The 144,179-nt window shown below is 42.0% G+C and overlaps 1 protein-coding gene and 2 pseudogenes across 1 annotated transcript; 1 reads left to right on the top strand and 2 right to left on the bottom strand.

Annotated features, from left to right (window-relative positions):
• The first annotated feature begins 43,956 nt into the window (after nt 1-43,956).
• Nucleotides 43,957-94,038, top strand: PAHX (phytanoyl-CoA dioxygenase (PhyH) family protein). Its single transcript, XM_087390553.1, has 9 exons — nt 43,957-44,150; nt 53,944-54,065; nt 54,163-54,223; nt 77,619-77,687; nt 77,791-77,909; nt 78,030-78,177; nt 78,480-78,624; nt 78,740-78,826; nt 93,381-94,038. Exons 1-9 carry the CDS (start codon nt 44,096-44,098, stop codon nt 93,421-93,423), a joined length of 849 nt encoding a protein of 282 aa, XP_087246679.1. The 5' UTR covers nt 43,957-44,095; the 3' UTR covers nt 93,424-94,038.
• LOC147890032 (uncharacterized) lies at nt 87,067-88,880 on the bottom strand (annotated as a pseudogene).
• Nucleotides 94,039-126,515: 32,477 nt separating the features above from the next.
• On the bottom strand, nt 126,516-130,228 carry LOC147890030 (protein TORNADO 1-like; annotated as a pseudogene).
• Between the last annotated feature and the right edge of the window lie 13,951 nt (nt 130,229-144,179).

The raw sequence follows: 144,179 nt of genomic DNA, 5'->3' as shown, positions 1-144,179 counted from the left end.
TAGCTATAGAGATGTGATCCAGTAGGTTGTGACATACAAGAGTGTCACAACCCAAAAGAACTGACAATGATGTTGGAAGTATTCTGCAGTGGAACTATAATCTCTATCAAATGACATGGGGTCAAAGAAGACCACAAAGTTGGTGTAGACAGAGTGATCTAGGGGCTGCATAAAAGCAGAGGCCAAAGGTTTAAGTATAATACTTTGCTCTATTGAAGAAGAGGCCCATAAACCTAACAAGGCATGGTGGCCTGTCAAACCTATATGCTCAATCATCATGAGTTGAAGGTTGTCTAATGTGTGCATAGCTAAACATCTGTTGGCATGGGATGTAGAATCTATCATCAAGAAGGAGCTAGTAGTAAAAAGGTGTAGAATTCTAAAATACAACAAAAAATGCATAAGATATCCTTGAGGCATATGAGGTGATCGATGTTGATGAACATTGTAGGGACTAATCTAAAGTCCTAGTGGATCCAAGCACTAATCTGCATCAAGTAAGGACTGTATACTACAGCCATAAGTGCATGTTAAAACACTAAGGCTCCCCAGGTTACGCTGTGGCTAAACCTAATGACGTCCATTGCACTAGGGTAGGTGTACACTGATGCATAAATGTCCTCATGTTGAGGAATGATCTACTGATCTAAGGTTGTGGTGATAACTAAACCCAAGCATGATGCAATGCGGCATGCCTTACTTAATGCTAGTATGCCCTTGAGATTTGACCTCCTAACCTGAACTGCTTGTGGAAATTGTGTCCAAAGTATTCTCCATGTCAGAGGTGAAAGAATTAGTGATGGATGCTAGAATGGAATCACCTAAGGAGCTAAATGCACTAGGGCATGTATCTTTGCATGCTGCAAAAGATGTGAATGCCTCATGCTGAGGACTCACCTACTGAAAAACTACATGATCATAATTGAACTTTTGCTATGTATCTGCATCTGATGTGACAATAATTGGAGTCAGATCCATGCATGGATATACATCATTGGAATCAAACTATGATGTACATCATTGGAATCAGAGTGTGATGATGCAGATGGGAGTGCCTCATGCTAAGGGCTTACCATCAAATGTGCCTCATGCTAAGGGCTTATTGTGAAATGTGCATGATAAAATGTGAAGGCTAATCCATGCTAACATGTGGAACATCTACATTTGATCTATCAAGACTAATGAGTCTCAACTCTACATCATAAATCAGTACATACCCTATGGCAATGAATGATAAAAGTAGGTTCTCTTTCTGCTCATGGATCTCATTCGAAGTCATGACTAGTGTATCATCAATCGTGTGATGTGAATAGCTCCATGATGGAGGTGATATCGCGCTCTATGCTATATCAAATCATGTGAGAACATGTATATGCAAAAATATCAAGCCTATAGTGCAATGGTGACAACTATGTGTTGAGAGTAGCCAAGAGGTTGTACAAGGCTAATGGATATGTGTAAGAACCAATGCCAGAAAATAGTCAATAAAAATGATTGTACATGGGTGGCATGTGTGTGTGCAAGAAGAATGCAACAATATTAAATCTAAGGAAGATCACTCTACCAAGTGTGACACTATGTGATGAATAGCCAAATGCCCAAAAAACTGAGTGGGTGTTAGATGTGTGAATGTAATAGATCTGATGGGATTGACAACAGTGGGAACTAATCGGGTGTTATGGAAATGGCTTACTTGGCTTGGTGGAGTTTAATCTCCTCTATGGTTGTGCTAGTCTATAGCTAGACTACATGAAGCATAAAATGTAGGAAAATTGAATTTTATCTCATTCATTTTATGTTAGTTTTAGTTAGTACATTAAAAATAAAAATAAACCAACACAATTTCCATTAGTACCTATTATATTGGAATGTAGTGCTAATAAAAGATTATGGTGGTTGGCGGATTCTCTTCTCTTATTGAAGAAAGAGAGAGAGAGAGAGAGAGAGAGAGAGAGAGAGAGAGAGAGACCTGGTACCCACAGATTATATTGGAAGATGATACTAGTAATACTAGCACATAATGTGAGGTACCCTATTCTAGATGGTTTTGGGTTTCTAGTGTATTTATTTTGAATTATCAATGTTTATGATAGTTTCAACTAAGTGCTTTAGTTTTCTAGTGTATTTATTTGGAATTATTGATGTTTATAATAGTTTTAGCTATGTGCTTTGGGATCTAGATTGTGGATGTATGATTGAATAGGTTTTCAATTGGCCTATTCTAAATGCTACAACTAGTACATATCCTAGATATATGTGCTTCTAGTCCAATTAATACTTCTCTGAGGGTTTTGTACATCCAAGTTTTGAGTGGTATCCACTTTAGGCTCTAGAGCACTTCTTTTTACAGTCAGGCTCAAGGTGCTAGATCTATAGATCTCATATGCCAGTCAATTGTATAGGGATCAAAATCTTGGAACAGGTAGCTAGGCTAGCCATCTTTCATCCATTTCGAGGTCTTATTGAGCACGGTCCCCACATCCTCAATCTATGTCAATCCCCGTGCATTGATCCTGTTGGACCTATCCTCAGGTTTCCTTGATTGTTACTGAAAGCTTCAAACTTCAAAGCTCCATGCTCCATGGTGTTAACTCGACAATGATGTTGATCTCCTCTTCCTCTACACTAACCAACTCTCTCTCTCTCTCTCTCTCTCTCTCTCTCTCTCTCTCTCTCTCTCTCTCTCTCTCTCTCTCTCTCTCTCTCTCTCTCTCAATGTCTTTCAAATTTGAAATTCAAATTTAAAATATGATTTTCTTTATGTACTTTGGTTAAATCAAAATTTCACATTTTGAAAGTATATATATATAAATAAATATAAATATATATGAAAATACAAATATATGTATGTACAAAAATATGAATTATATATGCTTAAACCAGCTAGAGTAACATGCCTTGCATTGGGGTTGTTTAAATTTAATTATTAAAAAAAAGTAGTTAGATGAAATTATAGGTATGTCTTTGAAATTTGCTTTCATCTACATTAGTGAGTGCACATAGGAGCACTCATTACAATGGTGCATGTTTCTTATCAAGGTGTGTTGATTTAAATTTGTATGTATAAAAATATGAATATATATATAATATTATATATATATATATATATATATATATTATATATGTATGTATGTATATATGTATATATGTATGTATGTGTGTGTGTGTGTGCGCACGTGCGCTTAAACCACCTAGAGTGGCATGCCTCACATCGAACTTGTTTAGATTTAATGATTAAAAATAACTAGTTAGATGAAATTATAGGTATGTCTTTGAGATTTGCTTTCATCTACATTATTGAGTGCACATAGGAGTACTCACTACCATGGTGCATGTTTCTTATCAAGGTGTGTTGATTTAAATGTCTTCCCTAGTGTTAGGATATGGAGTTTGTTCAAACTCCTCATTTTGTGCATCTTATAGGATTTATAAAGGTTCCATCCTTAGCTACATAATAATGACCTAAGGAAGTGACAAATGTAATGGCATCTTGGCTCCTTAAAATTCATGTAGGTCCTATGCTTAAGCTACATAATAATGGCTTAAGGAAGTGGCACCTTGGCTCCTCAAAATTCACATAGGCAATTAGACATTGTCTAACCCTTTTACTTGTTTGAAATTTTGGGTCCTCATTTTGAAGATTCCTTTTAATTCACTCCAATATTTATACAATGGTTTGTGTAAGACCCCAACATAGTAATGCATTTTCCTCATTATTTCTCACAACATCAAGGAAGGCATCCCATTGCAAGTTTAGCAATCACTAGATGAGGAGGAAGATGATCTTGAGCTAGCACCGATGATTAGTAATAGACTTATAGAAGAAGAATCTCGCTTGTATGAGTCGTACCTTCAAAAAAGCTGCACATGTGGACTCTTAAAAGAGTGTAGAAATGTCATTGAAAAATAAAAACATCTAGCTAAACACATATTTGAATAGCTAATAGCTTCTTAAAGAACTAACCTCTTGACTCTCATGGGATAGTTAAAAGATGTGTGGAATACCATAGATCCTTGCGGTGAGGGGAATGTGCATTTCCCCTATGTTACATACATGTGTGATAAGAAAAACGTCACGAAAGCATGAGTGAACTCCTCACCTCATCTAAATGAGCATCTATGCCTCAAGACCTTAATATGATCTCCCCTAGGGTTACCAACTCTCATTTTCTTTTCCAACTCTACTATTATGGTTATGATATATTATAAAAATGGAGATTGCAAGGGGAAATCATGTGACAAGTTGGCACTTATTTCGAGAAAAATTTATGTAATAACATATTCACATTCAAACATGAAAGGAGTAGATTGGCAGTAGTGCCATGCTAAACTGGAAGATTTACGCATAATATTTTCGATACAATGGTACCAATGCCATTCTCCACAAACTCTGATGGATTAGGATGGCACTGGTGCTAATCTCCATGTGAGTTTGTATAGAATGAAACTGGTGTCAATCTTATCTGAATGGCACCAATGCCATTCTCCACAATCTGAATTAGTTTGGCATTGGTGCCAATCTCTTTGGTGTCAACCACATAGAAAATCACAGCAGTGCCCACTGAAGGATAGAATTTGTAGAATGGCACTGTGCCAATTTTCGTGTGACTGATACTAGTAAGATTGGCACTGATGCCAATCTCATTCTATGTCAATGTTAAGTAGATTGGCAATAGTGGAAACAGATGTAAAAGACTTATGCATATGTTTTTTGAGACATTGGCACCAGTGCCATTCTCTACAAAAGCATGAGAGAACTCGTCCCCTCATATAAATGAGCATCTATACCTCAAGACCTTAACATGATCTCCCCCTAGAGTTACCACCTCTCATTTTCTTTTCCTTCTCTACTATCATGGTTATGATATAATATAAAAATGGAGATTACAAGGGGAAATTAAGTGGCAAGTTGGCAGTTATTTCAATTTTTTTTCATGTAATAACATATTCACATTCAAAGATGAAAGGAGTAGATTGGTACTAGTGCCATGCTAAACTGGAAGATTTATGCATAATATTGTTGATACAATGGCACTAATGCCATTCTCCACAAACTCTCATGGATTAGGATGGCACTGGTGCCATTCTCCATGTGAGTTTGTATAGAATGGCACTGGTTCCAATATCATCTAAATGGCACCAATGCCATTCTCCACAATTTGAATTGGTTTTGCATTTGTGCCAATCTCTTTGGTGTCAGTCACATAGAGAATCACAACAATGCACACTAAAGGTTAGATTTTGGAGGATAGCACTCTAAAAGCCATGAATTGGTCATTCTATCAAGTATTCATAGTTGAAACTACATGACACCCAGTTAGATAGAGAGAATCCAAGCATTTAATGGATGCAGACACATGACAATCATTTTTTGTGCCATCTCATATTTGATGGTGTGAGTCAGTAACTCTCTCTACTATCAGTAACTAAAGTGGATCTCTCATGTAAATTTGGAAACTTGAACACTCCTTGGGACTTGGGAGGCCTATAGACACCTAACATATGGGTAAGAATATGAGTTATGCCCCATGAGTTGCATGTATAGTGGTGTGAGAGATACTTGTGGAGGGGTGAATCTTGCCATAACTTGGCATGACTTTGATCTTGTTGTTGGAGCATGATAACATTGGAAGCAAAGTGCCTATATTCTCGATAGTAGCATCTCATTTTTTACTCAACGTACTATGATGTCAAATATGCCTACGGATTTTACCACCTTCCAAAATAGCCCAGGCCTCTACTCTAACTAATGCTGCAACCTCCAGCGAGCTCTATCAATCACCCGCTCGATCCTCGATTGCCAAACAAAGCCAATCGTGAAGGCATCTCCTCCTCTTTGTTTCCTCCACCTTTCTCGTCCTACCTTAACTATATATAGCCGTAGTTGCCGGGATCTGGTGTTGAAAGTGCTAAGACCAGAAACCGATGCCAAGAGCTTCTACGAACCACTGCTTGTCCATAGCGTGACAATTTCAATGCCTTTTAAAGGTCTGCATGTGCATTTAGCGTTGTCAGGCATGTGCACTTGAGCGTTGTCAGGCAAGGAGGATACGTTTTCGATCTCTTGAATGAATTGAGCGGCACACTTTTCGGTTGAGTTTAGGAACTCCTCCATGCAAAATTTGAGCTCATCTCCTCACTTGCTACGCTTTCTACCTCCCACCTCCGACGTTTTCTCCACGTTCTTGGAGAGGGAATAGTTTCGTGGGACTGATCTTCCATCTCACCCCCAAAGGGCTCTCGTCTCTCGGCCGTTCAGCCTCATCTCCTACAAACAACGAGACTGTCTCTCAAACAGCTGTGAATCTATTCTACAACCTAGCTAGTAGCGCAGGAATTTCTTACACAGATTTTCAAGGAGCTAGAAGCGAAGAGCACAACAGCCCGAAGGAAGTATCGTTCAGGTACTTGCGATTGTTCTTGCACACGCTTGCAGCTTGTGGTTCTGTGTTCACCAGGTCAATGATCCACTCGGCTAAACCAATATACTGCTTATTATTCTAGAGCATTGAACTCTAAGAGGTGAGCGTATGCGATTTTTGTAGAATGTATTTCGATTTTCCGTTTGAAGAAAAGCATGGGACTAAGAAAAAACACTGTATTGTGATCACTCGTTTGGGCGAGGAGGGCAATGCAAAGTGTGAAGCCAACATGTCTTGGAAGAAGGTAAGCTTGGCCCTCAAAAGGTGCGTGAGCAGGGCCGACATACACTGGCTCTCCCCAACCAAAATCGACATACAGGGGTAGGCGCGTCCAACAATTGGCAAAGGTAGCAGCTGACTTCTTGAGCTTGGAGAGATCACTCTGTTATTCCAGGAAATCGATGGCTGACCTCAAGTACTCATCGTCCATTTGAGCCACCGTTACATGAATTTTGGCAACCGCAACGCGGAAGCCATACTTTGTAGCCAGCGTTCCAGCCATGGCGACAGTGGTTGCTGTGAAGATTAGATTGCCCAAGTAAGCTCCTTTAACAAGTGTTGTCGTCTTGAGTCTAGCGCGCCCATCTACAGGCACGCACATCTTGGTGGCTTGGAGGCAGTGGAGTTCCCTCCATGGTGCTCAACTTTTCAACAATGGGTAACCGTCTGCTTTTCAGTTTTCGTTGCGTGCTCATCGTCACTCTCGCAATCAAAAAAAGAGTATGAAAGCTTCAAAGAAATCGTTTAGTCTCAATGGCGAAGAGCGAATTCAAGCCTCAAACTTTCGTAGACATTCCCATGAAGCTACAACACCTCAAGCTCTCTCGATTTTCAGCTTCACAGAATTTCGATTGGCCGTTTCCACCTGCGCCGAGATTTCCATCTCTCATCGGGCAGCCCATGGTGCTCATCTTGGAGGCACGTACATCTTGGTGGCTTGGCGCACCTCCATGCATCAGCTGCTATCACCTCATAGCTACTGTAGCATCCCCCAGCTTTGTCCTTGAGCTTCTATACATCCTCCCACGAGAAGTGGACGTAGTGAGCTCCTGTACATCCTCCTCAGTCATTCGCCATTTTCACTTGTTGGATGCTGAAAACTCCTCACTCGTTTGAACACTCAAGACTCTCATTTCTAGGTACGTTACAATAACATATCATTTCACACTCGTCGGTCGCCCTTCTTCTCATACCTTTCCCCTGTCATTCCAATCGATTCGCGTTGTTTCAGAAGAAGGTTGGAGTGCATTAGTTAAAAACCCATTCATGCCATGATGTTAAAAAGCCACCCAAAAGCATGCACTTTGAGTGCATTTACACGCAGTCCAAATGCACTCAAAGTGCATGCCTCCCCTATGGCTCAAGCTCCCCCTCCATAGGCTTCTATCCCAATCTCCATTGGCCCTTCCTTCTACTCCACAAAGCTCCCTCGTCCATGACCTCGGTGTCCTCTACCAGTGACCCCATGGCCATCTCCTTGTGCTAGATGTCATGTTTGGCGTATTGTCCTCCAACAACAACAAGCTGGAGATAGAGACTTCACTTTTTTTGCCTTCCTAGATAAGCAAGAAGTATGCATGGTCATAGTAACTAGGAAGGGAAGATCAGAAATTGCACATCTGAAATACTTACTGATTTGAATTACTTTTAAGTTTACTAAACATTTTCCTTTGTTGCATCAGAGAGCTAGGCAAGGGGAAAATTATGAAAACAAGACCTTAAACTTTGTTGTTTTTCTACTCTGAGCCTCCATAGGATATCTTTTTCAAATTTTAGTCCATCATGGTCTATGTTTTCTCACCATCCATATTTAGTTCTTAAGTGTAGTTGCTCCCTACAATTTTATCTAGATCATGACAATGTATGCGACACTGCCCAAATGCAAAAGCATGATCTTTAACACGCAGTCCAAAAGCATACAAAGAGCATGCCTTTGGCATGAGAGAGTGAAGCATACATTGTCACCTACACCTTCAGTGATGATGACAGCATACTAACATGTGGACCAAACTTGAGGCCATGTTTTCTCCATAAACAAGTACTCACATATACTTTTAGGCCATAGGCCATTGACCTGATGGTGGCTATTCCCTACGATTTGCTCGTGAGCATGACCATTTATGTTACAATGTCTCAAGCCAAAAGCATGCTTTTGGATTGCGTGTTAACACACTGTCCAAAAGCATGCAAAGAGCATGCTTTTGGCTGGTTAGTGCCCAAGCCACCTAGTAGTTTTTATGTAGGCAATTTATCCATGTCCATGCCTTTTAATGTGACATTTTTCTAGACTATGCTTCAGGAATGCTAATCTTTGGAAAAAAGAGGAGTAGGAAATGAGTACATGTGCCTCCACAGTAGTATAAGTTTCCATTTTGTTGTTTTTACCATTGGAATAATGTTTTTAAAAACATTCATGTTATTCCCATAACTTTGTATGCATCCAGTCTTAAATGATGGCTTGTCATATTAGGCATCCTATTCATGTCGTTAGCTTACAACATTTTGTAGCATAAACTTTAGTCGAGAGAATATTCTACATTCTTGGCAGGGATGTAGCTGAATGAGGTGCACCAAACTTCTAAATAAGAAAAGAGGCCCTACTGACAAACGAAATCCCAAGATGAAAATACATACTTTTCTTGATAGGAAGCTTCATGAAAAAGGTAATGTTGAGACCAAAAGCTTGCAAAGTGGTGTTGAGGTCTCTACATTACCCCAACTCATATTTGGTTCATGGTGGTTTTCTTTTCTTTTCTTTTTCTTGCATTGGTTTAAGTATACTTAGATCATTTGCTGCATTATTTCTACATGTGTTACAACAATGCCACCAAAAGGTTTAAGAAAGAGGCTTCTAAAACGAGGACATGATCCTTCGGAGCCAAATGTTCATCCTCATGCTGAGGAAAAGGGGAAACAAGTTGTAGTGGGCTCAAGTGTCCGACCTCCTAATATCCTTGTAAATGAGGAGAAAGAAGTACATGAGGAACATTTAGTCACAAGGGTTAGTCATTCAGGTGAAGCAAAAGAAGAGGATGAAGTTGTTGAGATGGACATGGAGATAGTAAGTGGTGGAGATGTGATTGGGAAGTGCAAACCTCTTGGATTTGATGAATGTCCTAGGATCCCCCTTTGCAAGTCGATTCCTTATGCTCGAGTTAGGGGTTTGAGAAGTGACGTATCTACATTAAAGAGTTCTTTTCAATATGAGGGTTACTTGCCTGAGAAGGGGGCATTCATTGTATCCTTGTGCAAGTGTGATGGAGAGGAGAGTCCTATTACAAGTGCAATTGGGAGTACATGGTCACAAGTATAGAAGGAGGTGCCCAATATGGCTACGATTTGGCCAAGTGGTCAAATCTCAATCTCTTACTTGCAAGTGGAATCTCACCCAACCCCTACCCAACCACTACATTAGGGAATCCTCCCAAGTCTCACTTTCAACTAAGGGGTTAAAATTTAGACACATTGTCAAATATTATTCCTAATTTGAAAGTGGGACTTGGGAGACTCTCAAATTATCTAATACAGTGTTAAACCTACACTCTAGCATGAGCATGTGCATCATAATCAAGAAAATATTTACATTTGTATGCATGCTAAATAATATCATATCATAATAAATGCTCTTTTCAATGTCTAAATTAAACCAAGTATGTATACCTTAAAATATGGTGTGGATTTTGTCATTGGATTTAGGTAAATTTAAAATTTCTCATTCATTCTATTTTGCAAGTGTTTCTCTTGTAGAATTAGTTGTTTAGAAAGAGAACTTGGTGTGGGGGGGGGAGATGGGGACACACATTAGAGTAAGATTTAATAAATTCCTCATTACATGAGGCAATAGGTCACTCATTAGAGTATTATAGTCTAAAAGAGACAATTTGTAACTCTCTTTTTGGAAAAAAGTATCACCATTAGTCACTCTCAATGATCTTATTGCCCTACTTGACTCATCATTATTTTATTAACCACCTTTCACAACGTAGAACATTATCTTGAAACATAGCAAAATGTACACAAAATTATCTAATTGCATAGCATTAGACATAGAATAGGTACATAACATAATATAAGTGTATATAATGCAAGATATGTGATGCATATTATTTTTAGCTTATCGTCTCCATACATGTGTGTGTGTGTGTGCACACGCATGCATGTGTGCATGTACATGTGTGTGTGTGTGTGTGTGTGTGTGTGTGTGTGTGTGTGTGTGTGTGTGTGTGTGTGTGTGTGTGAAAGTTTCATGTAAAGACGGTTCTTATAACCTTCATGAAGCATAAAGAAGGTCCCTTTACAACCTTCATAATGGACTTCATCACTATTGCTAGTCACTCCCTTGCGTATAAGGGGGTTTTTTTCCCAACGTCTTAATGACATATATACCCCAAAAAATATATAAATCCAATGTCTTAGCACATTTTGACCATCCTTATATGATTTTCAGCATTACAAATGGCTTCATGACATAAAAATAATGTCATCACAAGCATGCACCTGTGTTTGTGTGTCTGTGTGCCTGTCCTGGCTAACTACTTTCCAAACTACAATAAATATCAAATTAATTTCAAGGTTGAGCCCAGTAATCAAGTGCATTATAATAAAAACTCTTATCAATACTATCCTTACATGTACCAGTATGTGTCATCCACCTTTAAAACCTATCCACCTACCATCTATAGCAGAATATAAATGAGATCGACATCATAATCTAGGATATTAAAAGTCGAGGGCTATTTTTAATAAACCAAGATCAGTTTTAAAACTGATCTTGGTTGGAGGATGAAAGTATAAGGCTCAATCTTGGGAAAAGTTTGAAGTTCTAAATTGAATTTAGCAATCAAATTGGCAATTTGGAAGTTAAATTTCAAACTTGTTCAATTCAATCTTTTTTCTTATTCCAATTGCATCAATATATTTATTATCTTCCACCAAAACCAATCTTGAAAAATAAATGAAAATTTAAGTTAAAAGACATATTTGAAATTAATATTTCAAATTCAAAGTTTTTCTGAATTTGCTGTGCTTTTCTTTTGAATGGTTATTCCAGTTTATGACTTGCTATCTTTCAAAATTGAAAACTTGCTTGAAATTTTCATATTTTCATATTGAGAGAGAGAGAGAGAGAGAGAGAGAAAGGAAGGCATAGGGAGGGAGGGAGAGAGGGCTAGAGAAGACAGAGCAAGAATGGGAGGGGGGGAGAGAGAGAGAGCATGGAACCTTGAATTTCTCTCCTTGTAGACAACACTCATGACTGCAAAGGTTAGCGTCAACTCCAAGACATGATAGCAAAGGTCAGAGTCAACTCCAACACATGATAGCAAAGGTCAAAGTCAATTCCAAGATGCAATAGCACTGTCCAAGGTACTCACAAGTCACAAACTCCTATTTCCAAGGCAGTGTCATAGTGACCTCACGCTCACAACAGATCAACCAAGGTATCTGCCATCTCACAAGCTCGTAGGTTAGATCATCATCCACAATAGAATCAACAGATGAGCCCATAGATGTTACTACGCTCAAGTGGGTTTGGCCAGGATGCACAACAAATGGTAGTATGCTCAAGTGATAGATGAGCCCATAGATAGTGGTCAGGCTCTGGCCTCTAAGGCGGTGATGCAACGTTGCAGCAAATGAGAGACTCAAAGACTCTATAGTCGAGAGAGACACACACCATAGCAAACGACAAGTGCCTCCAAGGCGATGCCGGCAACACTAGTGACGACAAGTAAGTCTTTTCCTCTTTTCGTCTTTCGTTAGTTTTAGGTATTTTGTTAGGTTTAGATCATTAGTTTAGGTTAGGTAATAGGCTTAATTAATAGTCTTTTGTTGGGTTTAGTTGATTGGTTTACGTTAGGTTATAGGCTTAGTTAACAGGACTGTTAGTTTAGTTAATAGGCATTAGTTAAGTTAATAGGCTTAGTTATAAATGTCTTTCATTAATTAAATATATAAATCAAAGCTGAAATATGTTAATATACATTTGTATGTCTCTATTTTCATTTTTATATATACTAAAATCTATTTAAATATAAATATTATGCTCTTTATATTACATTAAAGTGATTTATATATTTATATATTTTATAAATATGTTCTATTAATTTAAATATATACTCTATAGAATGTATTTGAATATTCTATTATTACGATTAGTATTATGTATTTTTTATTTATTATGTATATTTTAAAAATGGAGTTAGCTATTTAATTGTTATTTATTTCATATGTATTCATTTATTTCTTATATTATCACATTGTACTGATTCAATTATTATGTATTTTAACTTTATTTATTTATTTATTATCACATTATAGTGATTTAATTATTATGTATTTTAAATTTATTTATTTATTTATTTGTATATTTAATTATTATGTATATATTTATGTATTTGCGTTTTCTTTCATATATATCCTAAAATATAATTAATTATTTTATTATTATATATTTTGATCTTATTTTTATTTTGAAGTCATTTACTTATTTTATATTGTTAAAGTATGTTCGAATAACTTAAATATTTCATTATTAGGCATAATGTTCTAAATAAATTTTATATTTATTTAACTACATATCTAAATATATTTTTATAATTAAAAGATACTAAAATACATGTAATTAATTCAATATGATATTTTAAAAGATTTTAAATATTTTAGTATATTAATTATATTTAAGTAATTTATTTTACTTTTATTTTTTATTTTTTCCCATATTAGAATTAGTATTATGTATTTATTTATTCATTATTTATATTTTAGAAAAATATAGAGCTATGTATTTTAAATAAATATGAAATGTATTTATTTATCTACATATATAAAGCAAAATGCAAATATATTTTCTTACTAGGTTTGGTATTTGAAATATACTTTTTTTTTAATATTTCATAGCTCATTTGTACTAAAGTATGAAAAGAATTATAATAATCCATAAGTATATTAATTATAAGCCAGGAACATTTTAAGGCATAAATAAATCAGTTAAATAGGATTATAATACTAGAATATTTCAAAATTTTCATACTATAGTATATTTAAATAAAATACATTTTAATATATTTTATGATATTTTAATTATTTTATTATATTTTAATTATTCATAAAAATTTAGATATGTAAATATATAAATATAGAATGTATTTAGAATACATTTTAGTATTCTTTAATTATTTTATTTATTATAATGTATTTTAGTACATTTGAATTATTAAAATATATTTTAATATGATATATAAATACAAAATATATTTAAATAACTAAACCCAATAATAAAATATTTAAATATATTTGGGTATAAGTATTTATAAGTCATGTTTATTTATTAAATATACCTAATACTAAACTGATAGTATATTTAATCTTTCATAATAAAATGATAAATAAAGAAATAGATGAAATCTTTCATTTCATGAAGAGAGATCAAGATTGGTTTTAAAACCAATCTCAAACTTTTGTCCTCCATCGGGCATGAGAGATCAAGATCGGTTTCAAAACCCATCTTGAACCTTAATCCTCCATCGCGCATGAGAGTCCAAGATTGATTTTGAAACCGGATTTTGAAACCGATCTTAAACATTCCCATGATGAGACACCAACATCGATTTTGAAACTAGTCTTGGTTTCATCCTACACATGACATGATGGAGGCAAAGATTAGTTTTAAAACTGATCTTAACTTTCATCTTCCATTGAACATGAGAGATCAAGATCAAGATTGGTTTTAAACTTTCAGCCTCCATTGGGCTTGAGAGGCCAAGATCGGTTTTAAAACCATTCTTGAACTTTTATCCTCCATTAGGCATGAGACACCAAGCTTAGTTTTAAAACTTATCTTATTCTCCATCGGGCATGCATGATACACCAAGTTAAGTTTTAAATACAATCTTCAACTTTTATCCTCCCCCGTGCATGAGAGTCCAAGATCGATTTTAGAACCAAATCTTGGCCTCTCATCCTCCGTAGGAGGATGAGAGGCCAAGATCAGTCTTAAAACCGATCTTAATCTTTCAACTTCCATCGGGCTTGAGAGATCAAAAACGGTTTTAAAACTAATCCTAAACTTTAAATATCCTCCACACCGCATGAGACTCCAACATTGGTTTTGAAACCAATCTTAAACTTTCCCATCATTAGACACCTAGATCAGTTTAAAAACCAATCTTGGCTTCATTCTCCATAGGACATGATGGAGGCGAAGATCGGTTTTAAAATTGATCATAACTTTCATCCTCCATCAAGCATGAGAGATCAAGATTGGGGTTTTGAACTTTCAGCCACTATTGGGCTTTAGAGTCCAAGATTGGTTTAAAAACTATTCGTGAACTTTTATCCTCCATCACACATGAGACATCAAGCTCACTTTTAAAACCAATCTCATTCTCTATTGGGCATGATATACCATGTTTGGTTTTAAATACAATCTTCAACTTTTATTCTCCTCCACGCATGATAGTCCAAGATTGATTTTAGAACCAATCTTGACCTCTCATCCTCCATAGGACATGGGAGGCCAATATCAATTTTAAAACAAACTTAACCTTTTATCCTCCAACAGGTTTGAGAGATCAAGATCGGTTTTGAAATCAATCTTAAACTTTTATCATACATAATGCATGAAAGTCTAAGTTCAGTTTTAAAACCGATCTTAAAATTTCATCCTCCGTTGGGCATGAGAGATAAAGATCTATTTTGAAATAGGTCTTGAACTTTCATCCTTCATCAGGCTTGCGATTCTAAGATCAGTTTGAAAAGTGATCTTTGCCTCTCATCCTCCACCAAGCAAGTGGTTTATTTTGTTCGAGTGGATGCACAAATCATCCAAGAACACTTGTGGGAACTTATTCAAAAATGACTTGAAAGCGGTGAACATGACTCTCTGGAATGTGGCCGAGGCATTACAAAGGCCAAATGGCATGACTCTATAGGTAGATATACCCCATTCTATAGCAAATGCTTTTTTTATTGGTTAGCAGGAGCAATTTGCACATGGTTATAGTCACTAAAACCATCCAAGAAGCTGTATATCTCTGATCCAGCCACCTTTTCCAACACTATTTCTGTTAAGGGTAGGGGATAGTGATCCTTGATTGTGGTGGCATTCACATTCTTTAAGTTAACACATATTCTTAGCTTCTTGTTGCATTTAGGCATGATGACGATGGGTGAATTCCATTCTGTGTGCTCTATCTCATAGATGAATCCTGCATCTTAGAGTTTTTCTAGTTTGTCATACACCATCGTGCCATATTTTGGATTTGTTTGATAAGGTCCACATACCTTAGGGTGGGCACCTTCCCTAATAGGTATCATGTATACTGCTACTTCTGGTGAAATTCCCTTCATTTCCTTGTATGACCATGCTAGGTAGTCTCGATATTCCATTAGAAGTGCTTTGACCTTTGTTTCATCTTCCTATGTAAGTTGTTTACCAATGAATATCAATTTCTCTTCCTCCCCTTCAAGGGCAAGGTTTATTGTGCGAGTTTTGGCCGGTCCCTCATAGATTAGAGTCTCTCCAATGTTATCAGTTTCTTGCACACTAGATTCTCTAACTAGCCTTGGTATTGCTATGGGGACACTCCCACTAGTGTAGTTCTTAAAGTACTCTGTGTGAAGAGAGTGGGAGAGAAGTAAGGAGTCTCACTTATAGCTTTCTCACATACACAATGGGGGAATACACACAAAGGTGGAGGCTGAAAATAGTTTTTCTCTTCTTAGTTGTGAAAGCCAAAAGAACTCTCTCTGAGTACAAAAGGAATAGATGAACCCTATATGTGGGTCTCAAACCAAACTCAGCTAACCTAGGTGGCATACTAAGTGAGCCACTAACTAGAGTACATAAAGATAGTTTTCATCCAACTATTATTCATGGGCAATGTACCACAACCACATCTGCAGCTAACAAGTCGGTGACATAAATGCACAACGATCACGCTGGCATATCACGAGTGGAGCTCGATATCTCAACACTCCCCCTCAAGCTCAATCCCAATTCCTGCACACCAAGCAGGTCTTTGAACTTGCGCAGCTTCTCTGCACCCAATGCCTTCGTGAATATGTTAGCTACCTGATCCTCTGTGCTGACATAAACTAGATCAATAAAACCTACTAGAATCTTCTCCTGCACATAGTGATAATGCACCTCAATGTGCTTTGTTCTAGCATGATAGACTGGGTTATTTGCCAAGTGTATACTGCTCATGTTGTCACAATAAATGACAACTGGCCCATCTGTAGACTGATGCATATCATAAAGTAGCTTATGCAACCAAGCTACCTCATATGCAGCCATTGTTGCACCCCTATATTCAGCCTCTATGCTCGACAAGGCAACTATAGGCTGTTTCTTGCTACTCCAAGTGATTGTAACACTCCCAAAAGAAAACACATATCCACTAGTAGATCGTCTATCAGAAATACTACTAGCCCAATCAGCATCAGTGTATGCATGCAACTGTATCTGAACCCCAGTCTCATAAAATAGTCCATACTACAATGTGGACTTCACATACCTCAGTATGCATCTAGCCGCATCCAAATGTGGTTGCCTTGGAGCCTGCATATACTAACTTACCAACCCAATAGCATAGCTCAAATCTGGCCTGGTAATAGTTATATAAATCAAACTTCCTACTATGCATCTGTACATAGTAGGGTCTTCTAGAAGCTCACTTGCACTTGCACTCAGCTTCACATTCTGCTCCAAAGGAACTGAAATAGGCTTACAGCCTGTCATCCCATATTTGGACAGCATGTCCAATCTATACTGCCTCTGCAAAAGCCCTATCCCACTTCTGGATCTAATCACCTCAATGCCCAAGAAGTAATGCAGCTCTCCCAAATCCTTCATCTCAAACTTCTACTTCAATAGCATTTTCACATGAAGGATATCTTCATCACTCACCTATGATGATCAAATCATCAACATAAATGACAAGCAGCATAATACCTTTCTCTGTTTTTCTCACATAAAGTGAGAAATCTGCCATGGAAATCTGAAAGCCAATAGTGCAACATATTGTCCTATCTTGTTAGACCATGCTCTAGATGCTTGCTTCAAGCCATACAAGGCTTTTGCCTTGTTAGGCAAGCTTGTCACCCGGGGGGGTAGACGTGGAAGATGTTATTTCAACAGGGAGTCGGTTCTTGTGTCCCGCGCCAAGGTGGAGAGTGGCTACCGTCCCTCAGGTGGATCTTCACTTCCGCCCCGCTCACTCAGCCCCGTTCCCCACTCGTTCGTAGCCTCCTCATGGTTTGGAGGCAGCTCTGCCTCAGTCTCATTCAGTCCCCTCCTAGCTGTCAGGAGGAAATCGATCGCCAGCCGCTTATCTGGAACGGTTAGGTCAGAGATCCCGAGGGCCTTCAGTTGGGGGAGAGATCACATATCAGGTGGGATGGCTGGATGAGGGGGCCAGCCCGGTCCCTTAGAGTTTGGAGGGATACTTACAGACATCTGGAGACGGCTGATCTTGCAGACGCAGCTGGAGGTGCACGTGGAGCCCAGGCGAGATGCACGGAGATCGACGGCGCGATCCCAGCTGATTGGTTGGTTCCACCTGAGCATGAGGTCCTCATGCCTGGTGACGCCCGCTGGCTGGGACAGTTCACCCCCCGTGGCATCCCACTGGTGATCACAGGACGTATGGATGACTCCTCTATCTCCTTCTTCGCGGTTTTTGGGGATGGACGACTCAGGAGAGAGGATGCACTCATCGACCCCCTACTCCCATGGCAGAGGGTTTGGGTCATAGGCCTTTTGGGGAAGGTCTGGCGTACCAATCCTAGCATCGAGTAGGACCAGATGCAGCTTTGGCGTCTCTAACTCTGGGAGGGGTGGGTCCTGTCAGAGCTTGATTGGGACCCAGGAGAGTGGTGGTGGCCAGAGATTGTGACAGGACAGGGGCCGACTTCCTTCTTCACCTACAGCACGACTCTGGGCAGGCGAGTTCTTGGGAGGATGTAGAGCTGCCCCCCCACCCAGCGGCCTAGTTGGTATGCACAGGGTGTTTCCAGGTTCTTTTTGCAGGCATTCTGGAAGGCCTTGTGGGAGAGCTGGCGGCCGCGAAAGATCTCATACTTCCTGTGGCTTCTTGCCCACAAAGGTCTTCCAGTGGGGAGCTGGTTGCGGTAGATAGGCCAGGACAGATGCTGCTAGATTTGCCATGAGGATGAGGAGTCACCAAAACACTGCCTGTGGAGCTGCACTCGCGCCCAAGAAGTGTGGAGGTGGACTTTCGGGATTCTTACTCGCGCAGCACCAGAGCTAGGATTGATCACTTGGGGCGCGTTCTGTTGGTGCAGCACCGCACCTGGTCTTCATCACTTATTCGAGGCATGCCAGCAGGACCCCACTTTCCTTATCACACAGGGGACGTGGGGGCCGCTCGAGGGTATCCCGCAGCACCTAGCAGAGGCTGATACAGGAGTTCGGGAGAGACAGCCAGTCTGGGAGATTATTAGCAACATTGCAGGGTGGCACATCTGGACCTCGCGCTGCACGCAGATCCTCGGTGGCACCTCCTTATCGACTGCCCAGATCATGACGGAGATTTGGAGCGAGATTATTCATACCCTCAGAGGCCAGTGGGACCAGCAGATCAGGGAGATTCCCGGGCCGGTCAGGAGAAGCGAAGACGCTTCCTCTGGGCTTGGGACACACAGGGCCTCTTCTTCGAGCAGACTTCGCAGGGCCTTCGGTGGCACTACTCACCACCCCGATGGCTATTCATTCACACTCGTCTTATCCCTCCGTGAGAGTATGATTTATTCTGTTACCTTTTAGGGCTGTGTCCGATTTGTGAATGCAGCCCGTCAGCTACAAGCTGACCTTTTGTATCTTGTTCTCGAAGTAATATAATTAGCACTGTTTTTTCAGCAAAAAAAAAAAAAGAATTGTGCATAATCCTTTCCTAGACCATTCAAGGTCACAGAAACTAAATCATCATCTTCCACCGGTGACCCAATGGAAGCAAGTGCATCTACAATCTTCTTCACCTTCATGTGGTAGTCATTGCTGCTCATATTTTCTCTCTGCACATTATGCAACTCCTGCTTGAGCTACATTTTCTTGGCTTGCGTATTTGTGCTATACATTTCTGTCAAAGTATCCCATGCCTCCTTCGGCATGCTTGCATCCTGAATATGCACAATCATAGAATCTGAAATACTGATAGACAGCCAGTACAGAACTTTTTTGGCTCTCTCATGCCATCCTTTAAATGCCTGCAACTCCTGTTGATTGGGAACATTAGGAATAACTAGTTCTTGTTTAGCTTTAGTACTCCCAATAGCCTTTTCCCTTAAGGAAATTCGTCATTCTAAACTTCCATGCTTGGAAGTTGTTCTTGTCAAGCTTTTCAGTGACTATCTATGAAAGAGCATCAGATGCCATTACAAAACACTGCAAAAATATTATGTCACTACAAAAAACACAACTTCTGCCTCACAAGGGCAAATTTGTAAAACTGACGAAAGTGGTATTTGACCACACAGTCACTTCCTAATGATGATTTTGCATCAACAAGCAATAAGAATGATTTTTTCACTCCCAATATCTTTGCGCATAGGCATACAATGCAATTTCTGTAGCAAGTTTTCACCAACCTGCAGAACAGTGGTCGCGCAACAAAAACAGGGCACCTTTCTGATGCCTGCGAAAAACTTCCGCCACCAAAATGGGCCCCGAAATGGCTTCCAAGCATATACTACCCTCTCGCCACACCGTGAAGGGCATCCCAATCTGAGACAGTGCACTCTTGCACTTTCCAGCTGTGCTACCTGCAGAGATTTGCTCCCAAACTCGATAAAGGAAAGCAACACTGATCCTCTTACCAAGACACCGTGAACTTGGTTTGCTTCCTTGAGCTCCTTACCATGAACCAAGCTCTGATACAATGTGAAGAGAGTGGGAGAGAAGTAAGGAGTCTCACTTGCAGCTTTCTCACATACACAATGGGGGAATACACACAAAGGTGGAGGCTGAAAACAGTTTTCCTCTTCTTAGTTATGAAAGCCAAAAGAACTCTCTCTGAGTACAAAAGGAATAGATGAACCCTATATGTGGGTCTCAAACCAAACTCAGCTAAGCTAGGTGGCATACTAACTAAGCCACTAACTAGAGTACATAAAGATAGCTGTCATCCAACTATTATTCATGGGTAGTGTACCAACCACATCTGTAGCTAACAAGTCGGTGACATAAATGCACAACGGTCACCCTGGCATATCATGAGTGGAGCTCGATATCTCAACACTCTGGTACTTCACGAAGATCCGCCTCTGATGGTGTTGAACTAGCCATGCATGGGCTCTCATGGGCTATGGGAACTAGGTGACATACTATCGTTAACCAATTTTTGAGGCTCTCGTGGACTTTCTTTTTTTGAAGTCTCATTATCAAGCTTCATCCATACATGTGGCTTAAACTTTTGAAACTTCTTACATTGGGAACTGTGGGGTAACTTTTCCACTGGCAAAGTATTCCCAAGTAAGGGTTAATTTGCTGTGCATACTCCTTCAAGTCCATTAGGGGACCATTCAAGAGGAGGTGGCTCAGATTTTGTGGGAGCTAGCTTGGTAAGATACAACTCAATGATCCTAGTTTGGAATCATTTGAACTCATTGAAGTGGTCGGCCTTGGCTTTGCGGTGATGTCCTTCTTCAGCTTTCTTGTGGGATCTTCTGCTATATTATTCAACTTTGGAGTTTTAACTTTGGGAAGTTCAACTGCCATTAGGGCATCGAGAATGGCTAAATCATTGTCAAAGACATGGTCTTCAAATTTAGTATTTTTAGCCTCTGTTTCAAGGTCCCAAGGAAAATTTGAGTCCTTATTGGAATGGATAGCTTCTTCAGATTCATTATTCCATTCAAGGTCAACCATAAAGAATGGCACCTCTAGATCGATTGGTTCTTCATATGTGAGTGGAGGTTTGACCTACATGACCTTGGCATCAATTTTTGAGATGGAATCTCATGTATGGCAGTTGTCAATGGTTGCCAATGCTTGGATTCAATTGTGGACATTACTTTGTGTATCACCCACTAAGGCATGTTATTGCAAGGGGGATGATTTGCTTGAGATGTTGTTGAAGGGGATTCATCCAATGCTCTAGGCACAATGGGTTTTACTGCCCTTGTCCCCACATTGACTCTTACTGTGATGTCACAATTTTGGATTGTCAATCTATCAGTTTCCCAATCATGGAGGACTGATGCTTCACGCAACCAAGGACGTCCAAGCAATATCTGATAAGATTTCTTAGGAAGATCCAAGATTGTGAATTGAAGAGAAAAGCAAACTCCTGCGACTTTTGTTGACACTCCATTCACTATTCCCAAGGGCTTTGCACACGAATTATCTGCAAGGTGTATGTTGAAATTAGCCTTTTGCATTGGTGGGAGACCTCATTCATCATAGACCTCCTTGGATAGGACATTCGCACCTACTCCCCCATCCACTATGGCCTGGACTTCATAATATGCTTTATGAATCAAAGGCATGGTGATGTTGTGTATGTCATCTCTCTCACCCATCATGTCTTCCATAGGGCGAGAGGGATTCACTAGTTCAATCCATCCTTTGAAACTCTTTCAAAGATTGGGACAATTTTGTAAGAGGATTCCGATGGGAATGGACACCGGGCAACTTAGAATGCTAGAGAGTGTGGCACCTTCAAGTTGGCATGGTGGTACATTATATTGTGGATCTTGTTGCTAGAACAGAGGCTTAAGTACAGTGTCAATACTTGGTGGGTCCAAGTCAAGGATTGGATCTTGTGTTTGCTTCTAGCCTCAAATTGAGCTTGTTCTTTTTGCACCCATTGTTGAAGTGCCTGAAATCAAGCCTTCTCCACTTCTGTATTAGGGTATGGAGCTTCTTTTATTTGAGGCTTGAGAGCTGATGTGGATGAACTTGGCTGCTCATTGCTTGGTGGAGGTATAGGCATTTGTGTTTTCTTTTGAAGAGGTCTTCTTGATTGAATTGGAATATTAGGGCCCTTGGCCTCTTTTTGCTTGCGTGTAATTACATTCACAGGTTGTGATAATTTGCTTTCAGCTCTAACTAAGTAAGCTCAAGGAAGGTCACAAGGAGATGTACATATACCTAGGCAAGATGAAACACTTAATTGCCAAATGTGACCCACGCCCCAATGATAAGTACCTCATGGCCTAGTTCATTATAGGCCTAAGGAAGAAAATCTACAAAGACATGAAAAAGATTAGCAGTTACGAAACATTCAATGCTGCTCATGCGCGACAGCCATTGACATCGAGGATGGCATGATGGACTTTGACACTAGCAGTGATGATGGATGAGCCAGTACATGAGATAAGCGCTCTAAAAGGTAAAAATCAAAGTCCATTGTAGAAAAGTCTAATGAAGATTTCCTAGAGGCCATGACCATGAAGCTCAGAGAAGAAATGATGCAGGCAATGGAACAAAACCTTCACATGTCTTAACCGCCACCTCAAACTTATCCACGCCCAGGAAATGTATGGTGTCCACATTGCATGGCCAATCACATAGCAAATGAATGCGCCATCCTAAGAGCCAGGATCAATGCACAAGCCCATCCACCGCCTAGGTTGTGGTGTCACATCTACACAATCGGTGGGCATGACAAAAATATTTGCATCTTCAACCCGTGCAACAACCTGCCCCAACCTCAAGAATACCAACTGGGACCCATCCTAGTGTATAGGCAATCGGCACTTGCATAAGAACCCCCAACTTCGAGGCTAAATCATGTTCCCGTTTGAACCCAAGTTTTGTAATTACTCAGGAATCCACATTTATGAACATATCCAAGTGTGCCAAATCTAGCTCCTTTGGCAGTTCCAATACAACAACTTCAAGTCAAGCGGGACTATCTTGGGTCATATTCCGATGAGAGACGTAGGCTTAAGTGTGGTAAGCAAACATAGTGCATGCATGTATGAAAGGAACGTGCATCAGCATGATTGGGGTAATGAAGGCTTTCACCTTTATTGGGGGTTGAAGGGTTTAGGAGGAGTTTAAGGGTTAGAGGAAGGTTCAGGGTTCAGAAGGAGGATCCAAGGTTCAAGCTAGAGTACATGGTGGAGAACTCGTCTCCCTCATAGATCATGGAGGTCAAGGGTTGAGGGACTAAGGGTTTAGGGGGAGCATAGGAGTGGGAGAGGAAGAAGTTGTAAGAGCAGAGGGGAGGAAGAGAGGGTGGAGAAGGGAGGTGGAGAGGGTGGAGAAGGGAGGATGAGGAGGGAGGAGGAGGGAGGAAGAGGAGGGAGGAGAGGGAGGAAAAGGGAGGAGGAGGAGGGAGGAGGAGGAGGAGGGAGGAGTTGGAAGGAAGAGAGGGAGAGGAGGGGTTGCAAGGTTGGAGGAGAGGGGAGGAGGAGTTGCAAGGTTAGGACATACTTTTGGACATGGAGTGCAAAGAAGCATGGACACTTGGAGACAATTGCTTGAAATACCAAAGTAGAACTCAACACAACACAAGGCTAGAACATGCATGTTGGATTCCTAAGAGAGATTATTCCTAGCCTTATGCAAGTACAAGCAGAGCTTTACCACTATTAATGAGGCAATGGATGCTCTAAGAAATAAAGTCCCATTATAGTGCACAAATGTTTTTTACCAAGAGCTTATGGTAGCCTTACAAGCAGATGATCATCTCAGAGGAAGCAACTCCAGCTCAAGATCCCATCTAACATGGGAATGTTCCATAGGGGTAAAAGTTTTACAAAAGATTTATCATGGCTTGATAGAATATGAAAGAAATATCTTTTTCCTATCCATCCATACAGGGTTTACTACACTCAGGATTGATGCTTTCATTGCATGTGTGTGCTCCCCTCCTCAAAGTAATCAGTGATTTGCTACCAATACTACAAAACCCTCAATCTTATCCACCACAAACGATGACACATCCATGATCCACCCTAGCAGTAGCTAATGATCCCATCTCACCAAGAAAAAGATGTGTCGGAGGATCACTTGGCCTATCTCATGTCTATCTTGCCATATCTCATCACTCTCTATGCCAATCTCCTAACCTCACTCCCCCTTGATGCTACCACTCTCTTAGCCTTTCCTGAGCCCTAGTCAAATATCTATTCCCTTCACTGTGGCTTTGCTCATGCCTCTCACCATTTAGACCTCACCTAACACTCTCAAACTTACCAACCCTTCACTCATAACTTCTTCCCTTGTATTGCTAATCCACCACCGATTATTACCACCTAAGGCTTGCTCAATCTAATTGCTCTATCCTCGTGCCACTTCCCTCGTACACTGCTCCCACTATTAGTCCCCTTCCATATTGCTCACCCATATCCCCATATCCTCTCCATGTATCGCCATCACCTTTGACACCAATTAACATGCCTTTAGCAGCAATTTACACGACCTTTGATTTTCAATATCAATACTTGGATGATCTTAATAACACTTCCATGCCGGATTCCAACAATGGGGATGATTATGATGAAATTATAATTCAAAGTAATCCCATTAACAAATTTGGAACAAATACCTGCATATGAAGACTCATGGCAGATGGGCCCTAAACAACTTCCCAATCAACATTCGCTAGTATTAGGTTACTAAATCTTGGATCTACAAATTAGATCCCCAACCTAACTAGAGACGACCTAAACTCTTTGATGAGGCCTTCTTGAATGAATACCTTTGTGCACCTCCATGCCTCAAAATGCATCCCAAGTCCTATGCGGTACCATGCCACACCATTGGGATACCAACATACACATCGGATTGTACCATTAATTGGAAACTGATTGAGCCATACTCTGGAGTGGAATTAAACGTCCAAGGCATCCTATGGTAAAGTGTAATCTTTTTCAAAACCTTGGAATTCATTCTTAAGGTTCCCCTCTACATCAATTGCTATCTACCTACACTCATTTTGAATCCCAATGGCTAGATCGATTATTAGAGTGTCATCTTCTTAGAAGCTCACTAGCTATGTCTCTTTGAATAGATGGTGCTTTCTGAGAACTAAGCAAAAATTGTATGATGCGAAGGCATTAGAACATTATCGGCTAGTGCGCCTCAAGTTCCATAGCCATAGGGTTATGCACACACCTTCCCAACACCATGATCACACCATGTCAATTCAAAGATTTAGTACAATCCCATATACCTTAAAAAGGAATTGTTAAATAACTTAGTCTTGTATATGAAAGCTTGGATCTTATATTATCCTATGTTCATAAGACACAAATGGCAACCAAATGAGTATCTTTGAAATGCATAACAATATACTTCAACAATAATGTGAATAATGCCATTTTGTAGAGAAGCAATACATGACCACAATTAAGAACATGTTAAGCTAAATTCTCATGGAGGATGACTTCCTTTCTTTTACATATTGAGCTAGGTTCTCATGGAGCATGACTTCCTTTCTTTTATGATGTGCATGATGGAATCCATTAAGCACCTTCACTTCCTCTCAAAGTTCTTTTACTCACAAGGGAGCAATTTGCCAAATGCATACCAAGCACAATGGAATTATGTGGTCATGTCATGGTGGTTTTGCAGATTTAATGTAGCTTTAGTGTATCATAAGGATTTCCTTACCATAAGAATGGACAAGTGTAAGTCTTAAAGTCCACATTGAGCATAGAGGCAGTGCAGTGTTCATAAAAAACCCACAAACTATGTACACTGAATTGCAAATTTCAAAGTCTATCAGATAAATTTATTATTACAATTTTGAAACCTTTTCATGTTTTAGTATAAAGTTTTAGGGGGAAAACTCCTAAACGGAAAGTTGTAGGTGTCTGTATCTACAAAGTAAGACCTCTTTGAACACTGAAGTTTGCAAAGAATTTTAAAATGAACCTAAGGTGTGAAGGGTTGCTATCCTTATTGGACCAATAGGAGGGGCGTGCATGTTTTACCCAACTGCCATTGATTCACAAGCCAATCTTGAGAATTGATAGCACATCATGCCATCTTGTAGCACAATTTTCAGGCACTGATGAACTATGCACAAGGCAAAAGCAAAGCCACAACACCTCCATTTACCCTAGTTTCTCCAACACAGCTAGCATAAACCCTTAACTAAAGCATCCTTTGCAATACTAGACCTTAATTATAGCTGCTTGCATGACAGTAGATCGTTGGTTCTTGAAAAGGCATTTAAGAAGAGGAACCAAGTCATGGACAGATAGGTTCCATGAGATTTGGAAAGGATGCAAAGTGAGTTGCACAAGTTTCTTGCTTTGGAAGGCCTTGCACATTTGATTGCCAATTTGCAATAAACTAGCCGAGTGGATCATGATGAACCTTGTGTGCCTGATGTGTGGTTGTGTGATTGAGGATGTCAATCATTTGTTGTGGTTCTGTCTAGTGGTGTAGAGCATCTGGTTGAAGGTGGAGGTGATAGTGTAGAGGTCAAGTTTGATGGCCCGATTCTCAATTAAGGTGAGGTGAAAGCTAACAATGATGGGAGATACCACTAGTCTCCTATCGACGTTGGCAGTTTGTTGGCGATATCTCTGTTCTTTGGTGGTGTGGAGTATAAGAAACTAGATGGTTTTTTCTTAGCCTGTGAAGATGGGGGATAGAGAAAATGCTTGTATAGTGTGTTTTTTACGAATATGGGGTCTCTGGTGGCTAAATTGATGAGCTAGTTATCTATGCCTCAAAGTTTTGGGGAGACCTCCCTAGTACTTAACTATTGCATGAATGCATAGGTCCATGAGGTAGGACCAAGTTTTGTTTAGGGTTTGTAAGGGCCTAGCCCACCCCATTTTTCTCTTCTAATAATATAAGCCGGCATGTTTTCTTTTAAAAAATGAGGGATGAGCTGGACACTAATTTGTGTTTAGAGCACATTCCCATGCTCCCGAATCCTTCATCCTAAAAACATAGATAAACTTAATTTGTAATTTCCCTCTTCTACTGCATCCTTTGAGGAGCACCCATTAACATCCTAAAACAAGCTAAATTTTATTCATCGAACCTGTGCTGTGTGTTTTATCTTTTAATGAATATTATTAAAGGTTGTGTAAATTATTGCATGGTCTGTCCAATAAGCTTTGACCATGTTTTTGTTTTGGTTTTGGATGTCGATATTGAAGTCCCCAGGAATGTTGTGATTTGTGTGTCTTACATGTAGGAGTTGCATGTAGGACTTGCATGTAGAATTTGCATGTAGAACTTGCATGTAGGAGTTGCATGTAGTAGTTGCAAGTAGGAGTTGCATGTAGGAGTTGCATGTAGGACTCGCATGTAGAACTCGCATGTAGAACTCGCATGTAGGAGTTGCATGTAGGAGTTGCATGTAGAACTCGCATGTAGAACTTGCATGTAGAACTTGCATGTAGGAGTTGCATGTAGAACTCGCATGTAGGAGTTGCATGTAGGAGTTGCAAGTAGGACTTGCATGTAGAACTTGCATGTAGAACTTGCATGTAGAATTCGCATGTAGGAGTTGCATGTAGAACTCGCATGTAGAGCTTGCATGTAGAACATGCAAGTTGGATTTCTAAGAGGGATTATTTCTAGCCTTATTATGCAAGTACAAGCGGAGCTTTGCCACTACTCTACACACACATTCTGTTCCACCTAAGTCCATGTTGGCACAGAGACAACAACATTCTAAGACACCCACACATGTTGTAAATTGACATTGGATCAATTTTAGACATGTAGCATAAAATGTAGAACACAATGTTTTTTTACGCTTGTGCATGAAACAAAGGCCAAAACGGAGTTTAATGCTTGGTCGACCATGAATATCATATCCGATCACATAAATACTTTGCATAGATACATAGGTCTCTATTCAGATGATATTGACGTGCATGCAAGGTAGCATTCCCATCCCATAAGTACTTGGTTGGATAACACACCTCGGAGCACTTTTATTAACGGCTAGGAGGAAAACGTTGTATAATGCGTGATTGAGCATGAAACTCATATTTGATGGACAAAATACTTTGCACATGTCTTAAAATAGATGGTATTGAGTTTCTTGCAAAGTGGTGTGACCATCCGATGAGTACTTGTTTGGATAACACATCTAGGATCATGTTTTTTATGGATGTGCATCACATTGAGGCAAAAATAGTGTTTAATGCTTGATTAACAATGCAAAGCCTATCCAATGGGCACAGTAGGATTTGATTTAGATAAAACTCATGATAGAATTAGGTGGTACTTATTTTAGCAACATTTGAGAAGCTTGGTTTAGGGGATGGGTTCATTAGAATGGTTGCTTGAGTGTGGGAGTTGTAGGTTGCTTTTATTCACTTTGTTTGGTGATACAAGAGAGAATTCAGATGGGCAGGCCAATGGAATCTTTCTCAGGTTCCTATCATCAATGATGGCTCGGGAGGAGCTAATAAGCAGACTAAACAAAACATGGTATCGAAGAGATGACAGCAACATTTGGTCTCACAAATTTTCTAAAGTCTGGGATCGAGAGATCTCTAAAAAGCAATCATGCCTTCTCTGGCTCATCCTACACCGAGGTATCTGGACCATAGTTCAAGCCCAAAAGATCAATCACAGGAATGGTTGGTGCAAAAGATGCAACAGAGCGAGAGAGGATATCCCACACTTGTTCCTCAACTATTCCTATCCTAGGGAACTTTGGGATTTGCTTAGTCTATGTCTAGACCCATTGGACTCTTCAAAATGAGGACTCTATATGGATGATTGCTCAGAATCTTCTTACCAAATCTTGAAGGTCACTTCCACGCTGAATGGTTTAGGTCACCTCAAATGCAAACTCAAAACTGGTTCACTTCTAATGTTCATATGGTGATCAAACAAAATTGTAAATGTTAATTACATTTAGTATTTTAAAATTTTTTGTTTGAAATGTAGTAAGCATTGTGTTCCTTTTTCGTGTATGTAGTCTATGTGTAGAAGTTTTAATTGTCTCTTGTAGTATGTAGCTATTCCAAGTCCTTCATTTTTTTGAATTTGTTGGAATTCTTCAATGTGGATTTTGTTGCTCAGCTCAGTGTGTGTTTCTTGCAAGTATAGAATTGTTGCTTGGTCGATGCTTTTGTCTATTGTTACATCTTGTACATGTGCCTTTAGCAACGCGGTGTTTAGTGATTGTATTATTGCATTATTCTCCAGCATTTTTGTGAAGTTGAGTTGGTTTAATGTCCACTTTGATTCTGTTTGAAGCCGTTGAATTTCTTGCAACACGATGGTGTCGACCTTAATGTGTTCACTCTCAATTTTTTACACCAAATACAAGTTGTCTGGGTTCCTTATTCTTGACAGCGCAGTGTATACTAGTCCATGGGTTTTGATGTTCGTTGGGTCAAATGCTAAGGAGTCCATAGATAGTCCTTATGCTCAATGCACTATTCTTGCAGCAGCTTGTTGGATAGGAAATTGTGTTCTTGTTATAGTGTTGAAGTTGTTTTTACCTGCTTGAAATTCCCATTCAATTTGAAGTATAGGTGTCCAACTTGTATTTGTTTCTTCTTTGTAAAGGGATCTATAGTTGTATCTTGTGTTTCTTCCTACCTTGCTGTCTTTGAATTTTATCCAAACTATTTGCTTATTATGTATTGTGTTGGAGTGCATTAAGATCCCATCTGCACCATTTACCAAACCATCTTAGATGTCCGAGTTCCTAGAACATATTTCAATAATCATTCCCACTTTTAGTCTTAAATGTTCATGTAATCCGGCCGTGCATTTAGGGTCTGTAGGAGTTCTTAGCTTTTTGTTGCATTGTTTGTGTCTTTTGTTTGTTGCTTTTAGTATGTGGGGTTGTCCCGATAGAAGTTGGAAGACCTAGTCATTATGCTTGTCTTTTAATGCATTAGTGTAAAATAGGAGTGGTATGTTTTCTCTATCCTTGGTTGTCGATTGTATTTTTTGTTAAGATTTTTTGTCATCGTCTGAGTGTTGACCTACTCTTATTTTGTTTAATATTCTTAGAAATTCAGTACTTTCTTGTCTCATTAGTTCGTAGTACGAAAGCGTTGTCTCCAAATGTGGTTAGTAGTTGATATTGAATCAGGTTTGGTCGCGAAGATCCAACTATGTTTTGTAGGGCTCGCTTGGCATAGGTCTCCACATATGATCACATCGATGCCTCCAAATGGCTGAATGTGATTATGTTTGATTTCTCACATCCTCATGTCAGCTGCCGTGAATGTGTTTTGGCCTACCACCGAGATCTCATCGATGACCAATAGTTATAGTGCATTGTACATGATTGTTAGTTCATGAAGTTTTTTAGACGAGTGGCTTATATTCTGTATTTATGAGTGGCAGGTGCAGTGCCGAATGCATAGTGTAACCTCCAACATAGAACGTTGCCCTTCTTGTGTACGCAAGGAGCAGTGCTCTTGCTTTGTTTGCATTTGACACGTCCTTGTGAGAATAATGCCGTAGTAGGGCTTGAACAATCAACACTAATGTAAAGGTTTTGCCCATGCCAGCGTTCCCTGACAAGAACAAGCATATTTTATCATCTTTGTTTTTTTTCCACATGATGTCATAAATTACTTACTTTTATTCGCTGTTAAGTTTTCTTAGTAGTGCATGATATTGTTCATTTGGAAATTGGCATTATCTCATATGTTTTGACATTCTATGTACTTAGCTTGTTGGACTTGGAGGGTATGTCAACATCCATTCCTAAGTCATATTGCTCATGTGGCAATTCACTATTTGAAATTGATGAAGATGAGTTGCTTTCTGATGTTGTTTAATCTTTTGCTGGCATGATTACCTTGTTGAACTCATTCTTATTATTGTCTATGGTTTCTTCATTGTCTCTAAAATATCATGCCATGACACGTTATGAATGTTGATGTTGCTTTCGTCATCCTGAAATGATGACGAAAGCAACATCTCCCTATATTAATTTTATGGGTCCGTTGGTGGATTTTTTTCTCTTTTTCCTTCTCTTTGTGTGTTGTTTTTGCTTTGTATATGCACTTCCGTACTGTGCAAGGCAAATATCTTGTAGATCGTTTGGCCTTCTAACATATTTGGCGATAATGTCTTGGAAGTATATGTCAGTGCTACTGGGATCCATTTTCTCCAACTGTGACCGTCTCTTTAGCAGTAAGGTGCATTCTTCTTGCGGGCTTGTGTTTATGTATGTAAACTCTTGTGTTGTGTTGTGCAGTGGAAGTGACAGTGATAAGTACACTGCTTGTTGCGCACTGATGTGTTGCGTGTTTAGGATTACATTGCCCACTTTCCTAATTCTTTCGTTTGCAAGCTCTTTGTTTTTTATTGGTTTAGTGCACTCTTAATGGCTTCAGTTGTGGCCCTATCTGCCTTCGCGATGTATGATGTGCAGTATGCTACTGTTCTGTGAGGGTTTAATATAAATTGGATATCAGTGTTTGCTTCCCATAGTTTGGATAGCTTTGGGTTGATGTTGTTTGTGTTTATGTCCTTCGGCTTTCTCTTCAAGAAAACCATCGTTTGTTTTATTTTTTACCTAATGGCCGTTATGTATGCGTCTTTCGACAGGCCTATGTAATCTAAGAAGGAGTCATAGTCCATTGTTTTTATGACATCTTCTTTGAGTGCCTCAGAAATTGTTTTTGCATTTTTATTTACTATCGTTTGCTTTTCTTTTTCTTCCAGTGGCTCTAATATAGTGGTTACTCTCATGGCTGGCCTTGGGAAATCTATAGTGTGTTCCCTTCTTTAAGCATGTCTTTTGATGCTTATGTGTTTGTATTTCTTTTTCTTCTATCAGTAGGGATGAAAGGTTTGTTGTTATGTAGTTATCAATGAATGTGGACACCTTGTATTTGCTACAGTCGTGAACTGCCAGAGCACCCTTGATCCATATCAGGCCATGGTTGTGCTGGCTACCGCGGTTCTAGAATTCTAGTCACAAAGAAGTAGTCTTCCACTTTTCCTATTATTGATGTAGCATGCTGTTGTGACTGGATCAAATCAAATTAATTGCCAAATTTGTGCGTTTGTTTTGGCAAGGGGTCAGACATCATTGAATCTGCTTGCGATTCACGCAACCATTGGACCAATGGTTGCCAAAGCCTTTCAGTAGAAGATAGTGTTATAAAAAAAGTTGGCAGGTCAAGTTGCCTCAACATTGCGAACATGTTCTTCTTCAAGCGATGTTTATAGTCCATTGACATTCTCAAGCATATAAAGTCTTTGTAACCAATGTTGGATTGCAAAAGTTTTTCTATGTTGGTATCAGTCGTGCATGCATTGTTAGAGTTAGCCTTACAAGCCCGCTCATGTAGCTGTGCTTATACTCCATCTTCCTTTTGATGGACATGTTCACAGTTGTTGTGTCCTCAATGAATCATGGCACGACTTTTGCAACTTTGCCTGTGTCAGCAGACGTTCACAATGCTTCCATGTATCCCCAGCTATCCGTCATAAGATAATTCTACTATTCGAGAAAAAGGGATTTTGATTGAAATTAGACACGCCTTGACATTGTTCAACAATGATGTGAACATTGTTGGTGTTGCCAACATCATGTTTGTGTTGGCACTTGCTCTTTTCTTATCTGTTTAATAGCACTTTAAGCATAGCATTTTCTTGTGTGGTTCGAATGAACTGGGTAAGAATTCATGTTGTTGTAAGAAAGTCTTGTATGACTTTGTCAAAGACTTCAATTTCGTGTAAAACATAAGCGTCCCACAACATATGCAAGCATGCTTTGGGGAATCAGTTATTGTGACTGCGTATGCTTCTTCAAGTGTATGCTTTGTTCTCTTTCTTTTCCTTTGTGTTTTATCAATATTGACTGTTCTTAAGATATTTTCATCAGTCAAGACATAGTGGTCGCTATCGTTTTCATTGATACTTTTTGGTCGAAGGAGGCGTACATCTTGGCTGCTATGCGCGTGCAGCCTATATAATTTTTTTGTGATTGCTTGCTTTGTGTATTTCTTGCCTTCTTCAAAAGAGGAGAACAACCATGCAATTTGTATGGCAGGCACTTGGATGTTACTGGACATTAGCTTATGTAGTTGGGGCTTCATCTTCCTTAATCCAACTAACATATTTCCTTTTGTTTCATGTATGAAACAATGGAGAGATGGTTGGTGGGCTTTTTTCCTCATTCAGCAATTTGAAGCAGTCTGAAATGTGTGATAATGTTTCATTGATTATGAGTCTAGATGATGCTGCATTGTGAATGAATGCTACAATGTGCTGTGCTTTCAAGTTGTGTGGGGCTAGATTTCCTGAGTGAGAGTGCTCTCAACGGAAGCAAGAACGGAAGAGGGAGAGAGAGCGAGAGAGAGAGACAGAGAGCCACACAAGTTTTGGTGGGTGCAGAACCACCCTAATCTTCTTTTTCATTCATTTATATATGTGTTTGAGTATTGTACATAACCGGGGTTAAGGCACAGTGACCTTTAACCCCCACAACCTCCCACTTAAAGGACAATGTGCCTTTAAGGGAGAACAACCAGTGAGCATACTATCCAATGCCCATCAATATACGACAATACTCAAACCGCTGACTAGGTAGACTCTTCGTCAGCATATCTGCAGGGTTATCATCTATATGAACCTTGACAAGCTCTATGCGCTTGTCCTCAAGTACCTCCCTGATGAAATGGTACCTGACCTCAATGTGTTTGGTCTTTGCATGAAAGACCGGATTCCGTGCTAGCTGAATAGCACTCATGGAATCACTATGCAATGTCGGTACACCTGTATGAATCCCCAAATCTCCCACTAGCCGATCAAGCCATATAGCCTCCTTGCAACCCTCTGTGGCTGCAACATACTCAGCCTCTGTGGTAGACAAAGCCACGCACTTCTGTGCACGAGACATCCATGACACTGCACCACTTGCAAAGGTGAACACATAACCAGAAGTGGATCTCCTACTATCCACATGCCCTGCATAGTCTGAATCTGTGTACCCAAGTACACGCATGTCTCCTTTACCAAAGCAAATGCACATCTCCTTGGTACCCTTCATGTACCTCATGATGCACTTAACTGCCTCCCAATGCCTCTTTCCTGGATTAGCCATATACCGGCTAACAACTCCCACTGCAAATGCAATGTCTGGTCTAGTAGCTATCATAGCATACATAAGACTCCCAACTGCTGATGCATAAGGAACCTTGGCCATCATGGCCCTTTCCTCATCTGATTTGGGACTATCTGTATGACTCAGTTTCACATATGGAGGCAATGGAGTACTCACTGCCTTCCCCCCCTCCATATTGAAACGCTGCAATACTTTTGTAACATACTCTTTTTGTGAAAGCCAAAGGAGTTTCCTACTCCGATCACGTGTGATGCGCATACCAAGAATATGACCTGCAAGTCCCAAATCCTTCATATCAAAGGCCTCATGCAACTTGGCCTTTAATGCATCTAGCTCATAAGTATTCTTGCTAGCCAATAGCATATCATCCACATATAGTGCCAAGATTATCAAGCTATTATCCTTAGCCCTTTTAGTGTAGAGGCAGTGATCAATTTCACTCCTTCTAAAACCCTGGGACCGAATGAAAGCATCAAACTTCTGATACCATTCTCTAGGTGCTTGCTTAAGACCATAGAGACTCTTCTTCAGCTTGCAAACTAAATGCTCTTTGCATTTTTCTTCAAAGCCTTCCGGCTGCACCATGTAAATTTCCTCATGCAAATCCCCATGCAAGAAAGCTGTCTTGACATCCATTTGCATAAGCTCCATATCCTCTACTACCACTAGTCCAAGCATGCATCTAAGTGTGGTCATCTTCACAACTGGAGAGAATATCTCATCAAAGTCCACACCCTTCTCTTGCTTGAACCCTTTAGCAACCAGACGGGCCTTGTACCTAGAAACATCATCACCTGTGACCTTCATTTTGTAGACCCATTTACATGGCAATGCTCTCTTTCCATGTGGCAAAGAAACCAAGTCCCAAGTCTTATTCTTCATAAATGAACTCATCTCTGATTGCATAGCTAACTCCCACTTGCGTTGATCCTCACGCATCATAGCCTCTCTGTAGCAAGAAGGCTCCCCGCAATCAGTAAGCATCACATAGTCTACCCCTGGAACAAACCTATCAGGCGGTCTAGACACTCTAGATGATCTTCTCAAGGGCATTTCAGCTTGCTGTCCCATTTGCATATCAGCAACATTTGGCTCATCATTTCCACCAATAGATGATCCATCATCTACCCTTGATTGTATACCTGTGGGAGTACTTGGTGGCACCATTTCTTGCATATTTGGTGCATGGACAGCTTGCTGTCTATCAACATATGCAGGTGGATTCACATCCTGGAAAGTGATTCTCCTCATTTCCACATCCCTCATGGGTGCCTTATGCATCTTCTTCTCATTGAAGACCACATCATGGCTGCGTATGATCTTCTTTGCTTCTGGATCCCAGAGACGATAGCCCATCTCTCCACTTTCACCATAACCTAGAAAGATGCATTTCCTAGACTTAGGATCTAGCTTCTTTCGAAGCTCTTTTGGCACATGTGCATATGCCTCACACCCAAATATACGCAAATGAGAGTAAGAGGGCTTCTTGCCACTCCATGTCTCTTCAAGAATACCACCATCCAAACTCTTACTAGGTGATCTATTGATCACATGCACTGCAGTCTTCATTGCCTCAGCCCAAAAACCACCAGAAAGACTTGCATTGGAAAGCATGCATTGCAACCTTTCTTGAATGGTACGGTTCATCTTTTCTGCAACTGGATTTTGCTCTGGAGTACGAGGGGATGTGAGCTCCCTCTTAATCCCACGTGTATCACAGAAATGCTGAAAGTCATGAGAGAGATACTCTCCACCATTGTCAGTCCATAGGCATTTAAGCGTTCTACCTGACTGATTCTCAACCAAGGCTAGCCATTTCTGAAATACCTGGAACACATCACTCTTCCGAGCTATAGCATAAGCCCACACTTTCCTAGTTGCATCATCAATGAATGTCACATAGTATTCGGCCCCGCCTAATGACCATGTAGGCATGGGACCACATACGTCTGAATGCACCAAATCAAGCATTTCAAACTCTTTCTTTCCCCTTCTTTTATGGGCTGATTTAGTCTGCTTCCCATAGAGACAATGCTCACAAAATTCAAAATCAGAGAAACTCAAATGCGGTACATAACCCAAACGGCATAAGAGTTTCATTCCATTCTGGCTCATGTGCCCCAACCTGCAATGCCACAAAGAAGTGCTTGGCTGCTCGGTTATTGCAACAACATGATCAAATACCCCTGATACATGTAAGGGATACAAAGTCCCACACTTGGCACCCCTGGCCAAAAGCATAGAGCCCTTCTGAATTTTCCAACTCTGAAAACCAAAAGTGGTGTGAAAACCAGCATCATCTAGCTGACCCACTGAAATAAGACTCTTGGTCAGCTTAGGCACATGTCTCACATGTTTCAAAACAAATGCAGACCCATTTGCAAAAGAAAACTTTATGTCACCCTGCTCCCACTATGTCACATGCATAGTCATTTCCAAGATGCACACAACTGTCTTTCCACTATCATAAGTGGAGAACCATTCCCTATGGGGAGTAACATGGAATGAAGCACCAGAATCCAAAATCCAATCCTGGGAATAGGCATCATCTGAAGTGGTAAGCAACTCTGCAGATAAACTAGACATGAAGAGAACATCATTGTCACTATCATGTGTGACTGCATTGATCTCCTCGATCTTCACTTTTCCTTTGTCCTCCCTTGGACTCTCTTCCTTTTGATTTGCACCCCAATTTGCATTCTTTTTCTTATCCTTTTGCTCTCTTTTCAGCTTGTAGCAATCCTTTTTCATATGGCCCTTCTTGCCACAATGGTAACACTCAATGTTCCGTGCCCTGGATTTGCTACGAGACTTCCCTCTTTCTTGGGACTTCCCCCTGAACTGTGATCTGCCCCTTTGCACATTTAAGGCTGCATCCTGCTTGTTGCCATCCATAGACTTTCGTCTAATCTCCTCGGCCAACAAGCTACCCACAACATCATCAAATTTCAGTACTCCACCAGGTGCAGAGTTACTGACAGCTGTACGGAAGGTATCCCATGAGGATGGCAATGAACATAAGAGAAATATTGCCTTAGTCTCCGCATCAAAATTCATCTTTTGAGCGTGAAGCTGGCTGAAAATAATATTGAATTCATTCAAGTGAGAAGCAATGGAGACCCCTTCCTTCATCTGCAGCTCAAACAACCTCTTCATGAGGTAAACTTTATTAGAGGCAGTTTCCTTTTCATAAGTGGCACACAATTTCTTCCACAAATCTTCCGTAGTCTGCTCATTTACTACTGTGAAATAAACTGACTCTGCAAGATGAAGTCTAATAGTAGACTTTGCTAATGCATCCAACTCATTCCAATCATCCTCAGACATATTTGCAGGCTTAGCTTCAATCCCTGCCAAGGGTTTAATCTGCTTCTTTTGAATAAGCACATCCCTTATCTGTTCTTTCCACAAAGAAAAGTTTGTCCCATCAAACTTTTTAATGCTGAAAAACTCCTTTTCAGGCATGGAAGAGGATGCCATGATGCAAATAAAGCAAAATCCCAAATGCTAGTGCCTGCAAGAGAGAATCACACCAAATACCAGGTGCACCCAAATGTGTATGCCACAATAGAGTGAAATATCACCAAAACTCAAAACTCAAAGCATCTGACTCATGTGCATATACTATGCATCCATATGAGCAAATCTGGCCCAAAAGAAAATGCCAATAAGTGCCAAATGACTCAAGCATAAACACTGTCCACTGGCATATGCATCAATAATGTCTCATCCAAGAGAGCATAGCACTATCAGTGTGTCACCTGCAATGTGTCAAAGTTGTCCCTCAGCATAAAATAGCATCCATGTGCAAAGCGTCCATAAAAATAGCATCCCACAAGGCAATTTGGGCCTATCAGCGCATCCAACAAGGACCGCAATGCATCCAAATGGCCTATAAATCATCCACTGCAACCCAATGCATACCACAAATGAGCGCACACTGCTCAAACTGCAACTAGAGTGATCTGCATAAGGTATGCTCAAGAAATCATAGTCCCACGGTAATGAGCGCTACTGAAAATAGAACCTGAGATGCTTCAAAAACATGGGCGCCATTGCATAATCGGACTCAGCAAGAAAATCTGCAAATATCTCTCTTCTGCCAGAACTCCAAAATCCCAACCGATGAATGAGAAATGGGAGTCAACACTTATCCACTGCCATGTGGCATAAATCTAAGGTTTCAAAACCTTAGCATGAAAAATGCATAACAGAGAGACGAAATCGAATACACAGAGATTTATAACTCTGAAAATCCTCCACCGAATCACGCAAGAACTGATAGGTAGGGGTTTTTGGGCATCCGGAACGCAATGGGACAGACGGTTTTGGAAACCGTGGTCTCAATCACTGGGTCCAACACACGGACTGAAAAACGTTTTTGGAAACAGAGCTATCTGTAAACTCCACCGGAGTGCGAATGATGAGCAACATAGAAGTTTTAGGACCTCCTGAGTCCACCGGAACTGACAGATCTGCAAATGGTTGCTCCAAACTTGAGTTCCAACACCCGGGCAAAAAACGCAGGAACTGATACAGTGACTCAGAAATCCACTGAAATGATCCCAGATTCAAGAATGAAGGTGTTTCCAAGCTCCTGAAGTAATGTGGACACCAAAAGCAAGCAATAGTTGCCTCTACAAGTCAATACGGAGTCTCTGTCATCGAACGGAACAGGGAAAAGCTCAAAAAACGACTTTTTCTTTGAAAGCTCTTAACAGGCTCTCAAAACCACTTCGCAAAGCCAAAGTGACTTTTCCAAAGGTTCCTCCAAGGTCTCTGCACACTCGGATGCAAGTAAAGTCACCCACAAAGCTTCCCACAAAGCTTCTCCTTCCTCCCACAGAGCTGCTGAGCTTCAAGCATTCACGCACGCTCAGCTAGATCACCCGGGCTCTGATACCAGTTGAGAGTGCTCTCAACGGAAGCAAGAACGGAAGAGGGAGAGAGAGCGAGAGAGAGAGACAGAGAGCCACACAAGTTTTGGTGGGTGCAGAACCACCCTAATCTTCTTTTTCATTCATTTATATATGTGTTTGAGTATTGTACATAACCGGGGTTAAGGCACAGTGACCTTTAACCCCCACACTGAGATCCTAGCTTGTGTTTGCAATTAGGAGCACCAACATTTGAAGCAAACCCTCATAATACTGATGTGGGTAAAAAGGTAAGAGGCATGCTATGATGTCTGTGTTTTCATTGTGAGTAGCTTCAAAAGACTTTAGCCTATCTATGTCATATTCCTTAAAGTGTTATTGAATTTGCTCCATGTTTTAGCAAAATTTGATTTAAATAACAATATTGGAATACGAGAAGAAAAACAAATGTAAAGAAGCCTCCTAAAATAAATTCGTTAAAGTACTTTGTAAGATTAGCAATACTAGAGGAGAGTTGTTCAATGTTGAGTACAATCAACAATGCCTTCGGATGAGATAACTGAGATGAGGAGCACAATTTCCAAATTGAAATGAAATGAACAAGTGAAACATTGCACGAAGTATCCATAAAAATTAAATGAGGAATTACTAGCAATCCAAATGAGATTCATATTTCATCTAGTACAAGGTAAAGTAAGGCCAACAGTGCCACTATCAAAATATGCAAACAACGACAATGTAAAAACAACATTACAAGCCAAAATGGAATGGGAGTTCCCTTTCCTATACTAAGGAAAGCTTTCGAAAAAGAGATAATGTAGCAAGCTCAATCAGCATCAAAAGCAATGACATGCCCTGAGATGTTGATTATAAAGAAGCCAACTGGTTTGCAGCTCTAAAAGCATGCTGTGGACATGCATGACGTTGTCTTCATGCAATACAAGGAAAGATGTTTGCAAGGACAAGATGTCATCAACCTGGGGTCCTCTAATCTGAACGGTGACATCTAATCCATCTTCCATGAGAATCCTCCCCTTCAAACATGGCGTGCAAGTAATGGCGTGAGGTGCGTCGCACGTGAGGTAGAAAGGCCTACTTGGATCATGGCTTACACGAGCAGTGGAACAAACAGAGCACACGTAATCCAAAAGTGGCCCATTCAATGCAATGAAGTGGAGAATGCCATGAACCTGTCACAACCATAAACTTTTTTTAGCGAAGGCCTTGTTAAAAAAGTATGACAATAGTAACGACATGGAGATGCTTACCCTACGCCCATAGCCCACACTAGCGACTTGGTTGATGAAGACCTGCTTCAACTCTTCCCTTTGAGTGCCGTCAAGGATGTCTCCTAAAATGGTAAAGTCAAACACGCACAATGCATCTCGAGCTTGCATGTATGAAACATTTCACAAACTATGCATGACAATGCCATTGTCATTGAACTCTTGGATCAATTGTGCTTGCAAACTCTTCCTTTCATTCACAAACGTCAACAGCGGAGTGAGCACAGATTAGTTCTCTCCATTAAAAAAGTACCAAAGCAAGAAGCATAAATGTGCATGTTCATTAGTTCGCGTAGAGTTTAGGGATAGTGAGATCATAGTAGCACGATCCTCATTGTGTGGACCGTCTGCGATGATCACTTGGTCATTCAATCCACCTTTGGAGTCGACTTTGATTACCACAAAAGCTATTGTGCTAGAGATTGTGGATATGGTACCTAGGCCAACGTTTATGGTTGAAGAGGCCCAAGGGAAATACAATGCAATGGTAGTCTCAAGAAAGAATGAGATGGTACCATCAAATGGTTCACCCCGTATCACTGCAGTTGTTGCATTAACATGAAGAGAGTAGCTGGAAGTCCCCCCCTCACCACTTTCCTTTGGCACCATGGTTGCTCCCTCGATTCGATAGAAGGAATCAATCTCCAGGTATTCCCTATATTGCTCTACAAAGGCGTGTGGAACAATTAGGGTAATCATGTCACAGTTGTGCCAATCACACAAGTCAGCATGGATGCAGACATGATAGTTGGGACTGCGTGCTCTAAAGGTACTATATTTCACCAACAACTTGTACTCAAAGGCAAAGTGATGGCAAATGAATTTTGAAAGAACATCTATCGAGAGAGTGGGTAGTGAGTTTCCGCCACCCATAAAGTTATGATGTAGTGGAACTATAGGGCCAGCATTGAAATGACTACTAGAAAGTGGTGGGCCTCTAACATTTCATCGGTGTTATGGAGATGTCGAAGTCACATCATCTTGCAAATCTTTTTTTAACGCATGAACGCTTGGATGCTGAAAATTAAAGACAAGAAGGAAATAAGATGTTCATTCCTAAAAATTAAATACACAACGATGTATTCACTGTCTTCCCCGAAGAAACAACCAACATTTAATCATAGTTTCCAAAAACAATTCTATGGGATTGTAAACAAGGGACTTCAGTTAAAGGGGGATCAGAAAATCTGATTGCCCAAAGCATCTGTGTTAATAAAAAGCCTCATAAAAGGAAATCATGAATTAAAGTACTTAGGTCGTGAGGTCACACTTTCATTGAACTCAAGAGGTAGAATACAATTGTCTACAGTCAATGCAGAAACAATAGAGTGCCCAACAATGGGGTTTCTGGAATGAACCATCGACAGACTACAACTAATTCAAAATGCATAAACTATGGCAACATCCCTTGTAGGTAGAACAATAACTATGTAGACGCGGATTCTTGAAATAACACCTAGTACATCAACGATAAGCCAAGCAGTTGGTAACCCACTCAAACACTCAGAAGAACACCTTGGTGAAAGAAAAAACAAACACATACATTGTGGTAATTACAGAATACTATCTGAACCACCGTACCTTCCTCATACACATATCTTGCTGCTTCATGAAAGGCCCTCTTCAATGTTTTCTTTGCTAGTTTCCTAGTTTTGGGATGACTTCCTGGCCTTGCCATAGGGACATGCTTGGAACATCCACCTGGAGGGAGGTGCTTCAAAGATTCACCCAGGTTTATCACTGCGTTGCTTCCACTACGTCCGTCACGATTGCTATCAATACCAATAGGGATGTCTGCAAACAAAAAAATGCGCTATGGGTCTACACTAAACAATACTGATTAAAAGTCAATGTCTGTGGGTAAAGCAAGACAGAAACATAATACGGACTATACGTAGGCAAAGGTAAGGATATGCAGATGCAAATTACATACCGTCCATGATCGGAAGGGCAGAAGGTATTTGAGCATTATCATTCATTGGTTGTTTGCCCATCCAAATCTCCATCGTGCATCCTCCTCTCACGGAAGAACTGTCCGCTTCTGCATGCGATCCGATTCCCAATAAATGAAACGAACCTAAGCATAAAAATCAAACTACGTGCAACTATCTAAGTGATTCTACCCGAGGAGCCAATCTGTACATTCCACTCGCTAATACCAAGGTCAAATTGCTGGAGGTCTAGCATGAGAGAGTCACCAGTCTCGACTTCTTCCTTCACTACAGCAACTTCAGACTAGAGTAATCGAATTACAAAGATAGCACAGCAAATTCAGAGCAAGTATACCAGTAAAATCGACACCCCCATCAACAGCTGAGAGGAAGTTGGATTGACAGAGCTTCTCCAACTCTACAAAATAAGAAAACGTCAATCCGCAAGTGCATGTGCCAATGAACGAGTACCCTTCTCAAATCCTTTGCTATCTATGTCCATGGAATCAGAGGGAAAGTTTGTGTAGGAGGCCATTTCTGTAGCAGGTCGAAGGACTGAAGATTTCTTAGAGTGGGAGAATGAAAGAAGATAGCCTATGGTAAAAGAGGTCGTCCTTTTAAAGGACACTATGGCAGTGATACTCCATACGAGCAGGAAGTAGAGGTCGGTCATTCCCAAGCGGTAGGGTAGCGGTGTTGCACGAAGAGCCACATGCAACGTTTCGACCACATCAAAAGACATGGAAGCCACTACCATGCATGCAACAATAGAATTCCGTTTGGTGCCCTGCTCACAGAAGATGTTCGAACTACAAAACACATACAACTTCCATCATCTTCTACTAGAAGTTGCCTCTTACAATTTACCACGGACCAGCTTCATGATGCTAGGCGACCCTTCCATTGACACAAAAGCATGCAGCGGTGAAAAACATGGCGTAAAACACTGCGTCATGACTCTTCGCTCCATACTGAGGAACTATGATGACCACCCACCATGCAAGCCAAACAAAACAGCATGCAAAGCCGACAAGAAAATGACACGTGGTGGTGGGCACAAAACTTCACCACCGAAGGCCACCATGCGACACCAGTGCATCAAAGCCAATCGCTCGTTGATAGGTTGACGATAACGACAATCCTGTATTGCACGCAAACGTTTAGAATAGTAGCTTTCAATCGACCAATCAAAAACAAATGAATTTCATTCATGTGGCCTACCCTAGGAATTGCATGCCAAAAAAAAACAAGGTGAATGACAACAAATCATTCATAAGGCCTGCCCGAGATCCAAATAGCGAAAGAGGGCAGAGATGATGAATTGATAGCGATGAGGGAGAGGAGGGGCTAAAATAGCATGTGGATCACTAAAAAATGGAGAAATTTTGAAAATAAAAATTGGCAAATTTTTGCTTCTTGTTGAATAGCCTTCACTTAAGACCTAACCATGAGGCGAACAAGGATTTTTTTTTGTGGAAAACGCCTAATTTTCCTTTTCCCAAATCCAACCATCTTTACTTAAGCCTACAAACGAAAATCAATCACTTTTTCTTTTGCAGCTTGTGTGCTCAAATGGCCGTAGAAGGTGGTCTCTCGTCGGATCAAATTGCCTTCTTTGAATCAGAAGGTTAGCCTTACCGAGGAGCTGATTGCTTTATTCGTTGCTTATCGTATATCTTCAAATCGTTCTTGATTTTGAGTTCAGTACTTAACTTTTGTACAAAGCAAGTTCCATTGTTAAAGTTATCGATCAATTCCATGGACAAGAGAGGTTGTAATCCTGCAGCTGTCTCAGCAACCTTTCCGCTCTGTCATCATGTTAACCATCTACACGCAGAATCTTGCAAATGATTAGTTATAGCAAACACACATATATAGAGCTACAAACTAACTTGAAGCGAGCATCTGAGCGCTGGACCCTTTTTCGCTTGTAAGCATTGAAGGGCGGGTATTCTTGAACATTGACAAACCAATCTTTAGGGGACATCGGTCTCAGGAGGAAGAAGTCCAAGGCTCATAGTTGGCGTCGGGCAGTGCGTTGGTGTCTTGAGAAAATTCCATGAGGATTCTGCACTTCTGCACAAATTGCAAACAAAAGATATGAAACTCGTACTCCATCGCTATGATATGGATACACGTGACTTTATTGAGGGTATGCATCAGTTCGGTTGCTCAATGTCTATATGCACGGGAAGGTTTTTGTGTCTTAAAACAAGGCTGTGGAATCCTGGTCCGTTAATACTTGAGCTGCTCACTTTTATTGAACAGATATAGCTCAAGATATACTCCAAAAGATGTACATCGCTGGAACCCCCCTACCAGCAGGCTTCCATAGGATGTATGGAACTAGTTTTTTGTTTAGAAATTATGACATTGACTTCTCGTAAACTGGTCTAAAAGTATTACTTGAAAGATTAGACTCCAGTTGCAAGCTTTCACCTCCTCACCTGCTCTTCTTTATATTGTGAGGCCATTAAGAAGTGTTTACCGAAGCTGATATAAAAGATGTTGACCTTCAGTTTCAGCCTGTACACATTTTTAGCTCATCCAAGTGGTTGGCAACAGTATCTAAAAGAAGACGATGAAGAAACCTAGGCAACCAAGTGGGGAAGTGGGGGATCAGAATAGGCAAATCCAAAGATTTTCCAATAAAGTTAAACCTTTGATGAAGGCAGCCATAGAATAAAAACATAATCATGGCATTGAGTTACAAGCCTTTCTACTTTTTATCGGTTGTACATGTTGCTGCTACAATTTGGACTTTGAAGATGTGGTCAATCAGTCTCCTCAGTAGTCATCCTTTCTCAAATATCAATGGGACTCTAGATGCAGCTCTTTTAGGTGGAACACTAATGTATAGTCTTGCTCTCTGTCACATACCGTACATCTGTCATCGTCAAAGATGACGTGAAAGCCTCTTCTTGTGAAAGAGGACGCTGAAAGCAAATCTTTCTTAATCCAAGGGACAAACAAAAACCTCCTCTACTGCTGGAGAAAAACCCTCCACGGGTGGATACACAAGAGTGAGTTGAGATGAGAAACAAGGGAGGGAGGGGGCCCTATTTATAAGGTCACCTCTTGCCCCAACCAACTGACTGAGGGGGGGAGTAGGTAGCCGTCTAGAAGGGTCGGCCCCAGCCTGTGCAGACCGACCAGCAGGTCAGCTGTGGGGCCGGCTCTTGGGTGGCCAAATGGCCCGCGAACCAGGCGCATGTGTGCGGCTTGGTGGCAGCCCCCAAGGCGGGCTGTACGCACCCCTTGTGTGCCTCTAGCAGGCCTGGAACAGGCCTGCAGACCCCCGCATTGCTCCGGATAGATGGCGGTCCCTCTGTGACCTTGAAACAAGGGCAGACAGCCATGCCCAGGGCCCGGGAACACGTAGACATCCATGGTGAACCCCCTCTACCTCTCTAGGGCGGGCAAACACACAAGGGTCCTGACACTCCCCCACATGGGCGGGCAGACCCACAACCAAGGCCCTCACTCAAGGAGACAGGAGATGAACTTTAACACCCCCTCTCAACTCTTGGATCATTAATCATCCGGAGTGAGCTGGAATGATCGCTAAGCAGCTGCTGCGCCAAGGGCTTGGTGAAGAGGTCCGCCTTGTTGTCCTCTGTCTTGCAATACGTCAACTGGATCACGTTATCAAGAACCTTCTCTCGAACATAGTGGTATTGGATCTTAATATGCTTGGTGCGAGCATGAAACACAAGATTCCTGGCAAGAGCCATACAACTCTGATTGTCTCTGTGAATGATTGTCGGGGCTGTCTGTGGGAACCCAATCTCTCCAAGCAGTCGTCAAAGCCAAACTGCCTCACAAGTAGTGGAACCTTCAGCATGATATCCTACCTCAGTAGAAGAGAGAGCAACTGTCGGTTGCTTCTTATTGCTCCAAGTGATGGCGGTCGAGCTGAGAATGAAACAATTCCCAGTGGTGGAGTGACGAGTGTCGGAATCTCCTCCCGAGTTGGAGTCACTTCAACCTAAAAGCTGGATCCTGGAATGCTGTCTTGACTGATAGAACAACCCTCAATGACAAGACCCCTGAAGATAGCGAAGGATTCACAGACCAGTGTCCCAATGAGTCTTCGTAGGTGTCTGCATGAAGGAGCTGAGGAGACCAATAGAGTAGCATAGATTTGGTTCCAAATCAAAGATCCAATCAACTGACAATACTTGCTTGCATCCACTGGATCACTAAGATCACGCTTGGTCAATTTGGTACTGGGGTCCATGGGTGAGGAAATGGCACGACAATCCAACATATGAAAAGCCTCCAGAAGCTTCTGAGTATAATGTTTCTGGGACACAAAGTATGTAAGAAATCCTAGATTTACTATATTTAGAGATGTGCTAAGGAACAGAAAGGAGACTGAGATAGCAGAGAACAAGGAATAATTGTATTGCTTGAATGTCTGTAGGGTAGATGTAGTGTGTATCATCCATACAATTGGGCCTCTCTTATATAGAGAGTGAAGAGTCACACATGATTCAGAATAGCCCCACAGAACCCACTCTTTATGTGTGTGGGAGTGGATCTGATTTTTTAGTGCTGATTTTATATGTGGATGATATGCTCATCACGGGCCCAGATACTCAGCATATTGCAGCTTTGAAGGCTGATTTGCAGCAGGTTTTTGAAATGTCAGACATGGGACAGCTCCACTATTATTTAGGCATTCAGTTTGCTCATGTTGAGGGGGGTATCATGATGTCTCAGTCCAAGTATATTGGACAGCTCCTTGATCGTTTTCAGTTGAGGATTGCAAGCCAATCTCTACTCCAGTGGATCCTGGCTTCAAATTCTCAGCTCATGATGGGAGCCCACCATGTGATATCACTCTTTATCAGCAGGTTGTTGGATGCCTTATTTATTTATGTCACACCAGACCTGACTTACAGTATGCAGTATCTCAGCTCAGCAGATTCATGCACATGCCCAGTTCACAGCATTGGCAGGCAGTGAAGAGAGTCTTCAGATATCTCAAAGGCACTCAGGATTTAGCCCTCTTCTATGGTGATCAGGGTTCACTTACCATGCATGCTTACACGGATAGTGATTGGGCAGGATGTTCCGACATCAGAGTGTCACACACCGGCAATTGTTTTTTGCTTGGCAATTCATGTATCTCTTGGCTCAACAAGAAGCAACCAACAGTTGCCACATCTAGCTATGAGGCTGAGTACAGGGCCGCTTTCACTGCTACAGTAGAGTGTGTTTGGCTTCGACAGTTACTTATAGATCTTGGTATTCGCCAGACATCCTCCACTATTGTCTACACTGATAGTTAGAGTGCTTTGGCCATTGCGCGTAACCCAGTGTTTCATGCGCGTACCGAGCATATTGAAGCTCACTATCATTATGTTGGGGAGCGGTTATTAGCAGGAGACATAGAGTTGTCCTATCTTCCCACAGAGGACAACATGGCATATATGTTTACAAAGGCACTTCCTCGTCCCAAGTTCGAAGTCTTCCGACAGGTTTTACACTCGGTTCCCTTTGTTACATGATCTGACATCCCTTGTACATTCATAGGTGGCTATATCCTTTTGGATGAACATGTGCCACCATGACCAGAAAATACCAGGTATTCTGAGACGTTTCCAGAGTACTTCAGCCCATCCCATCGAGGGGGGTTTGTAGGCCATCTCCTGGTGGTTCTAGTGATGCCCTATAGGCCATGGTATGTGTCATGTGCACGGATTGGTATCTGACGTGTACTAGGTACACAGAACTAGCTCAGGTTAGCCTGGGGAGGCTTAGAGCTAGGCAGGCTTGATTCTCGGGTTGAGTGGCAAGGGTACGAACTATTTATAGGTCTTCGCTATTTTTGGCGCCGGGGCCCAAGTCTATAAAAGAGGCCCAGGGGGTTCAGTTCTCAGTGTGCAGTTGGGAGTGTGCAGTTGGGAGCAAGTCTCGTTCCCAGGTGCTAGGTCTGATCCTGGATTGAGTCGCGGACGCGCGCCTGCATCTTAGCGTAGCCCAAGGCCCAGTGGCAGATCCAGGGCTTCACAGCGCCACCTGGTGGTATGGGACACCAGGCTGGTTTGGATCTGATTGGGAGTTCGTGCCAGTAGCTCAGCTCGTGGCTCGGAGGGGACATCTTCTGATTCGGGATCACATCCCGTAGATGTCACGGTTGGGTGGTGGGCAGCCTGCTCAGTTCTGATGTTGTGTGTGGTTGTTTTGCAGATCAGGGGTTTCAGGAGTGGTGGGATGTGTCAGTATGTGCCTTGTAGGCATAAATATAGGCACTTGTAGTGTTAGTGCCTTTTAGGTCACATAGGACACTTAGTCGTATGTGACACCGAGGACATTTAGCCCTAGGTCTAGCCTACAGGACTTTGAGCTTTTCTAGTGGTTCCCATAATTTCTTACGTGGGACGGTGTCGAAGGCTTTCTTGAAGTCTACAAAGCAACAGTAGACAGCTTCTTTCTTATGCTTGGCCCCTTTAGTTGCAGCTCTTGTGGTAACCAAATGATCAACCGTTGAGTGCTTGGGACAGAACCGAGCTTGGTGCCCTGTCTCTTGTTCTTCCGCCCATGTGCTGATTTTTTGCTCAAGTTCTTTAGTACCATATAGCTTTGCCATTAAACTATTCACCAGGATTGTCCGATATTCTTCACCATCTTTGCTATCTCCCCCCTTATGAGTCGGCACAATCGTAATAAGCTGCCAATCTGGTAGGAATCCTTATCCTTTTTCTACATAAGCTTAGTAAGCATTTCCTTTGTTTTTTGGGCTCCTTATGTCAACATTTCTGCTACCAGCCCTTGTGTGTCTAGGGCCTTCCCATTAGCAAGTTTTTCCAGTGTCTTCCTTTGTTATGATCCCAGCCATTGATTTGATACTATATTTGTGATCTATCTTCTCTTCCCCGTCTCTTTCGTATAGGCTTTTGACATATTGTAACATGTCCTCCCATTGCGCCTTCCTTTCTTGGGGTTTGATGCCATGCAATTTTTGGAAAAACTTTATGGGATTTCATTTCAGCTCTTCAAAGCTTACAAGGTGCTTACTCTTGAGAAATAACCTTTTTTTGTTCCTTACCGCTTGCTTATAATTTTTGTGTTCTCCTTTTCCGTCATGACTGCTGTTTTCCATGCTCTATTTGCATTCTTACAATCCTGATCATACCATTGATTACATGGCATTCCCTTATTTCTACCCTTGCTTTTAGTGAAACATTTTTGGGCTGTTGACAGCAGCATATCTGTTATGTACTTGCTGATTTTGTGACATGTAGAAGCCATGTTCCCTTTTGCCATTACCTTCTCTAACTCCCTTTCATAGATATGGGCATTTTTGACGTCCATTCTTAACCTGTGTCGTGCAATAATTTCTGTTTTTTCACAGCATTACTTGTTCCCTTTATTCCTATAGATATTGCTTTGTGGTTAGACTCCAGAGACTCCTCCTCAATCTTGATATAATCAATCATGTGTTGTGCATGCAATTAACCACACTTGATCCTTGAGCTGTTTTGCATGTGTATCCTCCTGTGTTTTGAAAATTCGGTGCGCCGTTGCATATTTGAGCCCAAAACATGGAGACACTGTGAGGAGTTGCCTTCCCATATGAGTGATTTCCCCCGTATCCTTTGATGTCCGTTTCCAGCCTCGTCTTTCTTCGCTGTCCTCCTCCACTTCATCCATCCATATGGGGTCTCTCCCCTTCGTTGTTAGGATGCCTTGCCTTGATCCTGTTCATGCATTAAAATCTCTTGAAAGAATAATTGTATTCTCTTTGGAGAACTTGGCTATATCCTCCCCTAAATGCATGAGGGGGTCTTCTCGAGATATGCTACTATTGTTTTTGTACATGAGCGAATGTGGGGGTGCAAAATAGCATGTGCCAGTTTGATATTCCCCTCCTTTGCCATGATTTCTAACCACATATATTGTTTGTGTGGATCCACTTTTATCACTATTGCTGTCCTCTCCGATGTCTTCTTTATCTAGCATGCTATCCCACCAAACCCTCATCCTCCTATGTGTGTTTTTGCATTCCATATTGATGTTTTTATAAAACCTTGGATTTCCGGAGATGTGTTTCCCTCATGCTCCCATGTCTCTAAGATTACAAGTATATTTGTATAAGCTATTGCCTCTTCCATCGTGATGACCTTGTCCTCCTATGTTCCACACTTTGATCCTGAGGGTCTTGAGTCCCTATGTTTGTTTTCCTCCCCCCTTTTTTTCCGTGATTATAGCCTTCCTATCTTTCACGTATGCATGTTTCCCTTCCTTTTTAGCTTTTTTGATTTTCTCAAGCTCCTTCAGCTTTTGGACATATTGGCTCCTCATAAGGTCCTCATTAATCCATATGGAGTGTCCCTTAAGGTGATGCTTGTGGTTGAGCACCTGGGATTGGGTGTCCGGAAACTTCACAAGTATTTGCCTTGGCTCTTCTCCTTTCTTGTCCACCCTGAAGGCTTCCCACCACTTGGTGGTTGATCTGTGCATTGTTTTTTGAAAGACATGAGTGAGGACTCTCCATGTTCTTATCTTCCCTTTCTTCTATTGAATAGCCCAGGAGCTCACACAGTGTGTGTGGAGAGTGGAATCACAAACTTCTTTACTTAATGCGATTCAAATAGATGTGCAGACTCATCAATAGACAATAATCCAGCCAGATATAGAAACCACCAAAAGAATATATTTCTGTCCAAAGCTATGGACACAATACAAAAGAGAGATATATCCAAAGTCCTACCAGAGCGTGGTCCTTTGATCTTACCACCACCACGTACTTCTACTATCTGCCAGATATCTCTAGACTTGAGCCTGCACGCTCCTCACCAGATCATTCAGGCTGAGTTTGGGTCACCCCCTTTATAGCTAGATGCTGCATTTCAGGTCGTCACATATCTGTATCGAGTTCGGGAATATGAGGATTATACCTCGGGGCGTAGCAGGCTACCATGGATAGCTCTATCCTCTTCTATGGCACTTGCAGCAGGAGAAGATCAGAGGTGCTGGTATGCACGTACAGAGAGATGGTTTGAGCGACTGGGGCTCCACATGGATAGACTACCTCCCTTCCAGTATAGCATGGATGCTCCGTTCTCTCCCCTCTTATCACACGAGGTCAACTAGGTTATCCGTGAGAATCTACTACAGCTACACACTTTTCGGACCGAGTTGGAACCGAGTGAACTCCCAGTGAAGCTTAGCTTCTACAGAGATCACTTCTTACATATCACAGTGGAGGGTTTCATTGACCCACCAAGATACACATAGATTCACCTACCCCACTCGATGAGGATCTCTCTTGGGCAGTTCCGGGTCTCTTCACACAGACTTCGCATTGAGAGCGGCAGAGCAGAGCGACTACCCGGGAGCGGCGCATATGCACACTATGTGACATACAGGAGGTTGAGACATAGGAGCATTTCATCTTCAGGTATCCTGTGTACTATGAGATCCGAGGATGTTTCCACTGCCTCTTCAGGGATAGTTATGGGATTTTAGCCCGTTTCCTCTCCTACCCAGACCAACGGTGTTTGGCAGGTTTCATTCATGAGGCACTTAGACACCGCGAGAGGATACTCCGAGCATGGAGACAGGAGCAGCCTTCTTCCTCGGTTGATCCCTCTCAGAGCTCTATCACGGAGTTCTTTCAGCTAGATCACATGGACCCCAACGAGATGAGGCCTCGACATGACCGTGACCCGGAGCCCGTGACCCGACAGCTCAGAGAGAGGGTCGACACACAAATCACACTTGGAGACATCCCCTCCTTGTTTAGAGTCGGGAGCCTGACCGACGGGGGTCACAGTAGCCCTAGTTAGACGCAGAGCTACGACCAGGAGATGGCCAGGACCGCACCTCTGAGTGGCCGACAACACTCTATTGCCGACTTCATGCCTCCACTGCCTCATCCATCGTGATATCTTGCTGTTGCTGGGGATGATGATGATATTGATGATGATGCTGAGATTGATATATAGTCGACCATCGACATGACGATGTTGTACTTAGGACTTAGTACTGCCTATCTGCATTTTTGCATTTTTTGAATTTTGCATTTTGCATTGGTATGGATGCTCGTTTAGTAGCTCCACTACCACAGCTCGTTGTATCAGGATTTTCACAGTCTCATAGACCCATCGGTCTTCCGAAGACTTTAATAAACTTTCTTTCTTTCTTTCTTTGCCTCCTGAATGTAGGCCCAAAGGTGGGGCTTGTGCTGCTCCTGCTGCTCCTGGATTTGCTGGAGTGCTGGATGATGTTATGAGGCCCAAATGCCTCTATTTATAGGCCCCCAAGGGGCTCCAAAATGACCGACTGGTCTGCCCCATATTGGCCCACTCAGCTTGTCAAAAAGCCGCCCTTTATCTTGGGCTATGGGCAGCTCCCTTGGGCTGTGTGCCCCCTGCCTTTAAGTGGGGACCCAGTTGCCTCTGCTTTGTGTGCCAGCTCCCTCCACTCCCCCTAGGCATGGGGATGTGGGCTGGCTTATTTGACCGACCAGAATGGCTGACCAGCTCTTTCCCCCCACCAGCTTTGTGACCTGGGCCTCCTGGCCCATTCCTTCATGCAGGGTCCAGCCCCCTTGGTCAGCCCATCTCCAAATCTGGTTGGCTGGCTCCAACCAGCCCCACCAGCCTCAGCCAATGGCCGACCCAGGTGCTGCTGCTTCCTTCCACGGTTGTGCCACCTGTAGGCTCTGTTGCAGGCTGTCCATTTGCTCGCAGATGCCCCCCACATAGGTGCCTCTATCTGTGGAATCCCCCGCCATGGCTGCTGCTCTTGACTGATCTCCTCCCAGAGGCCAGATCCAGGACTTACTGTCCCCCCCATCTGTTCCTTCCACAGCTTCTGTCCATTGCAGCCATGCTGGTTTCTCCAGATACCTCTCTTTTATTTTTGGGCAGATCTTGCCCTAGGTCTCCCTCCCCCATGCTCTCCTCATTTGGGGGCTTACAAATGGGGAGGTTACCTTTCCAACACTTTGTATCTTGTGGCTTGGCCACCTCCTGCTGCTCTCTGATCTGTCATGGTATTGTCTCCCTGTGCGGGACATCTCCATCTAATAGAGCCCAATGTAGACCTGATCATGGAAGTGGATCAGTCGTGAGTGGACCGAAGCTGGTCCCCTTTAGGTAAAGACAGTGGTAGCATCCCCGGATCTCATAGTAGGTTGGGAAGGCACAAAGAAAATGCTCCTCTGTCTCAACCACCCCCAATGTGTAAATAGGTAGATCCGCTGCTCATTGGGTATACTTGTGGCTCTCTCCGCCTCAATCCTCAGTTGAGAGAGAGAGAGAGAGAGAGAGAGAGAGAGAGAGTTGAATGTTTGAGAGAGTTGAACATTTGGGGTTATTCAATTGTTTTATGCTGTAGTAGTTTTGCAGTTTTTGCTTTAAATTGTAATTCTTATAGTGTTATCTATTACTTGGTAAAAATAGGTTATCTGGTTATAGAAGATTTTGCAAGTAAAGATGAATGCAAGATACTAATGCAACGAATGGAGGAGCTTGTTCAAGGGTTCGATCCCTCGCATATTACAATCTTTTCTACGAGAACTCGGGTACTTTGATATTGCTTGTGGGTGTCATGTGTTAGTTTGAAAAAAAATGGCACCTTTTTGCATGTTATTTGAGTGGCTTAATATTTTGTGGTTGCAGTCGCACAGTTTGGATGATTACTTTAATGAAAGCGCCAACAACATTTCTTTCTTCTTTGAAGGTAACTATGAAAATAGACAATTGTTAAGTAAGCTTTGATTAGCAAGGCCTCAAGTAAAATTTGTAAAAGGGAAGCAAAGATGCCTATGTCTTCCAAGGTTTGCCCTAACCCCAAAGAGAGGGAAGTGTAGGCTATCTCATGGGCTATCCATAGATGCCACTTATACCTTGGTATAAGCCTTATAGGCCTAGTTATAGTCAGTTAGGACTATTGGTACAGTTAGTTTATGTACCATCCAGGTCAGTTAGGACACTTAGTCCAGTTAGCCCTAGGGTTTTGTTATGTTGGCTCTCCCTTGAGTTTCCACACTTAAGTTTTGCAGCAATCTATTACAGCATCTCATTTTTCTCCATTGTGCTTCCATTTTTGAGCTTCCATTGCTTCCACCACCCAACAGTGGTATTAGAGCAGGTTGGGAATCCATTCCCTCAGCCATTGACAGCTTTCCCAAGCTGTTTGGCAGCCTCTGGAGCTCTCATTCTTGTTGGTCTTGCTGGTTTTCACACTCCCAGGAGTGTTTGAGACCTTTCCAAGCACTTATGTCGCAAAAAACCTCATTTTGTCGCGAGAAGACAACACTTTGGAGCAACTCTCGTGAAGGGAACTGTTTTTCGGTGCATTTTTCAGCCTGCTGCAGCAAAAAACGACCCGGAATTTCGAACTTGTAAAAAAATAAGTAAAAAATCCGTACATGCATCAGAAATTATACAGAAATCTGTACATTTGTCAGAAATTGTACGGAAATCCGTACATATGTTAGAAAATTCCGTACTTCTGTCCGGTTTGTCAGAATTTCAGTACATTCACTGCAATATGAGCTGCCTTGGGATACACGTCAGCCATTTCTTAGATGTTCCAGTATTTCGGAGTTGTCTCGAGCTATGCGCCAGCATTTCGGAGCTGCCTCGAGTTGCGTGCGGGCGTTTGGAGCCATTTGGAGCTGCTGAATTGATCCGGAGAGTTCTCTTTGAGCCCTTCCTTCCTCATTTGGCATCCCTTTGCCTCTGGCTGCGAGCTTCTCTCCATTGGATCTCTTTCTCTCTATTTCTACGTGCTCTCCTCCTCGTGGGAGCCCTTCTTTTGCTGTAATTCTCATTTCCAGCCCTCATTTGCTCGCTTTCAGAGCCTATCACTGCTGTTCATCATTGGGTAAGCCGTTGTTGCATTGGCTTTTTCCAATTTCTGCTTCATTTGCATTTTGGAAGGGCCTCGTGTTGCCTTGGAAGGCCTCATGTTGCCTTTGGGGATTTTTCTTGCAACAGGTACACCTTGGGACAACAGAGTCTTTTGTAGACATAAGCTTTGAAGCTTGGGCAGTTTTTTGGCACTTAATTATGAGAGGTTGTCTTTCTCTCATTTGCTTTGCCAGTTGGTGCATTTGCCTTGTATTTCAGCACCATGCCTGGTAGCAAAGATGATTTGTTTGGGTTGATTGGGGCCGATGACAAGCTTGATGGCACCAATTACCCCATGTGGTCATAGTATTTCACCAGGTACACTTGGATTTTTGCATTGAAATCCAAGTCTGATGTTTCTTCATGCTTCAAGTACTTTATTGCCTTGGCTGAGAATGAGAGTGGGCTGCACATTGCTCACATTAATACAGACAGGGGGGGTGAATACATGTCGAAGGAGTTTGTTGTTTTTTTGGCTTCCCGTGGCATTCACTATCGATGCACGGTGCCTTATACTCCTCAACAGAATCCCGTGGCTGAGCAGAAGAATAGATCAATGATGGAAATGGCCAGATGCATGTTGAAAGGCAAACATTTGCCTAATAAGTTGTGGTTGGATGCGGTCATGTGTGCAAATTACTAGGCTGCTCTCTTGCGGAGGCTGTCATCCAGATTCTCCTATACGCAGACGATGTAGTACTACTATCCTCTTCTGCTACTGGTCTTCAGCGACACCTGGATGGACTTCAGGTCTTCTGTGATACACATGACTTGAAGGTCAACCTTGGGAAAACCAAGGTGATGATCTTCAACACTTCCAGACCCGCTATGCACCGAGAGCAGTTCCTTTTTGTCGGCGACCCTGTTGAGATAGTTGACTCTTACATACTTGGGCGTTGTCTTCTCAGGCCCGATCTTCACGATGCGCCCGGCCATGCAGGCCAGGATCAGCCGGGGATACGCCGCTCTTGCCAGGTTGGAGCGACAGTGCAACCACTCCCACTTCCAGGACCCGCGGACCAAGTCTCTTCTTTTTAATTCTTTGGTCCGCCCAGCAGGCATGTACAGTAGCCCGTGGTGGGGAGTCGACCTTTCAGACACAGAGTGGGCTCGAGTCGAGCGCCTACAGATACTGATGTTTGCTCGGATGATCCGCAGCAAACCATCAGTACCACATCAGATCATTCTAGCAGAGTTCGGCGCCTCACCCCTATAGCTTGATGCGGCTTTTCAGGCTATCACCTATCTCCACAGAGTCAGGGATTTCAGCTTCTCTGTCGATGGTCGCCTCCGCCTACCTTGGCTAGCCCTATCCTCCTCTATGGCCTTATCCGTTGATGGGGACCAGCGATGCTGGTATAGTCGTCTTTCCAGTTGGTTCACCCGACTGGGCCTAGACTTAGACCGGTTGCCTCCTTTTCAGTACAGCCTCGACGCTCCACCATCTCCCCTCTCCCCCACTGACCAGGAGGTCAACCGGCTCATTCGAGCGGATCTGCTCCAGCTCCACACCTGGCGGACATGGTTTCTTCACTCCGAGCTTCCTGTGAAGCTCGACTTCTACAGCCGACACTGCCTCCAGATCTCACAAGAGGGCTTCATCACACCTCCGGGTTACACACAGCTTCATCTACCACATGCGCTCCGGATCTCCCTCGGTCAGTTTAGGGTCTCGTCACACCGATTACGGATCGAGAGCCGACGCGCAGAGGGTATTCCACGAGAGGGCCGCCTTTGCCCACTGTGTGACTTGCAGGAGATCGAGTCGGAGGAGCACTTTGCTTTCAGATGTCCTATCTATTATGCCATTCAAGGTCGGTACCACTGCCTCTTCCGCGACGGATTTGGCCCCCTCCCACACATGCTGCAGTTCTCGGATCAGCGATGCCTAGCCACTTTCTTACATGAGATGACTCGCCACCGAGATACCTCTCTCCGAGCACGGCGACACGAGCAGCACACACAGCGTGAGGACACCCAGCGGCTTATCACTGATTTCTTCCAGTCACAGGATACCTCTCCTCAGTCTAGCTGACGACGCGGACGTGAGCGAGAGCTAGAGCCAGGACAGCTGCGTCAGCGGACAGACTCACACATCCGGGTCCATGACATCTCGTCTCTGCTCTCTGTCCGTCCCACCGGGGTTACCGTTGCCCTCATCCACAGGGCCACCCGCCGCCCCCGACGATCGAGCTCGACTAGGCCACGTGACGTTAGAGGTCAATCATCTATCGCAGGGTTTTTTTCGGCCTCCCATTTGACGGCCCCTCTATGATTGGTCTCTGACGATCACCACCTGCACATATATACTGTATCTCCCCCCTCTGCCCCCTTTTTTGGTGCCCCTCTTCCTTTTTTGTATTATCTGGAGGTAGACACATATTTTTTGTATCAGGACTAGACACACCGTCCTTCATAACCTCTTTTTTGTAGAAACGGTTGGTTGGCCCGTTTTGGGACCGCCATCGTTATGCTCATTGTATCAGTTATCTTTAGTCTCATAGACCTTCACGGTCTCCCGAAGACTTTAATAAACTTTCTTTCTTTCTTTCTTTCTCTCTCTCTGCCTCCCCCTCTCTCTCTCTCCTCATTTGGGCTCATTTGGGTGCCGTTTCAAAGCCTCTTCAATGACCTTCCTTCCAAGCTTCTCCATCGGCATTTTCAATGATTCTCAGGTGCTCATTACAATAGGATAACCGGAGTCAGTTTTCGAAATGAGAAAAGGGGAGAAAGACAAAGACAAAGACAAAATCAAGAAAGAAGGAAAAAACCTGCAGATACAATTAAAGCTCGAGAATGTGAATAAGCGCTTCAACCGGAGTGGACTCAGATTGGATAGCAAAGCAATTCATGAGACGGGATCTACTTCTACCTCAGCATTAGCTTCAGCTCCAGCCACAGCCATAGCCACATCTATAGTCACACCCACTCTAGCTACTTCTTCAGTTATAGGTATACCGCAGCGGGATCAGGCTTGCAAAGATGGGAAGTGGGCAATAGTTGGAGATGGACGACTCCTTATAGGCTCCCGTCGGGCATCTGCACTTCCTCCCATATAGGGAGGCGGAACCTATGAGACTCAGCCTAACGAGACTCTGTCCTATGCCATTTGGAAATGTAATGGTACCCTATGGTGAGAATCGGGGAACTTCTCGGAATCTTATCCAGGTCGTGACATAGTCTTTTATACAGCGATACATCAGAGTCTAAAGCGCCCACTACCAGTATTCAACAGACACATGAGAGTCTGCTTACAGAGATGTGACGAGGGACACAGGGGGAGTACGAGGATCAGGAGAAGTAGCAATTCTTTACAAGTCCCCCCTTTTGGGGGACATCTCGGTAGAGCGAAGAGATACACACTCCAGATTTCTCTAGATCCGGGTCCGACATACATACAGTTGGGATTTGTTTGTTGCAATATGCTACTTCCCCCTTGAGACCTTTCCCTTTGTTCGAGATGTTCGAGAGAAGATGGAGACATCACCATATACAGTTCTCTACTAGGACATTGTTGACTTCTCGAGCGCAGGGAAGTCCTCCTAGTTGGGGACTTCAACGCGAGGACAGGGGCTTGTCAGGTATCACTTCTCGACTTCAGAGACGATTCCATTTTACTGTCAGACATTGATCTTGAGGATGCATGTATGTTGTCAATTTCAGCTGATAGACGAGCTCCGGTTACATCTTACGGGCAGGCTTTGTTAGATGTAGGCAGTGTTAGAATTATTGTTATAATTTAGCAGTGACCAATGCAATGTAATAAGTAGGTTAGGGGCACTTTTTCCTCACTTAGAGGTTTTTCCTCCTAACCACAGTTAGTTCACTAACTACGGTTAGTGAAGGATAAGGTTTTGTCACTTAGACAAAACCTATCACTCTCTTCAGTTGTAACAATCATCTATTGCAACTATTGTTTTCAGCTCACTCTCTCTCTTGCTCCTGCTCTCACACTTTGCTCTCTCCCTTTCACTCACATTTGGTATCAGAGCGGGTTGACCCTGCTCCCTGCTCCAAGCTCAACAGCTTGCTGCCCATCCGTACCAGTTCCTGCGCCGTACCAGCTCTCTCGCTGTCCGTACAGCTCTGTCTGCTTCCGTACCATTCCGTACAGTTGCCAGCGAACAAATCCGTACAGCCTTTGTTGGCTTTTCCATACGTCCGTACTAGGCCCAGCTGCCCTACGCCATCCGCACGCTTGCCCGTACCTGCACTTGACCCCAGTTCGTACAGATCGCCATATAGCCTGTAGCCCATCCCGTGTGTACAAGCTCGTGCCGTTTGGTTCGTCCGTACATCGCCCGTACAAGCGTACATTTCCGTACGATTTCACTGTACAGCATCGCCAAGTTCTGTTCGTACAGTTTCGTACACTTGCGCTGAGCTGTCCGTACAGATTCAGTACATCCGTACAGGTGCATGGATTTCGACCGTACAGGCTGTGTTGTACAGTTCTGTACAGTTGCATTCAACCGTACTAATAGTTCTGTACTGTTAGTCCGTACAGTTTGAAGGTGAAACATCGTTCACATTTGGTCACTTTGAAGGTGGGCTTGGAAAGTTGCATTTTTGCAGGGTTTCCTTTGTAGGAGGATATTGGAAAAAGTTTTGTTAGGTTCTTGTGCATACAACCATTGTTTGGCTTAGTTTTTGAGAGCACATTTGGAGCTTTGGCAGACAAATTGCAAATTTGGGGCTTTCAGTTAATTTGCCCTCTTTTGGATGCAATTTCCTCGAAGAAATTTGGGGCTTTTGCAATCACACTGCAATTTTGCAGTGAAATTTGGGGCTTTTGCAGGCAGAGAGCAATTTGTGCAACATTTGGGGCTTTTAGACCATTTGCCCCTGGCTTTTGTGTTGGGAGAGCAATTTTGCAGGTTTCAGTTCACACTGCCTTTCTGTAAGTGTTTTGAAGCACTTTTGGCAGGTTTTGGGAGAGATTGGATGCTCTGGCAGATTTCTGACAGAGACATTACAGAGATTTGAGTTGCATTTTCAGCCAGTGTTTGGCTATATTTTTTTGGGAATTGTGCACTCCATTCCCAGCAAGGGAATTCAGATTTGCATTTGCTGTATTTTCTTTCTCAGACAGGCCCAGCAAAATCAGAATGATTTCCAGTTCAGTGGTCTCTCACAAGAGGATAAGCTGGATGGTACCAACTACTCCCTCTGGAGTTTTATGGTACGCAGTATTCTGATTTCCCGTAATTTGTGGGACTATGTAAATGGGGATGAGTTCCGGCCAGCAAATGTGGCACCTAATACCCCTCCCCAACAAGGAGGAGGCAGAGGTTGTGCACAGGGTACAGCTGCAGCACTAGTTATTGGTGCAGTTACACCTACCACTCCAAAGCAAAAGAGATGGGATTCATGTGATGCTTTAGCTTTGTCGTGTATTTCTCTTTCAGTGAAAAGATTCATCATTCCGCATATCTGGTCGTGTAAGACCTCAAAGGCAGCATGGGATATTTTGGAGAGCATGTATGCAGCTCGGAATGATGCCAGGGTGTCTTTTTTGAAAAGAGAATTGTCTCATACACATATGGAAGAGGGTGACTCCATGTCAGTGCACCTCACAAAGCTACAGGATTTACGAGAACAATTGCTGAATATTGATGAGATCATTCCTGATTCAGAGATGATTACCACTACTCTGAATTCTCTTCCTGAGTCTTATCTCAGCTTTCATACCTTGCTGAATTTGTCTTTGAGGGGGGGTGCAAATCCTCTCAATTTTCACGAGTTGATAGGATTTCTGTTACAGGAAGAGCAGACCAGAAAAAACATGGCTTCACGAGCAGGTGAACATGCCATGCTTTCAAAATTCAAGCCTAAAGTAAAGAGACAGGCAAAGACATCAGCAAATCAGCCTTCCAGTGGTTCAGGACAGCCTTCTCAAAAGGCTAAGGGTGATGCGGGTAAACCCAAGAAGAAGGGAATCTGTCATTACTGCAAAAAGACAGATCACTACATTGGAGAATGCAAGAAAAGGCTTGCAAAAGAAAAGAAAAACAGCTCCGGTATGGCTGTTTCAGATTCAGCTCCTCATGCATCTGACAATGAGCAAGCTACAGCCAACTTTGTGGAGCACGACTATGCCTTCTTGTCTTGCATTTCAGACTCTCAGTTGGCTACTCCGGATAGTACAGCCACTTGTAATGATGACTCTTATGCTTTTTTGACATGCAGTTATGATTCTTCCAAGGATGCATCAGCTTTCAGTGTCAATGAGACACAAAATACATGGTATTTTGATAGCGGTGCCTCAAAGCATATCACTTCCAAGAAGTGTCTTTTCACATCTCTGCATCCACCTCCCATTGGTAAAAAGGTCACATGTGCCAACAACTCCTCCTATTGACTTCGTGGTACAGGAGAAGTTGAACTTACAGCCATTGATGGCTCAATATTCAAAATTTCTGATGTCTTGTATGTGCCTGGTATCACAAAAAATCTACTTTCAGTGTCCACTCTTAACAGAGCTGGATTTCAGGTCATTTTTGAAGATGACAAGTGTGCAGTCCATGACAAAGAGCATGACTATGCCTTGAGATTGTCTCGCACTTTGTTACGTGGTCTTTTTCAGCTTGACATGTATGAGAAAAGACCAGCACATGCTCTTGCAGTTTCCACTCCTACTGCTGCTATGCAGAATGCGGAGTTATGGCATGCCAGATATGGACACATGCATTATGGCAGCTTGATGACACTTCAAAAACATGCTATGGTTGATGCATTGCCTCCTCTTGAAACACCTCCTCCACATGCTTGTGAAGGGTGCATTTTTGGTAAAACGCACAAATTTCCTTTTAAGAAGGATGGATCAGTAAAAGCTGTTCGAATATTACAGGTTATCCATAGTGATGTCTGTGGTCCCATGAGGACTCCATCATTGGGTGGTCATCTTTACTTTGTCACTTTTATAGATGATTACTCCAACTACACTTGGGTTTATGGACTGAAACGCAAATCAGAAGTGTTTATGGTTTTCAAACACTTTGCAGCCATGGTTGAGAATGAATCAGGACTCAAGATATAGACATTACGCATAGATAGAGGAGGGGAGTATTTGTCTGCAGATTTTGATGCTTTTTTGAAAGACAAGGGCATCGTACATCAGCTTACAGTGAGGCTAACTCCTCAGCAAAATGGCAAAGCTGAGAGGAAAAATCGTACTCTTATGGAGATGGATAGATGCATGCTAAAAAGCAAAAAATTGCCTCACAAATTTTGGCTTGAAGGTCTCATGTGTGCCAATTATGTTTTGAATCGGGCACCCACAAAAGCTTTGAAGACCAAGACTTCCTATGAAGTTTGGCAAGGGAGAAAGCCTTCTGTGGATCATTTCCGTGTTTTTGGATGCCTTGCATATCTGTGCCCGTTGAGTTTCGGCATAAGTTGTTTGATAAGGCAATCAAATGCATTTTTGTTGGGTACAGTGCAGAGAGCAAGGGCTACCGTCTCTACAATCCTGTCACACGCAAGATTATTGTTAGTAGAGATGTTATATTTTCAGAAAATTCAGCTCACACTCAAGCTGAATTTGATTTGCCTACTTCTTGCGATGATGTCTTTGAGGGATTACTACCCATTGCCTTGGGTTCGCCTGCTGATATATCTGATACAAATCAAAATTTTCAGATACCTCCACATGCTCCGATTCAGCCACAGGATGTCTTACCACCTCCACAAGCAGTGGAAGAGGTTGTTCAGCAAGAAATTGCAGATATACATGCAGCAAAAACAGTCCCAAATTGGCTGTTACAAACTCTCAGGGAGAGTAAAATTGATGCTCCATTACCTGGCAGAACTCGGAGTGCAGTAAGGAATGGGGGGGGAGCTCTTTCAGTTGAATCAGCTTATGCAGGTACTCTTCTTGATCAGGAGGAACCTGAGACATTTGAAGAGGCACATGATAATGTGCATTGGATGAATGCCATGCACGATGAGTTGTAGTCCATTCAGAAAAATCAGACATGGGAAGTTGTCGATTTGCCACCAGGTAAACATGCCATAGGTACCCGGTGGGTTTTCAAAGTTAAAAGAAAGCCAGATGGGACCATTGATCAGTACAAGGCAAGGCTGGTTGCAAAAGGATATGCTCAGAAAAAGGGCATAGACTACGAGGAGACTTTTGCTCCTACATCTAGAATGACAACCATCCGGTCAGTTATCGCCATGGCTGCAAATTTTCAATGGAATGTTCATCAGTTGGACATAAAAACAGCTTTCCTTAATGGAGACTTGTTGGAAGAGGTTTATGTCAAACAACCTCCGGGCTTTGAAATTCCAGGAAATGCACTTTAGGTATGCAAGCTGAATAAAGCTTTGTATGGGCTGAAACAAGCCCCACGTGCATGGTATGCCAAAATTCATGCCTTTCTGACCAGCAAGGGGCTGCACAATAGTCCAACTGAGAGCACCCTCTACATCAAGAAGGATGAGGGGGATATTTTAGTCATCATTCTTTATGTAGATGACTTACTGCTCACAGGGTCAAATGAAGATAATATTGCAGATTTTAAAGCTGAATTGCAGACCACTTTTGACATGTCAGATTTGGGGTTGCTACACTTTTATTTGGGGATCCAGTTCACTCAAGAGAAAAGTGGCATCGTTATGTCTAATCCAAGTATGTGCAGAAACTCTTGGACAGATTCAACTGTTGGAACACTGAAAGGAAAGAGTAGAGTGGACACAAAATCAGAATACTTGCTTATGGAATGAAGAAAAGTGAGGTCCTTAAGTAGGCACCTCATACAAGCTCACTGACATCACTGATGACCTCAGAGCTCCACAATCATCTCCTCAATCTGCTCCTAGATTCTCTCAATCATCCTATGTGGCTTTTCCACCACCTAACTGTGCTTGTGGGCACCTAACTGTGCCTCTAGCACTCACACATAGAAACATAAGGTGTGCCTGAGGCATACACCTTGAGATATCCCAACAAACCCCCCCTCAAGGAAATGCCTCAGGCTATGTCAAGGATACATCTAGTCTCATAGTTTCTCATGCCATCTCATGGTGGTCAAGGATAAATCTATGGCTAGGTTCTCATGCTAGCAAGGGTTCCCTTGGGTGTAAGGTAAACAAAAAAAGGGATACAAAAAGACCTTCCAATGGTTATCTCCCCTGCATGTACATGCACACAATGTCTGCAGGAGGTACCATGGAACAAAACATACACATGGCCTACATCATAAGGTGACCAGAGGTGTTTACAAAACACACAAAAACACAATAGTTTATTTCATTCATTTTGGAGGACTATCCAGGCTGAGTACCTTGACATAAAAAGAGAGATCTGGAGCATACATAGAGATGTGTTTAAAATGCATAATCTTCAAAGGATGCCTCATCTTGTGGAGGCTCATTAACTGTAAGTAGATTTGCATTTTCTGTCTTTGAAGTTGCTTCCTTTTTGGCAACCATTGTTTTGGCAATCTTCAACAAGGAAGTCAGGTTGGCATTTTCATCCTTTGTAGCATAACAAGACATTGCTTTATGTTTTGGCTTTTCACATATTTTGCATAAGCAAGCCATGAGAGGCTCTAACCCAGGTATTGGGTAGTGTCTTCTCTCTTACAGGGCTTAGAATAACAACTGAAATGCTTCAAAATATAAGCATTTAATGTAGCAAAGTCTTGTGACCAGATTTCAAACAATGATGCTTCTTCTTACATGCTTCATAGAAGTGGATGAAATAAACACTTTCCAATCAAAACCAGGTCTAGCAAGTCAAAACAAAACTGAAGCAAAACTTGTACTGAAGTTATTGAAAACTTCAAAAGACCAGAAATGCTAGAGTAGCATTTTATGTAGCATCATTTTCAAAAGCTTGTCAAAACTGTCAAAACTAGAGAGCTGAACTTGGAGGGCTTATAGCTCACTCTTCAAAGCAAAAGAAAGGGGGCTTTCTGAGGCAAAAGAAAGCTGGTATACCACAGTAGAACCTTTGGGAAGAAGAGGCGAAAAAACGCGTCAGGTCGCCTTCTCCTTCTTCAACAAAGTCGACTGGTTTTTCTCTGTTTTCTCCTTCAATATGCAGCCATTGCTGCTCAGATTTCAGCACAAGGTAGCCCAAGGTATGGAGAAGCTTGCCCTGAAAGGAATTAGAGAAAGAAGGAGCAGGCGCAGAGAAAACGCAGCAAGAAGAATCGACGACCTTCCTGTAATGGCGACGAGCAGAAGCGAAGATTCGTCAATTCCTTGCAGCCAGAAGTTCGCCCCAACAAGGTGGATCTCCAGCTGGAAAGGCGTGGGAAATGGCTGAGAATCAGAGGAGAACAGGCGTAAGCAAATTTTTGGAAGAAGAGGGAGAGATGGTGAAGAAGAAGATGAAGAAGAAGATGATGATGTGGCAGAAATGGGCTCAAGGGGGATCAAAGGGCTCTGATACCATGTTGGAACACTGAAAGGAAAGAGTAGAGTGGACACAAAATCAGAATACTTGCTTATGGAATGAAGAAAAGTGAGGTCCTTAAGTAGGCACCTCATACAAGCTCACTGACATCACTGATGACCTCAGAGCTCCACAATCATCTCCTCAATCTGCTCCTAGATTCTCTCAATCATCCTATGTGGCTTTTCCACCACCTAACTGTGCTTGTGGGCACCTAACTGTGCCTCTAGCACTCACACATAGAAACATAAGGTGTGCCTGAGGCATACACCTTGAGATATCCCAACATCAACATGCAGGATTGTAAGCCCGTAGCTACTCCCATGGAGCCGGGGCTGAAGCTTACAATGCATGAAGCAGGTGAAGCAATTGATGTCACACTTTACAGTCAGGCTGTTGGATGCCTCATTTATCTCTGCAATACACGACCTGATATTCAGTTTGCAGTTTCTCAGGTGAGCAGATATATGCACAGCCCAAAGACTATGCATTGGCAGGCAAAACACATCTTCCGTTATTTGCAAGGTACCAAGTCTTTTGGCTTGATGTTTCCCAGGGGGGGTGACTTGCAGAGGCATGCCTACAGTGACTCAGATTGGGCTGGAGACTATGACACTAGGTAGTCCACAAGTGGCAATTGTTTCTTTTTGGGCAAAGCTTGTATTTCTTGGCTAAGCAAGAAACAATCTCCAGTGGCTACCTCTTCATGTGAAGCTGAGTACAGGGCAGCTTTCACAGCGACAGTTGAATGTGTTTGGCTGCGTCGTTTATTTGCTGATCTTCATCTTTCATTGGAGGGTCCTTCTCCCATTCTCACTGATAGTCAGAGTGCTATTGGAGTGGCAAAGAATCGTGTGTTTCATGCTCGCACGAAGCACATTGAGGTTCACTATCACTACGTCAGAGAGAAGTTGCATGCAGGAGAGATCAGTATGATCTATGTGTCAACACATGACAATGTTGCAAACATTTTCACCAAAGCACTTCCACGTGAAAAGTTTGAGACATTTCGCAGTGCCCTGAACTTATCTCCTTTTGGTGATTGATCATTTCCTTGTACATGACATTGGCACTGCAGGGGGGTGTTAGAATTATTGTTATAATTTAGCAGTGACCAATGTAATGTAATAAGTAGGTTAGGGGCACTTTTCCCTCACTTAGAGGTTTTTCCTGTAGGCATCTTCTGGTGGTTCTAGTGATGCCCTATAGGCCATGGTATGTGCCTTGTAGGCATAAGTGTAGGCACTTATAGTGTGAGTGCCTTTTAGGCCACATAGGACACTTAGTCCTAGGTCTAGGTACAAGTACTTTGTACTTGTGTATTTTCCATCTATCTAAAGTTTTGATGTGACTACTGATCTATCGACTTGTTACGTACCTGCACTCTCTCTTTCTTTGTTGTGATCCTATAGTGGTATCAGAGCCTAGCTTCGCTTCCTGTGCCTCTTGTCCGTATTGCCCGTACAACAGTACGGACGTTCGTACAACCAAGTACGGATATTGTACCGTACCTTTAGTGTATCTGCGTGTCGTCGTACATTGCATCGCCGTATTGAATCGCGCATCGTCGTACATCTGCATCGCGGGTCGCCGTACATTCACGTCGCCGTACTGCATCCACGTCACTTGTACCTGCGTCGTCACTTGTACATGTGTTGTACAACTGTACGGCTCTGCTCCGTACTCAAGTTGTACATGCATTCAGCTTGTGCCACCATCCGTACAATCAACGCTTACGTGTTGTACAAGTTTACACGCACTCCGTACTTGCCTCGTAACTGCATCCGTACAGCCATACATTGGATACAGTCACTTGCATCCGTACAGCGTACCTACAACCGTACACTCAGGTACAGTGTGTCATGTACTTCCTACACCGTACAACCGTACAGGTCGTACATGCATCGCCGTACAGTGTACATTGGGTGCCGTACAGCCGTACGCCGTGCAAACCGTACAGTTTTACTTTCTTATGTGTGAGATCTACAGAGATTGCAGGACATTGAGTCATTTTTGCAGGATATTGAGTCAAATTTGCAGGACATTGGGTCAGATTATCATACATTGGGTCACATTTGCAAAATTTCAGCAAAATTTGGGGCTTTTCTACATTTGTCCTCTTTTTGGCCTATTTGCCCTCAATAAATTTGGGGCTTTTGCCAAATTTGCTGTTTTTGCAGTGCACATTGCCTGTCACAGTCACATTTGGGTCAGATCTGCATTTGCTCTTTGATTTGGGTCTGAAATTTGCAGATATTTGCTGTCATTTTTGGGACAGCCAGTTTTTTTTGCAGTGATAGCCTTGAGGCTTTTGGGTTATCAGGTCTTTTTCAGGGTATCACAGTTGCTATGGCTGGGAACAATCAAGATTTATTTGGAGTTCTTCGTGAAGATGATAAGTTGGATGGCACCAACTATCCGATTTGGTCTTATCTCATGAAACATATTCTTGTTGCGAAGCATTTGTGGAATATTGTTTCTGGGGCTGATTTGAGGCCAGCCAATGCTACAGTGGTTGTTTCTACTGCTGGTCCTTGTGGAGGGGGTACTCCTCCTGATGCCTCTTCCTCTAGCACTCCTGCTGCTGCTCTTCCAACTCAAGAACAGTCAAGATGGGATGCAAGAGATGCAAATGCACATTCATGCATTGCTTTATCATGCAAGAGAATCATTATTCCACATATCCGGTCTTGCAGGACAGCAAAGGATGCTTGGGATAAATTGGCTTCTCTCTATCAGATTCGCAATGAAGCTCGTGTTGCATATTTGACAAGGCAATTACAGGAAGTGAATATGAATGAAGGTGAGTCAATGGATGCATATTTGACAAAGGTCAAGGACCTCATGGAACAGCTTGCCAACATTGATGAGGTGGTGCCAAATTCACAGCTTGTCAATACCACATTGAATGGACTGCCAGATACATATCAAGGGTTTGCTACAACCCTTCGATTAGTGGCCATGGGTAATCCAGACCACTATTCTTTTGACCAGCTAGTTACTTTGATTTTGCAGGAAGAGCAAAGTAGAGCTAACAGACAAGCCATTATTTCTGATCATGCATTTGCTTCACAGCAGACAGGAAGAGGCAAGGCTTCCAAGCCTATGGGCAAGCCAAAATCTGCGCATAGCAGCTACAATTCCTCCCATGCATCTAAAAATACAGCATATAAGGGAAAGAAGAAAAGATGCAACTATTGTCGCAAGCCTGGACATGACATTTTAGAATGCAGGAAGCGCATTGCTTCGGAGAAAAAGAAAGCACGATTGACAGTTAATGCCTCACATGCTATTGAATCCCATGAGCCAGCAGATGCTTCACATGCACATGCTCTTCAGGATGATTGGGCATGGGCTGTCCATTGCTCATTTGATCCCTTCAAAGCTGATGCACTCTTTACTGCTAATGATGCTCAGTCCTGGTACTTTGATAGTGGTGCTTCCAAGCATGTCACATCTTGTAGACAGTTGTTTCATTCTTTAGCTGATGCACCTCAAGGGGGGACTGTTACATGTGCTAATAATGCTTCATATGCTGTAAAAGGAGTTGGAGATGTGCAGCTCACATCCATTTCCAGCCATCCTGTCACTCTGACGAATGTTCTTTTTGTGCCTGGCATTGAAGTCAACTTGATTTCAATTTCAGCAATTGCTACTTCAGGTTTCAGAGTAATTTTTGATGGCTACAGATGCCTAGTATGTGATCTTCGTGATGACAATGCCATAGTTCTCACTGGCACTTTGCAAAAAAGGCTTTATCACCTTGATCATCATCCAGCTGCACTTTCTATTGAAGCATTGGCTATTTCAGATTCACAACTTGCTGAAAGTCATCTTTGGCATGAGAGAATGGGTCATCTCAATTATAGAGCTCTTGCAAAGCTACATTCACAGCAGATGGCAAATGATGTACCTCAGACTCACACAATTTCCAAACATGTGTGTGAGGGTTATCTTTTGGGTAAAATGCATCGATTTCCTTTTCAAAAGAATTGTCCAAAACTTTCACAAAGGAAATTGCAGCTAGTACACAGTGATGTCTGTGGCCCAATGAGGACAAATGCCATTGGAGGATACAAGTATTTCATGACTCTCATTGATGATTTCACAAGGTATTGCTAGGTATATCCTTTAAAGGCCAAATCTGAAGTTTTCTTATGCTTTCAGAGATGGCTGAATATGGTTGAGAATGAATCAGGAAACAAGCTTGTCACCTTCAACACAGATAGGGGGGGTGAGTGTATGTCAAAGGAGCTTGATGCATTTCTATCCTCACGAGGCATTATTCACTCATGCACTACTCCTTACACTCCTCAGCAGAATCCTGTTTCTGAAAGGAAAAACAGGTCCACAATGGAGATGGCCAGATGCATGCTTAAGGCCAAGTCTTTGCCCAATAAATTTTGGCTTGATGCAGTAATGTGTGCCAACTATGTGCTGAATAGATCACCTACACGGGCATGAAAGACTATTATACCTTATGAAGCATGGAAAGGCAGGAAGCCTTCACTTTCACACATGAAAGTTTTTGGGTCTCTTGCATATGTTCATGTACCATCTCAGCTGAGAGATAAGCTTGATGACAGGCAATCAAATGCATATTCAGTGGTTACAGCCAGGAGAGCAGAGGGTAGCGGTTATATCAACCAAATACTGGGAAGATTATTGTCAGTAGAGATGTGATCTTTGCTGAACATTCAGCTTCTCCTCTTGTGGACTGCAAAGCAAAGCCAGATGTTGACATGTTTGATGCCTTTGAATCTTGGTTACCTCTGCCATCATCAAAAGAGGATTTTGAGCAGCAACATGAGCCTCCTGTAGGCCCTCCACTAAGCATTAATCAGCCTCACCCTCATGCTGATTTGCAGGTTTTTCTTTCGGCACAAAATGATCCCACTACTCATGATGCAGTCATTGAAGAAAGAGCTGCCAATAGACAGCTAAGGCAAGTTCCCAGATGGCTTCTTGATACATTGAGGGACAGCAAACAAGATCAGCCTTTTGCTGCCCGGACAAGATCAGGGAATAGACAGCATGGTCACTTTCTTGAGTTTGCACTCCTTGCTACAGCTTGCAATGAAGAGCCTTTGTGCCCATAAAGATGCTTTTGACAACAAAGAGTGGATGGATGCAATGAAAGCTGAGTTACAATCTGTTGCAAAAAATGACACATGGGAATTAGTAGATCTCCCACTTGGCAAGCATGCCATTGGAACGCGGTGGGTCTACAAATTAAAAAGGAAACCTGATGGCAGCATAGATCGATACAAAGCCCGTCTTGTTGCAAAAGGGTGTGCCCAACAACAAAGCATTGGCTTTGAGGAGACATTTGCTCCCACATCAAGGATTACTACCACTTGATGTGTCATTGCCATTGCAGCCCATCATCATTGGCAAGTGCACCAACTTGACATCAAGACCGCTTTTCTTGATGGGGATCTGCAGGAAGAAGTCTATGTCACACAACCTGCTGGCTTTGAGGTTGTTAATTCTGAAAATAAGGTATGCCGGCTTAGAAAAGCCCTTTATGGTTTGAAGCAGGCACCTAGGGCATGGTATGCCAAAATTCATGCACACTTACTATCCCTTGGTTTTCAGAATAGTCCCACAAAACCCACTCTTTATGTCCGTGGGAGTGGATCTGATTTTTTAGTGCTGATTTTATATGTGGATGATATGCTTATCACGGGCCCAGATACTCAGCAAATTGCAGCTTTCAAGGCTGATTTGCAGCAGATTTTTTACATGTCAGACATGGGACGGCTCCATTATTATTTGGGCATTCAGTTTGCTCATGTTGAGGGGGGTATCATGATGTCTCAGTCCAAGTATATTGGACAGCTCCTTGATCGTTTTTAGTTTGAGGATTGCAAGCCAATCTCTACTCCAGTGGACCCTGGCTTCAAATTCTCAGCTCATGATGGGAGCCCACCATGTGATATCACTCTTTATCAGCAGGCTGTTGGATGCCTTATTTATTTATGTCACACTAGACCTGACTTGCAGTATGCAGTATCTCAGCTCAGCAGATTCATGCACATGCCCAGTTCACAGCATTGGCAGGCAGTGAAGAGAGTCTTCAGATATCTCAGAGGCACTCAGGATTTAGCCCTCTTCTATGGTGATCAGGGTTCACTTACCATGCATGCTTACACAGATAGGGATTGGGCAGGATGTTCCAACACCAGAGTGTCACATACTGGCAATTAATGTATTTCTTGGCTTAACAAGAAGCAACCGACAGTTGCCATGTCTAGCTGTGAGGCTGAGTACAGGGCATGTTTCACCGCTACAGTAGAGTGTGTTTGGCTTCGACAGTTACTTATAGATCTTGGTATTTGCCAGACATCCTCCACTATTGTCTATACTGACAGTTAGAGTGCTTTGGCCATTGCGTGTAACCCAGTGTTTCATGCGCGTACCAAGCATATTGAAGTTCAGCATCATTATGTTCGGGAGCGGTTGTCAACAGAAGACATAGAGTTGTCCTATCTTCCCACAGAGGACAACATCGCAGATATGTTTACAAATGCACTTCCTCGTCCCAAGTTCGAAGTCTTCCGACAGGCTGTACACTTGGTTCCCTTTGTTACATGATCTGACATTCCTTGTACATTCATAGGTGGCTATATCCTTTTGGATGAACATGTGCCACCATGACCAGAAACTACCAGATATTCTGAGACGTTTCCAGAGTACTTCAGCCCATCCCATGGGAGGGGGTTTGTAGGCCATCTTCTGGTGGTTCTAGTGATGCCCTATAGGCCATGGTATGTGCCTTGTAGGCATAAGTGTAGGCACTTATAGTGTTAGTGCCTTCTAGGCCACATAGGACACTTAGTGCTATGTGACACCTAGGACACTTAGTCCTAGGTCTAGGTACAAGTACTTTGTACTTGTGTATTTTCCATCTATCTAAAGTTTTGACGTGACTACTGATCTATCGACTCGTTACGTACCTACACTCTCTCTTTCTTCGTTGCGATCCTACATTTCCCCCTAACCACAATTAGTTTACTAACTACGGTTAGTGAAGGATAAGGTTTTGTCACTTAGACAAAACCTATCACTCTCTTCAGTTATAACAATCATCTATTGCAACTATTGTTTTCAGCTCACTCTCTCTCTCCTCCTGCTCCTGCTCTCTCAGTATTCCATGAGGAGACCAGATATATTGGGGGGGTCCGAGGGTCAGGCGGAGTTGCAGTACTCCTTCGTTCAGCGCTCACGAGCTTGATATCCGTGGTTAGACGGGATGTCCATACCCGTTACCTATGGCTCCGATTTCGACGCCTCTCCACACGCGACCTCTTTATTGCAGTCTGCTACTTTCCTCCTGAGACGTCACATTTCGCACGGATGCTTCGTGAGGATACGGGGTATCCCCCTATCTAGATCTCTACTCAGACATTGTGGAGTTCTCCATACGCGGAGAGGTCCTCCTAGTTGGGGATTTCAACGCAAGGACAGGTGCACATTAGACATCACTCCTGGACTTCCACTCAGATCCGGTCCTATTACCTGAGATGGACAGACAGTCGCGCTCCCGTTACTGTGTATGGGTAGGCTCTTTTGGACCTTCGACGTATACATGATCTGGTCATCTACAATGGACTAGACTGGTGGCCTGCCTCCTCTGGTTTCACATGTTTCCCACATGGCGGAGGAGCTAGTGTCGTCGACTACATTCTGGGATCTCCTGCTTTAGCCCCACAGATCACTGACTTCCGCACTGCACCCTTATCCCTAGGAGCGGATCACACTTACATGTTCTTTCATATCCTTGCGCCCCGAGCCCCTCCCAGCCACACCCCGCACTACACTACCTATCATGATATACACTTTGATCATAACCTCTCACCTGATTACTCAACCCACCTAGCCTCCCTCCTCAGACACATAGACACCATACCCTCTCTAGATCACCGAGCCACCCTTATCACCCACTCCCTTCACAATGCAGCCCGCCACATTTTTCCTTCCACTACTCGGTCCACCCGCCCTCCACCCGCTGGCTCCACCCCTTGCAATAGCTGGTATGATGACGAGTGTAAAGCATTACGCCGCACACTCCGACTCACGACCCAGCGAAACGCTAGGGCCAACCCACGTCTCACCAGGGATTATCGTCGACTAGTCCGTCGCAAGAAGCTAGCCTTCCTGCGCCAGAATGAGGATACGCTACTGAACATTCTGTTTAGTAACAACTCCAAGGATTTCTGGAGGAAATTCTTAGAACGCCGATCCCCCTCCCCCCTCACAGATACTTCCCTCTAGCACTCCTACGCACGTACACTCTATGATATCCCTGATCAGCCTCCTCCCGACCTCTCAGCCATCCCCCGCCCCACTTCTTGTATCCTCTTCACAACCTAGGGAGTTACCCACGCAGCGCATAAGCTTCACAACGGCCGAGCTAAGGACCATGAGGGCCTATGCACAGAGTTTGTTGCCTATGGCATCAAAACTCTAGGCCCCATCCTAGCAATGCTGTTCAATGAACCTGTCTGCCATGGGTTTCCCAGAGCCTGGATCCTGAACACTATCACACCCATTCACAAAGCAGGAGATCCCATGGATCCAGGGAATTACAGGACCATCATGATTGGACATGTTATGTCCAAGATCTATGCATCAGTATTAGATGGCGAGGTCAGTGCTCGCGCAGAGGTACAGAGGCTCAGGGCATCCGGACAGGCCGGCTTCAGGGCGGATCACTCGACTTACGATCACATTTTTACACTTAGAGGGATCATTGAGGAGGCCAGACACAGGAGACAGAGAGTATATTGTTGCTTTGTGGATTTCCGCAAGGCATTCGACACTGTTCCCCGCGCCCGACTCATCAGACGCCTGTAGGAGTTAGGCTACGACTCGGTGATTATCTGGGCAATAGTAGCTCTCTATCAGTGGGTGACGGGGCAGGTTAGGATTGGCACCAGCTGGACCCCAGAGATCACGAGCACTATCGGAGTCAAACAAGGATGTCCCTTGTCACCGCCTCTATTTGGCCTCTACATCGACGAGCTCGAGACCACCATCAGGACACTCGGAGGTGCAGGCTGCTCTCTTGCGGAGTCTGTCATCCAGATTCTCCTATACGCAGACGATGTAGTACTACTATTCTCTTCTGCTACTGGTCTTCAGCGGCACCTGGATGGACTTCAGGTCTTCTGTGATACACATGACTTGAAGGTCAACCTTGGGAAAACCAAGGTGATGATCTTCAACACTTCCAGACCCGCTATGCACCGAGAGCAGTTTCTCTTCGCCGGCGACCCTGTTGAGATAGTTGACTCTTACACATACTTGGGCGTTGTCTTCTCAGGCCCGATCTTCACGATGCACCCGGCCATGTAGGCCAGGATCAGTCGAGGATATGCCGCTCTTGCCAGGCTGGAGTGACAGTGCTACCACTCCCACTTCCAGGACCCGCGGACCAAGTCTCTCCTTTTTGATTCCTTGGTCTGCCCAGCAGGCATGTACGGTGGGGAGTCGACCTTTTAGACACAGAGTGGGCTCGAGTCAAGCGCCTACAGATACTGATGTTTGCTCGGATGATCCGCAGCAAACCATCGGTATCACACCAGATCATTCTAGCAGAGTTCAGCGCCTCACCCCTACAGCTTGATGCCGTGACTTCCTTGTGCTGCCCGAGCAATTCAAAGGCTATGGAACTTAAACAAAAACAAAGTCACTAAGAAACATCTAGGCATTGTTGTACTTGGCTAAGCTTTGATTACATACAATTGGTGAGGACTGCCTGTCCTATCATGCTTACCTTGAAGGTGGATCAATTGTCCATCCTTTTGGAAGTAATGGAGTTATTCGAATAAGTCCTCTATAGAGTATGGCCCAATCCTAAACTTTTTTGTCTCAATCTTTAGCCAACAAAACTAGATACTTATGTGCACTGGTTCTTTAAGGTAACTTGCACTTCTTAGAGAGTAGTTCAAGAGTTATCCGTCCTGATTAGATTATGAGAGAGAAAGTTTGATTGCCATAGGGCTGAAGAAATAAAGCAAGAGTATGCATCCTTCTCATGGAAGAATTCTACTTTCTTATCCTTGGAGTTCAAGGATTCAGGAATCGGCAAAATTTGCATTCTATGAGCTCGTGTCATAGCTTGCTTACCCTTGTCCAAAATTTGCATACTATGAGATCGTGTCATAGCTTGCTTACCCTTGTCCAATGGCCAATGGTTTCTATTATCCTAATACTGAATAGGGCAATCTGTGGTTTCATGATCTTTGCTAGAACATTTAAAGCATAGTGGGTCTTTCATGGCCTTCGAATACTTGTTAAGAGGTAACAAAATCATAGAGTCCCTTTGCACTTTTTGTATATTGTTTTGTGTGCACGTCAACAACCTACTGTAAGGAGATAGCTACGTTTCTCAAGCCAAACCAGTGGCTCTAATACCAATATTGTGTCTGTCACTTGACAGAAGTGTCAAACTCAACGATGACGATGGAGACTCGCAATCACCTCCTAGCCAAGGTAGATTACTTCGTATGTGTACTATTGGCAATGTCGAGAGGCACCTTGTGCCATCCCTGTCCCTACTGGTCACATACTAAATGAGTGCTAGTAACTTGTAACCATTGCCTAGTGTCCTAGTTTCATAAGCCAAGACACTCCGCCCCATGGGTAATGTCACGCCACATGATTATTGATGTAACATCTCACATGCAAATGAGTGTCATACCTTTTTATACACCGCGATCCTTCAGGCCATTTGCAACACATAACTTCTTCCATATCATCATAGTTCCACATGATATAGTCATAATACACTTGATGCATGTGTCTATATGCTGACCTGCATCCCAATAGTGTCTAACCATTGGTTAATAATGTAACTGGAAAACACACTGACATGTAGACTTGTAGAACAGATGGGCCTTCACACACAAAATCCACACCACTCTACATTATATATATCTTTGGGTTATGATATATCACAGAATGGTTATTTGGAAGGCACTAGTAGCAACTTCATACAAGATCAAGATACATTGAGATTGAAATGTGACATTTCTTGCCCTCTTCATGATCCTTGATGAGGAATGTTGGGAAATCTTTCTGCATTTGGTAAGGGGATTTTGAGTAGCCTCTAATGGATCCATGCAACTAGCATCATGTAGAATTTCTGGGTTCACTTCACTCCTGAATCTTCCCTGGTAATGCTTTGTAGCATCACAATGGTCCCACGACCTAATGATTCATTCAATTATTGAATCACTTGGTTGTAAAAACCTTCCTGAGCGAGAAACATGAAATACTAGACGTGCATTGTGGTTATTCAAACTCATGGGCCACCTTGCCTATTTTTATGACTTAACTATGGTCCACAAGATCAGAGTGATAACTTAGTACACTATTGTGCTGTCGAAGTTTTTTGTTCAATGAGGAATTTAGAGATAATTTATATGATAGCACACTATTGTGCTATCAATTTTTTTTTGAATTTGGAGATAATGTCTTTTTACCTCTAACAGAATTTTTAAAAGATATATTCTTGTCTGAATAAGACTTAGCTCTATCCATCACTTGGGGCATTGGTACCGTTCTTGTCTGTGTGGTGTCAATGGTTGTTTATAGGTGTTTCTAATGGGCTGGGATTCATATTCTTTCTTCAAAAGTTCAAGTCAGGAAGGATTGGGAGTTCCGATATTGCTATTGATCAGATGCAGAGTTTCAAATAGTAATGTATAAGGGTGACACTCAATGCTTGACTTTGTTATAGAAGCTTGGGAAAATTTTGGCAAGGAATTAACAATCTGATCAGAGTATTTTTGCTGTTTTCTCACAGAGAAAGCATTTGATGCTGAAGGAAAATTAAGGCAACCCAAGGCCTTCTCAATCAATAAGGTTGGTCATGGTGGGTCCTCTACTTTAAACTTAATTTGGTATCCGCCTTTCTGCTTTGCCTCTGCTTGTGAGGATATGCATGGGACTGATACTTGATGTTCTGTATTTTCCAGCTTTACATGACCAAGATCCAGACTTCAAGCGGTTTTCATATTCATCAAAGATTTCCTCTTTGCTTATGTCACTAAATTACAAGAGGCCTGTGCTTATGCAATCTATGTACATATTTAAGGTCCTAAATGCAAATATGTTCTGCCTTTCGGGAATTATTGTCACATTTGTGTCATTTCCCTTTTCCTGGTTGCCATCCATTGAGTCCTATGCTTACAGCAAGTTTGTTATATGGAACCAGCAACCCGGAATAGGTGGGGAGGTTGTTCCACATCAAGATAACACATTCTTATACACTGATCCTCCTTCTGCAATCGGTCTCTGGGTGGCTTTAGAGGATGCAAATAAGGGGAATGGTTGTTTATGGGCATTGCCTAAGTCTCATAAAGGTCGGCTCAAATCTAGTCATTGATCTCTTCATAGTTAGGCATGTTTACTTGTGCTCTAGACTCTTTCTGTCAACTGTATTTAAAAAATGCAAAGTTTTTTGTGTTTGCACAGGCACCCCACTTTTGCATGTCTATAATGTGGCCAGAAGTGCAATACTTTCAAAGAGCACAAACACTGAATTTAATGAACAAAATCTTAGCACATGAAATACCGCTGAACGCCTGAAGTATGGCAAGGCAGTGCAGCTGGTTTGATATGTTGTGCGAGGGAAGGCTTGATTGAATAAGGGTGCATTTTGTAGGTGGACTTATTCGAAGGTTTCTCAAAGATAAGAACGGTGCCAGATATGATAGAGAATCTCCCACTTATGACTATAACATGTTTGTACCTCTTGAAGTAAAAGTAGGATCATTGGTTCTTCTCGATGGAAACCTCGTTCATCAAAGGTGGTGCTTTATCAATTGAAATGTTAATTGCTTTTTTATGTTTGGGCCATTTTGTTGTAATGAAACTGCGAAATATATAGGCTCACGTGAGATCTAAAGCTTTTAAGGGATGCAGCTTTGAAAACATATCACAGAAATCAAGACATGCATACAGTGTCCATGCCATTGAGACGGAAGGGTGCTCTTGGGCTGCTGAAAACTGGTGAGATTATTTAAGCCTCTGGAGTAGTTATGAATCAAATTTCTAGCTGTAGCTCATATGCTGAAAACTGTATTTAAGAAGAGTCAGGGTGAGTCACCGTTAGCTGGGATATGCTCTTGTGTTACTGAAGGATTAAACTGCATTGAGACCTTTAGAAGTTTAGATGTACTTTGTGTTGTTTGGATGGTGATACGTGCAAGGACAAGTTATCTTTGTTGGTGTGCTTGCTAGGTAAATAAGGGCATCTGTTTTCAAGTTGTTCTGGCAGGAACTAAAGGTGCTTCCCTGTCATTCGTTGGTAAACTACTACCTAATAGATGGAAAGGGATTGTTTTAAGTCCCATACCTTATGATGGAATTTTGCAAATATTATCTTCTCAAGGGTGACCATGAGATTGACTTTGCTTGGACTTTTAAGAGAATCCAATCAGTTCAGGATCCCATCTCAAAACAACAAACCAAATCATAGCGAGAATGCACTTCTTTTAGACATTGCTTTTAAAACCTTACTAATGCTCTGGGAAATCTCATTTTCATGAGCCAGATTTTGCAGTAAGATTTAATGAGAAAGTGGTTGCTAATTTAGTCACGTTCATGGAGTTCATACTCAAAAGTTCACCTTTGAAAGTGTCTTTAAAAAAAGGAAGTTGTGTGCTCCAACATGTAATTTGCAGATGATATCAGCTGGTGTTTCCCCAACTTTGATTCTTTTCTATATATATATATATATATATATATCTATATATGTATGTATGTATGTATGTATGTATGTATCTGTGTGTGTGGGTGTGTGTGTGTGTGTGTGTGTGCAGACACACACACACACACATACGTATATATATATATATCTGTGCGGATGGTCCTTCGTTTTCCCTTCAACTGGACCTTCTTTGCCAGATGTGTTTTGCTTCTGTCATAGATGTTCCTTCATCGGGCTCATAGCTTGTTTGTTCTTTGGACTCTGTCCTTCTGGTTTCCGGTCTTCGACAGGCTCAATAGTTTGGGGTGTGTCTCTACTTAATGGGTAGGGTTTTATCTGCAGTTCAACTTCGTCGTTGGGCTGAAGTTGCAGTGGGTCAGGATTTCCTTTCCTCTTTCTTTCCGGGCAAAGGTTTTTATTATGCCCACTACTCTTTGACTAATGTGGTGGAGCGACTTGTCAGTCGTGTTGGTATTCATGGGGCTGGTTTCTTTGCTTATGTGATGCCCTGGGATCCACTATTTGATTCGTTTGCCTCTCTTCTCACTCACTATCCGGTCTGATTACCCTCAAAGCGTTGCCTCTGTCTCTTCTTCAGCATCTTCCTACTCTTGCAGCTTTTTTGGGGAGGCCTCTACATGTTCTGAGACAGGAGTTTTTGTAGGCTATGCGGGATGTTCGCCTTTGTATTTTATGGGATATGATGCAGCCCGTGCCGTCTACTCTGGATCTTGATTTGGGATTTGCTCATCCGATGCGCATTAGGCTACATTTTGCCTCTTTTCCTACAACATGTTATCGGTGCCGGCAGGTTGGTCATTTTGCACGTGCTTGCCCTTCGGCTTCCATGACCACTCCTCTTGCTCCTTCTTCACCAGTAAAGTTTACTCTTCCTTCTCCTCCGGTTTCTGCTAAGGCTTTACTGGATAAGCCTTCTTTTACTGCTCCGAAGCATTACTGGAGGAAGGTAGAAAAATCACAGGTTAATCTTTCTCTTGCTGAAGAAGTTCAGGATCCGACTCCCGTTGAGCATCATCAGCCTCCTCCTCCTCTAGATATGGATGTGCCTCTTGCAGAGGGGATCATACATGATGCTGCACATGCTCTTTCTCAGGTTGATCCTCAAAGTGAAGCTGAAATGCTGAGTCCTGCTTTATCAGATGCAGCTCTTTCATCGGAGGATAGAGATGTTGATCTAGCTCCTTTGCCTCTAATGCCTATGCCAGAGTCTTCTTCTGTTCGGGATGCAGAAGTGTCTTTTTACTGGAATCTTTTCATCCCATGTTACAACAGGTTTTTGACCCTATGATTCAGAAATTTCAGGTACCAGCCTATATCAAGAAGAATCACAAGGGCAAAAAACAGCTGGTTTATATCGATGGTGTGGTTTCATCACTGCATTAGTTTTTACAGAGCAATAATTTGAAGCTGGAGGATGCTGTGTTTGATCCTCCTCCAGCTTGATATGTAACTTTTTACTTGGCTGCCTCATGACTTTTGCTCTGAGGCTTTACTTGTAAATTTTTTTTTTTGTACTTATTTGGTGGGGTTTTACCTCTTTTTGAGGTTTCTCACACAGAAATGTAAGATTTCACTAAAAAAAGTGTGTGTGTGTAAAAAAAAAAAATAAATAAAAAATAAATAAATATATGTATGTATGTGTGTGTGTGTGTGTGTGTGTGTGTACATACATACTATTTCTGTCTTTGTCTCAATAGTCACTATTTCTCTCTTGGGTGCGATATTGGGCTCTTTGGACAATCTGGAGTGAGCATAATTTGACATACTTGGGTCGGTAGATTCATAAGTCATATGAATCGTTCCGAGCCTCATTGCGGCAATCCTTATATGATGCCTGCCATGAGGGTGATATGCATGCTTCTTGCATACAGCTTTTCTTTTTATGCTTCTGAACTCTGGGATACTCTCCATTTTGGAGACCTCCCATCATATAAATTTATGATCATATAAATATATGCACTGGATATTCCAAAAAAAAAGGTGTGTACATACATACTAGATGCTTCCTTCTTGCGTGACACCGAGAGATTTGTCAAGTCATTCATTCGGGATGACCTATGGAAGGTATATATTCATAAGACATGGGTATCCCCCCCACAACAATATGCAGGAGATCACATCCTACTCCTTCACAAAAGAAGTGCTTGGGAGACGTTGTGACCACAACCGTGGCTTCCAAACACGTCAGGCCAGCAAGAGACTGGAGTCTTCCGCAAGTACCCGCTGTTACTATTATTGCTGCATCTCAAGATTGTGCTCAGATTAAATAGCTGAGTAGGAGATAAACTCCTCTTTTTGGTACCTATCATCACCTATATATACATATATATAGTATACATATTTGTGTACACATACACATACACATACACATATACATATGTGTGTGTGTGTATGTATATATATGTATACATATATATCTGTACATATGTATACATATATATGTGGCAGTAAATGGTCGATAGACCTGCCTTGTTATTGGAATGACAGATCTCTGTGGAGGGGTCTCGTTGAAAATTGTGCTAGGGTAGGGTCATGTGGGGTACATCTCTTCCCGTGGATCATTGAAGATAGCATTTTGACATGTAGTCACTCTAAACCAGTCCAATCATCCTCTATGAGGTGTACTGCGCAAAAAGCACCTGCATATAAGTCTACCAGTCAAAGTAGAGAATCAAATAGGAATGATTTCTTAGAAGCATGCCCTCTAGCCAAGCGTGCCTATGCTACTGGTTTCATGTGAAACTTGGGACCTATGAAAACGCACCCCAAGTATACGTAGGATTAGATTAACCCAACGGGCTCCCCTGCAAGTGTGAAAGCCTCACATTGAAGCTGAGCATCATTAGTGTCCAAGATATAACCTTGGTTTTACTGCAAAGTTGTCAGATGCATCTATATGAAAGGTGGGAGTGGTTATTGTGAGATCATAAGTCTTTGAGGTGAAGGCTAGGGATCCCATGACATAGTCTCCTACGATGTGGCCACCTCCGTGTGGGGCTTGGACAGCATGAGAGAGAGAAAAGTACACACACACACACACACAAACACACACACTTTTTTTTTTTTTGGGTGAAACTAAGAACATTATATTATGAAACATCCATTTTACAACAGGACAGTGCTCCACACACACACACACACACACACACACACACACGTATAGGGCATGGGTATATATGTATGTATGTATGCAGACAATTACACATATATCTTCATATGTGTGTGTATTGTACACATACCAGTTGGTTGGGGTGCCACTGGTGCCCTTCTACTTTTATCATCTACACAACAAGGTTCATAAATGATTAAGCACCAATTGATGAGCATACTTATATGGCATCATTGGGGTGGAGCACCACCGATGCCTTTCTGTGGTTTAAGAAAGATGCCACGCATAATGATATTCTAGTTAATGAGTGCAAATTAGAGTCTTGAAAGGCATCATTTGGATGGAGCCCCAAGTGTGGTTTAAAGAAAGATACCACACATAAGGATATTCTAGTTAATGAGTCCAATTGAGAGAAGTCTTGAAATGAAACAAGCACACACCTCTATGAAGAGGCACACTCTTTCAGAGAGACTTTCTATGTATAGACACATTCCTGTATTCCCTTTCTCAAGGGTTCACACCCCTTCACTAGGGTGTACATACCTCTTCATGTACATGGGTCTCAGTTGTACATCTTTACTATCTATATAAAGAGCTGGATAAAGCATACTTATTTCCAACTTCCTTGCACTCTCTGATTAAAATTAGCAATAACAAATTACCTAGGATTTTTTACCGTAGTATCCTATACATTTTTTTCGTCCTACATGTAGTGGATGTCCTTCACCTTCTAACCTTTTCTGCTAAACCATAAACTCTCACTCAACCTTAATAAGGAAATGCTTATGGAGGCAAGCCCCCATTGTTCGTTGTCAGCCCCTATGCTCACCCATCACACATTTTTACAATTTGTTGTGACCAAGTACTTGCAATAAATGCTCCACTCGTGTCAATCCACTTGTAAGCCTTCCCAAACACTGGAGCTAGGTGCTTTGCCTTTGGAGATAGGAGCCGGTTGTTTGGGCTGCAGGAAGACCGTCTGCAGTTGGTTGCATGCGCTGAAGCTTAGCTTGCGTATGGCGTCGCTTCAGCCGGTGTGTTGAGCCTGTTGCGCGCTTGGCCGTCGGAGCAGATTTACGGCGGGCTGTGGACGTTGCCAGTAGATGGAAGGAGCCTTGGGAGGCCGGTTGTTTGCTGATGCTTGCCGTTATGCTTGAGGCTACCTTGTTTGTTGGAGTCGTGGGACTGTGGAGTCGTAGTTGTAGGTCGATAGAAGGCTTAGAGCCTTAGAACTGCAAGGTTGTAGGAGGCAACTCACTTGATGTAAAGGTTGTAGAGGTTGCCTCTGAGTCCCAGCTTTGGATAAGCCGAGTCATGGGCTTTGCTTGAAGAGCTATGGAGGCCCGAGAAGTAATCTTCTCTCACTATCTTTCAGAAATGAATCTGAAGTGATACATAATGATACTTTAAATGACAGCACTGATCAAGCTGTTGCTGATTCCCTTACGGTATCTCATGGCTTTCCCGATCTGGATTGTATGAGATGAGTTACTGAGCTGGTTTATGACGATCTGCACTGCATGGGAGAGATGGTTTGTAAGTATCTTGGCACTTAGATGAAGCCGATCAAGGGGAGGAAATGCTCTCTATAAAATGCCATCTTATATGTGTGTGTGTGTGTGTGTATGTACATGCATATGTAAATACATACATGTGTTGTAGAAAAACAGAGGGAGGTTGCTTGCTAAAGCTCAACTTCCACACAACGGAAGAATTACCCTGAAATCACAAGACACATGAATCTATTACAACTCAATTCTATTTGCTTTATGTAACATTAAGAGAGGGCAACACAGATCATAAACTTAGTCAGGCTAGGAGATTCACGAATTATTAGAAAGAGAGCTCAGATGTACAGCAACAGAATATATATCAACGCAGATACCAAGTACACAAATGCCAATAAATTGTACCAACACCGTCAGCAAACAATTACCGAGGCAAGGTACCAAAAGATGGCTCAGTTTGCTGCATGCTCTCAAGTAAACTCTTGCTCTTCTGCCATGTGCCTTTGTGTAGGCTTCAGTAGCTGCTCAAGGTAGAGCATTCCTGCAAAAGTTATTCTCGGGTGTTCTATGCAGACAAAGCTCCCTCTGATGCACCACCTTATGCTCTCCTAGAGTAGATAGGTATCCACCAAGGTGTGCTGTAGATGCGTGGGACTTGTGCCCTGCAAGATCTGATGGTGTAGATCCCTTGATCTCTCTCCCTTTGCTCCTCACCTGATGTGTGACCTGCAGCTGGGACTCCTTGGAATGAATGTCTGCCCCCAAAAGGGCCTATTTATTGGCTGAATGGTTAGGCAGATTGATTGCTGTCCATTATTTCATTATTTATTATTCTAACAAGTTTTGTTCCAGTTGTGCTTGAAGCATTGTCCATCCTAGGTAACTGTAAAAGTTCCTCTCAGATGATCTGATTCAGCTCGTGATATGTGAGTGGCATGGAGGGGGCCTCAACGCTATTTTGGGAGGGAGGTAACCTTTCTATATGGAGCTTGAGGCTCTCAAATTATCTACATGTATGTGCATACCAACACCTCTGGTCACCCTATGCCACCAGTGCCGTGGAGGAGGATAAAACCAACCAAGGAAGCCTACTATATATGTGTGTGTGTGTAGAGAGAGAGAGAGAGAGAGAGAGAGAGAGAGAGAGAGAGAGAGAGATGTATTAGCATCTCAAGAGGCCTTGCGGGCCTATGAGACAGTACAATCACAAAGATAACCCATACAAGCCACTGTGGGCTGAAGCAAAGGGCTCGCTGCTAGATAGTACTGACTAGTAGGACTTACCAGAGGTGGCGGTTGCAAGGATTTGAGCCAGAGTCAAAGACACGCCAGACTCACCAGCGCACTGAGGCACACGTCATTGTAGGGGACCTTCCTTCCATACGTACTAGACCAGATGCACGACCCATAGGAGTGACTGTGGCACTTGTTTGCAACAGGGATACAGTTAGGAGACTTCAGTGGGCTGTACATGTCGACAGCGGCCAGCGCCCTATCACAAGGTTTTTGCCACCACAGCAGCCTCACACACCGATGCCCCCCTCCTAGGGTTGACACTCTCGCTGGCTTCCACTCAGAGAGTTTTCCCTTTTATGTACCGACGCTGCTATGGGCAGGATTATGGATTTTGTATTTGTCCTGGGTGTTGATGCCTGTTTAGTGGCTCCACCCATGAGTTCATTGTATCAGCTTCTTTTAGTCTCTTATAGACCCTTTTTGGTCTTCTGAAGGCTTTTAATAGACTTTCTTCTTTCTTTCTTTCTCCTTCCATGTGTTGGTTATCTGTGTCATCTTGATCAGTACTCTTCTTCCTGCATTTAGCTCCTCGCTGGTCACCACCTTTGACAGCTTCTTCATAGCAATAGGCCTAGAAAAAAATTCTCTGTAGCTAGACAATTGCTCCTGGCAAATCACAATTTGCTTGTGACACTCCTAGATGTGCAAACAGCCCGTCTCTGCTCGTACTTGTCCATTTATCCTTATAGGTTGACACATTGCAGAAACTTTGTGACTTGCAGATTTCAGAATTACAGACGCCGTGTCATCCGTACAACAATTGTACATTAGACGCAATTGTCCATATAGTTTATCATTGATAGCAATTTTTAATTTTTGATGCAATTTTCCTTCAGTGAAATTTGGGGCTTTTACAGATTCGACCCCTCTCCAAATTTGGGGTTTTTGCCAGATTTGCTGATTATTGCATTGGCATTGCCTAGTACAGGTGACATTTGGGGATTTTGAGTCACATTTACTCGATTTGCAGTGACATTGGTGCTTATTTGGTCACATTTTTTGGATTTGCCCTTTTTTGCATAATTGCCCTCTTTAGAAATTGGGGCTTTTGCCAAAATTGCCTTTTTCAGCTCTTGGATTGCCTGATTTTCACACGCTCAGCTGCAAGAAGTTATGGATTTTGCTCCTATTTATCTTGCATTGGCTCTCCTGCTTGGGGGACGTCAATTTCATAGTTACTAGGGAACGTGAACGGCAACGGAACGTCGACCCCTAGGGAACGGGAACGCCCAAATCCTAGGGAACGTGAACGGGAAGGGAACGCCACGTCACCATACCCATAAACAAATATAGTATTATATACATTAGAAAGCTTAAACTTAGAATCCAAGACTCAAAAACATTGCAATTGCTTTTGGAGTAAGCCTTAAGGACTCAAGACTGAGGGCATAGTTCACGAATAATTATTGATAATAGAATCTAGATTAATCATTATAGCTTGCCAATGGCATACAAAAGCAAAGTCCATCAGAGACAAGGCATAAACATATGAGATTATCTTGAGTCTTGGAATCTTGAATCTGGATACAATAACTACTGAGGCTCCTAGAACTTAAAAAACTAGCTGCTACATGCATGATCCACTCAACACTATCAACATCAATGATCAATCTAAATCTGCAGCATTGTGGTTGCTGCTCTCTTCCTCCTCTTCATCATCTCCATCATCTGGTTGATCTCCATCTTCTTGGTCATCTCCAACATCATCCATGGATGCACCCACCACAGGAACGATTTGCTGGCGTGTTGCCTTACCATTCTTCTCCTGCCATCCAATGAATTCCTCACGGCTGTACCCAGCATTCATCTTCTGAAGCAAACGTAAGTTTGCATGCACAAACACAAGGTCACTTGCCTTCTGTGTCCCAAGTCTGTTCCTCTTCTTTGATGCAATGTGCCCAAAGCTTCTCCACAAGCGCTCACAAGGAGAGGAACTTGCTCCTTGACTCAAAATGCGGATAGCCAAGTTTTGCAACAAAGGTGAATCAGCCCCATATGGCATAATCCTCCCACCATAGAGCAGACCCCACAATATACCTATCCCTTTGTGCATCCTCAGAGCCACACATTCCATATTTCTTCCTATAAAAAGCCAACTCATCCTTTACTTGCCTTCGCTCTTGTGCATCTGGTACCATTTGCTTCAGTATCTTCTCCCATCCTCACATCACCTCCTTATCCGACTCTTGCTTGTTACCTTGAAATTCAGGTTCCAAGACGTAAGCTGCAGCATGCAAGGGTGAATGATAGGAGTTCCACCGCTCCACTACCAAGTCTACTAGTTCTTGCTTCCTATCAGGATTAGTCACCACCTCCTTTACATTTTCAATCTTTTCGTCCATCCCCTCATAAACTTTGCCGATGCATGGCTCATCACTATCCATAAGCCTCATCAAAAGGATGATGGGCTTTACTATTTTCACCATATGATTGACATCCTCCCAATAGGCATCAGATAAGCATAAAGACTTGCATTCCAACGCCTCCCATTCATTACACACAACAAGCTGCCTTAGAGCATTTTTTACCTCTAGAAGACGCTCCAACATGATGAAGTTGTATGCAAAACGTGTCTTTGAATACTTCAAGAGGTCTTTGGCGGCAAGCTTACGATACACTGCAAGAATGTAGTGGTGTCGTGTGATAAAACCAATAATATCCTTTGCAAAATCAATTATTGGATGAACCCAAGCAAGCTTCTATGTCCTTCAGCAAGTTATTCAAGCAATGTGCCATGCAAGCACTAAAAGTGAGCTTAGGATAACGTGCCTCCAAAATGCGACCTGCTGCCCTGTTGGAATTCTCCCCATCTGCTATGAATTGAATGACATAATCAGCCCCCACCTCATTAATAGATTCACTCCACAAATCAGCCAACCTCTCTGTTGTCTTTCCGCCCTCTGAGTTATTAATGGACTTCAAGAAGCATGACTTACCCCTGCAATACGCAACTATGCCTTGAATAGATCGACTACGTGTATCACTCCATCCATCACCCATCAAGGTAGCACCAAATGTCTTCCATTCCTCTTTAACAAGCTTCAAAGCCCGCTCTATGCTGTGCTTCTCTCCTTCTAAAATCTTGGTTCTCAAGGCTTCATAAGATGGCGGTGTGTAAGAGGGACCAAAAGCTGCAATAGCCCTCACCATATCCACAAAATAAGGATTGCGGGTTTGATTCAAGGCAATGTCACCACTATAAAAAAAACGCCCCACTGCATCATCTACCTCTGCCTTCCTCCCACGGCTTAGGGAACGTTCCCTAGACGTTCCACAAGGGATATGGAACACTCCATAGCCGTTCCAGAGGCCAGACGTTCCCCAGACGTTCTCTTCAAGTTGAGTGAAGAGAATGCCGTTCCAATGTTCCATAGCTATGGAACGGCATTCCCTGGCAACTATGGTCAATTTCAGGTCCATTGGAGAAGATTTGTGCATACATTGGGGCAGATTTGTGCAGCACTTTTGCAGGACAGCCCTTTTCAAGTGGGTGTTTTCCTGGGACACATACTTGCACTTCTGCTGTCTACCTTTGCAGGACAGTCTTTGGGGACGGCCTTTTGCAGTGTTTGAGCTGGCCTTCGTGGCATTTACATTTGCAGAGAATTGCTGTTATTTTTGAGTTGACATTTCCAGGTGTGCAGTCCTCTCTTGAGCAGCCAGCTCACTGCATTGTAGCCTTGAGGCTTTGAAATTTGTAGGGCAGCTTTATGCTTTTGGGGCATTGACATTTGCAAACTATTGCAGTCACTTCTGCACCACATATTACTTGTAGGATCTTTTTCAGTCGATAGACATTTTTCGGATATTGTGTGCATTTTGGCTCAATGTTTGAGCTGGCCTATTTGGTTTTGACACTTGCTGAATTTTGTTGTCATTTTTGGGTTGACACTCACAGATTTTGTGTCAGCTTTTGAGCAGCCTTCTCATTGCAGTGATAGCCTTGAGGCTTTGACATTTGCTGCACACTCTTTTTTGGGAATATATTTGGACTGCTTGGCCTTGAAGATAAACTTGATGGTACTAACTATCCCATGTGGTCTAGATTCGTTTCTCTCCATTTGGAAGTCTTCATTATAAGGCTTGGATCAAATACACATGTTGGTCTTCTGGGCTATGGTCTCTGGATTAGAGACTAGACCCGTCTCTCCAGCACATGCATATGTTGCTCCCACAATCACTACTATGGCCACTTCTAGTTCATCTACCATTGGTCCCACAGTGCTTGCCGCCATGCCTCCCATTTCTACTCATGTAGATCAGGTCTTTGCCATCGATCATCGATCATAGAGGGAAAGGCAAAGGGCAGGAAAATTGTAGCAAGCCCAAACCTTCCTTTGGCACCTCATCATCTTCTTCTCCTGTTGCTGACAGTAAGAAGAAGTGCTATAACTACTTCAGGAAACTAGGCCATGGCATCACTGAATGTCAGAAGACCAATGCTTCGGAGAGGAGAAAACAGAAGATATGCCTTCGCTTTGAGGCAGTCTGCATTGCTCATGATGATTGGGCATTTGTTGTGTGACTCGTCATTCTCCTCCGGTTTAGCATGATGCATCCTGCTAGTCTTCTTCCCAGTCCTTGCATCTGTGATTTGCTTCTTTACGTTATCATAAGTTCCTGTATCCTTTCTTGGATGAACATATGCAACCATGATATGTATTACACACATGCACGTGCACGCACACACACAGACGCAGACACACACACACACACACACACATTTTGTTTTTGGGGCGAAAAGGTTTTCTTTTATATTACAGAGTCACAATCCCAAAGCAGGATGTGCTCAAGTACATCAAGAGAAGATGTCAAGATATGACAAATATACATCATGATCAAAAGTCCCTGTTTGCAAGCAATCAAAAAAAGATTGCTGCAAAGAGTGCTTGAAGAAAGACTATAGGGGGAAAATGGGATCACCAAAGACTCTATGATTTTTGTCTTTCCAGAGAGTCCATAGTGCCTAATACCGAACCCATACAAAAAACAAATCAAAACTCTGTCTGTGTGGATGAATCCCAAATAACCGGAAAGATTTTCCAAAAGCAGCACGGGGAAATTTGGTTTGTAAATGTTGGCACAACAATTCCAAAAAGTCACGTGTGAGAGCAATCCCAAATAAGATGAGCACTGACTCTCGTGGAGCCAAACATTTGTGACAAATAGGTGGAACAACATGTCTTTGTGATAGAAGGTGTCCAGATGGAAGAACTCCTAACAATATTCTCCAGATAAAAATCTGCTGTCGAAGTGGAATTTTAGATCTACAAAGCCCTCACAATCTCCGTTGCCACGCACGTGCGTACGTGCACACACACACACACACACACACACACACACACATGTTGGATGCGGCCTCTTGGGAGAACATGTGATTGGCTTGGCTGAATTGTGATTGGACCATATATGCTGGTCATTGCATGGCACTACATTTGGCAATCTACTATTGGCGCATCGATGTTGGTAGATCTGGAGGCTTCGGTGCATGGTAGCTCTTGGCGACTCTTGGTGATCTCCACGGCATGTTGGTGGTGAACTATGGACGGTGGCTCTCATGATATAGTAAGTAGAGTCGATGAGCTCCCTCCTTTTGTCGCGGCTGTGTCTGTGTGTTGTCCAGCTCATTAGAACTGCTCATAGTAGGGTCCATGGTAGAGTCGCGTCTCTTGTATTGGCAAAAAGCCCCATAGGGATGAGCCGCAGTCTTGGTCGTGAGCAGTGAGTTTTGTTGTAATAGCTTCTTAATTTAACGAGTTTTATGTGAGTGAATTAATCTTTCCATAGCCTTAGTCGCAGATTATTTGCCTCAGTTCTTTTAAGAATTTCTCGTAAGAAAGCTTTGATATCAACTGCTCGTTCTTTCACGTATAGAAGGAGAGGCTCTGAAACCATCAAAACAAACACACACACACACACACACACACGTGTAAGGCATTTCGATATAGGTCAATAGTTGATCACCACCAAGACGAAAATTGAAAGAATATGCATGTCCGCCAAGGTGATATAAAAATATACCTTTATAAGACTATGTTGTATTGTATATATTTTATCTTCTGTTAGTCATGGTCATACCGTGGAGGGGGGTTCGTTGACACTTATCCCTGGTATGCCCTTGTAGGCTAGTTCAGACTTCAGTCAACTCTGATGTTGACTTCATTGGTCAACTCTTTGGTTGACTTTGGGGCCTATATAGGCCACCACATGTACTTTTTTCATATCCATTTGCAAGTACTCTGAGTTCCTTCAGCTGTTTGTTGCTCTCTTGCATTCTACTTGCATTCCATTGCTCCCTGCACCCAACACTTCTCCCATGAATTCTACAAGCTTGTCCCGACTCCCCACAGTCGTCAGCCCATTCTGAATATCAGAATCAAAGAGCTGAAATAAATCTATTGGCCCCTTATCAACATCTGAACAATTCTTCTGACCTCTCTTCTCCTGTCTCTCCTTCTCTATCTCACTAACAATGGGCTGAGTATACGCCACTATCTTCTTCTTCTTCTTTTGTGAGTACGGTCTTCCTTGGGGCATGAGCTGTCCTCTTTGGTAGAAGTGGCACTCTTAGTTCTATTATTCACCATGTTGGAGATTTAGAAACATAGACTCTCACACAAAATCCACAATCACAAACATTTGATATCTAAAGTTAAAGCTATATCTCTAAGGCCAATCAATTTAAAACCTCATGGAACAAAGGAAGCTCTGATGCTTGTCAGAGCATGAATATGCAGAAGCGTGTTTTGGGGGATTTAAACTTGAAATAACCTCCTCTCAAAAGTCTCACGGTCTTGTGCAGCTGAGTGGAATTGGTCCACTTCTGAATTCATCCATTCAGTGAAATGCTCATAAAGAGAGTGGTGTGCATGTGCACCACCACCTTAGGCTCCTATCAAGGAGCAGTTTATCTTAAGTCTGGCCCTTTTCAATGGTGGAATGTTCAAGAGGGGAATGAGGAAGATGGTGCCTTTTCTACGTAAACATGATTTCTAGCTAGGAGGAGGGATACGTTTAAACTTTGGCTATGGTGTAGAAGCAATTATGCTCAAGTTGTGTTGCCTATGTGGATGAGCACATAGAAGGTTTGAAGTGTGAGATTGATGGAACACGTCATCTAGCTTCTATTTCTGTGTCTTTTGAATTCGCTTGCTAGCTTGCTTATGTGACCAAAAAGTAACTTTAATCAGCCTACCCCCAGTAGGCCATCTGGCATTTCCGAGTCTTGGGGTTTCTGGCATGAAAATGTTTCAGGCTGCTCAACCTCCAGACATTCCCTCTAGTCTCCTCACAGCTGCCAAGCTATGTTTTCTCATATGTGGAGCTTGTGAATCAGCTGCTGGGCAATGCAGTCGTAGAACCAATGTTCTGTTAGGAAAATTCCAAGACTAATATTCTTGTGCGATTAAAGAAACAGGCTTGGCCAGGGTTCTTCCTATTTCCTGATGTGAGTTTTTTTTGGGTTATAACTTCATACAAGATCATAAATAAGTTTCTTATTCCCATCCTGTGCTTATCTTTTCATTGTGTTTGTTGGACATCCATCCCCCTTGATCTCCCTTTTTCCTTAGTTAGGCCTTATCCCCTTGGCTTCTTGATCCTTATTTTACAGATGAGTCGTGTAATCAGAAATCCCTTTAGTGTGCATTAGCATGTCCAAGTACTCACATTCTGCTGCGGTTTTTAAGAGGCTGAGGTGTTCTTGTTCTTCTTGTGGTAAATAACTTTGGCTCGAGTGCATCTTTGACATCTTCGTTGCCTCAACTGAAATTTTATTTGTGAATTGCTGTGTCAAAGCTATCTTCTGAATGCTTTAATTACTCCAAAGAGCTTGTTAAATCTGAATCGCTGACTTGCCTTTGTTGAAACATTCTGCTTGTCGAACTTGTAATTTGACCCCTTTTCTTTGCTTGCAAACAGGTTACAAAGGAAAGAAGTTCCAGTACCCTTGTACAATCAATAAGGCCGTTATATATTATGGTTATATGAATATGAATAATCTGGTGAGAGAAGCTGACTTTGCTACTTTGTGTACTGAGTCCTTGCCTCTAACTCCCATCGCCCTATGTCAAGTAAATAATTAAAGAAAGGGTTATCAGCGGAGGACTTGCCCCAAGCATTATCAGTTGTGCAGGGTTGGAATCCATCGGGCATCTTTGGTAACTGGATAAGAAAAGCGATGGGTTGTTGAAGTTATTCTGTTTCTGTCGCTTGCAATTGCGGTTTAAGTAGCTGTATAATGCGTACTGAAGAAAAGGGAGAGCTATAATGTGGATGATAACAGCACCATTTTGTGTGATCGCCCAAATTTGGAAAAGTTGCTCCAAGCTGCCAACAAGATGTAAAAGTGAAGAATAAAAGCCCCGGGCTGGCACTACAATTGTTTCCTTGAACCAGGTTGAGAGATTGGCAGAAAAGTTTTAAGAGTATTGCCAGAAGTCTAATGATGAAGTTTTTTAAAGAACTGTCAAAGCTGACAGGATTAAATCACTCAGCCATTCCTGAGGCTTCGTTTCAGTTAGAGAAGTACTTCGTGGCATGAGGACTCAAGAAGGACCCTTGAGGTTGTTAAATACGATGTTAATCAAACTGTTATTGACACATCAATGGGGAGGTTGGATATATAGTATTTGGAGAAATCCACATCAGCGCCCCCCCTGCCCCCACCCCCTCCGTCCTTTCTCTGGGTTGCACCTTGATTAAACCACAAATAAGCATGGGCAACACAGAGAAACCAAACCCCTAAGGGTCGAGCTAGTGATCTCACATCCCAGCCATCAGTTCACTATTTTAGAACCATCCTCGAGCCTGGATTCTGGACCACTGTAGAAGCCAGTCTGCTTGAAGGTCACATCGTGCGACTCACACTACATGCGCCCTCCATCAGGCTCCTACTTCCAAGCCAATAGGTTCACATCCCTATGAATCAACAGATCCCACATGCCTAAAGATTGAGCCCCTGGCTTGTATTTATAAGCCTAGCTTTACCTTTCTTTGGCATCAAGCTGCAACTTTAGAATCCATGCCTCGTATAGGCAATACATTGCAGATCATATGTCTCAAGTAAGGACTTGGGAAGTAACAATTGGAGTAGATGATGACCTAGCTAATGGTCCTTTCTTTCAAATAGATGCAATTCTTGAATGGCATATATATATCATAAGATATCTAATGGTAAGAAGACCACCCCTTGCTCTAAGATCTCTAGATGGAAGGACAGTGATTCTGAAAGTTGCTTCATATCAATTTATAGTATGACAGTGATATAAGTGGAAAGACGTAATCACTTATGAGATCCCTAGATGGCCGGTTTTGCAGGAGAATCGACTGCTAGAAAGACACTTCTAGTAGGCTGTTGGTGGCCCACCTTGTGCAAAGACACCTTCGAGCATGTTAGGCAGCATGATGCTTGTTAGAGAACAAACAAGCATAATGTACAAGTGCATTCTTGCATGGAAGTCATTGTGTATTGGATGGATGTCTAGAGTATAAAGATTCTAATAAGACTTTTAAGGGACATATGATCTTTTTTGTTGAAGATGGATTGATCTATCTCGTGTTTCTAAGAGGACTAGGCTAGCAAAGGATTTACAAATCCTTGTGAACAAAAAGATTAATAGTTTAGATTTGAGCTATGATTTATCGGATCACACTTATGCATGGAGATGGACAGTTAAAGGAATGCTTACATCCACTTTTAAAAATAAAACATCAATATACACTATTGAGGTCGCTTGAACTAGCTCATTTGCTTGATGGTGAGACGGCTCCCTAATCGAGTTAGGTCACCGTGATGATCGTCATAGAATTAGAGGCAATGACTGATCATCTAGAACTCACTACCCTACGATAGAGTCCTTATCTCACCCTTGAGCACATAAAGGTCATGGCTAAGGTCCATGACCTAACACTAGCCCAATAGATGTCCACGTCCCATACCATGGACACCCTTTCCACATGGGAGCATTAGACTAGCATGCTAGCCTGTCGTGTCTGTAGCCAAGGTCCACAATTGAGATATTGATGAGTGACTGAAGACCTCATGCGAATAGATAGCCTTAGACATGACCAAATATATTGTGAATGCTTTTTACCTCTTAGGCCTTCTTCTTAGTGGTATTCTTAACTTTATCCCTAGGGCCTTCCATTCTAGGCTATACGAGTCATGTCTACGACGGGCTAGACACTTGCTCCGTTGGGTCTCAAGGTTGGGATCATGGATTGCGTTTAATAAAAATTTAACGTTTCATTTATAAATCTCAAATGTTGAGGAATTTTAAGAAAATTTGTCTCACACACACACTTTTGTTTAAAAGTGAAATCTTATATTTCTGTGGGAAACCTCAAAAGAGGTAAAACCCACCAATAAGTATAAGGAAAAAATTTACAAGTAAAGCCTCAGAGCAAAAGTCATTAGGCAGCCAAGTAAATAGTTACATATCAAGCTGGAGGAGGATCAAACACAGCATCCTTCAGCTTCAAATTGTTGCGCTGTAAAAACTGATGCAATGATGAAACCACACCATCAATAAAAACAAGTTGTTTGTTGCTCTTGTGATTCTTCTTGATATAGATTGGTACCCAAAATTTTTGAATCATAGGGTCAAAAACCTGTTGTAACATGGGATGAAAAGATTCCAGTAAAAAAGGTATTTATGCATCCCGGACAAAAGAAAACTCTGGCACAGGCATCAAAGGCAGAGAGACTAAATCAACATCTGTATCTTCCGATGAAAAAGTTATCTGATAAAGCAGGACTTAGCATTTGAGCTTCATTATGAGGATCAACCTGAGTAAGAGCAGGGGCAGCATCTTGAGAGAGCATGCATATCATCCTGTAAAATCCCCTCTGCAAGGGGTTTATCTATATCCTGAGTAAAAGGAGACTGATGGTGCTCAATAGGGGTGCAAACTTGAGCTTCTTTAGCAAGAGGAAGATTTGCCTGTGATTTATCTACTTTCCTCCACTAGTGCTTCGGAGTAGTAGAAGGCTTCTCCAAAGAAGCCATAGCAGAAACCGGAGGAGAAGGGAGAGTAACCTTGACAGCTGAAGAAGGAGTAGGAGGAATGGGCGTGGATGTCGAAGGGCAATCACGTGTAAAATGACCAACCTGTCGGCACCGATAACATGCAGTGGGAAAAGATGCAAAATGCAGCCTGATGCGCATCAGATGGGCAAATCCCAAATGAAGATCCAGAGTAGATGGCACGGGCTGTGTCATATCCCACCCCACAAAATGCAAAGGCGAACATCACGGGAAGCTTGCAAGAACTGTCTCAGAACATGAAGAGGCCTTCCCAACAAAGCTACAAGAGTTGGAAGATGCTGAAGAAGAGGCACAGGCAGCGCTTTGAGAGTAATTCAAACCGGACAATGAGTCAGAAGGATAGTAGAAGGATCGAAAAGTGGATCCCAGGGCATCACATAGGCAAAGAAACCAGCCCCAGGAACACCATCATGATTGACTAGCCGCTCCACCACATCAGTTGAAGAAATATGGGCATAATAAAATCCTTTGCCCAGAAAGACAAAGGAGGAAATACAATCCGGACCCATTGCAGCTTCAGCCCGATGACGAAGCTGAGCAGCAGAAAGAACCCTGCCCATATAGTAGAGAGAGACTCCAAACTGCTGAGCATGTCGAAGTCCTAAAACCAGAAGGGCAGAATACAAAGAGCAAACAAACGGGAAACATGATGAAGGAGCATCTGTGACAGAGGCTGAGCATAGCTGACGCAGAAGATCCAGTTACAGGGAAGAAGAAGGGCCATCTGCGAGATCAAGCTTTGTCGATTTGAAAGAGGATGAAGAAGGCAAAGCACCGCGCTTCCGTTGAATGAAGACTCGAGCAAGAGGAACAGAGGAAGCAGAAAAAACAAAAGATGTTTCGGGAGTCTGTATGGGTGGGAAAATTTGTACAGATTTTGCAGGTACGGATGAAGCAGGTATTGGCGTTTGCACCACATCTGCTTGGATGGAGGGTTGTACGAAGGGCTGAACCGAAGGCTGTGTAGATAACTGTAGGGGTTGGGGAGGCTGTACGGATTGTACGAAATTTCGTACAGCTGACGGGAGTTGTACGGATGGCGATGAAGGTTGCAAGGTGGAAGACGGGGGTTGTATGGGCAGTACGGGCAAAACGAGGGAGGGAACAAAGGGGGACGGAGGGTCGACCACGGTTGCGTGGGCTTGAGAGCTCTCCATCGTCTCTCTCTCTCACACACACACACACACACACACACACACACACACACATTCAAGAGTTTTTCAGTTGGTTTTCATTAAACAAAACTTCTAAACACACACACATACACACAACACTAAATATTCAAATATAAACAAATATCTTATAAAATCTCTCTCTCTCTCTTTCTCTCTCTCTCTCTCTCAATTAACCTCTTATGAAAATTAAGGCACATGATCTCCTACCAACTTACACATGATTGCTAGGTAACTTCCCAACATGATAGGATCTAGAGACTTGCAGAGAATTCAAAGATAATGATCAGAGGCTATTTCCAAGACATCCAAAGCATGTATCACATGGCTTTGCATTCAAGTTCCAACCTTATGTTGTAGCTTAGGTCGCCCAACAAAAAAGAATGCTTCATTAGTTGCCACTGGCAACATCCCGCTAATCAGGCCATGAATTGCAAATTGTGAGGAGAAATTTTGTCTAAGCGAAGGAAAAATAAGCAAGAAGGTTTAGATATCACTATGGTTTCCTTGCCGAGAATGCTTGTCACCATCAGCTTGCAAAATGCATTCGCAAGAAGGTTTAGATATCATTATGATTTCCTTACTATGATTTCCTTGCCGAGAATGCTTCTCACCATCAGCTTGCAAAATGCATAAGTGTTTCCCTTCGTCTACTTCAAATTCTTTCCCTAGTTTATCATCACTACCAAGTGCTTAGTAATATACTACTTGCACTCATGAAAGTAGGTAGAATGAATCTCGATTAGGTCAAATCGAACTAAAGCTGATCCAAACTTTTAGTTAAAGTGAACCATAGTCAAGGCCAATGTCTATTCAACTAAAGATAGCCATACCTAACCCTATATTCTCAAAGCCCTTAGGTCCCTTAGGGTCGCATAGTGCATGAAGCAGTGGCTAAGGGGTTCAAAGGTCTTGGTATTTATTTCAAATACAAAGAAACATGAGAATCTTAATACAATGTGTGTGTGTGTTTTCACCCAAAAAAAAAGAGTGTGTGTGTGTGTGTGTGCGCATTTTTGGCTTAGAAATAAAAATTTAGAGATTTATTCAAGACTTCATCAGCCCTTACCGTACAGGAACAACCTCCACCATTGTCATTGATTGAGCCTCCCCTGCTCCCTACCCACGCTTGCCTTAGAAAAGAGAATCTTTAGTGCCACATCTCTAAACCTCCATCAGTGAGATGAGTTGAGGGATGAATAGAGTTGCCATGCCTATTGCACACTACTTCGAAAATTGGTGAAATGGCTATTACAATCCCCACATTTGTGCTTTATTTGTAGCTCAAATCATATTGCATGGCGACTGAAAGAGTAGATTGGGCAACTCTTCAAAAAAGGATGCTCCATTAGTGTAAGGGGAAATTCTTACTGAGCAAAGGGAAAAGAAGAGGCAAGAAGGTTTAGAGATCACCATGGTTTCCTTGCTGGGACTGCCTCTCACCATCAACTTGCAAAATGCATCAGTGTTTCCCATCGTCTGTTTCAAATTCTTCCCCAAATGCTCAATGATACACTACTTGCACTCTCATGAAACGTGGTGTTTAGGACTTCCTCAGCCCTTGTAGTACAGGAACAACCTCCACCATTGCCATGGATTGAGCCTTCCTTGCTCCCTACCCAAGCTTGCCTTAGAATGCGAATCTCTAGTGCCACATCTTGAAATGGCTGTAAACCTCCATCGTTGAGATGAGTTGAGGGATGAATAAAGTTGCCATGCCTATCGCACACAGCTTCAAAACAAGTGGTGAAATGGCTCTCACAAGCTCTACATTAATGCATGAGATGAGATGAGATGAGAACGAGGGAGAGAGAGAGAGAGAGAGAGAGAGAGAGAGAGAGATTTGAATTTTAAGATTTTGTGTTTTCTATGAATGCGCGCACGTGTTGGTATGTATGTATGTATGTGTTTTTTGCAAATTTTCTTAAAATTCCTCGGAGGTTGATTTATAAATGAAACCTTAAATTTTATTAAATGTAATAGATGATCGCAACTTTGAGACCAAGCGGAGCGGGTCTCTAGCTCGTCATAGACGGGTCAGGTTCTATTTTGTGTGTCTTGCTACCATCTTCGTTGACTATCAAATTCATGGCCTTAATCTCAGCCGAAAATGGTATCTCTGTGAGCTTAACCAAGTGGTGTAAGCCTTGAGAGGTTTCAAGATGACTATCAAGCATCGCAAATCGCCAAGGAAGTATTAAACCCGTGTTAAGCAGAAGGACTGGGGGACATCAATTTTGTGCTAGATGGCGGAGCGGCTATAATCATCTCTTCTTCAAGGAAAAATACAATCATCGGCTCAACTGCACCTATGTCCTAGCCAAAGAGATGTTGATAGAGTCAAATTACCTTACCTCTCTCCCAATCACCCTGCAACATGATCTGATGTGGCCACAGCTCTGTGTACTTGTGCCACATCATTCGCCTTCGGGACCCGGGTCGCCTTTCGCGTTGCCACCCGGCCCGCTACATTGAACCAAAGCCAAGGACATGCCTCGAGGCATTCACTCTGTGCTACCTCATCTGGGACTGCCTCTGCCTTGTGCAGTCTGCCTGATTTGCCCACGCGGTGCCATGTGGCTCCTCGAACCTCCTTACTATCCCTCGAACCTCCTCTCGCCCGTCGAGCCTCCATCGAACCTCCGTTTCATTGCTGAGCCTCTGGCGAACCTCCATTCTTGTTTGTCTGGGATTAACATCCATATAGAATAGAATAGAATAGAAAAAGGAATATGAGCAAAGGGATAGATCCTTATGAATACATGCCTTTTCAACCATTTTCTAACATTAAACACAATGGTATGAGGGGAAGGCATTGATCATTTTCCCTTGAAATTAAGCCTTTGCCTTTTCGGGATTAGATGAAATCTTAGGCAAAATGTTACGACATGCTTGGCTATTAGGGCAAAAAATGTCTCATGAGTGTTGGTAAAATTCGGGATGATTGTGTTGAGTGTACTTGGGCAATAGCTATCCGATATATATAGGGGGGGGTGTGTGTGTGGTGGGCGCGTGCAACTGAATGTTTGGGCATTCAGTTGGATGCCTTACCACAACATCCAAGTATACAAATCCAAAGCCAACACATCCTCCTCCTTGTTACAACCAACATCGAAAAGGATTGTGACAGTGGGAGAGCAAAAGGGAACGCCACTTGGGCATTATATCAATTCCATCACTATGTCATAGACTGTCATAGATCCATGCTTCTCATACACCTATTGGCAAACCACACATGTTGATGCATGAATTGAAGCTAAGTGGTGAAGGTATTGTGCATTACCCGGACTAATCGTTTGCTCTCCATGCAAAGAGCATAGCGATAGGGAAGAACCAGCTGAGAAGATGGTTTCCTCACATCTCACAACTTTCTTTTCCTTTTTCCCTTCCATCATCCCTTCACACTCTCTTGTGTTTCTTCCCCTCCTTCCTCTACCCTTGCCCCTTCCTATAACCCCTATGATATCATCATCATCACTCTCATTGTCTACTCCTCTACCATAGCCACCACCTCGCAAGCTCTCCCTCCCCCTCCTTACCCTTATGTCTCTGTTGTCATCTCCATCAATGTCTCTGTCTCTCTATGTACACTTGTGTTAGTGTGTGTGTCTCTCTCTTAGGCATCCCCTCACCTCTAGCCAAAGTTTCCCTCCCCTTCCTCCTTCATTCCAACCCTTAGCTCCCCGCTTCCTACACCTTCCCCCCCCCCCCTCTCTCTCTCCCCCCCCCCCCCCCCCTCCCTCCCAAAATGCTACCCCTTTCAAAGGTTGCATGCACACATTTGATGGAGTTTGCACAAAAACATTAGCTAGCCCTGCCAATTCTAGGACCAAAACCTACAGCTTCTCTCCTCTATCTTCTTCACCCTACATGATGCAATTAGAAATGCATTATTGAAGATGTAGCCACACAACATATTGCAAATCCACTAACAATTTAAAAAAAGTCAAGGGAAAGATTTATAATCTACGACAACCCATCATGTGTTGGGTAGTAAAATCCCTTGAATTTTTCAGCTACATAAACTTTGCATAAGGTGATGTGTCAATGAAGTGAATCGCTTCTCCATTCACATGAAATTGGGGCATGATGAGCTTTATTTTTTAATTTGTGTTTGTAGATCATGTTGCAAGGCATTTGGAAAAAAAATAAAATAAAGCAATTCAACTTTGTCAACTGTAATCTCTTTTCATAGGGTGTGCGTGTGGTTTAGTTGACGATTTTGCTTTTTCTTGAAGAAGGGCATGATCCTCATTTCTTGACTCGCATATGCTCTTCCATGCAGTACAAACTTATTATCTCCACTTCTTTCGGTTGACATGCGTCTGACTGGATACTTCTTTGGCAATTCGTGGTGTTGGAACATCACCTTGAGACGTCTCAAGGCTAGCACCATTTGGTTAAGGGGACCATCCATGGCTAAGATTGAGGCCACAAATCTAAGACTTGGAATCAACAAAGTCAAGGATCTTGTAGAAGATAATAGCACAGAGGTCAAGTTTGAGGGAAAACCTTGCTCATACACTCTTGGTGAGACCGATCATGCAAGTACTATCATTTTCTTCCCGCCAACCGTTTGATTTCAATACATCCAACGACTGGATGGTGTTGACTACACCACATCATTCCCTGCATGGCCGCTTCTCTCTCTCTCTCTCTCTCTCTCTCTCTCTCTCTCTCTCTCCCCCTATATATATGTATATATACACACAAATATATATATATATACACACACACACACACACACATATATAAATATAAAACATCATATATGATATTAATTTAAATATTAAATATAGTGTATATTATTTATAATATTCTCTCTCTCTCTCTATATATATATTATATTAATTAAAATATTTAATATATTGTATATTATTTATAGTATTCTCTCTAATATATAGAGAAAATAATATATATTAAATAATAATATATTAAATAACATTTAATATATTAGACTATCTAAAATATAATATAGTATATTATATAAAATATAAAAAATATATTTATTTACATATATTATATAAATTAATATATTAATATAAATATTTAAACAAATATATAAATGACTATTATATATATAAATATAAATGTTTATAAAGACCTCCCCTCCCCCTCCCCCTGTGTGTGTGTGTGTGTGTGTGTCTCTCTCTCTCTCTCTCTCTCTCTCTCTCTCCCCTATATACATATATAGAATATATTTTGTATTTTATATAATATAATATAATATTATATATATTATATATTATAATTTAATATGCAATGTATTAAATAAAACATATTACTCTCTCTCTCTCTCTCTCTCTCTTTGTTGGCCCTTGTGCCTTGTATCACACATTGTGCTATGTGGCATTCTATCACTCACTCGTGCGTTGCGCAGCCACGTGGCTGATTGTGGAATCGCCTGGCTCTCTTCCACTTGCAGTCATGCATCGTTGGCCACCATGTGCGTGTGCTTGCTCTGGTCCCCCTCCAAATCTCTCCCACTTGCTCTGGTCCCCCTCCAAATCTCTCCTTCGCATTGCCACGTGGTTGGCCCGTGCGCTGCAACTCATTGCTAGCATGCCCATCCATACAAATTGCCGCCACTTCAGCAGCCCCATAGCGTGGTGATGTGTTACAACGCGATTGGAGAACATTGGTTGAATACTTGGCGATTTGTGGTGCTTGATAGTCATCTTGGAACCTCTCAAGGCTTGCACCACCTGGTTAAGCTCACATGGAGACCATTTTTGGTTGAGATTGAGGCCATGAATTTGGTAGTCAATGAAGATGGTAGCAAGATACACACACAAAATAAAGCCTCTGTGTGTGTGTGTGTGTGTGAGCGCGCGTGTGTATTTTTACCCCAAAAAAAGGTGTGTATGTCTCTCTCTCTCTTTCTCTTTCTACTTATATTTATACATACATATATTTATGCATATATATTTATATGGATAAATATGTATGATATGATCTTTTGAGATATATATATATATATATATATGTATGTATGTATGTATGTATGTATGTATGTATGTATATGTATATATATATAAACAAATAGATTTATTTATTCTTTCATTTCTTGTTTAATTTTGTATATTATAAGAATATGTATATATATATATATATAATATAAATACAAATGAATATACATTTATAATTATATATAAATTTATATCATAATGTACTATATTGTATATAATATATTTAATATACTCTCTCTCTCTCTCTCTCTCTCTCCTCCCCGCTCATACTCTTTTACTCTGTCCTCTCCTCTCTCTGCTCTCTCTATCTCTCTCTGTCACTTTGTTCTCTATGTGTGTGTGTGTGTGTGCGCGCTATGTATATATATAGTTATATAAATATAAATTGATTAAAAAACATATTATTTATATATGCATATATATATATATAACTCTCCCTCTCCTTCCAAGTCTCTCTCTCTTTCTTATTATTATATTATTGATTTATATTTATTATTATGTATTTTGTGTGTGTGTGTGTGTATATATAAAATCTCTTTATATCGATTTATATTTATGAATTTTTAGTATTAATCTCTATATATAGATAGATATATGTATTTGTTGTGAGAGTATATATATATATATATATATATATATAATATCGCTTAAAGGATTTTCTCACAGTAAAGAGGGAGTCTCCTCGTTGCTCATCCATGTGTCATAGTGTTCGATCACAGGCTTTTCTCTTAGCAACTCGTTGCTCATCCATGTGTCATAGTGTTCGATCACAGGCTTTTCTCTTAGCAACTCGTTGCTCGACCATGTGTCACAGTGTTTGGCGGCACCATAATTTTGAGTGTACTACTGTGGGGTCTCATTGACTGTCACATCGCAGAGTGACGGACTTTGGATTTGCACCATGTGTACTGGCTGTCGACGGGAGTTGCGCTATGTGGCCATCTGGCCTCTGACCCACTGCCACATGGAAGCCCTATGCAAGGCTGTGCACTACTCGTGAGGTGGCGAGCGTGCGCATTCGAATGGTTTTGTGACTCTGTCTCACTGTGCACTACCCCGCCATGTGGTGACCGCATGTGTGGGAATGCTTTGGTCTTGTGCTCTCCGAAGTCCGCGCCACCACATCAACTCCCATTGCCCAGCCGTCGTGCCGTCTGCTCTACCACATGAGCTCCCAGCCGTCGCCATGCATTTACTTGTGTTTACTCGTCTCTGTCTGTAGTCTAAGGTTTGCCATGACCCGGTGCCCTTGGCCTCTATATAGAGTGCCACATGGCATATGAACCCTCTCCTCATCGTGGAACTCGCGCCACGTGTACCATCTGCCACAACGCACAGTCCACCCTCCCTCCTGTTGCCTCGAACCTCCCTCCTCTTGCCCCAAATCTCGCTCCTCCCCGAACCTCTAGAATGCTTCCCCAAGCCTCCCAATCCCTACCACGTGGCTAGTTTGGGATTGGTCTTCTTAAAGAATAGAATAGAAGAAGCTCATCCTTTAGGGTCCCTCTAAGCCTAGGGATAGCTACTCACAACTCATGGTTACCTACTTCCTCCTCTCTAGGCTCATAAATGGAATGCTAGAGGAATCCTTCTCGTTGAGTTGACACTCGTCTTTCATATGGATTTATCTAACTAATAATCCATAACACATTGAATCTTAACTTCATTCTAAATTTGTTATTAGCAATTGGTATGCCATTCATGCATAACTCCCAACTAATCCTTATGGCGTTTCATACGATTGTTAGTCATCCCAAGCAGGATAGATTGATTCATTGATAACTTAGGTTTGTATTGACCAGAATATTATGTGGTGTCATGTCATATAACTCCTAGAATCCTATGTGAAACATATCTTAGACTTGTCAGTGATCTCTCCATTTATCTAAAAATACCAACATAACTCTTCTTGTGCATGGAGAAGAAAAGTAGATAATAGAGAATTCTGATTGGTAAGCCAAAGATGGTCAAAGAGCAAGGTCAAATCAAGTATCATGGAGCTATTACTTCCCAAATCTCAAAATAGTGAGCATGCGAAGCTTGATTGGTAGTGCACGCGTTTCCTCCATCCATGTACACTTTGGCAAGAGCATTTTGTGTCTCCAACAATGTTTTTAAAATTTCCTTAATTGCTCTAGATGGTCTCCATGAAATCCCATCCCCTGAAATGGTCTTTAGCTTTTGCAATGTAGTGTGCGAACACTTCTTTCGACCTCGAATTCCAAGCTGTTCGACATGCTAAGTGTAGATTTGAACTCTCCAATCGGATTAGGAAAATGGGATCCCACTTAGGATCCTTTTTGTCACCATCAAGGGTTACCCTTTTGTTGCAAGAGAGAATGCGTCCTTTGGTTGCCATTTTTTCCTTTTGCATCCTTTGAGAGTGGGTGCAGCATAAGCATGTGTATTTTACATTTGCACTTGTATCACAACCATATAAGCACTTATGTCTTCAAATCGCCTATAAGATTCCATTCGACTCAAAATGTGCCATGTCCATTCGTTGAGATTGATTGCCCTTTCTGTCACATGTACGCTATAGTATCACACGGTGACATCATCAAGTGTTAAGTAGATTTCTTAATAGGTAATTTTATCGTATGTGTGACCCCTTATTGAGCCCTAGTCCACCAAGGACAGTCAAACATGAGTTACATAGGCCAGTCTCTCAAGTCTTAGGTCAAGTTCTTGTTCACTTGTATCACTGGAGATCAGTAGGTTAGTGTTTCCGTCTCTTAGTCCTTAGGTTAAGTTCTTGTTCACTTGTACCATTGGAGAATAGTAGATTAGTATTTTCATTCATCTTAGCGTTTAGAACACTATGTTAGAGAATTTGGGAATTTTCAGATGGTTGGGAATTCCTAACATGGTTAAGATTTGGCCACATGGTCAAATCTCAACTCCTTGTTGCAAGTGGAATCCACCCTCAACACTATATTAGGGAATCCTCCCAAGTCTCACTTTCAAATAAGGTGTTAAGATTCAACCACATTGTCAAATCTTAACCTCTTATTTGAGGGTTGGACTTGGGAGATTCCATTGCAACTAAGATCCATCGTACAGGTCAAGCCCAAAGTGGAGGGGACCAGGAGCACAATAGTCCGAGTTTGGGACAACAACATCAGTGAGTTCGGGATCTTGTTTCAGCAGCTTTTAAGAAAAAATTTTATAGCTCTTTCATTTCTCTTTTAGAGTTCTTTCTCTCAGTTTGACTCACCTCACAGCTCTCAGCTCTCAGCTCCATATCTCATCTCTTTCCATCCTTAGTTTTATCTCCATTCATCTCTCCCACCCACATAATTCGATTGCATGTGCATGGACATCACTAGCCTCTTCAATAGCCCCGTACAATGGTCTATAACGTTAGTGTCGGTAGTATTGAGGCCGTCGTTGTGGCTAGACTGTTTCTCAGGCTTTGTAAGTTGGATCTGCATGTTCAAGTGTCATCCTCAGAGTCACATTCTGTGCAATCTTTTGTATTTTTCAGGTTCTACAAGTTAGTTTAAAGCAAATTCTCCCTTATATTGGGGAAAGGGGCCCTCAGTGGGTATAGGGACCCAATCAGTTGTCGACTTCATGTGTGTGTGCGTGTGCGCGCACGTGTGCGCGTACCCAAATATGCCTCGCAATAAGGTTTTAAAGGTCTCGTTTTATCATCACACGTCCTTAGTTGTTGCATGTTACATTGGTATCAGGGCTTTGGTTTGTAATCCTGCTTGACTACTGCGAGTGCATGGTTGTGTCGAGATTTGGAAAGGCCACACATCCACGTGCCATGGAGCAGCAAAGAAGAGAAGAGTTCGAGGAGTAAGACTTCCAAGAAGACAAAGATAATCAGAAGAGTACGCTTCCCTAAGCACTCAAGAAATGTTGGAGAAGCTTATGGAAAAAAATCGATGACTCGTGTGCTAATCAGAAGAAAACTCATGGGAGTTGGAAGAAAAAAGAAGATAGTTGGAGGAGGCAAACTCGAAGAAAAGGAGAGAACAAGCCGAGAAGAAAACATAGAAATCTTAGATTTCATAAAATAGCTCTCATCGATGCACAAAGAGCGCAAGCATAAGGAGGAAATTAGATGCGACCAAACAGCCCAAGCCGAGAAGAAGCGCAGACTTGACTGAGAAGCCATGTTGCTCCAACACCAATCAATGTTGACCACTATGCAGGCTAGCATGAGTGCAGTAGTTCCTGTAGCTTTGACATCATGCAAGGTCACTCCACTCATCCGGTCCACACTGTGCTTCATGAAATATGATGGTGAGTGTGATCGTTAAGCTATTTTACATTTTATTCATAAGTTTGTCGCTCACTTTTTGTTAGCAGGAATTGAGGAGGAACAAGACAAGTCCATTGAGCAGCCCCTCATCTCACTAGTGAGGCAGTTACTTGGTGGCAACATTGGGCTAGTAGCAATATTGGCGGTAGTGTGCATGCCACTAATTTCGTAAGGACACATCTTTGTCTAATCTTTTTCCGCCTCAATATATGCTTAACCTGGCATTCACAATGCTCTTAAAGTTCATCATCACCACAGGTAGGCCTTTATCTCTTGCACGCTTTAGCATTGTAAGGATGTGACAGCTTGAATAAAGCTCTTAAAGGGTATGAAGTGTCAATATCTCTGATGTCCATTTCTTTGATCACATCCTTCATGAAATTCTTAAAGAAGAGAAAAATCAATTTGTTACAAGAAACAAAGTAAGATAACAAATGTTGCATAGTAGAATATTTGATGGAAGACTTTACACCAACTTAGCCCAAATTCTTATTTTTTCGAGAATCACTACCTATTGATAGTGTGTCAATAGGCTAGAGACATTTTTTCCTGTTCTTGAATTCGAAAGATGTTTACTCGGTGTGTCATCTTCTTTGATTCCTTCTCTAAGGACGCTTGAATCTGGTAATGTATATATATTTTCAAATATCCTTTGCTCTCATCTAAGTTTGAGAGTGACTCTTGCAATCCCTCACTCCTATGCCATTTCTTTGTTGTGGAGATTCTTTTTCTTAAATTGATGATGTTCCATGGGTCATTGCATTGCAACAACTATACTATTCCCCAAAACCATGAGTTGTTTTGATAGGGCTCTCCACAAATCACTTGCTTTCATAGCCATTGATCATGCAATCCATCATTGCCATCCCCATCAAATTAAACAATATCATGCATTATATGACATGGAGCAGTGGCTTGTGTGAATGGTCTACACCATACAAGTTACCTTCCACCCAAATGTCAATATGCTTCTTTCCTTACAAACAAAGCTTGTAGCACTCATTTTTAACAACTCTCAAATTTCATGCGGTCCTCCAACTATAAGTTCAAATGACACTTGTTTGAGAAGTCTTTGATTGGTTCCATGAGAAGATAGAAAGTGTTGAGAGACTACGAAGTGCTCGGATAGCGTAATGAATGATAGGAAATAGAAGATAAGAACAAGGAGATGAGGTTAAGTTAGGAAATGGAGGAGGAAAGGTGGCGACCACTAGGTCAAGGCTAGAGGTAGCACATAGGAGAGAGGAGGAAGAAGCACAGAGGTCCAAGGATGGAGGAGGAGGAGGAGGAGGAGGAGGAGGAAGGATCAGGCATGTGGAAAGAGGAAGGAGGAGGAGAATTGTGGAAGGGTTTCCCAAGCTGACAAGCAACAAGTACAACAGGCAGTTCAGTTCCTCCAAGACAAGGCGCTTGTGGGCAAAATTGTGGGCCTCATGCCTACACGGAGACAGGTGCGAGAGTGGATCTAGGTGAGCTTGACATTAGAGGGAGACCACATCCAGGAAGGTCACTATCTATGGACGAGGTGTTTTCCTCATCCAATTGAGCTCCCCTGACACCGCCTCGATACTTGTGGAGCAGAGCCCCATACTCCTTGGCCCGCACCTCATCTACTTCTTTCCTTGGTATCATGGGCTCACAATGGAGGACATGGATACGACACACCATATTCCACGGTTTTTGGTTACACTCCGTTTCCCAGGGCTCCCCAAGGAGTATTGAGCCATCCTCCCTTCCATTGGCTGGGCATTTGATACGGTGCTAGAGTCCCCGTTAGAGATGACCGCCTCCGTTCTAGCAGATGATGGAGTGCCCAGGATCAGACTGGTGGTGGAGAGCCCAAAGTCCCTCCCAGAGTCGATCCTTCTCGAGACCTTGGAAGGGGGCACACTTCGCCAGAGGGTGGAGATCTCCGGGTTACCAGGGCAGTGTCTTCGATGCAGACAGATGGGCCACCTTGCCAGAGATTGCCCCCGTGGCCTCCCTCGCGCGCCTCCTCCCCCTTCTCCGCAGAGTAGGCAGAGTCAGCATGCGCGAGTTCAGCACCCATTCAGGCCATTCAGGCAGGAGCAATAGAAGTCTCAGACCCCATGGGTTATCCCCTCGGAAGGGAACTGGAAACAGGTTAAAAAGAAAAAGAAAACAAGCAAGCAAGCCCGCAAACGCCACAGACAGAGGGGCAACCACAAGGAGAGGGATAGGGTTGATCGAGAGGCCTCAAAAGAGGAATAGTAGGAGCCCCCTGAAGCGGGAGCCTCTGCCCATCCAGCCGATCCTCCAGCTCCGAAAGTCCAGCCTCCGCACCCACCCTTGCAGCAGTAGAGAGCCCCAGGAGCTCTAGATGTGGCGATGGCGGAAGTTGCAGTCGCTAGCCCAACGAGGGCCATGGAGGAGTCAATCTAGAGCCCCTGGCGAGCCTGATCAGTAGGGGGGCCTGAGGTCGCCCTTTTCCCTCCTCCCCTTCCCCCCCCTTCACTTCCCTCTCCCTGCCCCCTTCCCCCCCTCAAGCCCCCCTCTGATGGTCACTCTGACCACCCGCCCCCCGCCGTCTGTCCCTCGCGTCCCAACCTCTCCCTCTTCTGCCGCTCCTCTCTCTGCTTCAATAGCAGCTTCTTCCGCTTCGACACCCCTGCCATGAGGCAAGGGAATGATGATGCCCCCTTCTACCTCCTCATTACAGCAGCAGGTTCATTCAGAGAGGGATCCTGAGAGACGAGGCTCGTCCACCCGGCCAGCAGCTCATAACCTCTAGCCTCGGCATCCCTTACCGCGGGACTTCTAGAGGTTAGGACCCTGGAACTATCTAGAGATTCTGGACCCATACCCTCTACCATGGGTGATCACGCTCATGGTCCTTCAGCCCTACAAGGTGGGTTTGATTAGTGTAGTGCGATCTCAGACACACCCCGTTTGGAGATTTCCATTTGCCTCCACAGGGTTGGAGAAGTGGTCCCCGGAGGTGTTTGATGCTATTTTGGGTAATCAGCTTATGCTCATGATGGATGAGTGGATGGGACCATAGGGACTAGATCTTTGGTATGCCCATAGCATAGAGGTGAACTTTTAGCTGAGCTTCACACGCGAGGAGCTGGTGTGTGGTTTAGTGACGGGAGTTATCAGATTGCCGATGGAGGTGAAGGTGGACCAAGCACACTTTTGCCCCCCCCGGACGTGTGCCGATTTGTTCAGGGTGGAAGCCTCCTTCATGATGAAGTGGGCACGGAAGATTGGTATTGAGTCGGTATCCACCCTAGTACGACGCCGCACGGATAGTGACTACTCGCCCTCCAAACTCCCGATAAAATCACACAAGTCAGTCTTTCTAGGACATGCAACCACTTACAAGAGAGCCTTGTTCCAGAATCCCCCTTCCTCATGAGCTGGAACATAGTGAGTTGGAACGTACATGAGCTCCACGACTGTGTTCGTAGCCAGCTGTAGTACCTGATGCTCTGGTAGGAGTTGCAGAGGGTAGTGGTAGGGCGAGCAGTGGACATCCTTATGATTTAGGAGCACATGTTCTCCGCAGCAGACATCAGACGACGCCATCACCTTCTTCCGGGGAGAGGTCCAGAGGAGTGGTCTCTTGCAGTAAGATGGAGCGGAGGGGTTTGCATCTCAATCTCATAGACCTTGGCTCCAGAGGTCTACGATCAGGGCGAGCTCATTCCAGAACGAGTAGTTTGGATGGGAGTTCGGACGGGAGAGTCCAGGATTGAAATCCTGAATGTGTATGCCCTAGTGTGTAGACATCATCGCACGGCCTTTTGGAGGAGGCTGTTAGAGTGTCTTCCGGATGTTGACTCCTGGATTGTTGGAGGGGACTTCACCAACCTGGAGTTTGGGGAAGATAAGCAGGGCGGTGCCTCATTCTCTGAGATGCCAGTAGCAGAGCGTAGTCCCTGGGAGCAGTTCATTTTCATGATTAGTGGTAGAGACCCATGGAGAGAGCCAAAGTTCAGCAGGACTCCTAACAGCCTTCTCTTCTCCTTTAGACAGAGGAGACACGATGGATTGCTCGAAAGATTAGATCACTTCTATGTTGGGGACTGGGCATTACACAGAGGCGACATTATCAGGATTCTAGCAGGTACCACGATGTTTGACCACTCTCCAATGGTACTTCACTTGGATCAGCCCCGTCGAGGTCTCCTCTAGAAGGGGGTTCGCATCCCAGAAGACCTCTTGCTAGACGAGGAGATTCAGCAGGTTAGAGATCTGGGAGCACTCAGGGATGGCATCGAGTGAGGGCTGTGGATTGCGTGGGTTGCCGATGTCAAAGGAGCAGTGTGGAGCTGCAAGCTCATGCCCTCAAGCGGAGGAGGATCCTTCAAGAGTGCGAGCGGGCTTCGAGAAGAGACGACCTCCATAGAGAGGCTCAGGGAGCATGACCTAGTGTCTCAGTGGCTCATTGATAGATTGGAGAGTGCTCATCTTGAGCTTCAGGACACAGAGATGTGGCGAGCTGAGTTCTCCTATCATTCCTACCAGGCCCGATGGGTATAGCAAGGGGATAGGATGATGAAGCAGTTCTTTCAGACCACTTGGCCTCGATCGACTGGCACACATCTACAGTGTCTTCGGGACTCGTAGGGCATCATGCATAGTGACCCACAGGAGATTCTTGACATGACCACCGGTTTTTATAGTCAGCTCTTTCAGACAAAGAGGATGACCCCAGCTGGTCTTGTGGCCCGAGAGCTAGTTTGGGATCACGTTCTGACAGTAGTCTCACGGGACCTATGCAGCAGACTTGAGGAGCCTTTCAAAGATGAGGAGCTCTGGGAAGCCCTCAAGGCTCTCCCGACCCAAAAATGCCCGAGGTAGTATAGCTTGATTCCAACCTTCTTTCGGAACTTCTGGGAGATTATCTCCACCCCCTTCCATTTAGCTTGCCAGGAGATTTTCGACACAGGCCTTCTTTCTCAGTCCTTGCACAGGGGGTGGATTTGTTTGATCTCGAAAGGGGCAGATAGGTCAGATATCCAATAGTGGAGGCCTATCACTTTTCTTGATTCTGCATACAAGATCCTCGCCAAGGTCTTGAGTTTACGATTACGACCTCATCTTACCGACATCATCCATGACACACAGATTGGGTTTGTCCAGGAGCGCAGCATCCTGGAAAACATATTCACGTTCTGGGAGGCAGTGGATTGGCCTAGGGAGGAGTCACAGCCACTGGCCATCCTTCTCTTGGACTTCGAGAAGGCCTACAATAGGGTGGAGTGGTCTTTCCTTGAGGGCACTATGAGGAGATTGGGTTTCTCAAACCGATGGGTTAGAGGAGTTTCAATGCTACATGCAGGGAGCTCTAGTCAGATGATTATTGGAGGACACATAGGCGAGGCCTTTCCTCTCTCTCGCTCGGTCCGCCAGGGCTGCCCACTAGCTCCCTTCCTCTTCTTGTTTGTAGTGGAGGCTTTGGGCTACTACTTGAGATCATAGGTGGCGGGTCTCACAGGGTTGAGGCTCCCAATCAGATAGGATGAGGAGCTCCTTGACTTGGAGTTTGCAGATGACACAGCCTTGTATGTTGAGGGCACCACAACGAGTCTAGAGAGAGTTAGAGGCATTTTGGTTATCTATTATGAGGTCTCAGGGGTACGGATCAACTGGACGAAATCCATAGGCTTCTTCACCGGCTTTGAGGAGATACATGAGATCTGTGAGTGGGGGAGTGACTTTGGTTTCAGATGGATATCGCGGGGCCACACATCGAGATACCTCGGATGCCAGGTGGGTATTGACATCACAGCAGTGCAACAGATTGTTGCCCCGGTCCTTGAGAGTGTTCAGTGCAAGCTTATCTATTGGAGCTCGGCCAAACTCTCCCTCGCAGGTTGTGCCTTAGTGGCAAACCAGGTCCTTGCCACTGCCTGGTATATTGCCTCCTATTGGTGCTTTCACAGAGGACGCATTGAACAGCTCCGATGGTTGGTACAGAACTTCCTGTAGGTAGGTTCAAATGGCACGAGGAACACTTGGGCTCGAGTAGCTTGGGAGACGGTGATCATGCCACAGGCACTGGGGGGCTTGGTTATCATTGATCCAGAGATGCAAAGCACGGCCCTTGTGGGCAAGTTGGTGGTTCGTGGCCTCACCCAGGTGCCGAGCCTTGGAAGCTCCTCTTACAAAGAGGGCTTCTAAGGAACACCCCATGCACTGGGGGACAGTGGCAGCCTTCACATAAATGGATCTTCTCAAAGGGGCCCCTTATGGGGAAAGGCTCCCCCCTGATGAGGAGCCTCCACAGGGTTTGGTAGAGACTAGCAGGGGGCCTCATCCTTGCTCTTCCCAGATGCAGAGAGGAGTTTGAGCACTAGCCCCTTATGTGGCACCCAGAGGGAAGAGAGTAAGAGGGACATATGCTTGGGTAGCAGACTCACATTGGCTAGCAACCAAGGTAGCCAACGGTGGAACCGGGTGCTCTCCCATCATAAAACTGCACCGAGCCACCCAAATGTTCCAAGATGTGATGCTGGCTACCACCTCCCAAACACTATCCTCCCTAGGAGGAGGAGGAGCTAGGGTGTCAAGGGGGACTGCCTCGTGGAGTGCAATCCTCTGAGTGCTCTGACCCTGTATCCGATAGGCTAGGGAGATCTCATCAATATGAAACGCATGTCCTCCCTCTGTGAACCAAGCCACCATCCCCCAAGTGTAATCTTTGTGGATACTTTGCATGCATTTCATGATCCTGAGGGCTCTCATCCAGGTCCTCGCTGTGCTATGACAGCTCCATACGCAGTGCAGGATAGTCTCCAGGACACCATCTGAGCAGTAGTGGCACTGCCCTCCACTCACATCTGCTCCTGGTAGGATATCATTTACACTCTATGGTCCACCTGGAAGCGTGGGACTCCAGGCTCCAAGGTGACTATTTAGAGGCGTGCTCGTTTTTGCAAGGCTTTGCTTGTAGGTGTTTTCTACATCTTCACTCCATGAGGGATTCACTAGCTGTATAGTCTTCTTACTTGGCTGTTAGCCCCAGTTCTAGAGATCCCCTAGGCAGTGAGCTGGGCTTCTCTGGAATAGGTGGGCTTTTCTTTCAGTCTTTTTTGGTTTTTTCATACTCAGCACCTTCGGGGTTGTTGTCTTGTATGAAATCTTTCAAGCATTAATAGAAGGTTCCTTTCTTTGGAAAAAAGAAAGTTGTCTTTCCTAATGACACATAGCACTTGGTAGTGTGAAGAGTTTTTACCAAATTTGAGCAATTTTAAGCATTTTTAAGTGCTATTCCTATTGTTTCCCATTGCCTTGCCTACCGCTTTCTTCCACCTTTTAGGACTTTCAAGTACTATTGCTAGAAAGTGGTCTTGTAATAAGGACTCCTAGCACTTGGTAGCATGAAGACTTTCCACCATTTCTACCACCTTTTAGTGATATTTGATACTTTTCGAACATCACTTTCCCCCACTTTTTAGCTCTTCTAAGCACCTATAAGGCCTATTGATATTGTTTCCCATTGCCTTGCCTACGACTTGCTATCATTTTTAAGCACTTTTTACTAACTTTTAGCACTTTTTTCTATCACTTTTAAGAACTTTGAACTTGTTATAATACTTTGTAACTTTTTGACCACAACTTTTTACAAATTTTAATCTCTTTTGAGCTATTTAAGTGTTGATGTTGCTATCTTCCATTACCTTGCCTATTAATTACCGCCACTTTTTAGGACTTCTTAGCAATTTTAAGTGTTGTTGCTATTGTTCCCTACCCTTTCACTCGGTACCATTTATTAGGAGTTTCAGGTAATTGGTAGAAAAAGTGGTCTTGTGCTACTAACACCTAGCACTTGGTCATGTGAAGACTCGGTACCACGTTTTACAACTTTCACTTATAAGTGCTAGTCCTATTGTTTCCCACCACCTTGCCAGCCATTGCTATTGTTTCCCATTGTCTTACCTACATTGTGATTGTCTCCCATTACCTTGTCTACCACTACTCTACTGGTTTGTTTAAACTTATGTATAGAATTTAGTCTTGCTTCATAAGAGGAATATGTTTTGATTTGAGGCCACCCTATTAACTTTACTTAGTAGTGAGTCTTTCAAGCGATATAGTGTTTTTTGTAAAATTCTTTACATGGTAGACAAGAGTACCTTGACTCTTATCTTTGTGCACAATGGCAGATTAAGCTACTTTGCAGATCCCATGACATGCACCCAAGTATTCTTATCTTACAACACTAATTTGAGTTTTTGAAGCCATACTTTGTGTACATAAATTAAAGGACAAATATACCTGCTATTATGTTGCACAAGTTCAGTTGTCATTTATAAAAGATGTCGTCAATCAAATGCACCAATAGAATTCTGGGGTCCATGGAGTATCATGCTTGCACATGTCACATATGTGTTGGTCAGACAAGATCTCTCATCTGTAGATCTTGAGAAAGTGTATGTAAAAGAATTATAAGGCTTTGAGAGTCTATATTGTGTACCAAACTAGTGGGCCCACTTTCCATGCATGAACGTGTACCATGGGAAGATGTAGTGGAATGATGTAGCATAAGAAGAATGAAACTATGCCCATAAGAGGTTGCTAAGAAGAAAGTGTATTCCCCGGGGGATTCACTCTTCATTAAAGGGGGACATCACCTACGTGCATGAACTTCAAGAAAACCCCCTATTTAAGATCCACGTAGGATGATAAAACACTCCTATTTAAGCTTATAAGATACCACCAAAATTCCATTATGTCCCCCCCTTTCCTTAAATCTACATTCTTTCTCAAGCTTTTAGATTACACAATAAGCAAATTTAGGTTACTTTCCCTATCACTATTTAAAACCATACACAAAATCAAACTTGTTTGGACTAGTTACCCAAGGTAACCTATATTATGTCCCCCCTTCTTAAATATGACATGGTCCCCCTAGCTTAAATTCAATATTGGGGAAAAAAAAAGGGCCCCCACCCCTAATGTATAAGCTTATGCCTCATTTCAAAAAAACCCCCTATTGTACACTCACGTGATATCATAAGTTTCCCCCTGTGAATCCCCCGGGGTGTATTCTCTTTCTTTAGTATGTTTGGAATGTAACATCTAAATCCTTTAAACTAACATGTAGTCTTGAACAGGAAAAGGGTGCATTTTATTAATTCAAAATTCATAGATAAGGGGTTTTATAATTAGACCTTGAATGCACGCGATATATAGGATTCATACATACTGACCCCCTAGAGGGCCCAGAGGGACTCGCTAGATTGAAAGATGTTAATTGTATTCTAACTTAGTAGATGCCTCCAAATTGAGGTTGCTAGTGATAGACATGATGCAACTGCTGGTAAAGATAGAATCCAATATGTTATAAGGCTTATGCGGCAAATGATGCTAGGAATAGTGAAGAGGCTTTACAAGGCTTAAATAATGTGCACAAATGCCAAAAATATCCAATAAGGTGCAAAATGAAATGATGTGTAATGCACCCATTGGATAATCTACCAATACCTCTGAACACTCTGAAATCTACTCATCTGATCCGTAGAAGTTCGGGTTTCATGACATATTATGATGTGAAACTACATGTGAGTGAAGCAATTGACGAACTAGTTGAGAATTACAAGCACGGCTTTGATTGGCTGCTTATGTTAGACCAACTGTTGAGCGATGAAAAGCAAGAAATAGTTTCTATTAAGTTGTTCCTTTGAGGTGCGAGGTTAGATGTGTTGATGAAGAGGATTTAATGTGTAGTAGAAGTGGATTTTTGCCAATGCTTAAAACTATGTGATGCAAGCATAAAAAACGATGTATGAGGTGACAAGTGCAATCTTAGTGTTTAGCATGGCCAACATACTCAAATAACATGTGATCAATTCTATTTGAAGACCTTTAGCCCATTATTTTTCTAGCTATAAGAAAGACATTATGGTTGGTCCCACTACTTGTGAGTCAATCTAGTGCTAACAAAATACAAAACCTGGTTCGGATTCAACTCAACACCATATTCATCAAGGCCTTTTGGCTTGTAGATCCATGGGGTGAGAATGCAAAAGGGAAGAAATCATCTAGCTAATTCCTTCACACTGATAATTAAACACCCATTATTCTAGCCTTAGTAGTAGCAACATAACTCAATGGGAGCTAAAGCCCCTCCCATGTAGCAATTAACTAGAAACCACCTTGGAGTAGGACCTATTACACCAACATTTTGAGTGGAGTAAAAAGGGATCTCTATAGCATGGTTGCAATCATTACTCAGCCTCATTAATAATGAATAGTAAACATCCTCGCACCTAGCCAAGAGCCAAGCCTATGGGATAATCCACCCTCCCATTATCCTCCGTAGACAAAGGTTACGAGATAGGAAAGTAAACAGCTTAGTCAAGGCACAAGGATAGATTGCGGGTTGAGGAAAGACTCACCAAGGCAAGGCCATGCTCCATTCTAATCTACACCCTTCCTAAGCCCGTATCACCACCCCTTTTCCCTTTCCTATCAAGGTAACCACAATATAAAGCCTTAAACTCAAGGAGCTCACATAGATCTTATTAATCTTCAAGTCTTTCTATCCTTTCACTACTAGCCATCTGCTCCTAGTTTTTCACACTACTCCAAAACATCTTAAACATCACAGGTTTTCATGTCCTTGCACACTACTCTAAACCATCTAAAATGAGGCAATTGGGCAAGCTACCCTAAACCTCACCACCAAGGAGGTTATAGCCAACCCAAAGGATGATGAAAAGAGAAGGAAAAACAAATAATAGATTTTAGCCTAGGAAGTGGAAAACTATAGAGTAACTGGTGGAAGAAGAGGTGGAGAACTAGAAGAGTAAGGAAGAGGAGTGGGAAAGAACAAGAAGAGGAGATGGACTATGATGAGATTCACAACATATCCACTATCCCAAAGGTATAACAACAAACCCTGAAGAATATTTAGGTGGTAAAATAATAAAGTTGTTAAAAAAGGTGAAGTAAAGGAAGCATAATGGGAAACATAATGGAGGAATCTAAGATGACTCGCTCGAATAAATACAATTGGACTGCTTGGTGGAGCAAGAATAAAAGTAGAGGAAAAGATGGATGAGCAAGTAGTAGAGGACATCCACAAGATCAAACATAACCCCCAGAAAGTGGAATGAGATACAATTAATACTATTAAAAAGGATAATTGAAGGCATCAACTTTTTCTCAAATTGTATTAACTTGAAAATATCATGGAATCTAAAAGGGTGAATCCCAAGAGTTTAAGCAAATCAGCATGACTCACAAATATTCACATCAAAACTTTTGATCTAGCAAATTAATTGTTGATAAAGGCTCCAATGTGGTGATCAACCCCCATAGTGGTAGACAGTAATCTTTACAAGACCATCATATTTTCTTATTTTTTTTCAAAGAACCATCAAATATCTTTTGAGTAGACAACTTTGGACCCTAGGGCACCAACTCAATATGTGTTATGTTTTTACCCTCATCCAAAATCTAGGGTATGGAGGGAAAAGGTCCATATATAATATGCATGTATTTTGTACAAAAGTTTTAAATATGCAAGGGAAAAATATGACAATCTCCAATCCTCCCTACCAGAAAGCATAAGGTTTATACTTTAAAAAATATGAAAGATTATAAGATTTGTACATATTATTCATAATGTGTGAGACCCAAGGGCTGGATTCTTTTGGATGAGTGGGATTAAAACAAAAAATACACTAAAATATAAAAACCCAACTCCTCCCAAAATCATGTAACTTTTTCATGTATTATACAAATTTCAAGGTGTAAAGAAACTCTTTTAGTGTAGAACACAATCATGATAATTTGTACTTATGGCATATTGTTGAATTCATCTCATACTCAAAATTTTCATAGGTGTTCTTACTAAAGGGAGTTGGAGCCTAACATTCTAGTCTCAAAAATTGTCCCAAGGAAAGCAAGGTGGAAGCAAGATTAGTTGGTACATTTTTTCTAAGAAAGTGGTATGCTTGAAAGTGCCAAAAGTAGGGGTGATTTAAAATCCTTGTCAAACAGAATTTGAAAGGAATCTTGGCGATGTCACTAGATTTTAAAAGACTATGCAATCATTATTTACTATTAGTGATGCTTAATTTTGCATGAGAAAATCACGTCTTCCACCCCTAACCGTTTCCTTCCTTACACTTCCTCAACTCATCCTAATTCTACCACATAGATTTCATGCCTACTCTTGTTGTCTATTACACTTTGCATTTTCCATATCCCATAGCATGGATTTGTGGAAAGCCTTGTTGAATGGTAGGCTAATTCGTTAGCCTTTGATGTTGAAGGCTAAATGGTGGAGATCTCTGTTTTTGAACAACCCTTATAGATGAAGTTCTACCACACAAAAGAAGAGATCCATGCAATGCATGTACTTTCTATGAAAGGTCAAATCCTTGTTTATTGACTTATGACAAAGAGAAGTGGCTCTCTATGTTTAAGGATAAGCATAGAGGAATCCCAAAGATGCACCTCAAGACCATAAAGTTAGAATGTTTTGAGAATTGTTACCTTCTTCAATATTGTGTCTACTAGGAGAACAATGAGGTGTCTATCACAGCTGCCCATGTATTTGTTATAGAGAGGTGTTCAACTGATGCAAGTGTGATAGACAAAGAAAAACATCAATTCATGATGGACTAACTAGGTACCTAGAGAAAGCTTTGGCAAAAGTGGGTGAGTAGGCTGGGGGTTTAGAAAGAAATCTCAAAAAGTGGAGGAAAGAGCCTGGTTAGAATTTCTTGGGTGCTAAAGCACACAACCTAAGCATTTGAGTTCCAAGTCAGTCCACCTGAGTTTTTTGCACAACCATGTTTTTGGGAGATGCATTGAAATGTGTTGGTGAGATGGAAAGATGTGCATGGGATTGGGTGTCGAAGTTGGTTGCCAATATGTTTTTTGCAAAGCAAGAGTAGGAAGAAGCCACTACATGTTGGCATTCAATAATATGTTGCAAATGTATAGTTCAAGATACAAAGCATGCACCATAGGCTCTGTGCTCTAGGAGGAGAGCCTTGGATCTACTAGTCAATACTTGCCACCTTCAAAAGTTGGGCAATGAAGGTAATGCATCTAGGCTAAAGGTTATGATTAATATGGTAGAGCTGAGTTGGCCAAATGGCCATCCACGATCTTGGGAACCTAGGTTTTTTGGGTTTGGTAATTGTGTTTGTACATTTCATTCTTTTTCTCTATATGTCAAACGCTATTCTTTCTTTTGTTAGAATCCAAGATTATTACAGTGGTCGTGATGAGAGCATAACAAAAACTATAGTTTATCAAGGAATGAGGGACGCATCGGGGCCATTTTTCCATCGCCCCCCCCAGTGGACCGATGTATGAGTGGCATTGTGAGTTTGGAGTGTAGTGACTATTGCCTTATGGATTTCTTGTTTCCATAAACAATGTCATAGCACTGTGCATGCTAGCAGCCTTGCCACCACATGTTCCACCCTTTGTGTTTTGTTAGCATTGTAGTAGCTAGTGATGATTGTGTGCAATCAGGATGCAATCAAATCATGCCATTCGAGGTCAAAAAAATGGTGTGTATGCCAATTGGTCAGTGGATGAACTTTTTTTAAACTCTACATGTACTCCATAGGACTTAAAGTGTAGATTGAAGGATTTCAATTGGACATTATTATGATTTCATTCAGTATGTAGGGTTTAAAGTAGTATGTAAACTTCTAAGCAATATAGAGGCTTTAGATTGACTCATAGTCACTTGTGTGGTACCTAATCTTAAAAGCATAGACCCGACTTAAAGCATAGATTATGATTTAAAGCTATGCCCATAGTTCAAAGCAGTGACCAAGATTGAAAGTGGTGCTCATCGTTTAACTGTTGCTCATAGATTAAGTGGTGGTCATGGTTTAAACTATTGCTTTGAAGCAATGCCCATAATTTAAAGAAATGGATCACACTTTAAATGAGGCTTTGAAGGACTTGATCACCAAACATTAAGTTTTCCTCTCGGGGGGGTCACTATGTATAAACCCTCTCTATCATGTGCGTTCAAGGCCTATATTTAAAATCCCTTATCTGTAAATTTTTTCATTAATAAAATGTACCCCTTTTCTATACAAATCTGTAAATTTTTTCCAAAACTATTTTAAATAGTCCCTTATGTATATTTATTTCTGTAAATTTTAGGAATAAAAAATATCCTTCTTTTGAACTCACGTGATAGGGTTACATATGATGAGTGACCCCCCCGAGGTTTTCCTTAGAAGCTCCCATGTACATTAATAGCTATCTTAGTATCTTTAGAGCTATTAAGTCTTCTTACTGATTTACCACTTATTGTACACAGATTGAGACTATCTCACATGGAAGTATCCAACAACAGAGAGCTTTCTTATACTTCAAAGACAAATGGAAGTATGTAGATGGGTTTAGAGCTAGACCATCTTGTTGTAGATCATACCATTGCCTGAGCACAGGAAGACTGGGACAAGAATGACAAGTATGCATATCATGAAGCAGAATGTGCAAGATGTCATGCTTGGATAACTCAATATAGTAAAGACATCCAAAGAAGCATGGGATATGTTCGCAACTCTTTATTATGAATCCAAGAAACCTTTATGAGTCCAAGAACACTTTTAGGATTCTAACACTTAGAAGCCAAATCCATCATATATTTTGCAACACTAATGAGTATGGTCATGCTTATGTACTCAGGATGAAGGATTATTGCATCAGTAGGAGAGACTATGAAAACCGTAGAGATGGTTCCAGTCATCCTGAATGGACTAGGAGAGGGATATGAGAATCTAGTCCAGAGTACTTCTATTCAAAGGCAAGTTTCAAAATTGGGAAGAAATACAATCAGTGTGAATTAGTGAGAAATTTAGGATGCAATCCATTCAAGCATGGAAAGGTCATTCCAATGATCAAGAATTCATAGCCTCAAACATAGGTAGAGAAATAGCATCACAAAGAAGTGCATATTAGCATCAAAGTTAGCACCAACAATAGCATCAGCACCCAATAGGAAATCATTCCAGTAGAGGGATATTTCAAGGAAGAGGGAATGCATCCACCAACATGTCAAATATTCAGTGCAACTACTATCATAATTTTCGACACTACAAAAGAGATTGCCGCAAGAAGCAGTATGACCAAGGAGGTCAATCTAGTAGCGATAGAGGGAATTTTTGTGGAAGAGGAAATCGTCATGGTGGACATCTAAGTCACAGTCATTATTCCAATGAACCTAACACAATGTCATAAAGTATATGTGCATATGAATGTCATATATGGAGCTTGTAGAGCCTATTATGGAGCCTATTGCTATGGATCATGGTTTGGAACTTGCAACTATAGAGCCTACTACTATGGAGCCTAATTTGGAGCATGCATCCAAGCATTCCTAATACCATTTAGACATCACATATTACATCTTCTTACATTAGTTGCATAAGTTGAATGTCCAAACTGATTCATTTGATAATGTAGAACTCCATGCCTTCAATGTTATATGTAGAACTCTTTGGAGATATTCTTTTAAATTTAAACTCTTGAACTAGGGTGAAGTCTTTTATGTTATATGGTCCATTTGGACATACATAATACAAAGCAAAACCAACCTAGACATCCATAAATCTGAGGCATCTCTATAATAGTTCAACTTAGATGCATTAGGATTTGAGATAGTCTTTTTAATCGTGAAACTAAAGAAATGTTTAATTATTATAGTTTAGTTAATGCATACAAAATATAGGGTAGAAATTTCCCAACTATCCATATATGTCATTGACAGAGAGCGTCCACACACTAGGCATAAAAGACAGCCATAAAAAAGATTTGAGCTAATTACTTAATACATGTGTGCCGCTAGTAATAGTGCTGAGCTATCCATTAGTTGCTTAAAATAGAACATCTAACTAGTTTAGTTGGCATAAAAAACAACAAAAAAAAAGATCCAACCTAACTTCTCAACAATCAGTTGAAACACTAAGCGGACTCCCCTCTTACAAAGCAAAGTCAGCCTACAGTCTAGTGGGCATAAGAGACAGACAGTAAAAAGGTCCATAGTGTAGAGCAAAAACAACACAATTGTCCATGTGTTTGCTTAAGATAGAACATCCACAACAGTTTACGTGGAATAAAAGATAGCCAACAAAAGGATGACAATGAAGGATGTAAGCCAAAAAAAGGATGACAATGAAGGATGTACGTCAAAGGGCATGCTAGTATAGATGGATTTGTGTATCCTCCATGAAATCCAACATACTTTGTGCACACCCTCAAGAGATTCCATGGGAACTAAATTTCTCAAACTAGATGTAGGTACATGAAAACAATTGGTTAACAAAATCAAGGAGAGTGTTCTTTTCTTCCTCTACTGTAGGATAGTAGTATCCCTGAAGAAGATATATAGGATCTAGAAAAAATATAGTTTCCCCATCCATCCTTTTGTGGTTTTACTATAAACTCCTTTACCAAGGCATTTGAAAAGATGAATTATGCCTCTTCTTCACTATTTCTCTTTGGGATGGCTCCAAAATTATATCCAATATAGAGAGCGTGCTTAAGGATCATGGTGAGCTTGATATGTGAGCCCATCACCCTCTCATCATTGCTCATATTTGTCTTTAATGAGTGCCTATTCTCTTCTTCACCACTATTCATATCCTGCAAAAAAGGGATGAGAGTGTGATACTTTGAACTCTTCATGTGTGTTTGATTGGTGTATCTTCTCCGATATCCTTGCATACATGAATAATAAAAGGAGGATAACCTCCAAATTGTGATTGCACATGTTGCACTGACAATATCCATTGACATTTTGCATAGAGAGAACATTTGGGATAGATTGGCAATCCAACCTACAATTTCTTTGCACATTGCCTTCTTTGATCTTCCAAAATACTCTTGCTACCTCCCTTCTTTGAGATGAGTATTTGGAATGGCATCCTTGAGACAAGAAGATGGAGAAAATTAGCATCTATTGCATATTTCAAAGTGACACCATTTTACTTCATCTAATCATGTGTGAGTGCTCTTTTTATACTCTCTTCTACCCCATCATGATTATCCTTGCTATGAATGGATCCAAAGGCATTCCGTGTCATCTCTATCCCTGTGAGTGACCCAAATTTAGCAAAAAATTAGAAATGCCACTTGGCTTTAAATTCACACATTGCTCAATCAAACCATGCCCAATGTGCCTTAAGTACATACCCTTGATCTTTCAGCCATTTATCATGCAATAAGAAACATGGTGAATGAACAAATTGTCATGATGTTTATCATATGAAATGAAAAACTTAATGGTTTTTTCCACATCAAATAACTCCAATTGACAATATATAATGTGGATAAAAAGGTTCACTTGGCTTGAATACCAATCTGTCACATGAATTTCCTTTTGTTCTTTGAATGAGTATTTGCTAGCAAAGCCTACCACAAAGACCACCACACTATAAGGGAAACTCAACATACATTTATTGAGCTTTTCTACCTACCATCTATCTATGAGGTTATGCTTAATGAATTTTGAAAGCTATGTTTACAATAAAAGTAGAAGATCATTTTCCCATACACCACCTCCTTTTGTTTCTTCTTCTTCTTCCCCTTGCCATTATCACAACTTAAATGTCTCAAAGTACCTTTATAGATACCTTCAGGCAAGTCTAGGACTCAAGAGGATGCAGGTGGAAAACACCATGACAAGTGGCAGACCAGTATGGCCTTAGTATGGCAGATACACAGTTAATTATGATCATAATCAATAGAGGTAAACAAGACTGGCCTACAAGCCACCTATTCAGAGAAGCTAACGATTTCAGAGGGTTTCTTTGGCTGAATGAAAACCCTTTACTACCGTCACGCTCAAAGATTGCAACAGAGAGGCAGAGCTACAAGGAGTGTTACTGGCCAAAAGGCATTAGGAATTTTTTGCTCCATGGACAGGTTAATTAACTAGAAGTTTAGATTGGCTAGGGTAGGGCAAGCAATGCCATCTTTTAGACTGAATTTCCTCTTATGGCAGATCATAGTAGGTAAGAGGCCTCTAAGAGCTAGAATTTCGAAGTTGAACTTTAGGGTGCCGGCAACCTATCCTAATTTAGGGAAACCCACTTGCATCTCTTTTGGGAGTTCGCTGTTTCGAAAGAGCTTTGGAAAGGCCTGGAACAAAAACTCACCAGTATGCACATCGAAATCAAACTAAAATGGAAGGTGGTGCTTCTTGGTAATATGGGGGGACAAACTGATTTTTTTCACCAGATGCTTCATGTTCTTAGGGCCCTAGTGCTGATGCACCTGTAGAATTTCAAGAATGACGTGTCCTTTCCAGAGGCTACCTCCTTGCAAGATCTCGGTTGAGAGTGAACTTCAACAAATTCGCAAGGAGATTTTTTTTTGTTGGTATTCACAAAGAAGCCTATAGAGCTCTAAGGTGCGTGTGGTGCTAGTTTTGCCTTTTGAAGGCACCCTTTTCCTTTTTTTCAAATATTCTCTCTTAATAAATTATGTCCTCGTTGGGAAAAAAAAATAAAAGTTAACTTTTTAGTTATAGATTCCATGCAACGTGGTGTCCATAAGGTAGGAACTCTAAAACTTTAGACCTGGTGTATTTCCAAAACAAAAGCGATATATATCGGACGAGCATCATGTTATGGTATGAGAGGGAAAGGTTTTGCGCTTCTATAATGTTCATCGCAAAGCCAAGCCACTCTGCTGTCAGGATAGAGTGCACGTCGCAATTTGAATTTTTGGGTTATGTTGGTCTCTGTCACTCCGCCATTACGTTCCAACCTGTGAATTTGCCTATACCTTGTTCCACAGATCCACCCACTTCCTATCCAACACATACGCAATGAGGTTTGAGAAATCTGGAATATTTGCACCCAACGCATGTGCTCCGACCTTGGCTGCTACACAGAGGATTTTCACGAACCCATTCAAATTCGGCAGTGCCTTCTTTATCGCCCCTTCGTCGAATGTTGTGATACAAAGACCCTCCTGCCCATCCACCCTGTATGGCTGTTTTCTATGCTCACAAAATAGCTCTACCCGTATGCTTTTAACATCCTTAGTAATAGCCGTTATCAATTTTCTGCCAACTCCTAGTCCTTCTGTAGTGAGAAAACAAAAACGAGGGATCTTTCCGGCTTCTTTCTCCAGAGCAAAGTACAACGACTGCTCTATCTTTCTTTGAAGCTGCGGCAACACCCTGTTCTGAAGCTTGGCTATGTTCTCAACATTTGTATGTATGCAATCCATCTTGGTATCGACGACATCCACCTTCGTGTGGAGGGAATCCACCTTTGTGTGGAGAGCAGAGAGTGTGGTAGCCATGTCTCGGCATCTGTTAGCGATGTTCACCTCCAGGTTCTTGCTCATGCCTTGCTTACGATCTTTGAGCAGGTTGGACCCTAACCTTGCTAGTGGCAAAGCATTTGTAAATGTTGATGTCGAACATTCACTGTTATTGACTTGTTCGGATGTCTCTCCTTCAGCAATCCCCAATTCCTCTTTCACTCCTTCCAAGATGGCCTCATATGAATTAACCACCTTCAATGATTCCTCAAATCCAAGCAAGTCATAAATCGAGCTTGACCCTGCTTCAAAATATTCGTTTTGCTTCCATGTATACTGGAATAAGCTCTGATCCGGCCCCAGTTGTATACTGGAATAAGCTCTGATCCGGCCCCAGTTGTAGCTGCCTTTTGAGATTATTCTTGAGATCCTCCTTGAAGACACGCTGATTCTCTCTCTCATGAGAAGGCGCTGGCTCTTTCAAGCAATCGGGCCGGATTATCCCTTCCACAAGCTCCACCCCTTGATTGCCAATAGGTTGGGCACAGATTTGGATTATTGCTCTGATCACTTTATCATCCACTAATTTGAACATGATGCTTAGATCTCCTTGAGACAAGCGCACCAAAACATCAATAACGTGCTCTCCCATTGCCTCACAAATTTCCACCATGATCTCCACACCCTGGTAGTAGATTGACATGAAATCTTTATGCAACTTCACATCTGCTCCGATCTCGCAGAATGCTTGATAAAAGTTGACCTGGAAGATCGAGTAGAAAATTAGATAGCGGATTGTAAATCTACATTTCTCGTTGCCAGCTCGAGCATACGGAGATTGAGACCAGATTATCAGGTGACTTCAGGAAGTAGCTAGCAGAGACTTTAGTAACCATAAATCTCTGGATTTCGTTTTTTCCGCGAGTCTTAGTTTCTAATCTACTGGAGAGTTGTTTCCTGAAATCGAAAGTTTTTCATGTGACAAGAAACTGCTTGAATCTTATCTGAGTAATGAATGTGTTGATGCGTCGAAAGAATTGTGGCTCAACGATTCTATGGACTAAAACGTTCGACAAAACAAAAACGTTAGACAAAATATTGCAATTTGTCAGAACCCTTTTCGGAAAAGGAATCAAGTGAAAATCAAGAGCACTCACCTGTATTATTGGGAATAGTCCTGGAGTAAGGAAAGTGAGATCTCCCTTTCTACATTCCAAACGTCTACCGATATAGGCAAACTTCGGATCCAGATCATCTTCCATTACTCGTCTCCAATTAGGATGTCGTTTCGAAGAACTCGAAAGAGTAGTCGGGATAAAAAGTGTCGGCTGGGCCTCGTTTGGAACTTCACAACAGAGATAAAGCTTACATTAACTTAACGAGGTACACCCCCCTTACAATGGGAGAATTGCCCTTCTTGCTTTCCAGCAATGTCTCCAAGTACTGCTGCGTTACAAACCCCTTTGGAGGCATGGTCCGGGAAGAGAAATGAATCAGATCTCCCATAATGTCGTGGCAGAACCAATTGGTATCTAGAATAAGGAACGGCATGTCGTGCAAGTAAATTATGTCTCCAGATTTGTTGAGCGAAGCCGCAATTGCTTTGCGGAGAACAGAATCACGAACGGAATTTTGTGTCACACAAGTCCTCAAAATCCTGCCAACTGATAATGCGGGCCTTGGGCTGGGACAACGTGAAATGACTCCTTACTTTACCGCAGATCTTGTACGTTTTGCAAAATGGCACGAGCTGTGGCGAATATACAAGACGATACCTTTTCGACTGACGCAGGCTCCCGAGCATCCACTGGCCAAATGCCCGCAGGCTCAATGATGTTGTGGAAATCCTACAGCAATCGATCCACGGAGGGTTTAATCCAGTGATGGAGGAGATCCCTCCGATCTGCGCGCGTCAGCACAACAATTATTTTGCGAGGCACATTGGACAGGCGAGTTTTAGATGCTATAAACTTGAGCCAGTATCGGAAGCTGGTCTCGAAAGCCTCCGGCGTCTTGTTTTCTCCATTTTTGTCATCGTGGCGGTCGACGGGGCTCCAGACGAAGAGGAAAAAAGCGGGACTTCCTTGGGCACTGGGATCCGGAAAGGCATGAAATTGGGATTGGCCAGCCATATCCCACACCGAAACTTGGAGTCCATGCTTAACTAACGCACGGACCTCGATGCCTAGCGTACGTTGGTTCTTGACATCAATAGGTCGAGCGCAGCACAAGAGACAGGCCTTCGCTCTGTGGAAGAGGGTGTCAGCAGCGATGCAACGAGCGAGGGTTGCTAACAGGGTTGTCTTGCCTGGAAGAGGAAGTCAATCAAGTAACAAAAGACTTCGAATCAGTGCGGCAAAAGCTCATGTCCGTCTACAGCTAGTTGGTGAAGACGATAGAAATTGTTCCTGTAGAAGCCAAGATGTGGAGCAACAGAGAGGCGGACTTGCCTGCATAGGGATCTCCGCGTAGGAAGAGCCGCGCAGCTGTGGCGGGGATCTTATTAGCTTGTGCTTTTAGAGCCTCACGACGCTTTTCGCGGTTCCTGGCCAGCTGCGCTGCGTTGTCTTGCAATGGGGTGTTGGACAGATCTAACACACCGAGGCCACTCGGATCGAGAGCGTCTAAGACGGCGGCCACTACCTCTGTATTCACTTGGAAACCTTCGCACTCAGCCAGGGAGAGACGCTGCAGAGAGTCAATGTGATGGAGGCATTCCATGAAACCGATGAGTTGGGAATTGCTGATTTCGAAGCCAGAGAGCGTCAGATCTTTTAGGAACGTCGTGTTGCTCTTGAGCATAGTACCCAACCGTCAACGATGCGTGCCACCCTCCAGCATACACGAGTTTGAGAGAAGCGATGGATTTGCTTGCGCCAGTGATGAGGGCGTTCGCCACAGCCTCTAAACAGGCTGCGGAGAGTCTTTGGAAACGGAGGTCGAGACTCGTGAGTGAATTGGTTTCGCTCAAGGGTGCACTCAAGCCGGTCGGATCCTCGAATCCAAAGTTTGAGTCGAATAGACCGAGATCCTCCAGCCTTGCAGCAGCATGCATGCAGAAGGCCATGCATGCGACGTAGCCGCCGCTGTATCTGTACCAGGAGCCATGCATGCGACGTGGAAAATCAACTCCTTAGGCGGCGTCGCATCGCTTTCCACAGCTCGGAAGCCTCCTCGTCGGATAAGCGCAATCCAACGGAAACAAGAGTGTCGCAGACGGAGCTGTTTACTGCAGCGCGCAAGTACTTCACCCTACTAGTACTAGTAGTAATCGTCGATATTCCACGTTCGTCGAGTGCGTGCTGCTGCTCTTCCGGTGGAGCTGGAAGCTCCGGCAACAATCCGTCCTGCCCCCTCGCAGCCACACTATGACTGCAATGCAGATATCTGCATACGTTTTAGCCACTTCTTCCATGATCATATGTGGATGTTGCAGAGAAATCTCAGGCTTCGTGCACGCGAGGCCAAAAATCATGCACCTGGGACGAATTTATGAGATTGGCTCAGAACCCGAGGCATAGGTGGAGCGCCACTGAAAATTGCACCAGCTGCGCATTTCCTCTCCAGCCAATAGCGAGGTGGCACCTGGAGCTGACAGGGGTTGAAGGCTCCTTCAATGCTCTGAAATGGATGGGCGCTTAAGCCAATAGAAAAAGGCTTGCAGTTATCCACATAGCTCTCTGCCTGTACTAGAGAGCTTCAATAATTGCATTGAAAAGATGTGTCCATTCTGGCATGTGAACAGATGAGTTACTTCGCTCCACAGCTGCGCATTCTTGCAGTGTGTGCACTGACTCTAAGAGGAGGATGAATAAAAGCCTGAGGGATGGCAGGGGCTGGAGGGGGAGGGGGGCTTGATATCAATCTCCCTTGACTGTGTGCAGTGCCGCACACATTTGAAGGGTTTGGTTGAGAAGTAAAGTGTGACGGTAATATGGAAAATTGCAAGTTGAAGAGAAGGCTGTCACCCACATTTGAAGGGTCTAGTTGAGAAGTAAAGTGTAATATCGAAAATTGCAAGTTGAAGAGAAGGCTGGCTGGCATGATGCCCGACAGTCTTGTCCGAAGAAACTTACTTAAACGACTGGTCATTGAACTTTTGAACATGATATGAGAGAAGGCTTTGGGTTTGATTGTTTGTCATCTTGCTAACGGAAGCTCATGAATTTTGGGTTTGAATGTTGATGTCGTCTTGCAAATTGGGACAAAGTTGAGTGAGTGGTTTTGTACGTGTTTCTTGTTGGATGTTCATGCTTTGTAATGGTACTTTCGTGCACTTGGGAAGTGCATTTGATGTATTTGGTGAAGTGCTTGACACGTGAATCAGAATTAACTACTTGCACCAATATTGGCCTGCTTGCACCAATATTGGCCTGCTTGATCAAGAGATGGATTATCACAAGGCATCCACAATGAAAAGAGAAATACATTCCACCTTGATCTTAGACATCCATTGGATAAAATTCATGACTACAAAAGGTTAAATAGATACGTTGGGTGGCTCACATAGATACGTTGGGTGACGTCAACCCTCAAATTTGAAAGGTGCCTTAGCCTTTCATTTTGAAGGGTAAAAACTATCTAGCACTTCTTGGAAGAAGGGTGAAAATTCATTTTTCCCTTCATTTGAAATGCAGTTTTTTTTCCATACTTCTTCACTGAAGGACAAAAAGAGAACCACTTTTCTTTTTGCATGGTAAATGTTTTATCAGCCTTCACAACATTAAACTAAAAAGTGCAAAAAATCACCATCATCTGAAAATAAGTCCAATAGTAAACTAATAAATTCCAATATTAAACTATTAAGTTCAAAAAATCACCATCATGTGAAAATATATACATCATATATATAAAGAGAACTTTTGATGTACAAAGAGTCTCATGTACAAAAATGATTACAAAAGGTCATATCAAGATGATATTAAAGTACTATACTAGGCTGCAATAAAGACATTTCTTTCTTCATGGTGCCTCAGCTAGAACTTGGGGATGCCTTGCCTTCATATCTTTCCAAACATCAAAGATTAAGTTCCAATCCACTTCTTCTACCTGCTACTGAGGAGTTGAAAGTGAAACAAACATCAACATATCTAAAGTCTTCAATGATAAACAAGACCGATCATTACTTTTAATTCTGTTTTGCTTAGAGAAACCTCTCTCATAGCAAGCAAAGCTTGGTGGTAATACCACCACAATCTGCCATAACTTTCTGAGTGTTGGAAACATTTGTAGCCACTCAATTTTTGAGCTCCATTGCTCCCATGCATCCAACAAACCTTGTGAAGGATATGCCTAAGCAATACTAAGAACAAATCGCTGCAATTCACCTTCACAATGCTTGGATTGGATAACTGGTGTACTCCCATTTCCAAACCTATACTCCTGATAATGTACATGTGGAATCTACATTCATAAGAAAAAGCTTCTAAGCACATGTATTTTTGAGCTATGTGGTACATGATTTGAATTATGCTAATGACACTTGATTTCTCACTATCAGCTAGTAACTCAACATGCTTCTCAATGCACACAGTGTCTTGTCCTTCTGAATGAAAGCTTTGCATTGCTTGGCCTGCTTGTGCGACTCTGAAGCATCATGAATAGCTAATGCTTGCTTTTGGACTATTGTACTACCCCCCATCTACTATACTGAACTTTCTCCATTTTCAAGACCTTCCTCATGCACTTGTACACCTTTTGCAACTATACCCATTTGCTCCAATAGAGGTTGGCATTTATTTTTCTTGGGCCTTCCCATCTACCTAACAATTCATGCATCTCCAATTACTATTGCATCATAAAAGATAGTAAAAATATCTATTATCGTAGACTTATAGCAAAGAAGAGCAGAACAAGAGATTACAGTGTAATTAGAAGGAAACCTCACCTGATAAGAACAGCAAGAAAGAAAAAAACTGTAGCTTAATTATGCTATTCTTGAAGTCTCATATCAGTACTTTTGTAGCTTCAAAAGCACACTAGATGTACCTCAAATCTGTAGCATCCAACAAAAAGTTTACACTATGAATTGCCATTGCATTATGGTTACTCATGTGCATCACATCATTTAGGGTGCAGACAACATATTACAAAGCAAATGGAAAGAGATGAAGAAACTATCCAAACATTCATTTGCAGAAAATTTCTTTCTCACGAGTATCCCAAATCGAGTGAATAAAAAGGACATTGACTTGATGAGAAACCAAAATGAAAGGAAGATGAGGCAATCATCAATGGTGCTTGCCTACACCATAGCAACAAATCTTGATCAGAGCTAATTAATTAGAAAGGATTGAAGCAACAATTACTTCAACTTTGCTAAAACAAACATTCCACAAAACACACAGAAAATCTCGTCTACATCTTACCTTGATAGTAGGCCATTATCTAAGCAAGGCAGAACTAGATTGGCTTTGACAACAACCTTTAGTATGCAAACAATTTTCTTTCCACCAGTAACCACATCTTTCACAAGGGATGGAATCTCCTACATGAAAAATGGCATGAAGCTCATGAGAACAAATACAAACATGGTGAAACTAAAAATATTTCAAGTCGTCCATGTGTCTTGACTATTCACCATGCTTTACCAAAACCTTCTCAAGACTCTCCACGACCACTAGATTTGCTGTCCCCCCCAACTTGCACGAGTAGACCAACACAGAATCCTATTTTGTATGCCCAAACATCTCAACAACTTGTTGATCTCAAAGCTCAGAATGACCCTGCAGTTTTGTTTGGATTCTGGGCATAAGGATGCTTCCCCTCCAACACCTCCAGCTTTCGAGTGCCACTGCCCTTAGTGCCAGGCAGTATCCTACTCAAAGCGTCGCCCCTGCCTCCTCTAGAACACTCAATTAACTTGCATCTCTTCGTATATTAGGGCATAGCATTCTTTGAAGTGTGATACTAGGGATTTTTTGTGGAAACCTGAAGCTGCATCTCTCCTGCCACTGTTGATTTCAGAGAATGCTCATATGATTTATAATCTTGAAGATTAGTCTTTTGATGGGGTCTCTCAGCCACTTATATTGTCTCTGTTGCCCACACATGCAAGATTGGCTTTCAGATCGCTCGGTTGCCGTCAATACCTATTTCATTAATTTTGGACTAGTGCACTGTCCAAATTCGTTTTGTGAGATAATTTTGGATAAAGCATTTCAAAAAAAGAGGCTCTTATAAAACAAAACTTTGAGTCAAAAAGTAAGATTTTAAAAAAGCAAATTAGAAAAAATGACGTGACATGTTATTAAAACTAGAGTACATTAAAAAAAGAGGACTTCATGTTGTTAAAAGAGACAAAAAGTAAGATTTTAAAAAATCAAATTAGAAAAAAAACTAGAGTATATTTAAAAAAACTACATGACACATTTGTACAAGAAGTAGATCATATAACTCAAAGCCATATGGTGTTAAAAAACACCTTCCATTAGCTCAGCCTAGAAGATGTCATCTTTGTCTCTCTTGTCTATTACAACTTTACATTAGAGAACTAAAAAGTCTTTGTGGAACTGTAGTTTCATTTCTTGTCTATTACAGTTAAGTCTATGGAATTAAATTTCACACTTACTTTAAATTTCTATGGAATTAAATTTCCATCACTTGACTATTAAGTCATTAGAGAGAGCATATGTCCTCGAAAGTGCCTACTATGGCATTGGCTTCATGAAAACAAGCAGACTTTAAACTTGTAGGCCATGCGTAACCAGGGCTGGCATTGCAAATCTCCTCACAACTTGTTTCGAATCTTTCGCCGACTTGTAAGCATTCAACAACTCTTCTTTTCTCTCTTGGCTTTCCTCATCTTCACCATTTTTTTTAATACAGCTTCTAGCCACCGCCATATCCTGTACGAAAATTTAACTCGTTCGCATAAGAAGTACGTGATTAAAAGAAGCGAAAAAGAAAGCTAAGGATATTCACCTCTTTTGCTGAGTTCAAATCAAGCAGCCATGTGCGTAACATATCCTCCTCGAATGATTTTCCCTTCATTGGTCCATACAAAAGAGATCTAAGATAGAATTTGAGTTCAGTAAATGAAGTCGGATAGTAACTAGTCATTGTCTTAGAGGGAAAGTGGGAGAAGGAGAGTGAGGGAGTAATAGCGAGAGATGCACAATGAGCTGCCCCTCCTTCAAGAGTGATAGAAAGTGAGGGAAGACATAAAGTAAAAGATGAATACAAGTTAATCAGAAGGACTAGGATGTAAGAAATAAGAGAGTGTTTGTGGAAGGACTATGATGGAAGATTACAAGTGCACTAAGGCACGATGTGTTCACTATGATAAGGATAAGGGTTGGAATAAAGTGAGAGAAGCATTGGAAATGTTCTACTTTAAGTGAGTGGAGACTGTCCAACTGAATAAAATTTTGCAAAGCATTGGGAATGCTGTACTTTAAGTGAGTGGAGCATTGGGAATTGATACTTTGCCATGAAATATATTACAAATATTACATCATCACATATTCATATCAAAATTCTCATCACAGAAGGTTATATTTTCTAATAATCACATCATCACACATTCATATCATAAAATTGTGTGCATGAAATAAATATATAAATATCATGACTAAATGTCACTTAAGTAATAAGTCAAAAATTGGTGTATAATCAACAAAAACTACATCATGATTCATACATTGCAACAAATAGATGTCAACCATAATATTCATGGAGTAAACAACATCATGAGAATATGCTCCTCATGCATATATACAAACACAACATCATACATGCATCACAACTCTTTTGATGCTTCTAGTGGAGACTGTGGCAACTCTTCTGATGCTGCTAATGGAGGCTGTGGTGCTCTAGATGTACACTCAGTCTCTACTTCTTCTATAGTATGTAGTGTTTCGGAAGTAGACTCAGTATCCTCTTCCTTGAATGCAAGCGGAGGTTGTGGCAACTCTTCTGATGCTTCTAGTGGAGGCTGTGGTGCTGTAGGTGTACACTGAGTCTCTACTTCTTCTGTAGTGTGCAGTGCTTTCATAGTATACTCAGTCTCCTCTTTCTTAAATGCAAGCTCAGATATTGCTTTAGTTGCACGTTGTATTCTATTGGCAGCAATTAGGTCTCGAATGATTTCAACCCTAAACAATTGTATATCCTCCTCTGAATATTTGAGCTCCAAAGAGTCTTTCGATGAGATCTGTGGCTTAAGTGAGAAAATTTCATTGAAAATCAACATACAGTTGTAGGCAACTCTCCACCCATAACTATGCCCATCTTCTTGCTCTACTACTAAATGCTTTTGGAAGTCTACCAAGTCTTTGTACTGTCCTATTTCTCTGATAGCAGATACCAACTTCTCAATCGACCTGCTCATCATGACATATTAAAAAAACTTAGTGTGTCTATTACATAAGGTACATAATATAGAAGTAACAATAGATTAATAGAATACTTACGTTTGCACTGAGCCATGAAAGCCTGCAATCGAGTTAACAAATCAACAATAGTTGTCTTCAAGGTCCCAAACCACCAGACTCCAATGTTCCCTACACGAATAATTAACAACCATTATTATTTAATATAATGTTGCCAGTATAAGATGAAAATAAAGGTTGCCATGATACTTACATCTCGTGATATGCCATAAATAGGACTCGCACACCATGTAAATGTAAAGGCTGTAACCATTTACCAACATCGGCTATTGTCTTTCTGCTATCGCTAAGTATAGGAGAAAGGAGGGAATCCAACATATACACACGGTTTTGTACGGCTCTACCAAATCATGAGATAACTATACTGCACCAACAAATAAATGAATATTAGCTTATTAGATTTAATCAAAATATTGAATTATCAAGCAAAGAAAAAGTTTGTATCAAACCTGAGAATGGCCATCATAACGTTGTTATTGACCTCATTTGAAGCTCTAGAGAGGATTGAAATCTCCTCTCCCCCAAATTCAAGATATTGAGGTCTATGTTGAATCATAACCCTAACATTAAAAGAGCTTCCCAATTCTTCCAATGAAGCCATGTTTGTAGAGTTGAGGTCTTCTATCCCCTTTGACTCTTTGACGGCATTCATTTCGCACTCCTCTGAGCCATTATATATTTGCCTTGTGGGAGGGTCCATCATGTCGCCCTTAATGATTGCTCGAATGGTACATGTTATAAATGCATAGAGATGCAAATCCATATATGTTGATAGTGTGGTGTCATTTTGCATCTCAAAAATTCGACCAAGTACCAAAAAGCAATTGTAGCTCACCCTCCATCCACAATTATAGATGTGGCTATTCTCTTGATATGATACCTGACATGTTATATACTCTATTTGTTGTGCCAAGTCACATTGCCACATTACTGTGTCGATAGCACCTACTAACTTTCGAGTTGATCTGCACATCAAAACATATAACAATTATAGTGAATATGTGCATTGCATATCAATCTACATGTCAAGAAGTGACAACAAGTGTAGTCTATACTTACTCTAACACAGTGCCATGGACAGATGTCATTGAGTTGGCAAAGAAGCACTTCTTCGCAAAGATGTCCACGACTACCAGACTCCAATGTGAGCTACATTATCAATAAAGAATAATTACTGTGTTTGAGATAATTCTAGCAATGCAATAGAAAAAACAAGTAGGATTTGATGCTTATTTCTCATAATATGCTGTAAAAATAACTCGTGCGTCATTCATAGGAACGTGCTTCAACCACTTGCAAACATCCTCTATGGTTTCTTCTTTGTTGCTAAGCACTTCCGAAATATGAGGATCGAGCATATATGAAACGATTTGTATTTTTTGCAAAAAATTTGCTATAACATTACTATATTAACAAAAAAAGTATTAGCTTCTTGGGTTTAATCAAAATAAGCAAAGTATAAAGCCAAGGAAAAGGCTGCATCAAACATGAGGATGGTTGTAATGACTTTGACATTAACCTCTTTCTTAGGATTCAAGAGGATTGAAATCTCTTCTTCACCAAATTCAAAAAAATGAGGTTGTTGTCAAATTAACAACATAGCGGTGAATGAACTTCCAACCTGCTCCAATAGATTCATATTTTCATGACTTATCTTATTGAGAGAGTAGTCTACATCATATTCTTCTTCACTTGCTATGTCTTCTACATCCTCCTTCTGCTATAAAAATATAAAAAAGTTATGCGATGTACACATCCCAAATAAAGGCTTAAACAAGCAGATAAGGTTTCATACATGCTTTCATTAGAGTGAGTCTCTCCTCCACTTGGAGCAAAAATTTAAAAAGTAAGGTTTCATACATGCTTTCATTAGAGTGAGTCTCTTCTTCTCTTGGAGGAAAAATTTAAAAAGTTATGAGATTTACACATTTTAAATAAAAATAAAGGTTTAAATAAAAATAGAAGTATAAAGATAGCATGCTTTCATTAGACTCAGTCTCTTCTCCTCTTGGAGGAAAATATAAAAAAGTTATGAGATTTACACATCCTAATTAAAGGCTTAAACAAGCATACAAGTATAAAGATAAGGTTTTATACATGCTGCAATGTAGTCATATTTTCAGGTTGTTTCCCAATGGTAGTAATTAGACGCTGAATACTCTCAGCCCAAAATGCTAGCAGATCGGCTTCTATATATGATTCCATTTTGACTGGTAACTCCAAATCAAAAATCTCTCTAAGAAACAACATGCAGTTTTAGGCAACTCTCCACCCACAGTTGTGCCCATCTTTTGGCTCCACTGGCAGATGTCGTTTGAATTCTACTTGATCTTGTTGCTCCGTGGTTGTTCTGACAGCAGATACTAGCTGATATGCAGCACTGTCCATCATGACATATTAAATATATTAATATGTCATGATCATAAGATACAAAATAAGAAAGTATCAAAAATATTAAGAGAATAATTACCTTGGGGAGTTGGCATGATAGCCTTCCATTGAATTCATAAACCACAAACGGTTGAGTTCAAGGTCCCAGACGATCAGACTCCAATGTGAGCTACACGACCAGAATAAAAATGATTATTGTTTTACACAAACTTGCCAAAGAAATAGTAAAAATAAGGTTAGAGTTGATACTTACGCCTCATGATAAGGCATTAAGATGACTCGCACCCCATCTAAATTCAAAGGGCTTAACCAGGTACAAACATCTTCTATAGTCTTTTGAGGAGAGCTAAGAATAGAAGAAAGGAGAGCATCGAGCATGTAGACATGATGCTGCACTGCACTAGGAAGCTGAGAAATAACTACACTAGGAAACTGATATATAACTACACTGTGAATAAATAAACAAATGTTAGCTCATTGAAGTAGCAACAAATAAACAAATGTTACCTGAGAATGGTCAAGATAACATTGTCATTAACCTCTTTTAAAGGATAGGAGAGGATTGAAACCTCCTCTCTACCATAATACTAAGGTTCTCGTTTCAAAACGATCCTAACTTCAAATGAGCTCTCCATTTTATCCAATGCAGCTAAATTTGTAGAATGGGTCTCTGTCATAGCTTGTATTCTATGTTTGGGGTCATTCTACTTTTCCATGGTGTCTTTAAAGCTCTTGTGCTCATGGGATTCTTCAATCAAATTTAGAGGTGGTTGCATTGTTGAAGTAGAAGGGAGTGCCTCCATATTGACTTCATCCATTTCTTCTCCCTCTATTGCCTGTAAATAAATATGAGAGATTAGATTCATTATCTTTAAATTTAAATCTCATTTAAAAAATTGTGTTTAGTTGAGAAATAGAGAGTCCATACCGCTAAGTATTGTCGTACTGGCCTTTTTTCATAACCCTGCGAGCCATAATTATCAAAGAAGGCATCATCATGTTTGTCTTCATCCACCAACCTCTCTTTGAACGGGTCATGTAAGTCCATCTTTTCATCATCATCAACTGGGACATTATGATCTTCAAGGTAATCATCCATGTCATCGGTGTCCTTGTGGTCTATCTCTTTTTCATAGCCTGTGGTTAGATCTGCTTGAAGCTGAAAATAAGCCATGAAATGCTTATTTTCAATAATATTTGTGGAGTTGCCTTTTCTGAGGAGATCCTTAAATAAATATCCCATCCTGCACAAGGTGACCTCCCAACTTGCCGGTAGCAAATTCTCCATCATGGTAAGCAAGAGACTCCCACTTTTTGCAGGACTTCCATAGTTGTTTTTTTGATAATGTATGGACCTGGGAATATATTGCTCTTCTAGCATCAGTCTCAAATTATTTGAATTCTCTCTTATGTTCTTTTGTAAGGAGTGATTAGGGTTGGGACTCCGCATACACAAAAAGAATGATTCAAGAGATTGAATCGCTATGCCACATTCTCTCTTGCCTCTCTTTGCTGCATAAACACCACTATAGATCTTCAAATCTAATGAATATGCTCGCTCTAGAGTAACCTGCATGGCTTCTTTGTCTTTTTTATCAACAAAAATGACAATGTTGCAAATTGCCACTTTGCTAATGGTGGTATATACTATTCTATCAATGAAGTTATGGATATCATCACTAGAAACTTCATTGATAAAGAATAGTTATGGCTTATCCCATGCTGACTCATTCTTGAAGAAGTCATCTTCTGAGACTCCCCTGAAGTTTACAAGCTTTCCAGACTCTGCCGTAACCTCTACATTGAATTGAAAGCTTTGGTGCATATCTGTCAGCATCCTTATCTCGTTGATTAATCTTTCCACATATGCAACCACCTGTTGTGGGATTTCTTTTCTCATATAAGAGGTTACTATTTCTGACCCATCTTCATCCTTTTTAATCCACCTGTTTGCCCATAGCTTTAACTTGGGTGTTGATAAAGAAGCTATATGCTTCACCACATTATAGTCAATGTTACAATGAGTAAGTGAAATTTGTTTCTCTGATAGCGAATACTTAATGGCACTATGCACTGCATCACGCCTCACCTGTACATTGATGCATTCTTCCATGCAGTGGTCTTTGTCTTTTTTTCCAAAAAACCATTCTTTCTTTAAAATTTTTTATGCTACCATGGATGCATACTTGTCAGGTAAGTACTTTATAGGCCTCCACATCCTTGCTGTCAACTCCTTCTTAGCCATTACCTTTGACTTTCCGGAGATAAATAAAGGAGCTTCATAGGTCAACTGTCCACGCTCACAAGCAATGCACGTTTCAAGCATCTCATTGAACACTTCAACAGGACAAAATATGATAGAAGTGTAGTCGGCATATCTGTCCCTCACCACCTTGAGGCTTGTCATACTTTCTTCTTGCTCTTGAGTTCCCCTAGGCACAATTGCACTCAAAGAAGTATAGAAGTTCGTGAGTGTGTCGGCGTCTGCTTTTGTGACCTTTCGCTTCAAATCACGATTTGGAGAACCAAATGTTGTCCATATAACCCTTGCCTTCTGTAAGACCTCTGATGTTGAGGATATCTTACGCTTTCCATGGACATAATGATTAAGTCTTTCGAACTCAATCAAATACTTGATCTCATGCTTGAATATACAGATTGTTGTAGGATAATAATGGAATGAACTTATCTTTGCAAATTGTTATGGAGTGAGTCTTTTGACCTCCTTTGCTTCCCTTGCGATCTGATTACAAGCATAAGCCCAATGTTGACCATCAATAGGCTGGAATCTGCAATGAAGAAGGAATTCCTTCTTTGCTTCCTTTAGCATATTCTCACCTTGTGCCTCTTCACCTTGTTCATGTGGAATATTTTTAAGAGTGTCTTTGAAGAATCGACTGAAGGTTTCGAAGTGTGTAGGCCCTGTAAATGTTATTTGATCCTAAAAACTATTTTTGGTTGGACAAAACATTATTGGGTGCAAGACCACATTGCTTGCCATAGGTTTCTTACCATCTCAAAGCCTCATATATTTGGAGTATATTTGCATTGCGTAGGATATATCAAGGCTTCAGCTATTAGTAAAGAGAGCTGCAGCTTCCACATCTTTGGCATTCACAAACCACATCCTTTGACCCCTGAGATATCCCACATCATCATTTGTAACTGCTTCATTAAGATGCAGATTAAGATTTTTGATTGATGTGAGTTCATCCTGATCATCTTCAACCTTGGGCTCTAAATCTTCTTCATCTTTCTCTTCTTTTAACCATTTTTCATCCACATTATCTCTCTCTACAGTGGGACAATGTCTTTTTTTACTGCTTGGAACCGTGGCTCTTGCAATACTAGCCTTTTGCATTTCACGTCGTGGTTTGCTAGCAAGAGCTTCTAACATAACTGCAGTGGATCGACCTTGATCTTCTTCAAATTTTTTTAATTCCCGTGCACTCAAGGCTTGTGTTTCATCATCCTTAGTTACATCCACCATTTCTTGCTCTAGAAGTTTGCGCTCATATTCTACACGTTTGTGACAGTGTGCCTGTTTCTTGTCCCTGCATCGAAGTCTGAGCTTTTTGATCTTCTTCATGTGAAGATCCTTGAATATGAGGAGCATATTGTGCATCCTAAAAGTACTCAAACATTATCTTTGCATGCATCCTTTTTGCCACCATACTAGGAAATTGCTCCCAAGTATATGAAAGAGTCTCCAATGCACTTTGCAACGCTGGAAACTTTGATGGTTGAGGAGAAGGCATCACAAAGGTCTTTGAGTCTCTCCTTGACACAATAATATGAATACCTCCAACTTCAGGATCTGAACTCTTTGTAAAAATATCCACAAAGGTCTCTTTTGGCTCTATCATTATGCCTACCACAAGGCTTGAAGTCATATCTTTTTTGAAGAAAGTAGCATCCCATGGATCTTCAACACTATTGAACTCCCTTTTTGACATAAGTAGAAAGAGTCTCTTTTCCTTTTGATGAAGAAACCAAGCTCTTTTGCCCATGTGATATCGAGTCCATCTACCAAAGCCATTGGGGCTATATTCCTTTCCTTTGAAATTCAAAGTGACATCAGAAACCCATTCTCTGATCTCAGAGTCATTTAGGATAGCCACCACATTAGTTGATTGCTCCATAATCCTACAAGAAAAGATAATGAAGAATTTAGATACATACAAGTAAAGTACAATATACAACCCTTGATACAATAAATGTGGGAAATAGCCCAAAAGGCTTTACAAGGCTTCATATGGCAATAAATGTGGGAAATAGCCTAGAAGGCTTTACAAGGCTTAAATATTTGTACAAATGTAAAAAAATTACCCAATAAAGCTTTACAGTAATATAAAATGTCATCTAGTGATAAAGCTTCAATCTTCGTGAAGACATGTAATCTGTCCATCCATTGATTTGCCCTCTAGTCATAAAGCTTCAATCTTCGTGATGACATGTAATCTGTCCATCCATTGATATCTATGCACTGATACCCAACTGATGCAATCTACCCACTAAAAACTATTCCATTGATATCCATTATGTAGCCCACATGATATCCACTTATGCATCCCACTGATACTCGTTAAATAGTGAATGGTTGGGATGGTCGGGTTTATTACAAGGCGCTTCATATGACAATAAATGTAAAAAATAGCATAGAAGGCTTTACAAGGTTTTTTATGACAATAAAGAAGCTTAAATATTTATACAAATGCAATAAAAATAACCAATAATCATCAAGCTCCAATATGTCCCATGACATGTAATCTGTCCATTGATATATGTAATCTATCCACTGATATTTGCTCATGCAATCTGCCCACTGATAAACTTCTTGGTAAATGGTAAAAGGTCTTATTTAATAGCATGTTATGAGTGTTAAACCGCATGTGAGCAAAGGGACTGACAATGATTAGGAACTAGTTAGAAAAATTTGAGCATGGCTTCGATTGGCAACTTGGAGAATTGTCTCTCCTCTAAGGCAATCTAATCTATGCTAAACTATGCTAAACCAATCGTCGAAGCGAAGAAAAGCAATAAATAATTTCTTTTTCTGTGTTCATTTTAATGTGCTGGGGTTTAAGAGGCTTAAATATGCAAAAGAAGGGGTTTTGATGTAGAGGCTAAACCTGCATGTGAGATAAATGAAGAACAAGTATCTAAAGAAAAGTTAACATTTTTCAATTTAAAAGATGAATATATATAAAAATATTATCTCACCTTCAAAACAAA

The sequence above is a fragment of the Dipteris shenzhenensis genome, chromosome 19 (assembly GCF_047967505.1).
Source record: "Dipteris shenzhenensis isolate YYH24624 ecotype China chromosome 19, Dip_SZ_1.0, whole genome shotgun sequence".
In the NCBI taxonomy this organism is placed as follows: domain Eukaryota; kingdom Viridiplantae; phylum Streptophyta; class Polypodiopsida; order Gleicheniales; family Dipteridaceae; genus Dipteris; species Dipteris shenzhenensis.
The sequence above is the reverse complement of the archived record's forward strand: the minus strand, read 5'-3'. Positions and strand labels throughout refer to the sequence as shown.

Coding starts and splice junctions, on each gene's coding strand:
- PAHX (XM_087390553.1), top strand. CDS start 44,096: ATGGCCGTAGAAGGTGGTCTCTCGTCGGATCAAATTGCCTTCTTTGAA. Junction 77,688..77,790: donor AATCAATAAGGTTGGTCATG/GTGGGTCCTCTA, acceptor TGTATTTTCCAG/CTTTACATGACCAAGATCCA. Junction 78,178..78,479: donor ATTGCCTAAGTCTCATAAAG/GTCGGCTCAAAT, acceptor TGCATTTTGTAG/GTGGACTTATTCGAAGGTTT.